Here is a 139,550-nt window from a genome sequence, read left to right as displayed (position 1 = left end):
AAAAATAATTTAGTAAAATTTCGTATACTCCATAAATTAGTGGACTAACAATTATAAAATCGCTATTTTCTAGAGAAATGGAGACAACAAAGGTTTCAAACCTTTTTGACGATCATCATATATTAGTACAGGAGAAAACTACGCATTAAAGAAATATTGTTATATTTTTTTATTTTTTTTCAAAATCCGTGTGTTAACCCCTACGAAAATATTGAGTTTTACGTTAAACGCTCTATACACTGAAGCTTAAACTTTTTATTGTTGTTTTAAAATTTATAACCACATTCTAAATTTGTATTAATGTATGTTAAACACTCTTTTATGGTATATAAGATTCATTATAATTTTTTATCAATTAATTTAGTAAAACTTCATAATACTCCCAAAATCGGTGGAATAACCACTATAAAATCCCTATTTTCTTGAAAAACGGAGACAACAAAGGCTCTAAACCTCTTTCAACATCATCATATATTAGTGCAGGATGCAACTATGCATTAAAACAATATTTTTAAATTTTTGAAATTTTCTCAAAATCTATGTGCTAACCCCTACAAAAATATTGAATTTCAATAAATGCTTTATATAATTAACCCTATAATCTTTAGTGTTGTTTTAAAATTTCTAACCACATTCTACATTTGTATTAATGTATGTTAAACTCTCTTTCATGGTGCATAAGCATCGTTTATTTTCCTTTATAAATTAATTTAGTAAAATTTCATATACTTCCTAAATTTGGGGACTAACCGTCATAAAATCGCTCTTTTCAAGAGAAATAGAGACAACAAAGCTTCTAAACCTCTTTGAACATCACCATATATTAGTGCATGAGGCAACTATGCATTAAAGAAATATTTTTATAATTTTTCTCAAAATCTATGTATTAACCTTACGAAAATATTGAGTTTTACGTTAAACGCTCTATAACATGAAGCCTAAACTTTTTAGTGTTGTCTTAAAATTTCTAGCCAAATTCTACATTTGTATTAATGTATGTTAAACACTCTTTTACGGTATATGAGAATCGTTATAACTTTTTATCATTTAATTTAGTAAAACTTCGTAATACTCCATAAATCGGTGGAATAACCACTATAAAATCCCTATTTTCTTGAAAAACAAAGACAACTAAGGCTCCAAACCACTTTCAACATCATCATATGTTAGTGTGAGATGAAAGTATGCATTAAAACAATATTGTTATTTTTTTTGAAATTTGCTCAAAATCTACCCATACAAAAATATTGAATTTCAGTAAATTTTTTATATACTGAAGCCTATAATATTTAGTGTTGTTTTAAAATTTCTAACCACATTCTACGTTTGTATTATTGTATGCTAAACTCTCTTTCATGGTACATGAGCATCGTTCAATTTTTTTAAAATTAAATTAGTAAAATTTCATATACACCCTAAATTAGTGGTCTAACCATTATAAAATCGCTATTTTCTAGAGAAATTGAGACAACAAAAGTTCCAAATCTCTTTGATCATCACCATATATTAGTACAGGAGGCAACTGTGTATTAAAGCAATATTGTTATATTTTTTGAATTTTTCTCAAAATCTATGTGTTAACCCTTACGAAAATATTGAGTTTTACGTTAAACGCTCTATACACTGAAGCCTAAACTTTTTAGTGTTGTTTTAAAATTTCAAGCCACATTCTAAATTTGTATTAATGTATGTTAAACACCTTTTTATGGTATATGAGAATCGTTATAAATTTTTATCAATTAATTTAGTAAAACTTCATAATACTCCCTAAATCGGTAAAATAACCACTACAAAATCCCTATTTTCTTGAAAAACGGAGACAACAAAAGCTCCAAACATATTTTAACATCATCATATGTTATTGCAGGATGCAACTATGCTTTAAAACAATATTTTCTTATTTTTTGAAATTTTCTCAAAATCTACGTGCTAACCCATATAAAAATATTGAATTTCAATAAATGCTTTATATACTGAACCCTGTAATCTTTAGTGTTGTTTTTAAATTCCTAACCACATTCAAAATTTGTATTAATGTATGCTAAACTCTCTTTCATGGTACATAAGCATCAATCAATTTCTTTAAAAAATAATTTAGTAAAATTTCGTATACTCCCTAAATTAGTGGACTAACAATTATAAAATCGCTATTTTCTAGAGAAATGGAGACAACAAAGGTTTCAAACCTTTTTGACGATCATCATATATTAGTACATGAGAAAACTACGCATTAAAGAAATATTGTTATATTTTTTTATTTTTTTTCAAAATCCGTGTGTCCCTACGAAAATATTGAGTTTTACGTTAAACGCTCTATACACTGAAGCTTAAACTTTTTATTGTTGTTTTAAAATTTATAACCACATTCTACATTTGTATTAATGTATGTTAAACACTCTTTTATGGTATATAAGATTCATTATAATTTTTTATCAATTAATTTAGTAAAACTTCATAATACTCCCAAAATCGGTGGAATAACCACTATAAAATCCCTATTTTCTTGAAAAACGGAGACAACAAAGGCTCTAAACCTCTTTCAACATCATCATATATTAGTGCAGGATGCAACTATGCATTAAAACAATATTTTTAAATTTTTGAAATTTTCTCAAAATCTATGTGCTAACCCCTACAAAAATATTGAATTTCAATAAATGCTTTATATAATTAACCCTATAATCTTTAGTGTTGTTTTAAAATTTCTAACCACATTCTACATTTGTATTAATGTATGTTAAAATCTCTTTCATGGTGCATAAGCATCGTTTATTTTCCTTTATAAATTAATTTAGTAAAATTTCATATACTTCCTAAATTTGGGGACTAACCGTCATAAAATCGCTCTTTTCAAGAGAAATAGAGACAACAAAGCTTCTAAACCTCTTTGAACATCACCATATATTAGTGCATGAGGCAACTATGCATTAAAGAAATATTTTTATAATTTTTCTCAAAATCTATGTATTAACCTTACGAAAATATTGAGTTTTACGTTAAACGCTCTATAACATGAAGCCTAAACTTTTTAGTGTTGTCTTAAAATTTCTAGCCAAATTCTACATTTGTATTAATGTATGTTAAACACTCTTTTATGGTATATGAGAATCGTTATAACTTTTTATCATTTAATTTAGTAAAACTTCGTAATACTCCATAAATCGGTGGAATAACCACTATAAAATCCCTATTTTCTTGAAAAACAAAGACAACTAAGGCTCCAAACCACTTTCAACATCATCATATGTTAGTGTGAGATGAAAGTATGCATTAAAACAATATTGTTTTTTTTTTTGAAATTTGCTCAAAATCTACCCATACAAAAATATTGAATTTCAGTAAATTTTTTATATACTGAAGCCTATAATATTTAGTGTTGTTTTAAAATTTCTAACCACATTCTACGTTTGTATTATTGTATGCTAAACTCTCTTTCATGGTACATGAGCATCGTTCAATTTTTTTAAAATTAAATTAGTAAAATTTCATATACACCCTAAATTAGTGGTCTAACCATTATAAAATCGCTATTTTCTAGAGAAATTGAGACAACAAAAGTTCCAAATCTCTTTGATCATCACCATATATTAGTACAGGAGGCAACTGTGTATTAAAGCAATATTGTTATATTTTTTGAATTTTTCTCAAAATCTATGTGTTAACCCTTACGAAAATATTGAGTTTTACGTTAAACGCTCTATACACTGAAGCCGAAACTTTTTAGTGTTGTTTTAAAATTTCAAGCCACATTCTAAATTTGTATTAATGTATGTTAAACACCTTTTTATGGTATATGAGAATCGTTATAAAGTTTTATCAATTAATTTAGTAAAACTTCATAATACTCCCTAAATCGGTAAAATAACCACTACAAAATCCCTATTTTCTTGAAAAACGGAGACAACAAAAGCTCCAAACCTATTTTAACATCATCATATGTTATTGCAGGATGCAACTATGCTTTAAAACAATATTTTCTTTTTTTTTGAAATTTTCTCAAAATCTACGTGCTAACCCATATAAAAATATTGAATTTCAATAAATGCTTTATATACTGAACCCTGTAATCTTTAGTGTTGTTTTTAAATTTCTAACCACATTCAAAATTTGTATTAATGTATGCTAAACTCTCTTTCATGGTACATAAGCATCAATCAAATTCTTTAAAAAATAATTTAGTAAAATTTCGTATACTCCCTAAATTAGTGGACTAACAATTATAAAATCGCTATTTTCTAGAGAAATGGAGACAACAAAGGTTTCAAACCTTTTTGACGATCATCATATATTAGTACAGGAGGAAACTACGCATTAAAGAAATATTGTTATATTTTTATATTTTTTTCAAAATCTGTGTGTTAACCCCTACGAAAATATTGAGTTTTACGTTAAACGCTCTATACACTGAAGCTTAAACTTTTTATTGTTGTTTTAAAATTTATAACCACATTCTACATTTGTATTAATGTATGTTAAACACTCTTTTATGGTATATAAGATTCATTATAATTTTTTATCAATTAATTTAGTAAAACTTCATAATACTCCCAAAATCGGTGGAATAACCACTATAAAATCCCTATTTTCTTGAAAAACGGAGACAACAAAGGCTCCAAACCTCTTTCAACATCATCATATATTAGTGCAGGATGCAACTATGCGTTAAAACAATATTTTTAAATTTTTGAAATTTTCTCAAAATCTATGTGCTAACCCCTACAAAAATATTGAATTTCAATAAATGCTTTATATAATTAACCCTATAATCTTTAGTGTTGTTTTAAAATTTCTAACCACATTCTACATTTGTATTAATGTATGTTAAACTCTCTTTCATGGTGCATAAGCATCGTTTATTTTCCTTTATAAATTAATTTAGTAAAATTTCATATACTTCCTAAATTTGGGGACTAACCGTCATAAAATCGCTCTTTTCAAGAGAAATAGAGACAACAAAGCTTCTAAACCTCTTTGAACATCACCATATATTAGTGCATGAGGCAACTATGTATTAAAGAAATATTGTTATAATTTTTCTCAAAATCTATGTATTAACCTTATGAAAATATTGAGTTTTAGGTTAAACGCTCTATAACATGAAGCCTAAACTTTTTAGTGTTGTCTTAAAATTTCTAGCCACATTCTACATTTGTATTAATGTATGTTAAACACTCTTTTATGGTATATGAGAATCGTTATAACTTTTTATCATTTAATTTAGTAAAACTTCGTAATACTCCATAAATCGGTGGAATAACCACTATAAAATCCCTATTTTCTTGAAAAACAAAGACAACTAAGGCTCCAAACCTCTTTCAACATCATCATATGTTAGTGTAGGATGCAACTATGCATTAAAACAATATTTTCATATTTTTTGAAATTTTCTCAAAATCTATGTGTTAACCCCTACAAAAATATTGAATTTCAGTAAATGCTTTATATACTCAACCATATAATCTTTAGTGTTGTTTTAAAATTTCTAACCACATTCTACATTTGTATTAATGTATGCTAAACTATCTTTTTTGTTTTATAAATAATTTAGTAAAATTTCATATAATCCCTAAATTAGTGGACTATCCATTATAAAATCGCTATTCTCTAGAGAAGTGGAGACAACAAAGACTCCAAAACTCTTTGACCATCATCATATATTAGTACATGAGGCAACTATGCATTAAAGAAATATTGTTATATTTTTTGATTTTTTTCTCAAAATCTATGTGTTAACCCCTACGAAAATATTGAGTTTTACGTTATACGCTCTATACACTGAAGGCTAAACTTTTTAGTGTTGTTTTAAAATTTCTAGACACATTCTACATTTTTATTGATGTATGTTAAACACTCTTTTATGGTATATGAGAATCGTTATAATTTTTTATCAATTAATTTAGTAAAACTTCATAATACTCCCTAAATCTGTGGAATAACCACTATAAATCCCTATTTTCTTGAAAAACGGAGACAACAAAGGCTTCAAACCTCTTTAAACATCATCATATGTTAGTGCATGATGCAACTATGCATTAAAACAATATTGTCATATTTTTTGAAGTTTTCTCAAAATCTATATTCTGACAACCCCTACAAAAATATTGAATTTCAGTAAATGCTTTATATACTGAACCCTATAATCTTTAGTGTTGTTTTAAAATTTCTAACCACATTCTACATTTGTATTAATGTATGTTAAACTCTCTTTCATGGTATTTGAGCATCGTTCAATTTTTTTAAAAATAATTTAGCAAAATTTCGTATACTCCCTAAATTAGTGGACTAACCGTAATAAAATCGCTATTCTCTAGAGAAGTGGAGACAACAAAGGTTCCAAACCTCTTTGACCATCATCATATATTAGTACAGGAGGCAACTATGCATTAAAGCAATATTTTTATATTTTTTGAATTTTTCTCATAATCTATGTGTACTCCTACGAAAATATTGAATTTTACGTTAAACGCTCTATATACTGAAGCCTAAACTTTTTAGTGTTGTTTTAAAATTTATAACCACATTATATATTTTTATTAATGTATGTTAAACACTCTTTTATGGTATATAAGAATCGTTATAATTTTTTATCAATTAATTTAGTAAAACTTCATAATACTCCCTAAATCGGTGGAATAACCATAATAAAATCGCTATTTTCTTGAAAAATGGAAACAACAAAAGCTCCAAACTTCTTTCAACATTATCATATTAGTGCAAGATGCAACTATGCATTAAAACAACATTGTCATATTTTTAAAAATTTTCTCAAAATTTATGTGCTAACTAACCCCTACAAAAATATTGAATTTTCAGTAAATGCTTTATATACTGAACCATATAATCTTTAGTGTTGTTTTAAAATTTCTAACTACATTTCTTATTTGTATTAATGTATGAAAAACTATCTTTCATGGTACATGAGCATCTTTTATTTTTTTTATAAATTAATTTAGTAAAATTTCAAATACTCCTTAAATTAGTGGACTAACCATTTTAAAATCGATATTCTCTAGAGAAATGGAGACAACAAAAGTCACAAAACTTTTTGACCATCACCATATATTAGTACAGAAGGCAATTATGCATTAAAGCAATATTGTTATATTTTTTGAAAAATTTTCAAAATCTATGTGTTAACCCCTACGAAAATATTGAGTTTTACATTAAACGCTCTATATGCTGAAGCCTAAACTTTTTAGCGTTAGTTTTACCAATAATCTTCTTGGAGCTCCCTATACCAACAGTTGGCCTGATATATTGAAGATTTTGGTGGATCAATAATCCATCGACAAAACAACTCTGTTTCTTATCAGATATGTGTTCCAAGTAACCTTACACTCTCTTTGGCGGGAGCGAAATAGACGTACGCATGGTGATCCACACCAGACTGCAGTCCGTTTACAGAGCTACGTACATTGATAGGATTGTGAGGAACAGGATCACAGTTACACAAAGACTAGGGAGGAAGGGGTATGAAGAAGCCATGAGAAGATGGTTTGACACACGATGACACTCTTAATATTGATGTCATTTTGAGCTTCAAGTTTTTTACCATTCAATCCTTAGAAAAGCTGATAGACATCAACCCAATGATGCATTCTTTGTAAAAAAAGCTTTAATAAATTTTAGATTCATTCAAAAAAATGTATACGAGACTCATGCTTAAGTACATTAAATGATGATTGGTCCATATTGTAGATTTGTAGGTAGTCTAATCTCTTTTCGCGATTATATTATTAGACTAATTACATTAAATGATGACTGGTCCATATTGTAGGTAAAATGATTTTAAAAATCTACAATCCAATAGTCATCAATGCACGAGACTATTAAAATCATTGTTTTCTCACTAAATAACACACCGATGAAGTTAAAAAAAAAAACACAATTCTCAACGGTTCATGTAATAAAAGAAACATATAATACTAGAAACGGAATGGAGTATGATAAACACATGGATCAAATATATTTGGTAATGATATAAAATTTATTCAACGGTTCATGTAATAAAAGAAGTTAGAGAAATTTCCAAATATAATATTTTTCGCAAAAATAGTTTTCAATGAAAAAAAATAAGTTTTATTAAAAGATTAGTAAAAATGTATTTTTACCCTACGGTTAACTAATCTAGACTTAGGGTTTAGAGTTAAGGGACGGAGTTTTGAGAATATGGTTTCAAATTTTAAAAAATAAAAAATAAATATTAAAAATTTCAAAATAAAAAAATTATTTTGGTCGTTTTTTTTAGGGTTATTTTGTGACAAAAAATTAAAAAGTAATATTTGAGAAAATTGACCTGAAAGTTAACCATGAGTTAAACTTGACAAGTGATAACAATAAAAATTGCTAGGTCGCATATTTCAATCCTGTGAAAATATTGCTTTGTTTAATAATAAAAAAAGAAATAAATATTTTTTTTTGATAAAGGGTTTTCTAAAAGAAATAATTATAATACTGATTTCATAACTAAACAAAACTATTAAAACAGGAAAGCTTAGTTTATTGCACTATTTTTAACTTCAAATAGTAAATTGCTAGGTCACATATTTTTTTTACTCTCACGGAATCTTTATGACAAATACATCTCCCCCAAACAAGGTTCGAACTCAGAGAGCAACGTCATTATGGACTACCTACACTTGGTAGATCTATAGTGTTGCTCCATCTTCCTAGAATACATCTTGACAGTTGTTATCAGTATTTTTACCCTGTAAAGACACATCAATAAGATCTTCTTGATCGTCATCACACTGGACCATGCCTTGATCATCAAATAACCATTTTTCGATCAAAGACAACGAGCTATGATCATCAGTAGTTGCTTCCGTGTCAACGATTGGTTTGCTCACACCTTTAAAAATACTTGTCTCCGTCATCAAATTTAACTTCTCATCAACTGATCCAGATTCTGAATTCGGTGACAACAAAGATTGATGATCAAGAACGCCTCCTTCACCGGTGCTTGAGCTCCTGTTGTTGGAGAGTGATGAAGTGTTAGGCACTGAAGAAGATGAGCTTGTCCAGTTCTGTAGTAACTTAGAGATGTTATCTGTGCTTGAGGCATAAGTAGCGGTGGCAGAATGATGAGGCTTTGGCGAGCCGAGATCAGGAGATATCGATGAAGTTGGTTGGTCAAGTGATAAGGCTTGGAACAAGGCTTGTTTGGCCATGTTGATGTCTGTTTGAAGCTTTTTCTCCCATTGTCCCTTGTTGGCGATTCTTTTGCTGTTGGTACATATGTTGTTGTTGTTGTTGTTACAAGACGACATCTCTGTCATATCGATGTTGTCTTCGTTGGTGATACCATTTTGACGCTGGAGTTTCTTTTTCAGATGAGTGTTCCAATAGTTCTTGATATCGTTGTCGGTCCTCTGAGATAGATATGATGCTATGGCTGCCCATCTAATTTTTAAAGACGATATCCAGTAAAATTAAGAAAAGTTTGTAACGAAACATTAATCGACAAATAAATAGACATATTGGAGATGAAAATAAATATAATATTATGTTTCATAAACTTAGATCAGACCAGTTAAAAGTGAGTGGATTAATTCATGCTATAAGTTATATATACATTAACATGTGATTCATCGTATACATATAGGATTCTTTAACATATATCAAACTTGTACACAATTTATTTATATAAACGGAGGATATTTAAATGAATAATTTTCACATACCTGTTACCCAAAAGAGCTTGGAGGTGGATGATCGTTTTCTCTTCATGCTGAGTGAAATTTCCTCGTTTGATCCCGGGACGAAGGTAATTAGTCCATCTAAGTCTGCAACTCTTGCTACATCTTAGCAAACCTGAAAACATATATACATGTACATGTTTTTAGTTAATGTGTAAGCTAATAAGGATGGTTTAGTATAAATAAGAAAAAGAAATGAAGATAAAGACCGGTGTTCTTAGGAACAGATCTCCAGTTTCCAGGGCCATGTTGTTGGATATAAGAGACCAAGGTTATGTCTTCTTCTGGAGTCCATGGTCCTTTCTTCACTACTATCTTCTCGCAACAAGGTGGTCTACCCATATCCACACGGATACGCTCTTGATCGTCTCCTCTGTTTCTTTTGTTCTTCCCTCTCTATTATATAAACAACTCAGGTATAGAGGGGTACAGTGTGTGTGTATAATTAAGCTATATAGTAACTAGTAAAACTCCAAGATTGTCTTCTTCGTTTTGATCCTCTTTGTTGCTGTTTGCTTGTTACAAGGGAGGTTTCAGTAAAGAGTTTGGATGTTAGAGAGAAAGACAAGCGTCTAGGTCACATGGGTCGTTTTTTTGGATCTATGTGCATTGAAATAAAGACACACCATACACATATTTAAACCCAATTGATCGCTAGCGCCTGAATTACAGTTTTTTAAAGCCGATGAATTACAGTTTTTTAAAGCCGATGAATTACAATTTTTATTATTTGTTTTCTTACAAATTTTTTTTCTCTTTATCATCTGAACATATGAAAAAACCTTATATAACTTTTATTTTTAACGTAACCCCTAAAAGAAAACAAATATTGATAAAAGAAAACAAATAAATCCTCTACGTGGCTGCTGATCCCAAAAAGAAGACTTTAAGGGAAAAGATTAAGACTTAAAGAGTCAATAGAGACAGCGAAGAGCATTTACTCATTTTCTTTTCCTTCTCTAAAAGGTCATCCCTTACTCTTCTATCTATATCTCCATGACTCTATCTTCACGTACGTGGCACTACCATTTAAAGGGTTGGCACTGCAGTTACGAGTATAGTTTATACCGATTATATAGGTGAGATTAAGATAATGTTTAATTAGTGTTGAGAATCATTCCTTCTCTTCACTATTTTCATCCTGAAATTAGTAGCGACTGGCTAGTCTGCAAACTATAGAACTTTATACAGACTCAGTTCATCAGACGACTTTTATACTAACCCAAAAGGAGTCGAAACGACAAATGCACAATATTTAACAAGTTGGGTTCCAAATCCAGATACCTAGGTTTCCCGTATCTTTTTTCGTATTTATTTCACCATCAAAGTTTAAAGATTACAAGTCAATCTTGGCATAATCGCAGCAGTTGCAGGTGCGGATTGTTGCAGTTTTAAGCGTTATTAAACGACTTGTACGATAAATACATCTGTTAAAAATTGCTGCGTTTGGAGATAATTATAACTTGTTAATTACCAAATGCAGTAGTGATTGGAGCAAAAAGTGGAGTCATGGTCGTAGCTAAATTAACAATATTTACATTTTAAATAATTACAAAATTATTAAAAGCATATTATTATAATAAACATAAAATTTTATTTATAAAATTATATTATTTTTTTTTTTTTAAATTATAGAAAATATTTTTCGTTTAAAGTATATAATATAAATTTTTAAAATAATATAAATTTTTAGTATTTTTAGTATTTTTAGTATTTCAATTTTAGTTTAATTGAATATTTTTATCTTTAACTAGTTTACCCTTCGGGAACCGTATGCAACCGCAAACGCTAACTAGAATCAGCTTTTAAACTTAAAAAGTTTAAAACAATTTGAAACGATTTATAGCGTTTTATGTAATTATTGCAAAACGTTGATAACCGTTACCGCCCGCAAAAAAACTGCTTTCGCGGTAATGGAGTAACTAGTCATGCCCTACGACTCTAACTCATAAGAAGCTCGACCAGATCAATGAAATACCGGAATTATCCTCATTATATTAGAATCGAATTAGATACTCTTTTCACGTGTTTCTTTAATGAACTTGTGAGAATATAAACTCTTATTTCAAGATCAAGATTAGACGTGGTTAATATATATAAAAAATTGGACGAATCCAGTTATAACCAATTTTCTTTTAAGTTAGAAGCGTATAAAACTTAACAAAATCTAACGTTGTAACTCACTGGAAGCTCTTCATGAAGTAAGAGTTGGAAACGTTCTTAAAAACTCACGGGAAGCTCTTCATCACTTCATGATAAGCCAACCTCCAAGTGATCATTTTTCCTTTCTTCTTTGAATATAAAGACAATAAATCTTCACTTGTTAGTTATATTATTATAGCTCTTCTTTTTTATAGCTTTGCATGTTGATAAGGGTACGTATACTGTGTTTTCTTAAAAACATCCAATTAATACAGTGTAACGAAACTATATTTCAGACTAATGATAAGATTTTTATATTCTTGATTGCTGATATTATCCATTTTCTGTATTATCGCGCATTTACTTATATACTGAGTTTTGAGTTTTCTTAAGATCAACCACTTCTAAATTCCGCCTCTGTTTATCTTTTCCAGCTCGAACAGATCACTGGACCAAACGTTGTTCGTTAATCTAATCGAATTTAATTGTGTTGGTTGCTTGTCCAAAGAATGGTTTAATAACGTCCACATTTACTCTTTGTTTACTTTATTAACGTTTACTTTTCAGTTGACAATTTATAGCACTACATCATTTGATGCCTAGGCGACATAAAAATTCAATGGTACGACAATTTATAGTTCAGTTACTGTTCTGTTTTAGTTTCTTTCAGCTTTAGTAATCTTCATTTAAGACAGTATATATATATTGGTAAGGGAGAAAAGTTAATTGGGATCGAAGTCCAAACTAGTCCTAAAATATATGGAAAAGCTGAGTATTCATGCTATTTAGAATGTCAGTCATCACCTTAAAAGTTATCATGGTTCAGGATATACTTTCCATATCGTCTAGAAGAAAAACACAAATTCTCAGGATTCTCCAAAAAGTATATGAAGAAAACTATTGTTTCATTTATTATACAAACTAACAAAATCCGTTTTTTCAAATAAGTGGTGTTTATTTGCTTCGTGCTCCAATTCTAGACGTTTTAGTTCTCTATTGAATTTATATTTTCAGATTGGTTATTTTTTTCTCTTGTTATTTGATTTGCATGGTTCAGGATATACTTTCCATATCGTCTACGTTGTGAATCATACAAGATATGAGGAAGAAGATGAAAACATAACTTTGTATCTCATTCAACTCTCTCTCTATACACTGCGGCCATTCTATCTTTATATACAAAGAGACCAAAGCTACTACTTGACCTAATGCTCACATTAGTATCCGTAAGCATCTAGGCAACCAAAACTGTTAAAGATAGAAGTAGATAAGGGCGCTGTGATATCGTGAGCTGTCTTCTCCGTACCAGAACCATAACAGGGACGTGAGCTCTGTCGTTTACTACAGCTGCGTTCTCCTCTGTTAACGACTAGTACGTTTGTTGTGCTGGCTTAATGGGCTTAACATCTTCTCTCGTTACCGGCCCAGACACACAGGTAAAACCTTCTGCTGCAACTAGAGTCTTTAACTCACTTGGTCTAATACTTCCCCTCAAACTTGGAGTGGGAGGAGCCGAAACTCCAAGTTTGCTTCTCAACCGAAATACTGGCTCTTGACTCAGAGACTTTGTGAACACATCAGCAGTTTGTAATGACGCCGGAATGTGTCGAACCTCCAATGCCTTAAGAGCAACCCGTTCCCGCACATAATGATAATCAATGTCAAAGTGTTTTGTACGCTTATGAAACATCGGGTTAGCCGTGAGACAAACAGCCGAGAGATTATCACAGAGCAGAATAGGAGTTCGTTGTTGAGTAAGACCCATAATACGCAACAAGTTTTGTAACCACACTATCTCAGAAGTCGCCATAGACATCGTTCTATACTCAACTTCAGTTGATGACTTTGACACTGTATCATGACGTTTTGCGCACCAAGATATAACGTTGGAGCCAAGTAAAGTGCAGAAACCACCAGTAGACCTGCGAGTTTCCTTACACTCAGCCCAATCACTATCACTATAACACACCAATGTTGAATCAGAGTTAGACTTGATGCTTATACCCATATCCAAAGTTCCCTTAACATATCAGAGAATACGTTTTAACAGATGAAAGTCTGACTGACTTGGGGAATGCATTCGCTGACAGAAGAAGTTGACAGAGAACTGTAGGTCTGGACGCGTGAGAGTAAGATATTGTAACTTGCCAGCAAGACATCTGAAGTGAGAAGGATCCGGAAACGCTTCATCTTGACCCGGAACTTGATCTAATTTCAGTGGCAGGGGAGTTGAAACTGTAGCACAATCTTTCATCCCAGCAATAACAAGGAGATCAGTTGCATACTTTTCTTGATTCATGAACAGACCATCGTCCTTATGATGCACTTGAATCCTTAGAAAGTAGTGCAACGATCCAATGTCCTTCATTCGAAACTTGATGTGCAAGTGATGAAGGAGCGTTTCCAACAAGGCCTCATTGTTACCGGTAAGGATCATATCGTCGACGTACAGAAGCAAATAGATAACATCAGATCCTTTGTGATAAATGAACAGAGAGGGATCCGGAAAACTGCATAAATGAACAGATAGGGATCCGGAAAACTGCACTGAAAACCAAAGTCCAACAAGAAGTTGCTGAATTTGTCGAACCAAGCACGCGGAGCCTGACGTAATCCGTAGATAGCTTTCTTCAAGCGCCATACATAATCAGGATACTCTGTATTAGCAAACCAGGCGGTTGTTTCATATAGACCAGTTCCTTTAACTCCCCATGTAGAAACGCATTTTGAACATCAAGCTGCTTTAAGGGCCACTTCTTGGTGACTGCAACATGAAGCACTGTACGAATGGTAGCAGTACGGACCACAGGACTGAAGGTCTCAATGTAGTCTACACCCTCTTCTTGTTCATTACCTCTGGCCACCAAGCGAGCTCTCAGTCCTTTGACTGTTCCATCAGCGTTATACTTTGTTTTATAAACCCAACCACAGTTCAGTGGATTTTGATCATCAGAAGGTGGAACAAGCTCAAATGTTTCGGTTTCCACCATATGATCTACTTCAATTCCCATAGCTCGTGTCCAACCAGGATGTTTAAGCGCCATTTTCACTGTCTTTGGCTCAGTAAGTTCATCTTTGATGGTAAAGAGAGCATACTTCGGGGTTGGTTTCACAATTCCAGCTTTGGCTCTCGTTGTCATCTGATGAACTGTCTGTGGTTGCTGAACCTCTTCTTCCACCACCACTTGTTGATGAAGATCAGAACCATCTTGACTTGATTCATCTTCAGACTGATGTGGTGGTGTCACTAGTGGAGGAGGATCCTCATTCGGATTTGGTTGAGGAGCCGCAACTGTAACATAAGGAGCGTGAGGTCGACGTTGTGGTATTTCTTCTACTGGTGTCAAGGAGCTTTCTGTTTCACAAGAACGAGTAAGTGCAGCTTCTTGCCAGGCCTTGAGTAGAGCAGACGAACCTTGTTGGTGATGACTACTATAGACATCACTGAAAGGAAATGAATTCTCATCGAACAGAACATGTCTACTGATATAGATCTTTCCAGTTGGTGGGTAATAACATCTATAACCTTTATATTTTTCATTGTACCCCAAGAACACACACGACAAGGTTTTTGGATCCATCTTGTTCTTCATGTAAGGACGCAATGAAGGAAAACATTTACATCCAAACACTCGCAATGCAGTGTGCAAAGGAGGTCTGTGCTGAAGCATTTCATAGGGACTCTTATTGTCAAGAAGAACAGAGGATGGAAGGAGGTTGATTAGAAACGTAGAGGTAAAGAAAGCTTCAACCTACAAGTGTTGAGGGACCTTTCCATGAAACAGTATTGTCAACCCCAGCTCCGTTAGATGTATGTGTTTTCTTTCAGACAGACCGTTCTGCTGTGGAGTGTGAAGACAGGAGAGAAGCTGTTGAATGCCATAGGACGCCAAATGATTCAGAAATGAAGTTCTCAGGATTCTCCAAAAAGTATACGAAGAAAACTATTGTTTCATTTATTATACAAACTAACAAAATCCGTTTTTTCAAATAAGTGGTGTTTATTTGCTTCGTGCTCCAATTCTAGACGTTTTAGTTCTCTATTGAATTCTATTTTCAGATTTGTTATTTTTTTCTCTTGTTATTTGATTTGCATGGTTCAGGATATACTTTCCATATCGTCTACGTCACAATGTAAAGTCGATTTTTGGCGACAACGATTCATTTTTAAACAGACACACATCATTTGATTTGTAACGAAATAAAAGTACTTTGGTTCATTTAGATGATTTCTTGCAATTTTGGTAGTTGAAGTATCAATCGTACAGCCACACAACCAAGAAATAATTAGTTAATTAGTTCACACTTCAAGCTGTGTTAACTTCATTATAAAAATTCAACAATTCATAGCCACGAAAAAAACTATTATATGTGTACGAATGATAGCCAGATGTTGTCTTACATAACATCGAAGAGGTGAAACATCAATCAGTATCCAATCCATCTTTTAAAAAATTATGGCACACGGCAGTCATCAATTGTCTGATCAAGAGTAGTCATATAAGGCGTAATTAATTGGTTTGCTTTTGTGACAAACATAAGCGTAATAAACTACGAGCAGGTCATATATTACAACTAAAAAAGCTGACTCATGAGTGAACATGTTGAAACTTTTTAGCAGCAGGTTCGTAATAGTAAGTTAGAGTCGAGTTAATGTATGATCATGGCATGCGATGGGCACAGGTGGAAGGTCTAGAATAAACGTGAGATCAATGAAGTGAAAACGATGGATTATGCCCTTAATTGTAATTACCCTACTCTATTTAATTACATTTCAAGTCTCCCATCAATCGTCGGGTATAAATTCTCTAACCTTTTGAAAAAGAAGAACAGCTAAAGTCTGTAGATATAGTTATTAATTAATACTACACATTTATCCCATTTCTAATACTAATGTGATAGATGTGTACGTAATAGTAACAGACAAATATCCATAAATACCGACGAAATAGATACAATAGAAAGTTTAGCCATAAAACATACTGAAGAAATGTACGACAGAAATTTTATGTTTCATAACTGTATTTGACGAAAATATTAAGTATTGAATTGTTTTACTGTTATAGTGTTATTTTTAGCTGCATGCACCACTTTCTTTTATAAAAGAAAAATATTAGTAACAGTAAACCACACTTACAAGTTATAACCTTGGTAAAAACTTTTTTTGTACAGGAAACACCTTGTTAAAAACTTAAGTCAGCAAATAAACCAATTATATTGGTCCACTATAACTTATAGCAAAGCCAATGTGCTAGCTAGCCTAGCAAATAGCAACAACAACGCTGGTTTTTAATAGTTACAATTCCTATTTATTACATTATTTGTTGGCTGGTTCTTATCCACATGACAATTTAGTTTGTTGATATGTACAGTACACTTATTTGACTGATATAGTATATGTATTCCATTTTCGGCGATCAACAACTTAAATTAGGATCTAAAATCTAAATATCAATGTCCTGGTTTATAGCTAGCAATATCTTCAAAGTTAATCATTCCGGTCGATCCAAATTCATATATGAAAAATATTAGGGTTATTGATCGTTGTCATGTTCACTGTCTCATGCTCTTATTATCTGTAGGCTAATTAATATATATGATGAATGACTAGAACATATGGCAATAGCAGGCTAATAGTTTGCATAATAGCAATAGTATTCGTATCATTATTTGGATTCGAAGTCGAACCTATATAATACATGGGTTTTGCTACTACAATGCATGTTGCTGGACAAAATAAAACTGGCATACTTAATATCGATCAAGGTTCAACAACGTATTGTTCTTCTTTTTTGAATAAAGTTTGTGCGTCTACCACCGACGAAGGCATATATGGACGTACCGACATAAGCAAGCAGCGAATGGAGCCGTAGTCAATGCATATAAATGGTATAAGAGCATCATCATTGTTTAGATAGTCATGAGTTTCTCCAAAATAAAATTTAAAGTTACTAAAATAGAAACCCTTAAATTCAACCAGTTAAAGTATCACATATTCAAACCGTACTCTGAAAAATGTATTATCCTAGCAAAGATAAGAAAATGGTAGCAAATTGGTGATAATTTGTTTTAAGCAAAAAAAAGAAAAATTGGTGATAATTTGAGCTAGATAAAATTTTAAAACAAAACATGTCAGAACTTTCAAAATTGAAGATCTTACAAATTTAATAGATACATGTAAAGAAGTATGCATAACGAGTCCACGCATGATCAGTGTTAGTTGATCGAATCAGGCTCATTTGCTTATATGTTGTAGTTGTCAAGATTTATTATTGAGAGTAACTAGGGTCATCTACAACTACACACATTATAAAGTTTCAAACAAAAAAAAACCAGACACATTATCTCAAGCGAAATGATGATGCATGCTCCCTATTGTTTTGGTAACCATTCTTTTCGAGAAAAAAATTCAAACTATTTTTTATTAACAACCAAAATTTACAATTATAAAAGGACATTTCATAAATTGGTTTTCAATTTTTCTACCCACATCTCTTTTTTTTTCGTCGAAAGGTCATTCTATTATTCAAGCTTAGGTGGTCTGGATAGCCAAACCGGAATAGAACAACCAATAAAAAGTAACCCCCTATGGAAAGATCTAGTAGTCTTACCTAAAAATCTGAAATCTGGTTACACGTCCGTGGAACATAAATGATGTTGAAGTCCGAGAAGCATATCTGTAACCCTAGTCTCTATCCTCTCTAATTCCGTCGCAAAGCTTGGCCAAGCCTGAGGGTCCTTTATCATTGCAATCAGCTCCTTGCAGCCTGTCCCGAAGCTCTGACATGTTGAGTGTTGAAGCATATTCTCCATCGCCCATCGCATCTACTTCCGAATGCAATGCTGATTCGCGTCGAGTAAAATTCCTTGTTCCCATAAGTTGAACGTTCTCAGCATTGTCCATCCATACTCATCCGCATACACTAAAGTGAACAGAAGATGTCCATAATCCATCTAACAATCAAATATTACCTAAGCTTACCCACATCTTATTATAAACATACATCAGAAATTATTTATTGATTTCTTCTCCAGTTAAAATATATATTATTCTATTATAAGTTTAAAATAACATTGTGGGTTAAAATATTTTTAAGTATATTTAACAGTTTTTTATTCAACTAGTTAACAAAAAACACTTTAAGACTATAAATTCTGGGAGAGCATATTAAACATTTTTAATGAATGCAATGTGTTTAATTTAACATGATGTTATGAATGAACGCGAATCAACTCAAAGAAAACAAAAAAAAATTAAGAGAAAAAATGTATTGAGCTAAATACTATTTGGAGTTTCTATATTATTATGTGAATGAATAAATTTATAATTTTTATGACTACGTCCGGTCCAACGAATTCTGACATTTTATTAGTGCACAAAAAATTAATACACTTCCAGATTTAATACACTTCGAGAATTAACACATGATTTTTGCTTTGTAATCGAAAAGTATAGAAAGGCCGACAAGATGTTCCATTAGATGAGACTTAGCAATTTTTTACATATATGTTTTAAAGTATCGTTCACAATTTACATTAAGAGTTGACTGAATGTGGGTGATAACCAATGTTTTTAAACCCGACCCGGACACTGAACCGGACGATTTACTGAGTTACTGGGTTACTGGGTTGCTGGGTCATTGGGTCGACCGCGGGTGAACCGCGGGTTAATAAATTAATTAATTTTATTATATAATAATATATCAACTATGTAAATAAAAATATAGAAACTAAAGTTTAATATTTTGTAAATGTTTTTTAAGAAAGTAAAATAATAGTTTGGATATGTATATATTTTATGTTTAAAAGCATTTAGAAAATACTTAACTTTAGTTTTTATATTTTTATTTTCATTTGACATACAAAATATCAAAAATAGTTTAAACTATTTAAAATGTTCTCTAACAAGGTAAGATGTATGACATCTAAAAAAATCAAGACATAAAATTTATAAATATTTAAATGTGTAATGTGAATAATAAATTAAACTTCAAATAAAAAATAAACCAAAAGTAAAAGATCATTGTAATAAATTGTCAATAACAAAAATAAACTAACACCAAATCACATCAACTAATTTTGGTTCTCTCTACCATCGTTCATTTCATTTTCTTTAGGTGGCATAGTAAAATCTTCATCAAAATCTAAAAATTACAAATATAAAATTGAAAAGGGAAAACCTAACTTTTTTTTAATCATCACCTAATTTTTTAATTGGAAATTTATAATATAAAATATAATCTAAAAACATAATTAAAAACTAAAAAAAGAAGTTAAAGTTATTTATTGGTTCAAGCGGTGGTTCAACCGGTATCGGGTTCTGGATTTTACTGGGTTTTTACGGTTTTTTGCGGGTTTCTAAATATTGGGTATTTTACAAAACCCAAACCGGATTTTTTCTAGGTCACCGGGTTTACCGGTTCAACCGCGGGTCCGGGTCGGGTTTCAAAACACTGGTGATAACACGACTGCAACATCCCCTATATATTATTTGAGAAGCATTACAACTTATGTCATCACTAGAATGATTCTTAGAATCATTAGAGAAATATGTTGGTCCATCTAATTATATAATAAGCTTTTTATTAAACTAACAATAAATTCATCATTAATGTACTTTATTATTTCCTTAAATAAAATTTACAGAATTGCCTAATGTGGCTAAAGTATATATGAGAATTAATGATTTTGAATAATAAAGATTTGATAAAAATAGTGTAGCTTCTATCATATTTATTTAATTTTAAACTATTAAATCAATTAAACAACCACAATAACCATATAATAAAAAATTTAGATTTTTATGTATATGCTATATTTTGAATTTTTACAAACGGCTATAAATTACTAAAACTGTTAAAAGTCTCACATTCAAATTTTATGATCCATGGTTTAAAATTTTTGTTATGACAAAATACAAATGAGTACAAAAATTATATAAGTAAAAAGTCTAATTTAATTAATTATTAAGATTAATATATATATCGTTTTAAATTAAACTATAAACCATATAAAATATAATATTTTAGTTTCAAATTTTACTTTGAATAATTTTTTTGATAAAAGTTTTGAACGATCATTGACAACTTATTTTAAAAAAAATTATAAATTATTAAAACTATTAATCCCACAATGAAAATTTTGTTATCAGTAATTTAATTTTTTTCTATAAAAGATACAAATGATCAAAAAAACTATATGAGTAGAAATCATCATTTAATAGACATTAATATTAAAAATATACTAAAATATATTATCTATGCCAGTATCATTTAAATTTAATAACATATCCTATCAAATATAAAAAAAATATTTTTTTGATTAATAAAATTGATTTATATGTTCGCACCAATTTAATTATATATTTAATAGTTACTGACTTTTAATTATTTAATATATATTTATTATTTCATAATATGTAAAAATATTTAATACATAAAATATTTATTATTTCATATCCTATCAAATATAAAAAAAATATTTTTTGGATCTTAACCTAGTTATTAGTAAGCGATCGACATTAGTGGGGATCTAAAATAAATCAAAATAACCTACTTAATCCTTTGCGCTCTATAAACCAGCTAAAACTTGTCAACCGCAAGCACCAAATCATTCGTTTTTATGTAAAATAAGTCTCTTTTATTTTGCATGGATAACTATTTAAATTATTATGTTCAAAAACTATATACATTATTAACTTTTTAATATAAATTACTAACTAATGGTGTGCAAAATGCATGAGCAAGTTCAAAGGAAATTAAATGTTGATTTGACATTCATAACATGTCTTAACAAAAATATTTGATACCTACCCGTAACTCGCTGCCTACAGAATAATATATGAAATCAAATCATATGAAAGACAAAATATCTGTTTCGACTAATTTATATAATTTCTATGAATATACCGCGTCTATAAGTGACAACATACAATCGAATGTGGCTTGTCTCCTATTGGTTCATTGTGTTATCATTGTGTTTAAATATGCGAAAATGTGGGCAGAAAGATAGTTCAACATAATCAAGTTTGTCCACATATATTTTAAAGCGAAGCCCGTCTCTATTGAATTAGTAGATGGTAAAAGCAAATGCCGCACGAAACATGTGGTATGTGGATTTATGGTCCAATGTGGATACATTCCAGAAGAGACCAAAAGAAGAGTCCAAAAATAAATACAATTTTTTTTGTTTTTATTTCCAAACAATACTATAGTTGTTTTTTGTTTGTGAGGACATGATATTGTATTATTGAGAACTCTTGCTAAACCGCAAGCTTTTGGTATTTTCTACAACTTTAAGTTTTGGCGGTAACTTTGAAAATATATAATAATATAATAAAACAACTTGTTATTTGATCAGCTATTTGATAAATATGTAAAATATCATAACTTTAAAAATTCAAAACGCAGTACAATATACAGACAAAAACAAGAAATTATTGATGCATATGCATTTTCATCTTGTTCAACTAAAAAGTTTTGTGAAAGTCCTTCGGTCCAATAGTCAAATAATTTGAAGCTGATATCTCAAATTTACGGTTTCGTCAATTACAAAATGTTTCTCTAATAAGAAAAAAGGCTTTTGTTGCACATTAATTAATAGATATAAAGTTGATAACAAAATTTAGTAATGTGGTAGGTAGAGTTGTTGCTATGCTCTCGATTAGTGCAAAAAGTTATTACTATGGTGAATATATATTATAGGTAAAACCATTCATTGTGAATTTATGTATTGCAAAAATAAAATGCATCTTAGAATTCATTATTTGTAAATTCGTTCATTATAGTGATATACATGTATTACAGATTATCGAATAATTTACAATAAAATTAGACTAAACATATCATGATAAAGAAGAAGAAAAAATTAGAACAAAATTTAGGTTGATCCCCTAGGGTGAAAATTTAAATTCAACTATTTCTCTAAAACCAATCAAATTGCCACATAGATTATTAGTTAAAAATATTAAATTTATTTTAAAATAACTAAAAAAATAATGCTAATTTTAACAACGTTGACGCCGCCAGCTAAACCGTAAATCTGAAATCCTAAATTCTTAACCCTAAACCGTAAATCTTAAACCCAAACCCTATACCCTAAATCCAAATTCTAGATCCTAAACCCAAACTTATACTCTAAACCAAAATTCTAGACCCTAAACCCAAACCGTATACTATATACCCAAATCATAGACCCTATACTCAAACCATATACCCTAAACCCTAAATCCAAACCGTATACTTTAAACCCAAATCCTAGACCCTAAACCCAAACCATAAACTTTAAACTCAAACTCTATACTCTAAACCAAACTTAAACCCTAAACTCAAACCGTATACCCTACACCCAAATCTTAGACTTAAAATCCAAACCGTAAAACCAAATCCTAAACTTAGACGCTATAAGATTTGGGTTTAGGGTCTAGGATTTAAGTTTAGGGTATATAGTTTGGGTTTATGGTTTATGGTTTAGGTTTAGGATATACAGTTTGTGTTTAGGGTATACAATTTGGGTTTAGGGTATAGGATTTGGATTTAGGGTATAGAGTTTAGTGTTTGGGTTTTGGATTTAAGGTTTAGGATTAGAATTTCAGATTTAACGTTTACGGCTTAGTTAGCGGTGTTATCGTAGTTAAAATTGGCGTTATTCTTTTTTTAGTTATTTTTAAATAAATTTAATATTTTTTAATTAATTATCTACGTGACATTTTGATTGGTCCTAAAATGAGATGTGAATTTAAAAGTTATTTTGTTCAGTAAATTATGTCTTAGATCTATACTTTTTCTTGATCCAAAACATCTATTCGATAATAATTTTTGAAAATATAAACTTTATCTTTAAAGAAAGTTGGATATAAAAAATGAAATTCAACCTGCTGATTTATATTTTAATTTTATGAATAGTTGATTACATTTTCATTTATCCAAAAATAGCACTGAAAGATATTTTATAGTATGTTTATAAATATGTTTTTTATTTTATTAGTTATATAAAACCATAGTAAAAAGATTTGACCCTTTAAAATATTAATTTAAGTTTTGTCCAATTATAAAATATTATATAAGTATAAGAAAACTTTGTAATATTAGGAATTTTATGATATAGATAGTTAGAAATACAAGTAAAATATATATAACGGGTGTATTGAGTTTTGGATAATTAAATAGAAATTGGCCCATGAAAAGAGGCATACGAAGTCCACGTCGGCTAAATGCATGGCATGCGATTAACCTACGTGGCACGTGGGATGATCCCAACTCACCCAACTTTTGTCTATGGTATAAACTAAAGTGTTGCTTTCAAGCTTACCATCAGAATCCATAAGGAGATGGATTTTTTTTTTTTTATTCAGTTGCAATTTTTTTGTCAACTTTCAGTTGCAAGAAGAAAAAAATTTAAATTTAAACAAATAAAATTTGAATAATAAAAGAATGAATTATTGCTAAAGTAATTTTCAAAATTTTCAAATTATGAAATAAATTTATATAGATCAAACTCCTGAATGAAAATATATCCACGATGAATTAACGCTATGATGAAATAAGTATGTTTCGAGATTAATTTCTCCGCGAATAACTTCACCACGTACACGTTAGCTCGGCGGTAGACGGATTGGCGCCGTTCAGACAATAAGTGTCACATCCCGGTTCTCCTAAACCGGAATAGTTTTGTTTTTCTTGATTATTAACTTGATTTAGACCAAAGCCCATTAGCTTTTATCCTTCTTTTCTGGCCCGTGTAGTAAACCCTAGGGGTTCCTTTTCTTTTCCTATAAAAAGGAGCCTCCTCCTTATCTTCTCTCCCATTAGAAATCAGAGCGAAGCCTTGCAGAGTTCCAGAGAGATCTGAAAATCCTAGCCGTCAAGGTTTCTCTTTTCTTCTCTCTCCTTCTCTCTCGCCTGTGTCTCTCTCTCTCTCCTTGGTGTTCGCCGTTTGCTGAAGGCTGGAGCCAAGCCATTGGAGATCCCCGATGAACCGATCCACTTTTATGTCCAGATCTCTCCTTGTCTTCTTTCTAAATCTGGTCACTGGTGAGGTAAGGAACCCTAGTTCTCGTTTCCTCCATCTCTTTGTTCTCTTTTATCTTGGATCTCTCATCCCGGATTCTTTGGTGGTAGCACCAATTCTTTTTGTTGTAGATCTGGTTCGTGGAAATCAATAAGCTTCGGATTTGGTTCTACTCTCTTTTCCATTCTCAGATCTAAGACCAAGGTGAGGGCTTGTTGCAATCTCTATCTCCTTCTATCATTATCTCATCATGGTAGAAGTGTCTAAGTTGATCATTCATCCATACTTGTTACTTTCTATAGATCTATTAATATATATATATATATAAATATCTTGATGATTGATGTGTGAAAGACATAGATTTATTGCTAAGGTTGTTAAAATATGGTTGGATGATGTTTGAGGATTGAATGTGATGATTGTATTGATTGGGGTTATTGTATATGAGGTTGATATTTATATATTTGGGAGATGTATTGAGTTAGGGAAAGGCTTAAGGCCTATGTGTGCCGGTGTAACGTGGTGGAATGACATATATGTATGTCTCGGGCGTTACATCGTTTCTTGTTGGGTCATGTGGCAATCATTTGAGTTGGCATGATTCATCGCTGGAGCGGGCATACGGCGTGCCTGTAAATAAAGTAACGTAGAAGCGTTATGTCGTGGAGACAACGTGGAACGTATGAACATGGTGGCGGATCAAGCGTGAACCGGTGTCGGTAACTTGATTGTGTGAAGGCGTGAGACAGCGTGATGTCGTGGAGACAACGCAACATGAAAGTTCTCGCGCGACAACATGAGGAACGCAGGTACCGATTTAGGTGGTGTGGTCTCATTGTTGGCACCGCCGGGGTTTATCCTCATTTCTTGTTGATTGCTTTTGCTTTACTGTATGTTTAAGTTAGATACTTATGCTATGTTGTGTGATGATTATTGGTGATTGATTTTGGGGCTCCTAGAGCTTCCCTCACTGAGCTTTTGTCGAAATGCTCACCCCTCCTTCTTCCCTTTTCATTTCAGGTTCGGCTCATATTGGTGGATTTTTGTCAAAGACGTCCTGGGATCCTAAAGACACATTATTTCGGCCTAGTGGCTGGAGACAAGTGTCATGATATCGCCAACCATTTCAGCTATGCTGGGTCAGGGTGTCACAAGTGGTATCAGAGCCCAGGAAAGACTCTCTAGTCCTAACCTAGAGGGTCAGTCTCGACTCAAACCAATATGAATTGAACAAGTTCCTAATCTCTTACTTAATGGTTGAGTTTTCCCCTTGCTCCGTTCGGAATTCGGAATTCCCAGTTAAGTGGGGTAGAGTTGTCACATCCCGGTTCTCCCAAACCGGAATGGTTTTACTTTTCTTGATTATTAACTTGATTTAGACCAAAGCCCATTAGCTTTTATCCATCTTTTCTGGCCCGTGTAGTAAACCCTAGGGGTTCCTCTTCTTTTCTTATAAAAAGGAGCCTCCTCCTTCTCTTCCCTCCCATTAGAAATCAGAGCGAAGCCTTGCAGAGTTCCAGAGAGATCTGAAAACCCTAGCCGTCAAGGTTTCTCTTTTCTTTTCTCTCCTTCTCTCTCGCCTGCGTCTCTCTCTCGCTCCTTGGTGTTCGCCGTTTGCTGAAGGCTGGAGCCAAGCCATTGGAAATCCCCGATGAACCGATCCACTTCTATGTCCAGATCTCTCCTTGTCTTCTTTCTAAATCTGGTCACTGGTGAGGTAAGGAACCCTAGTTCTCATTTCCTCCATCTCTTTGTTCTCTTTTATCTTGGATCTCTCATCCCAGATTCTTTGGTGGTAGCACCAATTCTTTTTGTTGTAGATCTGGTTCGTGAAAATCCATAAGCTTCGGATCTGGTTCTACTCTCTTTTCCATTTTCAGATCTAAGGCCAAGGTGAGGGCTTGTTGCAATCTCTATCTCCTTCTATCATTATCTCATCATGGTAGAAGTGTCTAAGTTGATCATTCATCCAAACTTGTTACTTTCTATAGATCTATTAATATATATATATATATATATATATATATAAATATCTTGATGCTTGATGTGTGAAAGACATAGATTTATTGCTAAGGTTGTTAAAATATGGTTGGATGATGTTTGAGGATTGAATGTGATGATTGTATTGATTGGGGTTATTGTATATGAGGTTGATATTTATATATTTGGGAGATGTATTGAGTTAGGGAAAGGCTTAAGGCCTATGTGTGCCGGTGTAACGTGGTGGAATGACATATATGTATATCTCGGGCGTTACATCGTTTCTTGTTGGGTCATGTGGCAATCGTTTGAGTTGGCATGATTCATCGCTGGAGCGGGCATACGGTGTGCCTGTAAATAAAGTAACGTAGAAGCGTTATGTCGTGGAGACAACGTGGAACGTATGAACATGGTGGCGGATCAAGCGTGAACCGGTGTCGGTAACTTGATTGCGTGAAGGCGTGAGACAGCGTGATGTCGTGGAGACAACGCAACATGAAAGTTCTCGCGCGACAACATGAGGAACGCGGGTACCGATTTAGGTGGCGTGGTCTCATTGTTGGCACCGCCGGGGTTTATCCTCGTTTCTTGTTGACTGCTTTTGCCTTACTGGATGTTTAAGTTAGATACTTATGCTATGTTGTGTGATGATTATTGGTGATTGATTTTGGGGCTCCTAGAGCTTCCCTCACTGAGCTTTTGTCGAAATGCTCACCCCTCTTTCTTCCCTTTTCATTTCAGGTTCGGCTCATATTGGTGGGTTTTTGTCAAAGACGTCCTGGGATCCTAAAGACACATTGTTTCGGCCTAGTGGCTGGAGACAAGTGTCATGATATCGCCGACCATTTCAGCTATGCTGGGTCAGGATGTCACAATAAGAGAGAATGAACTCTTAAGTGAGTAGAATCCATGGTGATCTTGTTGACTATCGTCATAAGAGAAAGATGATGGTTTTATTTAAGTAAAAAAAAAATGATGGTTTTATTATATATAGTTAACTTTATAAACAAATAAAATAAAATGTTTGCATAAATATTTGTTTTTTTCAATAGATACGAGTTGATCAACTCATAGTTCTACTTTCCTAAAATGAATAAAATGTGAATAAATAAACATCTTAATAAAATTAGCAAAGTGTTTATATTCTAGGAAAAAAATGGTTATCTTTGTTTTCAAAAGTTAATTTAAGCCAGCCCACACTTTTTGCCCTTGTACGGGGCAGATCAGGCTCACATTTCTACCGGAGAAAGAAAAACAAACTAGAAAGATGGGAAAATTTAAAAGAAATGTTAAAATGAGATTTGAACCCATGCCCTTTCGGACCAGTACCTTAAACCTGGCGCCTTAGACTTGTGTTTTGGAAAATGTCATTCACCTTGTCTCGCTTCTTCTCTTGCACCTTAGTTTTAAACTCAATGACCTGATAATGAATTGTCTAGCGAACGAAAGCTTAAACCTTTTAAAAATCTCACCTTTTTCTTCTTCCTCCTCTGCTTACAGACTACTCTCTTCCATTACCAATCTCCGAAACCCATCTCTCCTTTCCACCAAAGATTGTACCTTTTCAACTCCTTTTAACCCTTTTCACTTCTTCAACGATCATCAATCAAGCTCAAGCCTTTGTACGCTCCAAACAACCAGAATCCTACAGGGCCACTTGCTCAGACGATACCTCTTGCCGTTCGATGCTTTCCTTACGAAATCATTGCTTAGCTGGTACTCGAAGTCGGGTTCCATGGCTGATGCAGCTAAGCTGTTCGACACAATTCCTCAACCAGATGTTATCTCTTGTAATATCATGATCTCTGGTTATAGACAGTGTAAACTGTTTGAAGAGTCGTGGAGGTTTTTCTCTAAGATGCATTTCTTGGGTTTGGAGGCGAATGAGAGAAGTTATGGGTCTGTGCTGTCGGCTTGTACTGCGTTACAGGCTCCTCTGTTAAGTGAGCTTGTCTTTTGTCATGCAGTAAAGATGGGTTTTTTCTTGTGTGAAGTTGTTCAATCGGCTTTAATTGACTCCTTCTCTAAAAGTCTCAGATTTCATGATGCTTATAAGGTGTTCAGTGAGATTATATCTCCTAATGTGTATTGTTGGAACACTATGATAGCAGGAGCGCTTAGAAATCAAGATTGTGATGCTGTTTTTGATCTTTTCTATGAGATGTGTGGTGGGTTTCAGAGACCTGATAGTTATACATATTCCACTGTTTTGGCTGCGTGTGCTTCCCTTGAGAAGCTTAGGTTCGGGAAAGCGGTTCAAGCTCGGGTGATCAAAAGCGGAGCAGAAGATGTGTTTGTAAACACTGCGATTGTTGATTTGTATGCCAAGTTTGGGCATATGACTGAAGCTAGGGAAGTGTTCTCCCGTATTCCCAACCCTAGTGTTGTCTCTTGGACAGTTATGCTGTCTGGTTTCACAAAGAGTAACGATGTGATCTCCGCTCTTGGAATATTCAAGGAAATGATACGTTCAGGTGTTGAGATTAGCAGATGTACTGTGACCAGTGTAGTTTCTGCTTGTGGAGGGCCTTTTATGGTCTCTGAAGCAAGCCAGGTCCATGCTTGGGTCTTAAAGAGTGAATTCTATGTAGATTCTTCAGTGGCTGCTTCCTTGATTAGTATGTACTCAAAGAGAGGAGATATTCATCTCTCTGAAAAAGTTTTCAAGAATCTGAAGGATGCTCAGAGGGCAAATGTTGTAAACGTGATGGTCTCTTCATTTTCGCAGAATAAGAAGCCTGGTAAAGCAATAAGACTTTTTACTAGAATGCTTCAAGAGGGTTTGAGACCCGATGAGTATAGTGTATGCAGTTTGTTAAGTGTATTAGATAGTCTGAGTTTAGCTAAGCAGATTCATAGTTACATTCTTAAAAGTGGGTTGGTCCTTGATCTCACTGTTGGAAGCTCTCTTTTCACAATGTACTCCAAGTGCGGTAGTTTGGAAGAGTCTTTTAGTTTATTCCGGGAGATACCTGTTAAAGACAATGCTTGCTGGGCTTCTATGATCTCTGGTTACAATGAGTACGGTCATCTTAAGGAAGCTATTGGACTATTCGGTGAGATGTTGTCTGATGGGACAAGTCCTGATGAGAGTACTCTCTCCGCTGTTCTAACTGTGTGCGCTTCTCTTCCTTCTCTGCCAAGAAGTAAAGAAATACATGGGTACGCGTTAAGAGCTGGTATTGACAAAGGGATGCCTCTTGGTTCTGCACTAGTAAACACCTATTCAAAATGCGGCTCACTAAAGTTAGCTAGACAGGTCTATGATAGGCTCCCTGAAATGGATCCAGTTTCGTGTTCCTCGTTAATCTCAGGATACTCACAGCACGGATTAGTCCAGGATGGCTTCTTCCTGTTTCGTGATATGGTCATGTCTGGTTTTACCATGGACTCCTTTGCAGTTTCCTCCATTCTTAAAGCCGCTGCTCTCTCAGAGGCATCATCTCTAGGAGCTCAGGTTCATGCCTACGTCACAAAGATTGGATTGTGCACAGAGCCTTCCATGGGGAGTTCACTACTTACTATGTATTCAAAATTTGGAAGCATTGAGGATTGTTGTAAAGCATTCAACCAGATCAATGGCCCGGATTTAATCGCATGGACTGCTCTGATTGCAAGTTTTGCGCAACATGGAAAGGGCGCTGAAGCTTTACAAGTGTTTAATCTCATGAAGGAAAAAGGAATCAAGCCTGATAAAGTGACATTTGTAGGAGTCTTATCCGCTTGTAGTCATGGTGGTTTGGTCGACGAAGCCTATATCCATCTAAACTCGATGGTAAAAGGCTACGGTATCGAACCTGAGAACCGCCATTATGCCTGCATGGTCGATGCTTTTGGGAGGTCAGGAAGACTTAGAGAAGCTGAGAGTTTTATCAAGACTATGCCTATTAAAGCAGATGCTTTGGTCTGGGGAACATTGCTTGCTGCTTGCAGACTTCACGAGGATGTTGAACTCGGGAAGCTAGCTGCTAAAAAGGCTATAGAGCTAGAGCCGTCAGACGCTGGAGCGTATGTTTCACTCTCGAATATACTTGCAGAGGTTGGTGAATGGGAAGAAGTGGAGGAGACTCGAAAGTTGATGAAAGGAAAAGGTGTAGAGAAGGAACCAGGGTGGAGTTCTCTCTGACATGTAAGCTTTGGTCATGCATTTGAACACAGTCCAAGATAATTCAATATTAAACTCTTTGCACTTGTTCCATCCATCTTGAAGATAAAAGTGATAACTATGAAATAAACCCACCCTCAATTTAAAAGTTTGCAGATCCTATCTACTGGAAAAATTCAAATCCAAAGTCAAAACTCTTATCTTAAATTTCTATAAAAAGTTCATTCAAAAAAAAATTTCTATAAAGAGTTTGAGAAAGGAAGCACAAATCATAATCCACAAGAAGATGATATGTGACTATGGTTAGATAGATTATAATATTTTACATTATGAATTTTGATAATTTTTTATTTAATAATTGGTTTTGAAGTTTTCCTTTTTTATATTAGTTTAAGAGTTTTTTTTTTTTCTACAAAGTTGTATCCCTATATAAGGGTTTCATATGATTTAAAGAATTGATAAAGAGAGGGGATGGAGGAAAAGAAGAGCAAAGTGATATTACATGGGATGTGGGCAAGCACATACTCCAAGAGGGTCGAGATCGCCCTTAAACTCAAGGGTATATCCTACGAGTACGTTGAAGAAGATCTAAAGAACAAGACAGAGTCTCTGATTCAACTCAACCCTGTTCTCAAGAAGATTCCTCTTCTTGTCCATGATGGTAATCCAGTGGCTGATACACAAGTGATTCTTGCCTATATCGATGAAACCTGGAAGAACTCTCCTCGTTTCTACCCAGAGGATCCTTATGAAAGGGCTCAGGTTCGGTTCTGGGTCAGCTACATAAACCAGCAGGTATTTTCCCGGATCTATTCTCTCATCAGATTGATATGGTTCTTGTAGGAAATGACTGTTTCTTGTTGCAAGGTGTTTGAGGTCATGGGTCGAGTGATGCTGCAAGAGGGTGAAGCTCAAGCAAAGTCTGTGGAAGAGGCTAGAGAGAGATTCGAAGTTCTTGAAGAGGGACTCAAGAAACACTTCCCCAATAAAACCATCAGAGGGAATGATGATGTAGGGCTTTTGGACATCATTATCATCGCTAGTTTTGGAGTCTACAAAGCTGTTCATGAAGCAATAGGTGTAGAGATAATCGATCCAGTGAACACTCCAACTTTATACAACTGGACAGAGCAGCTGCAACAGCTGCCTGTGATCAAAGAAGTCGAAGTGCCACATGATAGGTTGGTGACCTTTCTCCAGAAGTGTAGAGAAGAGCATCTCCAGCATGGTGCAAACGCCTAATGGGATCAATATAATAGATTAAGAATAAGAGTTAGATTACCGTTTGAAAGTAAGAGAATAATTCTCTGAGACAGTCATTAAAGGACTTATGGCAGCTACTAATGTATGAGAATGAAACTAAATAAAACGTTTGTGGTTATCTCCATGCTCGATTTGTTTATACATTTTTCATTTGTTGTTATACTCGATCACTATAATAAAAAGGGTATAGTACTCATTCACATACCTTGTGCAGCTTCTTTCACACTGGTGAATTGGATGTTAATTTGAAAACGATTTGCGTCCATGTTCAATTCCATCTTGAAAAACCATAAAGGGAAAGAAGTAAAGGAATGAAAGCATATAGCTTCTTTCTCAGACTATCCAGGAGAGTGCTGCATTTACTCGATCTCATGTTTAAGAGATCAGAGAGGGGGCATTATTAGCTACTTAGCCCAGTGGTTGAGTTACCATCTTTTGCAGGAATGGCTCAAATCAAACAAACTCAAACCACTTTGAGAAGCTGAGAGCTTTATCAACAATATGCGTATTAAAGCAGACGCTTTGGTCTGGGGGACATTGCTTGCTGCTTGCAGACTTCACGAGGATGTTGAAGTCGGGAGCATATGTTTCACTCTCAAACATCCTTGCAGAGGTTGGTGAATGGGAAGAAGTGGAGGAAACTCGGAAGCTGATGAAAGGAAAAGTTGTAGAGAAGGAACCAGGGTGGAGTTCTCTCTGACTTTTAAGCTTTGGTGATGCATTTCAAAGCTGCAAGGTTTAACTTTGTCAGCTTTTGGTGATTCATTTGTCAAAGTTGGTCCAAAAGTTGTTAATGATTTTCATTTTCTTGGGCGGCAATACAGTCCACAATAATTCAATATTTAACTCTTTGCTCTGTTCCATCAATCTTGAAGATAAAGTGATAACAATGAAATAAACAAATCCTTAAGGTCCTATCTATTGGAAGTTTCTCAGTCAAAACTTTGAACAAAACATAAAATAAAGCCACTATATGCTTGGTGAACGAAGACAACAATGTCCCAAGTAGACATGCTCTTGTCTTAAATCTCTATAATAGAGTTTGACAAAGGAAGCACAAATCATAATCCCCAAGAAGATTTGAGAGAGGATGGAGGAACAGAAGAGCAAAGTGATATTACATGGGATGTGGGCAAGCACATACTCAAAGAGGGTCGAAATAGCCCTTAAACTCAAGGGTATATCCTACGAGTATGTAGAAGAAGATCTAAAGAACAAGACCGAGACGCTCATTCAGCTCAACCCTGTTCACAAGAAGATTCCTCTTCTTGTCCATGATGGTAAACCAGTGGCTGAGTCACAAGTGATTCTTGACTATATCGATGAAACGTGGATGAGCTCTCCACGTTTCTACCCAGAGGACCCTTATGAAAGGGCCCAGGTTCGATTCTGGATCAGCTACATCAACCAACATGTGCTTCCCCTTGATATCTCATCAGATAGTCCTATACACTGATATGGTATATGTAGGAAATGACTGTTTTTTTCTTGTTGCAGGTGTTTGACGTCATGGCTCGAGTACTGTACCAAAAGGGCGAAGCTGCAACAAGGTCTGTGGAAGTGGCTAGAGAGAGATTCGAAGTTCTTGAAGAGGGACTCAAGAAACACTTCCCCAATAAAATCATCAGAGGGAATGATGATGTAGGGCTTTTGGACATCATTATCATCGCTAGTTTTGGAGTCCACAAAGTTTTCCATGAAGCAATAGGTGTAGAGATCATTGATCCAGTGAACACTCCAACTTTATACAACTGGATAGAGCAGCTGCAACAGCTGCCTGTGATCAAAGAAGTTGAAGTGCCACATGATAGGTTGGTGACCTTTCTCCAGAAATATAGACAAGAGCATCTCCAGCAGGCTGCAAACGCGTAATGGGATCAATATATTGTTGGTCAGTGATTTAAATGTCCCAGAGGATAATAGATTAAGAATAAGATTTAGATTACGGTTTGAAAGTAAAAATAATTCACTGAGACATCCATTTTGGACTTATAGCAGCTACTAATGTATGAGAGTGAAACTAAATAAAGCGTTTGTTGTATCTCCATGCTCAATTGCCACTTAAAACACATTGATGTTATACTTTTGTTTTTCATTTTAGTTATATAAGCTCTACTCCATAAAGATTTAACCAACTAATCACTCATTACAAAAAGGGTCTAGTATCAGAAATTTTACACATACCTCGTGCAGCTTCTCACAGTCACTACAGCTTCTTTCACACTGGTGCCAAGCATCACCATAAAGGGAAAGAAGAAATGGAACCAAAGCAGATAACTTCTTTCTCAGAGTATCCATTAGAGTAATGCAACAGAACCAAAAATAAAACTGAAGTCAACTTGGGCCATTAGCTACTTAGCCCAGTGGTTGAGTTACCATCTTCTCCAGAAATGGCTCAATGGTTCTCTAAACAACCAGATGTCAGGTAAGCCACTGCATCAGATTCATATGGCTACAACTGTGAAACCCTTTTTCTTGCGTAGCCTTTTATCTCTAAGCCCATCAAAAAGAAGTTCGTAAGCATAATACGTAATACACCCCTTCTTCAACAGATCCTCCAAGACAAGCTTAGGAGCAGCCACCTCCCTTTTATCAACATCGAAAATAGTGTTCACAGCCTCAGGTACCAGTCCTTTCCCGACCATCCGATGGATAATACCAGCAGCCTCATAAACTCTATCCTCTACACAGAGACAGTTTATCACACGCCCAAGCGTTGTGAGCGATGGAACAAACCCATCTTCCATCATCTTCAGCAAAAACCTGTACCCCAACTCAACATTCCCCGTTTTGCAATAACCATCAACCATAACCCGGTACGTGTATCCATCAGGCACAAGACAGCGATCAACCATCTCTTGGAAAAGCTTTTCCGCCGTAGTAACATTTAACTTCTCAGTGAAAGCGCGTATGATGATGTTATACGTCGCCGTTGAGCTTGAGACCTTATAAACCTCTTCCATCTTCCGTAACAACTTGTATGCTCCATCCAAGTCTCCGTTTTTGCAGAACCCGTCGATTAAAGTTCCAAACGTAACCGCGTCTGGATCCACACTCTTCGTTTTCATCTCCTCCAGCAACCCCAAGGCTTCATCTAGTTTCTTGTATCTGCACAGACTCTCCAGAAGTATATTAAACGTGAATACGTTAGGACCACAACCTTTCTCCACCATCGTTTTATACGTCTCCATCACGTCTTCGTACTTAGACGTCTTGCAGAGACCATTCAGCAAAGAGTTGTAAGTATACACGTCAGGAACAACGCCATTGTCTATCATAACATCCAACATCTCAAGCGCCTTTTCCATTTTCAGCTCTGTAGAGTAACCATGAATCAAGATATTGAACGTGAAAACGTCAGGAAAGTACCCTTTGGAGATCATGACTTTCACAAGACCATCAGCATCATTAACACATCCCATCTTGCACAATCCATTCACCAGTATGTTAAAAGTCTGCACCTCGGGGACCAAACCCTTCTCAGACATCTCAGTCGCTAACTGAGCAGCCTCCAGGATCAAACCATGCTTAGACAACCCTTTGATCAGCGTGTTGTAAAGAATCACATTAGGCTTTATACCCTTCCCCAAAGCCTCGTTAAACAAGGCTAAAGCACGGTTCGTTTCGCCTTCGTGACACAGTCCTTCAATCAATGAGCGGTATGTAAACTCATCAGGCGCAAACCCGTCGAAAACAGCGTCACCTAGAATCTTTTCCGCAAGCTGCACCGTTCCGCTTTTACAATAGCCAGCTATTAACGTGTTATAGGTAAAACCATCAGGCTCAAGCCCTTGATTCACCATCTTCCCTAAGTAAAACTCCGCCTCCTGAAACTTAGCACTCTTGCATAAACCACATATCAGATTGTTATACGTGACAACATCAGGCTTTGGTCCATGATCTATCATACAACCCACCGTACGAACAGCAGCATCAACCTCACCTCTCTGACAAAGCCCCAGAATATAAAAATTATAAGTAAACAGATTCGGTAACACGCCTCTCTTGATAACTTTCTCCAACAGCTTCTCACACTCCTCAACATCTCCCTTCTTGCAAAGAACGTGCATAACCTTATTAAACGCACTAACGCAAAGAGAAACATTTGCTCCAAGCATCTTCCCAAACAGCTCAAACGCCTCCACCTTCAAACTCTCCTCATAAAACCCACCAACCACCGTGCAATACGCAACCACACTCACCTCACACCCCTGAGAAGACATGTTACCAAGAAGCCTCAACGCAGCGTGAGGCCGACCCGTTTTACAAAACGACTTCATCCTAATGGTAAACGAGTACACATCAGGCGTTATCCCTCTGTCCCTCATCCTCATATACACCTTGTGAGCTTGATCAAAGTACCCACCATCAACCAACACACTCATGATAGCGTTATAAGAGAAAACAGTCGGCTCACAGTCGTAAAAATCCATCCTTTCGAAGACATTCACAGCTTCTTGAACTCTCCCTCTCTTACCGTAGCTTTTCATTACACCGACGTAGACACCTTCGAGCATATGGTTGCCGATGTTCCGCCGCAGATCCACTAAAACCTGCTCCATGGCGTCGAATTTACCGAAAAGGCCGAGCTTTTCGATCACGCTGCGGTAGGTGGATAGAGTGTGCTTGAAAGTTTCCTCCTTTTTCATCGAGTTGAAGATCTGTAACGCTTTCATTGGATCCCTCTGGCATTTTATAACCGCGGCTACGTGACGTGGAAGCAGAGGCGGAGGGTTCATTAGGAGGAGATTGGTAAGCTAACGAAAATAATCCCTAAAAGCAGGAAACTTTCGTTTAGGAGGAGATAGATTGAGGGATTTGAAAACAGGATTGCATTTGGTTTTGTATCGATTGGGATGAAGAAAGCAAATTACAATCGATGGAATGTAAAAGAATGTTCATAAGCACTGCTTCTATGACGGACCTTCAACGGGTACTCAAGGGAGACGGGAGAGCAAAGAAAAAAGAGTTAGGTTTTGTTGTGTCTCTGTTGAACAACAAGTTGATATGGCCGAGTTGGTCTAAGGCGCCAGATTAAGGTTCTGGTCCGAAAGGGCGTGGGTTCAAATCCCACTGTCAACATTTCCTTTTTTCTCTTCTTTTTTTTGTTTTTCACGTATTATTCCATTTCTTACAGCAATAATCTCCTTGTAGATATTTTCTCAGATAATTTGCTGGTGGAGTGGTGGTCATAAAGTAAATTATACATACGAGAAAAAAAAAAAAAAAAAGACAGTGGACCATTTCATCAACCATGTTCCTCAGTGATAATTTATCTATTTTATGTCGTTTAACTTAAAATCATCTTAATCCTATAGTAGCCTTCATCAGTAGTGCCGCTATGCAGTGCTAAGGGTTTTAGAGACCCAATGCAAGTTTTAGAAATAAATTTATTTACGGCTATAATGAAAACAATTTTAATTCGATATATCATCTTCACCAAATACACAAATCTAATATTGTAAAAGAATAAATTTATCACGTGAATATACTATATTATGTTATATAGAAAAAATACATGGATTCAGAAGGTGAGTTGGTAAAAGTTTTTATAAAAAAAATAAATCTAAACCATTAAACTAGAAATTATTTTAAATTTTGGAGTACGATAAAAAATCATATTAATCGAGGCCTTCAAAGGAATGACTTTTTCGATATAGTGTAGGCATGCCTCTAACCTTTACGAAGCTAGAGGCTTTGTCGTCACGTAACAAAGTTCAACATTTTATTTTCGTTGTGAAAAAAATAATTTTCGATAGTAAAATCAGTGAAGTAATATTTCACATAATTTGTTTTTGGAACTCTTTCACATAATTTGTAAAAGTAATAAATCGGTGTTAGGATATATGTTTTTCAGTGGTATTCACAATTTACAAAAAAAAAACAACTTTTTGTATAAACTATAATAATGGACTTTAAAATATTTTCTTAAAAACGTTAAGTTGAGTGAAAAAGCCCACGCCAGGCCTGTTAACGATGATAATGGCCGAAAATGATGAAAATAGAAAAATGGAGTTTCTGGGAGATGAATGAACAAAATTGGAAATGGCGACAGCGACGACGTCTTCAACTAGGTCAAAGAACTGGAGAACCGTTGTGTTATTCTGGACAATCTCTCTCACTATCTTCTACTCTCTCTTCCAAATGGGTCTCCGAAACTCACCATCCACTTCATCGTCGTCATCATCATCATCATCAGGTAAAATCAATGTATTTAAATTTTGTAAAATGTCGTTTAATATTCGAAATTAAACACCTTTTTATATCCTCAGATGATTTCGATGATATTTTGATTTTATTTATTATTACACGATCTGATTAGTTAGTTAGTTAGTTAAAAACTCTTTCTCTAACCAGATGAGTTGCCTTGTGTTTGTGTTTATACTAGTCTTAAATTGAAAATCCATGTCGACTTGCTAACAGAAAAAAGTCACCAGCATCAAACATAAATAACTAGTTTTTTGTATATTATATACAAAGAAATGTCTCTGTTTCTTGACCCCAACTTTATGTTTTAGAGATCTAATGGGTACTTAAAATCACCATTCTTTATCTCTTTACCCTAACACTCAACATGTTTCTTGTTTACTGAAACCAAGTGTATGTTTCGAGAACGTGTCAGAGTGAATATCTGTTCTAAGACCAATGCTTGATTTTTGAGATCTGGTACCTTTGTTATGTGTTTTGTTAATTTATCTCAAGTAGATAGTTAGTTGGAAGGTCGTTTATTTTTGTTGCTAGATATTCATGGTGATAATCATTTGGGCTGTTATTGTATTTCAGATCCTATTGTCACCTATGCGGAACAAAGCACGAGGCTGTATGATAAAATGGAACGGGATTTACAGGAAAATGGTCCGATGTTCCTTAAACAAGGCGAGACATCTCAGTCATTGTCACTTTCAGATCTCTTCACACTCAAGGATGGAATTATATCACCTGTCCTCAAGGTAGATTGTAGCATCTTTACTTCAAACCATTATTCTAATGTATATGCAGCTCGATATAGCTAAATGTACCGTATAAGTTGATTCTATAAAATGTTTAGTTTACTTGTGTGTATAGGTTGCAAACCCGCCTGTGCGAGCTAATGTGTTACATCTCAGCACAGATTACTCTGTCCCTGTCTCGTGAGTGTGTATCTTTCCTCCTTTCCTCCTTTCCTCCTTTCCTCAAATCCAAATCTTTTGCTGCTGAGTGAAAGGTCTCCTTATATGTATTGCAGGGAAGTCGTGAAGAGTGTGTTCAGCCCTTACTTTGAAAACAGTAAGCCTCCCACAATTTTCTTTTCAACACATTTTGGAAAACTAAGTAGCAGATATATGATTTTGTGTTTTATGTTTATCAGCCATCTGGTATCAAGACTCTAACATGTACCACTTCAGCATGTTCCATGCGTCTCATCACATTGTCTCTGTTCCAGCTACCGAAGATGAGGTCTTCTTTTTCACTTTGATTTTCTAGCAGGAACTTTAACCTTGTGAAGATCCTAGTCGCTGAGATTGTTCTTTGCTGTGATCAGGTTGAAGCAGAAGCAGCTGCTGTTAAAGCTGTTGCTAACAAGCTCTGCCCTTTGGAGATTGTATTGGATAGAGTTCTCTTAACCTCAACAGGTGTTCTTCTTGGATGCTGGAAGGTAATTTTTGTTTCTTTCAACTTTTGCCTCAACAACCGAGTCATCTTTATAGCCTGTGTTATCTTTCCCCCAGGTTAATTCTGGAGATGATCCCATAACTATTCGTTCAAAACTAAGATCCGTGCTTCCACGTGCACCGGAGAAGCAACTTGTAATATTTATATCATGAACTACATATACAATTTCATCTCTCATGGACAAGAGGAACCACTGGTCTGATACTTGAGTTGATTTGTGTTTCAGTACGATGCGGCAATTCTCCATACATCGTTAGCAAGGCTGCTTGGTCCTCCTATATCTCCAACTGAGGCAAGTTTCCTTTTGTTTTTGTTTCCTTGCTGAATTAATTAGCAAGGCTGACTTGACTTAGTGATTGTTGCTTATGTAGCAGGCTGGTTCTGGCGACCATCTCCAGGTTCTTCACGAACTGGTCACAAAGCTAAACAACCAAATCCGAGGGTTCAAGGTAAAAATCTCATTAAAGCAGAAGCTTTCTTGACTGTAGATGCTTAAACAAGAATTGATAAATCTCTTACATTGATATAGGCATTAGTATCAGAGCTATGGTATGTAGAAGAGTTCGATCTTCTGGCGCTTGCTTTGGGAGGGAGAATGAAGGTTCGATCGTTCCCACTTGGCTGCTCAAAGAGCTAATATTTTTTCTTACCGGATTCTGTTTTTACTTCTTCTTTTTTGAGTAAGATGGTATCTTTTAACATCAAAACCATTATGTTGTTCATGTGTATATATTCTTCAGCTTCTGGCACATTAGTTTCACATTACTTTTTACTTTTTAGTCAAGAAAACTATTATATTCAAGTGAAACCATCTACATACACTGCATCAAAATTATAGAATTTTACATATTGCAACTAGTGTTTCAAAAAAATGAAAAACATATTTCAACTTTTTTGGTTTCTTGTGTGTCAATCTCTCAAATGGTTAATTTCGTATTTCTTTTTGGCAACTTTCCAAAAAGCTTTGATTATTCCTGAAAGCTTGACCTCTGTCTTTTTTCGCCATTAAAAAGTTAACAACTTTCAACAGGTCTATCACACAATTATTCTCGTCTCTCTTTCTTCATCTTGATCTCCTGTGGGTAGTGTGTTTTAGTGGAGTAAGACTCAGATTCAGAGCTAAATCAAGCTTTGAGAGAATGGGATCTGGAGCTGGAAATTTCATCAAGGTTCTTTTGAGGAACTTTGATGTTCTTGCTGGGTAATGTTCTAATCTAGTCTCTCCTTCTCAAAGTTTGTTTCCTTACCTCTAAATCTCCTTCCTTTAAGTTTCTGTTTCTAGACATAACTCATGTTTGAAGTTCCAATCTTTGTCTAGTTTGAGTGATTACTAATCGCAGTCTCTTGTTGCAGGCCTGTTGTTAGTCTCGTTTATCCACTGTAAGTGGATCCATCTCTCTTGAGCAAAAGCTTTACTTTGTGTGTTTTCAGCTTTGATCTAATGTGTTTTCTTCATTCTTTGTAACGTTTCAATGGCTGGCTAGACATGCTTCAGTCAGAGCAATTGAAACTCAGTCTCACGCTGATGACAAACAATGGCTCACTTACTGGGTCCTTTACTCCTTACTTGCACTCTTCGAGCTCACCTTCGCCAAACTCATCGAATGGTAGTGAAAATGATTGAAACAAGTGACTTCAACAACTTCTTTTTTTGCTGACAGTGCTCTTGTCTAAACAGGGTACCGATATGGTCATTCGCAAAGCTGATCTTGACTTGCTGGCTTGTGATTCCATACTTCAGCGGCGCTGCTTATGTCTACGAACACTTTGTGAGACCTGTGTTTGTTAACCCACAGAGCATTAACATTTGGTATGTGCCAAAGAAGATGGATATCTTCAGAAAGCCAGATGATATGCTAACAGCTGCTGAGAAGTACATTGCAGAGAATGGACCTGATGCTTTCCAGAAGATCTTAAGCCGAGTAATGCTCTCTCTCTCTCTCTCTCTCCTTAACGTGTCTCCTTCCTAAAATGTCATTGTTCTTTACTTAAAATGTTGCTTTGTTCCCTTGCAGTCTGATAAATCAAAAAGATATAAACAGCCTGAGACCATGTATGGTGAAGAGTATCAGTACCAAGGGAACTACAAAAGCTTTTAATACTAGACTTGTGAAGCAAGTTTCATGTCTTAGATGTTTGTTTTGCTTCTTTGTAAAAGAAGTTTATAAATAAACTTTATTGAAACTTGTTCAGTTCCCGGTTCTATCTGAACAACAATAACCCACAAAGACAATGAAGAGAACATAAACTCTCTTGACCCCAATCATCAACAGAAAACTGTTGAAAACAACATGTAAGAACCCTAATAAACAAGTCAATAGCTTGGCTCTCAAGTCTTCATCAACATCCCATAACTGCACAATTATACACAAAGCTTCCTGATGGCTTTGAAGCAAGAACTCTCCAATATAGAGACTCACCATCCCTTGGGACACAAGCATTGATCTCTACAAACCCTCCTCCCAGTGTCCTAGGCCCTCCAACCACCACCAACTTATCCCCACAAGCCCTAAACGCCATCCCCCAACCGTTCATCGAAGAAGCTCTCTCCGGCAAGTTCCCAACTTTATTCCACACGTTACACCCTTTATCATATCTCCTCACCTCCTGCTGCTCATAGCTCGCAGCATAAAGCTCATCTTTCACAACCGCTACAAGCGGCGGCGCAGCTGAAGCCGCCATTGCGGAGGAGGAGGAAGTCTCCTTTCCCTGACCTCCTCCTCCTCCTCCTCCTCCGTTGCTTCTCTCCGGTAACATATTAGGTATCAAACTCCACGTCATCTTCTTTAAATCATACACTTCACCACACATAAGCATCTCAGAGTTTCCCTCTCCGATCCCTCCAATAACGTAATAGTTCCCGTCCATGAACACGCTCGAACACATCTTCCTCGCCTTGTTCATGCTCGGTATGACAGTCCACTCCCCTGTCTCCGAGTTATAAACCTCCGCGGAGCTCAGTATCCTCCAACTCGGGTCACATCCTCCGGCTATAACCGCCACCTCGCCTAGACTCGCTGATCCAAACAAGCACCTAGGAGTGTTCATTTGCATCCCAGACGTCCACGTGTTGGTCAAGATGCTGTACTTGTATATCACATGAGACGTAATCTCTTTACCGAAGACGAGAAGCTCTGTGCCGACAGCGAGAGATTCTTTGTCAGAACACATGAAACATTCGTTGAACGTCATTTTGGGTACACGTAGCCATCTGTCTCCGTTTGGATCATATGCTTCCCATTCAAGGAGCCTGCAGGAGAAGTAGATCCAATGCTCCACGATGCCCTTCGCTCGTCTCAGCCTGTACAGCTCGCTGTCCTTGATGAGCGAGCGGAAGGTTTTGCTCGTTGAGGCGATGGATTTGAAATCTGATAAGGAGCAGTGAGCTAAGCAGTTGAGAAGCGCGTTTTGGTCGAGTAGAGTTACTGGTGAACTCTGCTGATCACCACCACCTTGCTGACCATGAGTATCATCATTGTCTAACAAGCGCTTCTTCAAGTAAAGCTGAAGCATGTAGTGTGCGTTATATATCGACTTGATCTCTTCCGCACATGAAGATGGTAAGTCTCTTGAGACGAGATAGTTCGGAGTCTCTAACATGATGGAACAACGCTAAGAAAACAATCAAAGAAATAAATAAAAATCAATCACCCAAGAAACAAAAAAGAGGAGAGAAAGACAACATTGATAATGACACTCCAAAGTCATGTGTTTTTTTTAAAATTTGATAACTATGTATCAAAATGATCCAAAGAAACTAGATTTAATAGCAGAGATGATAGTAACGTTGGGACCAATGAGAGATTAGCTCTGACATCATTCTTTGGGGGATAAGTTAAAAGTCAGCAACTTTCCTATGAAAATGATCTTAACATCTCAGCAAATCAAATCATTATAATCCATAGAACAAAGCTTTTCGTTGGTTTAAAAATCTCAACACGATCAGATCAAAAAGCAATTCACCACTAAAAAGAGACAGAACACAAAGAAACCACCGGTTCGACGGAACATCCAATAAAATTTCAGGATAATCTCATATTGGATACTAAATCAATAAAAAGAAGTAAACTTTAGAAAAAGAGTATAATTCAATCAAAGCTCACCAGTAATTGCAAAATCAATCAAACTCGGTTTGAAGATCTGCAATAAAAAAAACATAAATCCAGATAAAACCCACTTTAGATTACCGATGATTTCAACAATCAGACACATATAGAATCACGAAAATTTTCCGACAGAATCAATCAAACTCAACTGAGTTGTGTTTTGTTTTTTTTTTTTTTTTTGGATCAACGCTATGGATGATAATCCATCATCGACTCATTCCGGGCACGTTTGAGCTGAATTGGTATCATATATGAGCTGTGATTTACATTTTTTGAGGGGGTGTTACAAAAGGATACACGAATGAATGAACCAGTGGAGTGATTTTATACATTATAAAATCAAAAGAATGAAGCTGAAGAATTTGTATTTTTTTACTATTTTTATTTAATACCAAGACAACAAGGAGAGGGTAAAGGCTAGTTAGCTATTGGCAAAATGTGAGTTAACGGCCAATTCTTAGCTCTCGCGCGTGCACATGTTTCTGCTTCCGACGAAGGGTGTCATTGATTTAGGACTTGTTTGTTTCTCCGGATGGAAATGAGAGTTTTGTTCGTTTAGACACTAAACGTGCAACTCATCTGGATGGATCATCCGGATGACTTCCGAAAATTTAGGCTTAATTTTAAAGTCTATTCAACTGATCCAATTTAGACCATTTGGATGAAGATGAATCATTCAATATAGTATAATGTCTATTATGTCCCTGATTTAATTCACAAATTACAAACATAAACATAATATCATTTTGTCATACACGAAGACTGACAAAACCATAAAAACGCATTCTCCCGCGAAAACCTAAAATCAAAATTTTCACGCCAAAACCCTAAAAATGCATTTCCGCACAAAATTGCAAAAACGTGTTTTCCCGCCAAAATTGCAAAACGTGTTTTCATGCCAAAATCACAAAAACGTGTTTTCATGCCAAAATCACAAAAACGCGTTTTCACGCCAAAACACCAAACACACATTTTTTCCCCAAAACACAAAAACACGTTTTCCCGCCAAAACCACAAAACATGTTTTCCCGCTGGAACGTGTTCCCCCCCCCCTCAAAATCGAAAATGCGTTTTCTCATCAAAATGCATTTCCCGCCAAAACTGATTCTTGTGAAAACCGCAAAAACATATTTTTTCCGCCAAAACACATTTTCTGCGAAACCCGAAAAATCATATTTTCCCGCCAAAACGCATTTTCCGCGAAACCCGAAAAAGCGCGTTTTCATGCCAAAACTACAAAACGCGTTTTCACGCCAAAATCGTAAAATGTGTTTTCTCGTCAAAACCGAAAATTGTCGTTTTCTGGCCAAAACCGAAAAATCTTGTTTTCCAACCAAAACCGAAAAACGTGTTTTCCCGCCAAAACCAAAAATTTCGGTTTCCCGCCAAAACCGCAAAAATGTGTTTTCCCACCAAAACTAGATAACATGTTTTCTCGCCAATACCAAAAATTGTATTTTTCCGCCAAAACCAAAAAATCTCGTTTTCCCGTCAAAACCGAAAAATCTCGTTTTCTGTCAAAACCGAAAAAAATTGTTTTCCGCCAAGACCGAAGTTACAGTCGGTTTATTATTACTACTCTTTTAGTTTGAAACTCTAAAGTTTTTTTTTTCAAATACATGTTTATCAAATTTTTTGTTTATTAGAAGTTATTATTATAGTAAAGTTTAACATATGATTAAATCAAGACAAAAGTATTTTGGTAATTTGTTTACAAAACTCATTTGAATGGAAATAAAAATAAAAAAACAAACATAAAATTCATTTAGATGATTCATCTAGATGAACTATCTGGATGGACGAATAAACAGTCCCAAAAATCGGAATGAACCATTTGAATAAGATTATACAAATGGCGAAACTAACATAGCCCCAGTAATATTGGATTGGAACTAACCCAGGTCGTGAAGCCCATTTGTGAGCTAGCCTGCTTACTTCTACTAATGGGCCGGGTTTGTTTTAGGCTGTTAGGCCGTTTATTAACACATCAAGTTTCGCTGTAAATTTTTTTTTTTTGGTTCATGAAAATATTATGAATGTAAATCAATTATAGACCTATTAGTAATATCACTAGTAGCGTTTTACTTTATTTCCACTGAATTTGAAGTCTAGAGAAGGTTGCAATAGCTTCAATTCAATACTATGTGGTTAACTGAGAATATTCTACAAGGTATGGTATCTTTTCTCTTTTTTTATGTATCGAAGAAAATTACTATGCTATATTATTTGACCTACCACTAATTTTCGGACCACACTTCCAATTTTTAAAGTATACACTAGTTTTTTTTTCAATATACACTAGTTTATGTAATACAATGTGCGACAATCTTGTTTTTTTTACTAGAACGAAACTATAGATTAGCATCGTGGAACCTCATGCAACTGCTTAGCTTTTAAACTCTTTTATTTTGATCTCCTGGCCAGTGGGATCAATGAAAAGATTTCTGACGCTAATTACAATCATTAAACATAATCAAGGAGATTAATTATTGATTTAAGGTTAATCTAAAAAATTGCAAATTGTAAAAGGATGAAGCTTATGCGATAGTGGACGTTGTCGATCATATTAATATTAAAATGTTGACAACTTAGGTTTAAGTACCAAGTTGTAACATAGAAAACGAATCTGCATGACGTAGAGAGACCAAGTTTTGATTTGTGTTGTTTAATTAGATGAGACACGTTAAAACCAGCAACCTATATACTGTCTTAACTTTGGCTGTTTATTAAGAATGGTAACTAATTGGAATGTGCAAGAGCCAGGAGGTATATAGCCTTTTCGAGAAAGTTATTCCCAATCACAACGCATGCATATGATACCAACCATACGATTCGTGAACATATATGATATTTTCCGACACTCTTTTACACAATATGTGAATGCATAATCCTAGGGTTTTATATTGTTTAACCTCTTTCGTCTGGTAGGTTTTGCATAAATTCATTCGTTAATTTTATACGTACGTAAACTCTAACACTAGTAAGATAGTTACATTTTCAAGTGCAGTTCTACTAATAGTAAAACAGACACACACACAACTCAAATAATACAAGATCAAGTTGTAATACTAAATTTCCTTCTCTATATATAAGGATAAACGATGATTTTGCCTTGTTTTGTTTTGTCTTCTTCGTCGCAAACGCAATGGAAACAAGAAAAGATGCTATTGTGAGTTTGATTAATTTCACGTGCAGATTTAGAAGTGAAAAGCTTTTGTGACTCATCCTGAGTCATAAACTTGTAACTAATCGCATCCTATAAATGTAGTGTACCCTTTCTTTCTTATTTTCTATTTTAGTGTGCCCTTTCAACCTTCCAACTATTCGCCACATTACAGTTTATATTATTGATCAAAATTTAGCATTAAGCTAAAGAAAATAGCTAGTACAAAGCATAAAATAATTATGCTGCAAGGTGATTAATTATTGTAATGCCTTAAATAAATTTATTTGATAATATTGCAGGAGTACTAGCAATGTATATAGCTGGATCACATTTTTTACCAATACTATACGATTAAGCTTGTTTTGGTCGGTGCAAAGAGGAGAGGGACAACACCTGAGCTCAATTAAGGGTTGAATGTAGATAATATCTTATTCGTATTATTAATTAATCTTTGTATACAAAATATTCGATTCTAACTTTCTAAAATGTTACCATATTTGTTGACAAGAGACTATTAATTACCCAAATATATATATAGTTAGCTGTAAGATAACATATATTTCTAACTAGTAACAAGAAACAATGTTTAAATTCATTTGCTATATAAAAAGCATGTTCTGTATCTATCGCAAAAATCCTTGATTAGTGGTTTTACATGAACTCTATTCATGATAGTTATGCAATTTAACACACGGAACCACAGTTTAGTATAAAGTTATTAAGAAATGTTTAACCAACTCCCATATCAAAGAATTCCCACAATTATATCAATTGTTTATATAACCGAATCTGTTAAAAACAGATTAAAATGTAGAAATATAGTCAGTGAATCAGTAGGAATAAAATATCTCTTCAAAATGTATGGTTTAATTTAATAAAACCATATATATATGTATAAACTTCATTCTTAATTCAATAACGGTGCACCGGAGCATGATTATTGGGATTTCTTAGGGTGAGGTTCTTAGAGTATGTACATTGCTATAACCCTCTGAAGTTTCTTAGTCAATTTTTTAGTATTAAAACTAAGTTTAGAGGTAATGCTAAGAAACTTCTAATTTTTAGTCCTCCAATGGTAGATTCTTAAATTAAGGGTTTTAAAAAAAATTATTAAACAATTTTTTATTGAAACTAAAATTTATTTATTACATAAAATATAGTGAAATATAACATTTTAAACATAGATTTTAAAATAAAAACATAAAAACAAAGATTATTAAAATAAACGATAATAATTTAAAAGAGGCATCGATACTCAGTTGTTGTCTTGATCACGTCCACATGTAGACCAGATATGTTCAACCAAATCAGCTTTCAGTTGTTGATGCACGTGTCTATCACGAATTCTAGTTCGAACATCCATCATATTGGCGATATTTGTAGGCATGTCTGTAGAATAGGTGAGATCGACATGTGAACTTCCGTTGCCTTCTCCTTGTTGGAATTCTGAAATATCAAATTGAGTGTATTCATCTCGTTCGTCTTGTACTATCATATTATGGAGTATGATACATGCTCTCATAATCTTCCCAATCTTGACTTTATCCCAAAAAAGTGCGGGATTTTTAACAATGGCAAATCGAGCTTGCAAGACTCCGAAAGCACGCTCGACATCTTTTCGAACAGCTTCTTGACGTTGAGCAAATAAAACTGCTTTCGGCCCTTGTGGAATTGGAATAGATTGGATAAAAATTTCCCATTTTCGGATAAATACCATCGGTGAGATAGTAAGCCAAATGATATTCTCTTCCGTTGACCGAGAAATTCACTTGCGGACCTTGACCATTTATTATGTCATCAAAAACAGGTGAGCGATCAAGAACATTGATATCGTTTAAGGTACATGGAGGTCCAAAAAATGCATGCCATATCCAGAGATCATATGAAGCAACCGCCTTAAAACGATGGTGGGTTTTCCAGAACCACGAGAATATTGCCCTTTCCAAGCGGTGGGACAATTCTTCCATTCCCAATGCATACAATCGATGCTTCCTATCATCCCGGGAAAACCACGAAGCTCTCCTATATGAAGTAGACGTTGAAGATCATTCGGGGTCGGTCTTCTTAGGTACTCATCGCCGAACAAATCTATTATTGCGTCCACAAAATTTTCCACACATGACCGAGCAGTGCTTGCACCGAGCCTTAGGTATTCATCGACCGCATCAAGCGCAGAACCATATGCCAACACACGAATAACCGCTGTACACTTTTGAAGTGTAGAGAGACCAAGCCTTCCGAGACCGTCTTTCTTTTGACGAAAGAATTGAACTTCACTGGAGAGGCGATCAACAATATGCATGAACAATGACTTGTTCATTCTAAATCGTCGTCGGAATAGATTTTTGGGATATGTTGGAGTGTCACTGAAATAATCATTCCATAACCGGAGATGGCATTCTTCACGATTTCTTTCGATAAATTCTCGTTTTTTTCTTGTCTTCCTTGCGTCTTCTTGTTCACCATAATTATTACACAAATTCTCAAATGCTTGGTCGAGCTGTTGATCAAAATATTGATCGAAAGCTTCATCAAGTGATGTGTCAAGATCGTTATAAGAAGAAGATGCCATGAGATGATTTTTTTGGATAATGTAGAATTGAGAGTTGTTTAGAACGAGAATGGTGAGAAATGAGAGATGTCTGATGTGGTGAGATATGAGAATGGTGAGAAATGAGAAGTGAGAATGGTGAGAAATGAGAAGTGTTTTGATAATGAGAATGGTGAGAAATGAGAAATGAGAAGTGTTTTTATAATGACAATGGTGAGATAGAATTGTTTTGATAATGAGAATGGTGAGATATGTGAAATGAGAAGTGTCTGATGCAATATATAATGAGAATGGTGAGAATGCAGTTTAAACCCGTGAGCAACTAAAGTGTCTTCTTTCATATACAACACACATACATTGTCAGTTACAAGACATACCCGTGAGAACTCTAAAGCACAAACCCGTGACACACACATACATTGTCAGTTACAAGACATACCCGTGAGAACTCTAAACGACAAACCCATGTACTCTCCACAAACCCGTGACAAACCCGTGTACTGTCTCCACAAACACACTTCTCAGACCTGATCTCTTCTTTCCCAACGTGTACTATCTCCACAAACCCGTGACCTTTATCTTCATTCTTTCACCTGTTACTGTCGTCTTTACTCTCTCACCTGCATAAGAAACATGAACATTTTAAATAGAACAAGAACAACAAGAAACTGAAATTTAAACAGAACTAGAACAACAAGAAACTAAAATTTCACGCAACAAGAAACTGAAATTTTGTCAATGAGAACCACTTAAACACAAACAAGAAACCATAATATATATATGATTATGGTATGAAACACAACAAGAAACTGAAATTTAACACCATGAGAACCACTTAAACACAACAAGAAACTGAAATTTAAACAGAACAAGAAACTGAAACTTAAACAGAACAACAAACAACATACAGTGGTTCTAAACTCAAACATACAACAACTCCTCAATCAGCTTATTCTTTAGAGCTTCCTCACACTCGGACAATGTATCTTTGTTTGCAACAAGATTCCCAAGCAGAGACATCTTGGACAGCCTTTCTTTCATGACAAGATCCTTCTGCCTCATCGGCCACATTGTCTGAAACTCAGACAGGCCCTTCCCCTCATCAGTCTTCTTACCCCGTGCCTTAGATGCCTTCACACCCGGGGATGATTCAGGCCTTCATCACACGCGGACATCTTGCTTTCAGTCGCGTGAGATGTTGATGATTGTGCACCGTCGTCCAACTTCCTCTTTTTTGAACTTGCAGACTGTTTTGAGCTTGAAAGATCAGACCATTTCTGGTCATTTCGCAGCTCCAGCCACGCATACTCAATGGTAAACTTCTTCTTGTGGTTGTTGTAGAAGATCTCATGCGCTTTTTTGAGAAGATCAGTGTCATTTTGTCCGCTTGTCTTCTCTCTGGTTGCAGCTTCGTACGAGCCACAGAACTTGCATATGAGGTCGTTGATCTTCTGCCACCTTTGCTTGCAGTGCATTGGCTCTCTCTGTTCGCACCCTGGAACTGCAATTCTCCTCCAAAATGCACCTGATCTTTGCTCATTTGCCACGACAGGATCTTTGCTCGTATTAAGCCATGAACTGATAAGCAAAATATCATCTGAAGGAGTCCATTTCCTACATTCTCTACGCTCAACAGGAGTCTCTTTACCGAGGTTGCAATCTTCAGTAGATTGATTTACATAATAAGGAACTTGTGATGCACTAAAGACACTTTCTTGTTGACTTTGAAGAAGATCAACAAAATTAGAACCACTCGAAAATGGATTACAATCCATATCAGAATATGGATAAGATGACAGAAAGACAAGAAGAAGGAAGAGAAGAGAAGGAGCTTTGCGTTTAGATGGAAGAGAAGATCAGAGAGAAGGTGTTTATGATAAAGAATAGAAGGAGCTTTGCGTTTAATAGAGGGAAGAGGATTTGACATATATCTAAACACATTCATCACAGCTGAGACAATTCATCACAGTTAAGAGAAGAAGGACTTGACATATATCTAACAACCATCGACTTTCACCAACCATCACTAATGCAAGCATTTATTACACCATCCACTTCAATTCAAACAAGAATTACAAGACTTAGATCAATCTAACAGAGCAAAGAGCAATTTGGATTTATTACTAACACAATCATAAGTTCTCTTTCCTTACAAGCACAACCATCACTAACCTAAACATTTATCTCACCATCCACTTCAATTCAAACAAGGATTAAAAGACTTAAATCATTCTAACAGATCAAAGAGACATTTGGATTTACCTTGGAACGTGAGCAGAGGAGCTTGTACATGTACTGAACGTGAGCAGAGCAACTTGTCCTCTCCTCTGAACCATTTGTAGGCTCAAAACTCATTTGAAAAAACCAACAACAATGTCAGTAACTTCCTCGCAGAACCCATATGAAAAAATCAAACTTTCCTTTTGAATTAGACTTACGTGATCGTTTCTCCAGGATCCTTTGAAGTTCTTCCTTGTAAAGAAACAAAGAATCTCTTCGGGTTCTTTCAGTTCTCCAGGATCCTTTGAAGTTCTTTCTCACTATCTGAAACAAAAATTCTCAACATCAGTCTCGAGCTTAAGAAATTAGGAATTGGAAACAAAAGTTTCAAAGGTCTCAACCGAATGATGAAAAAGTTTCAAAAAGCTTGCGATTTTTCCTCATTGAGAAATTAAAAACAAACAATGGAGTTCACCTTAACAATCAACCTAAAAAAATAAGGAATCGCAAACAAACTCTCAAAAGTCTCAACAGGAAGAACCAAAATCAAAGACATGCAAATATGAGAAATTAGAAAAAAATTAGAGGTCACCTTTCAATTGCAATCAGCAGCAACCGCCGATTATCATCCTCGGAGAGAGCCACAGATTTTATCCCTCCACCATAGCCACCGTCGTTCTTCGAGGATAGCCACTGAATCACCAAGATTCGTCGAGGAAAACAACCGAGAAACGAAGAGGAGAGCCACCGATGAGAAGAATCGACGAGGAGAGCCACCAATGAGAAGAATCTACGACGACGAGCACCGAGGAGATTCATCGTCCACGCGATCTCCACTTTCTTTCCTTCGTCGAAGAGAGAAAGAACGAGAAACAGAATCGACGTTTCTCTTTCTTTGTTTTCGAAACACCTCGCCTCTCTCATCTCTCCTATTGACACGCGTCCCACAAGGCTCGATTCTTAAATGCCTTAATTAAGACTCAACTCTTAACTAATTCCCTATTTTCCATTTAAATTAAATGCTGATTATACTAAGAAGTGCTCTTAAGAGCCTCGAGTAAACATGCTCTTAGCAAAATATAAGAATCCATCTTTTAACATTAAACTAAAAAAACTAAGAGCCGGCTCTTAAATAAGATATCTAAGAGCTGGCTCTTAAATAAGATATTTAAGAGCCGGCTTTTAAATAAAATATTTAAAAACCGGTTTTTAGCTTTTTTAAGTTAAAAGTTAAGAGACGGGTTCTTATATTCCGCTAAAAACTTCATCCTAAAAACCTCCAATAATCATGATTTTAGTTTCATATTCTAAAGGTAGAAACAAAATTTAAAAACGAGGAGAAGTAGACAAACCGAAACAAGCAGCAAAGCGAATAAACCAAACGGATTTGAAGTTATTAACTATTTTTTTTTAATAATAATGGAATGGAATGCTCGTGAAATTAAGCTTAACCTTCGCTGTCGAGTTAAAGATCATGTGCCGCGAGAGACACGCTGACCTCCATTTAACACTGCTGAGCTCTCTTTGTTTTATTTCTAATAATATTTAAACTGAAATCAAATCTTTTTCTATTAAAAATTGTAGACAGAGGAGAGAAAGCTTGGGTTTGGCTCGCCGGATCATCTCCGGCCTAGTTTCCCGTTCATCGGGCTTAGACTCTGGGTAGAAGAAGCTTCTTCAGTTCTTCTTTTCCGGCTTTGTTTTTTCGGTAAGCGTTTATCTTCGCTTTCTTCGGCTTATTCCGGGTTCTTTTCCGGTTCCGTCCGATCAAGGCCTCTTTGTGTTTATCTGCTCAATTGACTCTCGAATCTCGCAGATCGTGTTCGATTGATGTCGATTAACTATCCTTTAGTGGCTTTGATCTTATCGTTTGGTCTGATTAAAGACCGTTTGGTCTGAACGGTTTTCTTTTGGATCGGTTACGGGTTGATGAAAGCTCACCGTCGAAGGGTCTCAAGCGGTGAGGGAAGAAGAGTTGGGTTCGATGGCTCTGGAGGAGATCTCGGGATAGTCTCGATGATGCTCTCCGTTCGAAAGAGTCCAGAATAAAATGATGGGTGAGATGGTTTCAATCTCCGGCGTGTTCCGGCGAAACTATTGGTGGTTTCGTCTTCTCTGGCGACGTCTTCTCGGTGTCGGTCGTGGTGTAGTGACCGGGTGACGCGTGTCTCTTGAAGGAGTGGATCTCAACACGTGGCGTCCATGCGCGTTTCTGGATGCGTGGCAAAGGGTGGCGCCGTTCGGTTAATGGATTGGGTTAGTTCCAATGGTTTTTTTTTAGTTCGGTCCTTTTGTGTTTGGGCTTTTTAAGTGTTGTATGTGGACTTTCGTTGTACTTAATCCTTTAATAAAATATTAGATGAAAAAAAAAAGATATCTTATATGTGTTGCTTCTAAATATACCTAAGTTCTTTTTATATCCAAGAAAAGTTGCGATTGATTGTTTTGGTAAGTTGACCTTGTATATATTGTTATGCTTTTTAAAATATATATCCGATATATATATATATTTATGCTCATGCGCTAATTTATTTCAAGAATTCTACTCAGACTTTTTCTCTCTAGATACTCATAGTTCTCTCATCATGTTCAATCCTATCCACGAGAATATCATATTTGTTGAATGATTTGATATAGATTAATCGAGAAAGATCTCTAATTTTTTTCATTATCTTTCGAAATTTCCGTGTATAGTTTAATTGATCTTGAAAAACGTTTCAAAACTAAGGTTTGTTCCGTTGTTAGTTTTCATGGCTTATTTATAAAAGTAATACAGTGACAAAAGTATAAGAATTATCTCCTTTTACGTGTGTTTTAAGCAAATAGTTCGATATGATGTATAACAATTTGTTACAAAATAGTACAGTAAAATAGTGTCATATTTATTAAGAGATTAAAACAGCTAGATCTTTTGACAGGAGAAAAAGTTGCCAGATCTGACCTCTTTTCGATATATTTTATTGGGAAATTTGCCCCTATACAAAAAAAACCCAAATTTGTTAAATAACCAAAAACACATTCTCTCTCCAATTCTCTCTCCAATTCTCTCTTCCTATCTCTTTCTTCTTTCTCTCTAGAAAACCAATTTCTTTCTTTTTATGGTTAGTACACAAATAAGCCCATTTTTGCCAGTTTTTCACCGTTTTAACTCAGTTCAGTAATAAAATTCAGATGACAAATAAGAGGGAGATCGGTCTGCACAACTACACCACTACAACTAAGTTTTTTTTCTTTTGTTTAATTTTTACAGTTAATCCTCTTCATTCTAGAAAAGTATACGAAAAGGGTCGGTTCTTGTTCAAGATACAAGAAAATTGCATCTAATGAATCAAAAGCGTATTGCCATATATTTCTCCAATGTATTAAAATCTGAGATTTGTTGTTTCGTTCTCCCAGCTCACACTTCGAGTTTACACAGATTTTCTTATCGTTTTCTATTCTATATTTTCGAAACATACATCCTTATTTTCCTGGCTTATTTCTAACGGGAAATTCTATAATATATTTAGTAAAAGAGAAACTGTATTTTTCAGGCTCGAAACTAAGATGAACATGTATGATAAACTAGTAGGCAAAATGGAAAGAAATACAAAATTAACCTTTTCTCAAAAAAAAAAAGATTGGCAAAATTTCTTTGCATTTTCAAAAAAAATTTGTCTGCAGATTTTTTATTTTAACGTAATACACAATTTATGTGTAACCACGAATAAGAAAGTGCAGGTAAACCGGGCCTCGTAGTCTGGTGGTAAAGGAACCTCGGCTGAGGTGCTCGCCACCCGAATTCGAGCCCCGGCCACGAGGGGTATTTACATGGGCTGCCTTTCGCCCTCCAGACCACTTCGCGTAACCAGGGGCCCTTAAGTGGACGCTTAAAAATCCTGTAATGGCATGAGCTTAGGCCCGGTGGGCTAGTCGATCACGCAAAGTGGTCGGATACTGGATTATCAAAAAAAAAAAAGTGCAGGTACATGGGTTTTAAACAGTGCATTGATGTCGTGACAAAAAGGAAATTACATGATTTCTGTGTTTTATTTAAATTGATACGTGTTTTTTGTGGTGTAGCAGATTAGTGCATATATAATAAATTAATAATGAGCTCACATGAATTAAGTGTTCACGTCGGTCGGTGTAAGTGAACGCTCCTCCCGAAATGCCACGTGTGTTGTTGATCAAATAACATGGGCGTGTGTTTGTGAACCCTTTGACCAGTCAAATTACACATACTTTGGCCCTTTCCTTACAGGCTTACACACCAATTTGTATACGTAGATACTGTAAATATCATACATTTATACGTGTTAACTATATAATTATATGCAAGTCGTAACAGGGCTGTGTATAGATTTGTCGGCGTTTTTTGTTAAGCATTAACAGTATGTAAGTTGCTTTTTGCAATAGTAATTTTAACAAATGTTAAGCTTACATAGTAATGAAAGACCAATGACTGAACATGTAATTACTATTAATTAGTAGTTTTTTGTATCAAAAGCCACAAACAAATTCAGAAACTGTGGTACAGTACCATTAAATTTGAGTTTCTTTAACTAAAAGCTAGATGTTGATATTATATTATTTTAAAATATAAATACGAAATCTTCCTTAGTTCCTTCGTTAGTATGATATCTTTTGTATCAAGTTTGTGAACTTATAGTATAACTTTGTATTTATGATTTAATATACAAGTTAATATAATAACTTAAACAAAGATAGTAATGTACCGGAAAAATTAGATCAAGATATTTCCGAATCAAATAGAGAGATATACATCGTACAATAACTTCAGTTTTGATGTCAACATTTCGATTTCAATCAATGGAGGAGAAATATAATTTTCCAGACTAATCCTTTGAATTTTACAAGAGGGCATTTCAATTAGAATGCCTTATAATTGAATTAAAAAGGTACATGTGTGGACGTGGTAGAGCGAAAACCTAATAGTGTGGATTTTATGAATATTTTAAAGTTGTGTTTGGAGGAATGGATAGGCTTCCTATAGTTATAAAGTATAATATTTTTTTCTTGATAAGCGCACACAAATTCAATTTCATAACTTCGTTTACATACATCTTTAGGTTTTTGCGGTAGAAATACATTTTGTGAACAGATACACGTTCACTTCTGTTACTGTGCTACATGATGCTATGATCTGTTCGTGTAAAGAGTTGTCAAAATACAAATTCCACTAACATATGTTCGGTAATGCGAGTGTCAATCTCAAAGCTCAAAACATTCAATAAAAATTACGATACATGTTTAATTTTTAAAACAAGATTTGGCTAGATCTCTCAACAATAAGATTATACATAGCATTGTGTCAAACTTAGATCTATATGTTAAATTTATGAGATTCTCTGAAACCGATCTATTATAACAAAAGGTGTCAGGAGGTGCATATTTCAATATTTGAAAGACAAGATTCGCATATATAATAATTTCAATTTTAAATAAGAAAGGCCTCATTGTTTGTTTATATTTTTGATAAACAAATAATATAAAAACCTACATAAATACAACCGTCACTTCACTTGTTTCCTTCATACTCTCATCTTCTCTCTTTCTTCTTTTTTCCGGCATAACTTGTCTGTGATTTTGAACAAAAAAAACTTGTCTGTGATTCTAAACTCCATAAATTGTTTCATCTATAAGTGTCTTTTGCTTCAGTATCTATAACTCTTACTATTTTTTTCGAATTAATATTCAAATACAAAGAAAATGTCAGGAAGAAGATCACGTTCGAGACAATCATCGGGGATCTCAGAAGATCAGATCAACGATCTCATTATCAAGTTGCAGCAGCTTCTTCCTGAGCTCAGGAACAGTCGTCGCTCGGACAAGGTACGTTAAATCTATGTTTTAACTATAGCTTTAACATATATATGGCATGAAAATAATGATATGTTATTTTACCAAAAAAAAATAATGATATGTATGCTTATATTGACAGGTTTCAGCATCGAGAGTGTTACAAGAGACGTGCAACTACATAAGGAATCTGCATAGAGAGGTTGACGATCTGAGTGAGAGACTATCTGAGTTACTCGCGAACACAGACACTGCTCAAGCTGCTTTAATCAGAAGTTTACTTACCCAATAATTTCTATCTTCTTCTTCTTTATTACTATAATAATAATAGTACGCGGATTTTATTTTTCTCTAGATGATGACCTTATAGATGTTTAATGATACAAGTTCGTCACTTCTGCTTTGGTCATAAATATTCGCTTGTTTCCTATATAAAACCTTTGCCTTTTTCAGTTACTTTGTTTGTCTCTTTTTATAATTCTGTTAGGGTTTGTTCACCCAAAGACTTAGCTATGTTCATTTTCTAGCCTTCCTTGTTTGTGTCTTTAGTAATTCAAAACATGTCATAACAAGAGATCTTACATGAAAAAACGATGAGTTTGTAACATAAACATATCACTTAGCAATTTCATGTTATATATAGATACTGCGAAAAGAAGAACCTTATAAAATCTTAGAAAATAACAGTAAGTTCCTTTTTAACACTATAAAGGGATAAATTTTAAATATCCCGAATTTAAGAAAGATGATACCGAAAAAAGACTTTCATTTTAAAAATGTCCAAGAACATATTCAATATAGTCTCCACTAGCTAGTTTTGGTGTTGGCGACATATCTCGTCGGGTGCCATACGTACCTTTTGAGAAAAGAAAAATATGTAAGGAACCATAATTATGAGTTTTATGGGTTGCGAAAGATAAAAATAATAATTCAAAATTGTTATCATTGATTACTATATTGCTATATACATAAACTACAAAGTAATTAATTATTTTGAGACAGAGGATCGATGAAACTGTCATTTCCGCATATAAACATCTTGAAGGATTGGAGGATTATGTTTATGGGAGTATGGGGTGATTTGACGCTATGCACTCAAAAGAAGCACAAAAAGCTGCAAATATTATGCCATAACCTAATTTCGATTTTGTCACTCTTGTTTATATTTTATTTTTGTAGTTTTTTCCTTCCCACCTAACATACTTTCTTTTAAGAAGATATTTTGAAACTATATTACACATTGATAAGATTGAAAAAGGCATCTGAGAGAATATCTACTTCTATCTTCGTAGTATTTGTCTAGAGTTGTAAAAGCTCTTGTTAAAATTGTTACACATGGCCGTAGCCCATACGCATTTTTAGTGAGGGATTTCATGAAATATAATTCAAATGGGCAGTTTTTCTAAAATACCATCAAAGTAAAATCTAGTAAAAGACAGTACTACACCACCATTATATATCTGATGAAACTTAATTGATTAAAAACATGTTTTCTTTACTTTTCATAAATTGAGATTCTTCAATGTTATTGTTTGTGATTAAAATTAGGTAATTTAATTTTTGAAATTTGGATCTAACTAGTGGTGTCTACTAGTGGGTTTTTGGAATGAAAAGAAGAGGTGGTTGTATTTTTGGTAAAACTATGTTAAGTTTATGTTTTTGGTGAGAATCAAATACAACATTACAGATTTAATATATATAATTAATGATAATTATATCTATCTGTTTTATTTATTATTTCTTATCCAAATTATCTTTGTCAAATCGCCAATAATTAAGTAGCTTATATACTAAAATTCAGGATTGAACTTCACAACATTAATGTTACAAAAATCTATATATATAATAGTCTTTTGTCTCTTTCTCATGACAAATGGCAAGGGGTTTTTGCGACACGTGTCCCCTTTTCTTTTTTTCTTTTTACATTTTAGGTCCTTATTCTTTTAGATTATTACAATTTAGCTCATCGCTTTCTAATTGTGCACTATCTAATCATTCTCACACTAACCATTATCATAATTCGAGAATCTATTTTATCGGTCATTAAAATTCATGACAAGTGTCCCCTCTTGTTTTTTTTTTACATTTTGGGTCCTTATTCTTTTAGATTATTACAATTTAGCTCATCACTTTCTAATTATGCACTATATAATCATTCTCACACTAACCATCATCATAATTTGGGAATCTATTTTATCGATCATTAAAATTCAAGAAATAAGTAAAATAATATAAATATATTTTAAATGTTTAATTTATTCACAGCTGAAAATAGTATAAACTTTCATTATTTTCTTATTTTTACTATTTTATATTATATCATTTACAAGTTATATATTTATTTTAGTATTAAAATCATAAAATAACCAAACTAAGAATAATAAACTAGAGCACAACAAAAAAAATTAAACCTAAAACCTCCAAATCACTGAGGCAAACAAAATGCCATAGTAATACTAACTCAATAAATGTTCGGAACTGAAAGAAGATCAAGACCGAAGACTAACTTACCTCATTGTAACATAGAGTGTCTTGGCCATAACAAATAGAAAAAAAAAGGATAGAAAGATAAAATCTGAAACAAAGTAATCCCCCGAACACAAAGAAACTTGATCAAACACCAACGAAATCAGCAAGCTGTGGAGCCGTCCTCGAGTTATGAAACAGATCATAGAAGTCAAATCACCAAAAACTAGATCTTAAGAACCAAGATGAGCAGAGTATTGACGGTAAGCCAACGACGAGGAAGACAACATCAAAGACGACTAAATTATGACTCAACCCAAGAAGATGCAGTTCCTAACATCAGCTGAAATCTAAGGAAGAAGAGGAGCAACCAATATTGACTAGAACAGCCTACAACGCCGCAAGAAACAACAGCACAATTGAAACCTCATAAACCCGATCTACAACAAATACCAGATAATCTCAAGGTGGAGAAGGCAAGGAAGAACACGAGTAGGAGGTGAGTTTTTTTCTGGTGATGGTGAGAAGCACCGCACACTAGAAAAGTAAACGAAATACATAGATGGTGACGTCTCATTGTCAAAATATGGGGAGAGAGCAAAAAACTTCTTAAAAGTTATAATGTTCAAAAATATGTAAAAAATAAAGATAATTTTGACGCTGAAATCGTTAATCTAGAATCAACAAATTTCTAAATGAAAATTTATTGAAATTCAATATGCTTTTACATTAGAGACTCACTTCACTACTAACAAATACTATACACACAAAATACATTATTGAAAAAACAAACACAAAATATATTAACCTATCACTACTACTACATAACACAATAAAAACACCAAATAATACTTTTAACAAATTAAAATGACCACATAATTACATTATCCAAAAAAGTTATACTCTTAACAACAATAAAACAATATTACGCGCGAAGCGCAGACATGCCTCTAGTATAGTATAAGTTACAGTAATGCCCAGTTTTCTCTATTGCTCTGTTTCATTTAGCTTAATGTGAGTAAGCCACTTTTTTGTTTAATCAATATCACATTTTTTTAAAAGAACAAAAAAAAAAAAATTCACTTGTCAAGTTTTAACTTCAAACTTAAACTTCACAACATTAAGAGCATCAGCAGCAATGTGGTTTCTCAACTCCTCTCTTAAACATAAAATAATAATATAATTTAACATTTTAACTAAAATTTAAATAGAAAAGCCTTAAATTAATTACGTGCTGATACCTTGTAGAAAAAGCTTTCACACTCTTGAAAACATCTCTCAGAGAAGAATCGTTTCCCTCCCTCTCCTATTTTCCTCTCCCTCCCTCCTCTTTTGTCTATTTTTTTATTGAATTAATGCTGAGAGACTCTTCCTCATACTACCACTAATGCTGCTCTAAGGTTTAAAAAACAAAAAAATTCATAACATATTCATTCCTACAAAGTTTAAACTTATATATTTTGATTGTATAAAATAATATATATTGCATGGATAGTTGTCTATCTAAATTATATATACATGATTGTACTCATTATTATATAAATAATAAAGTATCATTTATAGAACAGTGAGAAAATAATAATAATAATAAGGTGAAAAATTAATCAAGTAATAATATGATTAAAATGTATTATTTGCATCGCTAAATAAATAATTCAGTTCTTTAATTAATAAAGGAAGTAGATAATGTAGTATAAAATTTTCTAAATACACTTCATAGCCGGCTTCTCTCTTATTTTTAGAGAGAGAGTCCTCTCTCGAATCCTATTCTTCTTATCATTTTCAGATCTTTTAGAAGAAGAGCTTTCACCTTCTGGATTTTTTTTTTCATGACCGGACTCTTCCGATTTATGTTTTCTGATGGTTCGGGCTTTTGACTCCGAGAAGAATAATTAGTTGATAGCAAACACTAGATCCTCAAATCGCTCAAAGTGATCCACAGGGTGCTCATGTGACAAACCATGGAAATGTGTATGTCCCACAAGAGTGAAATAAGCAGGTTTTAGCTTGAAATCGTGCCTCTGGAAAGTAGGAGGACGAATTGCAAATCTGTTGCGTAGAACTGGTATGGACGGTTGTACTCAACCAATGTGAGCTGCAGCGTTCTCAGCTTCCAAAGAAGCGTGCAGTGCATCTGCTTTGGGGTCAGGGATTACAGCCCCATGATCATATATCTTTCGACATGCATTACACATTTAACCTTCCTGGTCACGCAGATCTCCATGCTCATCTCGGGTCAATATAAGAGGTGCGACCATGTTGATGTCTCGCAGGTTAATCTCGATTGATGCTTCTGAAAGTGTGTCAATCATTGATTGCCTACGAGTAGTGTCGATCGATGCGGCTCGCTTCTCTTTGCGGATTGTAAGCTCGAGTTGAGTAGGGTCTGAAGGTGGTAAGAGATTTTTTCCTTGCTAGTTCAGGTGTTGATGGGGATGCACCTGAAAATTACAAGAAAATAAATTTCTTTTAAGTAAATAATAAAAAAATTAAAGCAAAAATCCTAGACCAAATCTATAAAATCCAATCTAATGGTGAATCCAATACTCTCCGGCGATGGCGCCAAATGTGATGCCAGCTCAAACTACCCTAGAATTAACTTCACTCTCTCAAATAAGATGTTCCGTTGTAGTACTTAAGGATCGAATCCAGCGTGGACACATAATAAATCATATTAAATGTAAGATCAAGCTAGGCAAGAATATTTTAAAACAGTAAATGATTAATAAGACAATAAATAAGATAGATGTGATTGTAAACATATAAGACAAAAGCTAGACTTTCAGGTTTAGGTAATCCAAATTTTGATATGAATGCAAAGAACATGTGATAATCAATCATAGAACTCGAATGCATATATAAGATCTCCAGCTCTCACTGTGAGTCTACATGTTTGAATATGTACCATACTTTCATATGCGACTTGGAACAAGTGTCGATCGATACACCTATAGGGTGTCGATCGATACGCTTCCAAACAGGCATTAATCATCAGATCGATATGTTCACTAATCAATTATTAAATCAGCGTGTCATCTCGCCTAATAACTTAGCTCAACAGAATTATATTCAGGTATGAACCTACTCTCGTAGTTGTCAAATTAAGATCAAAATTCTAGCTAGTTAGTTACTCTGCAGACAATAAGATCTAATTAACTATGTGAAGGGTTTTAATTAATCACCTTAGCAGTTCTAAATCAATAGTTCTTCATAACCTTATGAAACCCTAAGTCTAGTCATGGGCATATTATCCGAAACCCGAAAACCGAACCGGAACCGAACCGAAAAAACCGGGACCGAAACCGGACCAAAAATTACAAAAACCCGAACAGTTCCTATATTTCTAAATTCGAAAAACCGAAACCGAACCGGGATCGAACCGAGAACCGAACGGATACCCGAATATTTTGAATATATTAAAAAATTATTATTTTTAATTTTAATATATATATAATATAATTTATAAATAAAAAATATCTACAAAAATCCGAACTACCCGAATAACCCGAATATGTTTTCGTTTTTTTCCGGGTTTAGATCGGGTTTTCGGGGGTTTTTCGGTTTTTTGGGCTTTAAACCCGAACCAAAACCGAATTATTTGTAATACTGTTCCATTTCGGGTTTTATAAAAAAATAGAAACCCAACCCAAACCCGACATTATCCGAACCAAACCGATCCTAAAAATGTACGGTTCCTAAACATCCCAACCCGAATAACCCGAAAACCAAATAAACCGAACCGACCTGAACCAAAAACCCGAATGCCCAGCACTACCTAAGTCTATCATAAATTCTACTCAGACATAATCAAGCAAGACATAAAGATAAAGAGAATGAATTGCATAATTAAATTAGAGATAGAAAAACCAGAGTTCCAATACAATACTCTGAATGAGTTCCTAGACCTTCTCTCCAAACCTTAAAAAACTTCTAAGAATAATAAAATCTAATATGTCTCTCTTTCCTCGACACTGACATAAACATATATATTTCATGTCAAAACTCGTCATGGGCATTCTTATAATTTTGTGGAAACTTTTGTGCCTAATTTTTTATCTTGATCTGGCAAGGCCTTCTCGCGTGAGTGTTGATCGACATCAAGGGATGAGTGTCGACCGACACTCCCTCTGTTTGTCGACTCTGTTTTCTCTTCATTTTTTCAGCTACGGGTTTTGCTTCCTTTAAGCTCCATTTAGCTCCATAAACTCCACAATGTTCCAGAACGTACCTAAACTTGTAAGATTCTAAAATAGACTCCAAACATAACATAAAGACTCTAAATAAGGCATATACTATGGCATAAGAAGTGGTAAAATCCATAGTATATCAAGCAACCGTAGGGTAAGGAGAATATGGTATGTAGGTTGAACAAGTGCGTGTAGAGACTCAAAAAGTCTTCCAAACAATATAATTGAAGGTTTAATAGTTTTATGAAAGAACATGGATACTTAAGGAGTATAAGTTCTTTATATGTGTGTTTCATGCTTGAATATACATGAGTCAGTATATATGTTGATATACGTGGTTGAAATGCCAGTAGCGTCAAAGAATCAAATGAGATCAAGAAGAGCAAGACTTGACGGCTGAATTCGAGATAAAAGATTTAGGAGGTTAAAATAGGATTCTTGTAATGAATATCATCAGGGAAGAGAAAAAAAATCTTAAACTATCGCAAGAAATACATTGAACAAGTACCTAAGGCATACAACCAGGGCCGGGCCTGAATAGAATCCCATCAAACATGTGCTTGGGGCCCGAAGAAAAATATATATAGTTTAGGCCAATTATAAGCATAAAGACCTTGTGGTTCTACCGGTAACATTGTTCTGAGTGTGAAATTGGACCCGGTTTCAAATCACCCCAGCCACATATTTTTAAGTGGAGTTTCTAATGCAAGCGCAGTAGGATCACTCATTTATGCTTTGGTAGCTTCAAAACCTGATTTGGCACACCCAGTAGGTATAGTTAGTAGATTTATAAGAAGCTCCGAAAGACTGCATTGGAAAACAGTAAAGTGGATACTAAACTATCTTAAGGGAACTTCATGATTAAGCCTAACATTCACGAAAAACTCAAATATTAAACAAAAAAAATGTCAAACTTAAGCCAAAATAAAACCGGAGTGGACACCCTCTACTTGAAACCGTTGATGCCCTATAAACAGATTGAAACATCGGAAAATTTTAAGTCAACGACGACTTGAAGCCATATCGATCTGTGCATTTCGCCACTAATCATGTTCATTATTAAAGAAGACCTTAATCAAAATTAAAGACAAGTTGAGCATTTTCTGACCGAGAAAATACAATAACTTACATGGGTTCCCCCGGCCCTCTACAGAACGGAGTATATAACACTGTCCTCCTTTTGTGGAAAGAGTAAACTGTGACATGTATGCACGATTTCAGGGGATTGTCTTGGTAACGTCTTTTGCTTAAAATATCGACAGGTCTAAACTTTTCTTGAAATTCTTGATTTTGCTGGGAAAGCAAGAGCATATGGAGAGTCCTCGTGGGATTTTGTTGGTCGCACTTATTGCAACTTTCGCTGTTATTCACTTTTCTCAAGCTGAAGATCAAGAAGGTATGTATCTATATATTTTTTGAGATATGTTAAAAGAATTTTGGAATTCTCATTGTAGAAAATCTACTGTTACCTGACCTAAAATCTGCACAAAGCATGTGGTTTAAAATAAAAAGAGTACAAAATTGTCACTTTTAACACAGCAATCGTTATCTTGGATTATTGTAACTCTTAAGGTGAACAAAATTTAGAAGAAAAAAAAACACTCGAATAATTAAAGTGACCATTAACTGAAGACACTATTGGATATCGTAATAGGGTTCATCAGTTTGGATTGCGGTTTACCCCCGAGTGAAGCGTCACCATATATAGAGCCAGATACTGGACTATGGTTCTCATCGGACTCGGACTTCATCCAAAGTGGAAAGATTGGGAGGATCGATGCAAGTCTACCCAAGACTCTAAAGTCATACGTGACCCTTAGGTACTTTCCAGAAGGGATACGCAACTGTTATAATCTTAGTGTGAAGCAAGGGACCAATTATCTGATGAGAGTTACAGCTCTATATGGAAATTATGACGGTCTTAATATTACTCCTAAGTTTGACTTATACGTTGGTCCTAACTTTTGGGTAATGATAGACCTAGAGAAAAGGATAAGCGGTCAAACCGAGGAGATCATTTACATCCCAAGATCAAACTCCTTGGATTTGTGTCTTGTTAAGACAGGCCCGACCACGCCAATAATTTCATCCTTGGAACTAAGGCCGCTAGCAAATAATCTTTATATCACTGAATCTGGCGCACTGAAGGGTTTCAAGCGATACTATCTTACCAGTTCAGATACCATTCTGTCGTAAGTCGCTTTTAGATGATCTTAACCGTTATCCTCATTTGAGTTTATGTAGTTATTAAGTAATAACATACTCCCTACGTTTCAAAATAGTTGATGTTTTGGAAAGTTTTTGATGTTTCAAAATAGATGATGTTTTGAATTTTTATATTAATCTTAGTTTTATTGAAAAATGTGTGACCAATGATGTTTTATATTTATCTTTAAAGATTGGCTGAATTAATTTTGGTTTATATTTTCAATGTTACTTTTTAGAAAAAAGTGTATACCTTAATTCTTGTGCATACACCCAAAACATAAGTATTTTGAAACAGAGAGAGTAATATTTTATGAATCATAGGTACCCAAATGACGTCAGCGACAGAATATGGGAACCAAAATTTGATCCAGAGTGGAAGCATATTTCCACCACTCTGGAAGCAAACAACTCCAATGGTTTTGCTGTACTACAGAATGTACTCAAGACCGCGGTTGTACCTGCCAATGCTACTGCACGGTTTAATATTACCGAGGAGCTTGATTTCCCTGGCGACGAAATTTACTTGTACATCCATTTCTCTGAGGTCCAATCATTACAGATGAATGAATCTAGAGAGTTTGATATTTTTTGGAATGACCAACAGTTTGACAAAACGATAAGCCCTGAATATTTGAAGGCCACGACAATTAAGTCCACAACACCAGTCACTTGCAAAGGAGGAGTATGCAACTTAGAGCTGATAAGAACTACAAACTCTACTCTCCCACCTCTTCTCAATGCCATCGAACTTTATGCCGTCGTCAAATTTCACCAACTGGAAACAAATGAAAATGATGGTACGCTTACTACTCATGCAAAGGTTCCATATATGCATTCCCACAAATATATACATTGCTAAATACAACATATATATTGTTCTACTATTGACAGTTGTTGCTATCCGAAAAATCAAAGAAAGATATGGATTGAATAGAATCACATGGCAAGGAGATCCATGCGTCCCCCAGAAGTTTTTATGGGACAATCTAAATTGCAGCAGCACAGATACATCTAGACCACCAAGAATCACTTATTTGTGAGATATTTATATAGCACAACATCTTTAGAATTGTAAGAAAACATTTTCTAGATACTTTACACTTTTTTCTTCTGTAAACAGGAATTTGACTTCCAGCGGGTTGAAAGGATTCATAGCAGCTGCAATTCAAAATCTTACCCATCTTGAAAAGTTGTAAGTATGATAGTTCGTACTTCATAGAAAATAAAATTCATACATGTCAGTAACTTGATTCTTACAAACTCCAGGGACTTGTCAAATAACAATCTCACTGGAGAAATTCCTGGATTTCTGGCTGATATGAAGTCTTTAATGCTCATGTAAGTTATTTTTAGTGCTCATGTAAGTTTCTTGGGATCATGTAACCTACATGTATGACTATTCTCTGGTTTAACAGAAACTTGAGCAAGAACAATCTGATTGGTTTCATCCCACAAGCCCTTCTTGAAAGAGAAAGTGAAGGGCTAACGTTATTGTAAGAATTCCCACACACCTTTCTTTTTGAATCCTTCAACAAATGAATTCAGAATTCTAACGGTAATTAAATCATTTTTTGGGTAGTGTTGATGGAGAGAATCGTTGTTTATCTGGCTCATGTGTCACAGAGAAGAAATTTCCAGTAAAAACTGCTGCATTTGTTTCTTCGGCTACTGCCTTGGTTATTATGGTGATTCTTGTTCTCATTTTTGTGTTTAAGAAGAAAAAATCACCAAATTCAGAAGGTATTTGCTAAAACTCATTTCATGATATTTATAATATTCTTGTACTAAATGTTGGTTTCTACAGCTCTACCACCATCATCAATTAAGCCGAGTGCGAACGTTGCATCTACTAATATATCCGAAATATCAATCGATATGAAAAGAAAAAAATTTACTTACTCAGAGGTGATGGAAATGACAAACAACTTGGAAAGACCACTTGGTGAAGGAGGGTTTGGCATTGTTTATCATGGTGTCATAAATGGCTCACAACAGGTAGCCGTCAAACTACTTTCCCAATCATCAAGACAAGGCCATAAAGAGTTCAAGGCAGAGGTAAGAAACTGTCGTAATTTTCTAATGTTAAACCAACGCGTTTCATGCATTCTTTCATTGTTGTACAGGTCGAACTTTTGTTGAGAGTTCACCACATCAACTTAGTAAGCCTTGTCGGATGTTGCGACGAACGAGATCATTTGGCTCTCATATATGAATACATGTCCAACGGAGACCTAAAACATCATTTGTCAGGTAAAAATTATAATATATAAATAGCTTAAGCATTTTCTTAGCCAAATTATGGGGAAAATAACAATATGGCTGATTTCACAATCTGTTATAGGAAAACAAGGCAGCTCTGTTCTGAAGTGGAGTACTCGACTACAAATAGCCATCGATGCTGCACTAGGTTCGAACTACCTCATAATAATGTCATTCACTTGTCGTTTTAATTACATAACATTCCATGTCATCAATAATGGACATAAATCTTCAAATACAAATAGTATAGAGTTCTAATTTTACTTAAATATAATGAACCATTTCTCCTCTTTTACATTGAAATACTCTATCCCAGTCTGTTACAATGACGAAGGTAACATCTTTCAATCTCGAATATTTGAATATTTTACTAAATTATTCATATATCTTAAAAATGGTTTTTAGAGATCATACACAAGTAAAAATGAGAATGTACAATGTTTGTAGGACTAGAGTACTTACATAATGGATGTCGGCCATCGATGGTGCATAGAGATGTCAAAAGTACAAATATATTGTTGGATGAGAAATTCTCTGCCAAACTTGCGGATTTTGGACTTTCCAGATCTTTCCAATTCGGAGATGAGTATCATGTTTCGACTGATGTTGCTGGTACCCCTGGATATCTTGATCCCGAGTAAGTATTTTTATTCTACCCAAAGTACAACTTCTTATATATGTATAACCCTGATGTGTCAAAACAAAGTTTAAAATAATAATGCACACCAATGTAAACTTTGTGAGAATGTTCATCTTCATCTTTAAATAAATGTACATGTACCTTACTCTTGTCTTTTTTGCCTTGCTAGATATTACAGAACAGGTCGATTGGCGGAAATGAGTGATGTTTATAGTTTTGGAATTTTATTATTGGAGATAATCACAAACCAACGCGTGCTTGACCAAACTCGTGAAAAGTCACACATAGGAGAATGGACAGCATTTATGCTTAATAGAGGAGATATTACTGGAATCATGGATCTTAACCTTCATGGTGATTACAGCTCTCATTCTGCCTGGAGAGCTCTTGAGTTGGCTATGTTGTGTGCAAACCCTTCTTCAGAAAAACGACCAAACATGTCCCAAGTTGCTTTCGAGTTAAAAGAGTGTCTTACTTCTGAAATCTCGATGAAAAGTAAAGATCAAGACATGGACTCTCAAAGTTCCCCTGAAGTAAGCATGAGCTGTGACACCAAGGGTTTGCCTAGTGCAAGGTAGTATTTGCAAAGAATCATTGTCTGTGTTACTGGTATTTTTTTTTTTTTGGAGTGACATCATAAAGAAAAAAATGAGAGGAAATATATAGCACTCTTTTGATATCGTGTAATTGAATATATTGTCATAATTTATTCTTTTTACACTTATTTTCCGCAGTTCCACATTAGTAGGCTACTTCTTCGGAACAAAGACCAGAGCCGCCAATGATGATGACTACTTAAGAAACTGATGCAACAATTCACACTTTAAATTTGTTCTTGAACGCTTTTGTGCATGATAAATTAACGAATAATAACATGTTTTCGAATATCAGGGTTTTTTGTTTTACAAAACTTTAGACCATTATCAAAGACAATCATCTACTTGAACCGAATCGAATACATGTTGAAGAGCAAGGAAAAAGGAATATGGATATGGGCCGAGCGTCATGACAGAACCCATATAATACAAGACAAAAGTGACGGGAATTGAAGTCGGTTTGAAATATATTTTGATCGTATAAAATACTCTCTCTGTTCCTGAAAGTAAGATTTTCTAGAGTATGCACGCTTATTAAGAATTTAATAATTGTTTATAATTTAATTTACTTTTTACTTTATTATACACTTTCCAATAACTTTCCACCAATGAAATTTAATCAATTCAAATATTCTCAATTAATGTTCCTCAAAAGTATAAAAAAGTACCTTAACAATATAGAAAATCTATCTTTGTGGAACAAGAAAAAAATCTAAAACATCTTACTTTCAGGAACGGAGGTAGTAATATATATTGCGTGGATCGTTGTCTATCTAATTTATATATAAACTAGATTCTGATCTGCGCGCTTGCGCTTGATTATTTATAATTAGCCTTTTTAAATTATTATTTTATGATTTGATGATATTTTATAAATTTCGGTTTACTTCCAAATTGTATTTTTGGTTTTCAGTTTGATTCTAGTTTGGTTACAATATTTGGATTTTAGTTTAAGAAATATATGAGCCGTTATGTTATTTATGAATTTGGCTTAAATTTGAGTTTAGTTATTTTGGATTTTGGTTTAGTTTAAATAACGATGTTAAGAATCCGATAAAAATTTGAGTTCAGTTAGAGCACTTAGGTCTAAATAGAGATATGTAATTTTTGATTCGATTATGATTTAGGTAGCTATATTTTGGTTACATTTTCTGATTTTTTTTATTTTGTGTTATTGAATGTTTTTAATATATGTTTTAAAAATTGGTATATCTCAAGATTATATACCAAGTCAGAAAATATATATTAATTATGTACCTCTACTTTATAAAGGTAGTATGTATATTCAACACTTGTGATCAAAATATATCCATATCATTTTAAAATATTAACTATTTTTAGTCTAAATAAGGATTAAGTAGCTATATTTTTGGCAAATAAGTCACTATATAATGGTGGTTGTTGAAACTAATTATTTATATTTTAATATGTTTATGAGAGGAATATGTCTCATAATCATTTGATGCAAATCATAATGTAAAATTAATAATATCATGTAAGATACATATTTATGAATATATGCAAGGTATAATCGGAAGAAAATTTAGGGTAGCCCACACAGATTTTCATTTATAATTATAGATTTGTTATCTTATGAAAAAACTAAATTATTTTTGTTATGTTGTGTAAATAATAGTAGTTTTGATTTGTTTTGGTGGCCATTTAATTTAAATATTTATTTTACACTGCACTTACCTTCAAGTTATTTTTTGGCAGTAATATAATTCTGCAAAAGAAAATGTATTTTGTTATACGTTCACCGGGTGCATAAGTTTACCGGGTGCATAAGCCCATCTGATAACCTGCAAAGGTATCATTCCAAGCAAACACTCAATAAACCGAAGAGATAAAGACAAACATCAACTTTTGTTTGAAAATCAATCACAAAAAAACTCCATTTTGTGTGTATAAGTTCATACCGCTGCTGGGTTCTTGCATCCACCTGGAGGCGGTAAAATTAGCTCCAAGAACATGGAGAGTTAACTTAGCAGTACTACTAATCCAAATCTTCATTGATAAACTTCTTGGGATCTTTCTTGATAGTCCCATTGAAAACAGTATTATGAAAATGTTAGTATCACATTGGGTTAGTACGCACCGTAATTGATTGCTAATTTGCTACTAATAGTTTCAGAACTTTTTCAATCTCAGGAAAAATGTGAGTAATATGTTTAATCGCAAGAACTGATCCTATCACCTTGAACCAAAAAAACATAACTTTTAAATCATCAGGATTCCAGTAAACAACAAACCAAAGAAACAGTTGCAATGTGAACAAAATATTTTAGTAGCTTGAGAATCTCCACTATTCTCGTCTTGATGAACCGCCCTTGCCTAAGACAAAATTAAACCAGGAAAAAGTTTAAGACTTCTTTACTCATATTCCCAAAAGAAATTGATGATACAAAAAAGAAAAAAAACTGCTAAGTTGTCTTTTGAATGTTAGTTTTGGTTCGAAAGTATCAGTTTTGACGGTTAAGGTGTCGTATTATTCATTCTCTATATCACCATACCTTTCTTGTGAAAAAACTAAAAATATAAATTAATTTAAGACTGAAGCTTTGTTAAAATATTAGATCACACCAATTATATAAGAAATAACACGTGTGGAGATCATTTGATTAATGTGTTTCCATTTCTCTTGTGACGGAATAAGGAATCATCGGAAAAGGATCTTATTAAGAAACCCATAATCAAGGATCATAAATCAGGAGAAAAAAAACAGAGTCGATGTGAGATGATCATGCATGAAGCTTATTGGTCCTGTGGATTATTAAGAAATCAATTAAATAAGCCACTAAGATCAAACCTCGGTGGAGATTTGGATCATGACGCTTAAATGAAACTATTAAATCCACTGGAAACTCCCGAAGACAAAGCGGTCACATGATTACAATTTACAAAATCCGCCCTAACTGAGTTTCTGAAGGAAAGCGAAAACAAACATGGAGAAGACTGAGATATCTAACGATCTGTTCTTGGAATCTTAAACCAAATCAGCAACTTTTGTTTCCCAGATTTAACTACCAATGAATCTATGAACCCTGATCATGCATTTGAATATCAACAACTAATAATCAAAAGCCAGGAATCAAAAAGATTTTTTTTTCTAAATCAAATTGAAAGAATATTGATTTTAATAATCAAAAACCCAGAAAATGAGAAACTAAATCTAAGTGTAATCAATCATTCAATCAATTCTGGTGAGCAATTTTTTATTTATGTCGTAGCTACTTATTAATTTAATAGGGTAAATCTAGTGTAACGTAAATGTAGATAAAAATAAATACAAAAGTTATTAAATATGGTATAATAGAAAGTGTCTAAATATTTAGTCACAACATTGTTTAATAAGCCCAAATTTAAAATATGTCATGGTAATTTCAAATAGGACTCTATTTTAATAGATTAGATGATTGTACTCATTATTATATAAATAATAAAGTATCATTTATAGAACATTGAGAAAATAATAATAATAATAATAATAAAGTGTAAAATTAATCAAGTAACTAGATTTTGACATGCATGTGCGGCTACTTTTTTTCATTTTATAAATTTTATTTGATATTATTACAATATTTTAAATATATATATATATTCCACTTTAGTATTATATATTGTGTAATTTTATAATATTATTGTTTATATTTCTTATTCTGCATTATTAATATATAGTGATTTGTTTAATTCATTTTACTTATTAACTTATATTACTTACGAATATATTTTTAAATTAGATACAATAAAATAACAATATGAAATAATTAAATAGAGAACCTCCTTCAAAATATTTTTTTCTTTAATTTATATATTTGCATATAATACATTTTTAAAAATTATTTATTTATATTTAGATGTTGTGTTTTTAAAATATACTTTAACATATATCATTTTAGTATTTTAAGAGATTTATATGTAAAAACACTATTTTGTTTAAATATTATAGCCCTATTATTTTAGTAAATTTTATACATAGTAGCATTTATCATATTATTTTAGTAAATTTTATTGATATAGAATATTTTTGGATGTCATGATATTATGTTTTTTTTTAATTAATATTTCTAAACATAAGATTACTTTAATATTTACAACATTTATAGATTGTTTTTTCGTGGTGCATTTCAAAAAATTATTATTTATTATCTATGATTTTATCTTTTGTAAAATTTGAAATATTATCATTTTGAGTTTGAATATTTATTTTCAAAATTATATATTTTTCAAAAAAAAAACTTTAGAAAATTACATAACTATTTTCGAGTTTGGGAGATTACATGAATTTTGAGTATGCTTTTGTTACTGCATTAATACATTATTTCATAAAACTATTTTTATAATTAAAATAAGTAAATTTATAATTTAAATTTTATTTGTCATTAATATTTTAAATGAATAATTTAAATTTCACAGTTTTCTAATAAAATATTTTTAAGTAGTATATGAATTAAGGTTATTATATACTATTATATTTTTGTATATAATTTTTTTTAAATAATATATTGTTGTGAGTTTCAAAATAAATAAAAAAAGATAATATATAGTTGTAGATATAAAATTTTAAACTATTTTTGTACAAAAATATTATATAGTTTATTAATTTTAACACATTTTAATGATGAGTGATAATTTATTGAAATGAAAAAATTTAAAAAATAAAACTTGTTAATTTACCTATTTAATATAATTTTGTCATATATAATTCATAAATCACTTCTATTTTTATATAATACAGAATATATTATAAATTTATAAAAATAGTATAAAATTTTAATTTTCTTGTTTTAGAATAAAATTTTAATTAATATTAATTTATAATAATTTTATATTACTACTTATGAAATTAATTAATGTATTATTTTATAAAAATACTTAAATTTTTAGTAAGATTTTGTTAGATTTTTTTCAACAGATTTTATTATAATTAAAAAAATAAATTATAATTGGTTTATTATTAATGTAAATAATCAAATATATCATATTAACTAATTATTTAAGTGGTCTTACTTTGACTTGTTAATAGTAAATAAAAATAGGATCCTAAATTAATAGATTAGATAATATGATAAAAATGTATTATTTGCATCACTAAATAAATAATTCAGTTCTTTAATTAATAAAGGAAGTAGATAATGTAGTGTAAAACTTTCTAAATATACTTCATAGCCGGCTTCTCTCTTATTTTTAGAGAGAGAGTCCTCTCTCGAATCCTATTCTTCTTATCAATTTCAGATCTTTGAGAAGAAGAGCTTTCACCATCTGGATTTTTTTTTCATCATCGGACTCTTCTGATTTATGTTTTCTGATGGTTCAGGCTTTTGACTCCTAGAAGTGATGGTTCTCTCAACGTTGCCTTCACCGGAGTTCGTCTCCCGGAAAGTGTGATTTTGTTACATCGTTTTCACCATCTCATCTTCAAGCTAATCTTTATCATTAAAGATGGTTGTTCGTTCATGCAGGAAGATCGGAGTTCTTTTGTATCGATCGAAGACAGTGGTATATCTCTCCTGAAGCGATGATTCTGACCTTACATGAAGACTGCTTTTTTGGTCTTTCACCGATCTGTTTTCGCTGATGGCGGAACTCTGACGTGACTCTTTCCAGTGGAGGTGGTGGCTCTCTATCTTGACGCGTGTTTTCAGAATTGTCAGTTGATTGTGTACGTGGTGGCAAGTGTCACTTAACTTCCTCTATGGTTTTCTCTATTGGGCTTATGACCCATAGAATTTTGTAGATATAGATTGTTGTTTAGGTCTTCTATTACTTTGTATTGGGTTTAGTACTTCGTTGGGCTTTGACTTATAAATAGAAAATAAAAACAGACAAAAAAACATAATGTTGTAAAAGAAAATCATGGGCAGAGTGAAACGAGTGTTGCTTGTAAGCTTCTTTAAAATCATTTTGTTGTTATCGTCTCTTGTCGCTACTCTACTGAAGATCTTTTACCTGTGTATGATTGGGTACTAGCTCCTTGGCAGACGAAACCGTTAGTACCAATAACAACAAATAAGCGTGTAAAGAAGCTTTTCTAAAATCAATCACTTCATGTTATTTCTCGGCATTACTAACTAAATTATTGTTACTCAAACATTCTAAGAGGTTCCAATGTTCCTTCGTGGTCACAAAGTTGCAATTCGTTCTGCAGGAGAGATATGTTTTTGCATGAAGCTAAGGACCAATTCATGCAAAGACGTCAAAGCATCAAATATTCTTGTTGATTCAGGATTCAACGCCAAAATATGTTATAATCTTATTCATGCATGTTAACGTTATTATTAATTTATTATATGAATTTAAATTAACAAAATATATTGGTTATATATGTCATAGAATATGAAAAAAAATGTCATAGAATAGGGTTGCGAATAAAAATTAACACATAATTTGTTTCAAACATTTCAATAACATTGGTTGTGAATATTATTGATTGTTTTGGACCGTTATTTTTGTGGAGTACAAACTTTTTTGGTTACTTCACTAATAAAGTTATAATCAAGGAGGAAAAAGAGAAATATAAAGACGGCCGTGATTAGGGGTTGGCGTTCGGGTACCCATTCGGGTTCGGTTCGGATCTAATCGGATTTCGGGTTTTCGGGTTTAAAGATTTCAACCCCATTCGGATATTTTTAAATTTCGGTTCGGGTTTGGATCGGATCTTTGCGGGTTCGGTTCGGGTTCGGATAACCCATTTAAATTATTTTTAAAATTTTAATATCATTATATGCTTAAAATTTCTCAAAATCTATAAAACAAAATAATATATTACATATAAATTTGTATAATATATGTCAAAATGCCTAAAAATAACATATAAGTTGGTTTGATTTGAATATTTGGATAGAAAATCAATAGATATTTTAAACATTTTGGTGTTTTGAATATATTTTTGCTATTTTAGACATTTACTTTTGACTATTTATGTACATTTTCAAGTATTTTAGATAACTTAAAAGTATCTTATATATTTTGGATGTTTTTAATATATATTAAATCTAAAAATAAGTAATACTTAGGTATATAAATCTATTTCGGGTATCCGAGATACTTCGGTTCGGGTCGGGTTCGGTTTCTGTTCTTTAAATACCAAAATTTTGAACCCGTTCGGATATTTAATCAATTTTGGTTCGGGTTTGATACTATTTTTTCGGATCGGGTTCGGTTCGGATCCGGGTTTTTTGCCCATCCCTAGCCATGATCTATAATAAAATTTTATCCATACGTTACAACCTGGATTGTAATTATTAGTACATATTGATACTATTCAGTTATTGGCTGCTAATTATGTACAATCATAATCATTCTGATGTGTATGTGCATATATATATATGAACATGTACATGCACATATATGTGTATGGTATTATATATAGTACTTTTTACTCAAAAACTCAAAAGTGATTGCATGCATGTATGATATATGCATGGAGAGACGAGAAGAGAAGTCTAATCCAAACCTAAACGCCCCCTATAATTACTATTAATCATATCTATCTCGTAACTCCAAATTTAACAGTGCAATCAATTAGCCGTCACCCCACGTCCTCTAATAGATTCATCATCACTTCATTTCTCTTCTCCACTCTCTCTGTATATAAATATATCTAAATATATCGTTTCTCCCTCATGCAGCTTCACAACACAACCTCCTCTCTATCTCTCTCGCTGCTCTACAATGGTTGATCATAAACTCAAGGAAGAGAAGCCCTTCTCATTTCTAACATATTCACCATCCTTTGATGATCACATGTCAGTTTCAGAATCTTTTGCTTAGCTTAATTTGTTTTTTTTGTTGCTAAAATAGCTTAATTTGTTGTTTTCTTGTAATATAATGTATTCTCTATTATTTGGCAGACGCAGCTCGTTAACGTTTCCTTCATTTGATTGGGAAGAAGAGCTTCTTCCTCTCCATAACAACTTCGCTTCTCAAGCTTTTCATTTGCCTACACCTTCTCTGTCATTACCTGACCTTGAACCCTTGTCTCAAGGTATAACGCATCGTTTGCATAGTTGTTATATATATGTAAACACATAGAGGTCTCATAGATTTTGCTTTTGTCTTGAAGATGTACTCGACTCATACAGCTCTGCAGAGCAGAACAGAGGAGAATATGACGTGGACATGAATACTAAGAAGAGGAAACTCAACAGAGAACATAACGTGAGAATCATCAGCGATATTACTACCTACACAACCTTTCCAGCTTCAAAGGCATTGTCTATGGAGACTATCTCTCGCTACTTCTATATGCCAATAACTCAAGCCGCAATGGACCTTGACGTTGGTTTAACTCTTCTGAAAAGAAGATGTCGCGAACTTGGTTTTCGTAGATGGCCTCATCGCAAACTCATGAGCTTACTAGCTCTTATTAGTAACGTCAAGGTATATTAATAACACTTTTTATTAAATTGTGTCTTTATTACTGTGAGTGATTTTTATTTAATCATATGTGATTAGGAGCGGCAGAAGATGCAAGGCGGAGAGAAAGCAGGAATATTCAAGAACGCAGTAGAGATACTTGAGGATGAGAGGAGGAGGATCGAAGAGAATCCGGATTTGGAGTTTAGCGACAAGACAAAGAGGCTTAGACAAGCTTGTTTCAAGGCTACACACAAGATGAAGAAGAAGAATAGTCTCAAGTCAGAGATGTCAATACCTTCTTGTTCAAGCAGCGGCTCTGTCCTTAGCGAGGAGGAAAGCGATGAAGAAGTGAAGTATCTCTTGTGTGGTTTCACAAGTGAGTTTAGTGGTTTGTGAAAAATCTTTTTTTTATTAAGGATTTGGATTTTAAAGCCACTGATCTGATCATTCAACAAAAACATAACTGATAATTTTTAAGGACAATACATTAAGCTTAAACATTTAGCTTCTCAATCTCTCTCCTTAGAGCATTAGCTCTAAACACACTCCCAATGGTGTTCACAGCCAACTTCAAATCCTCCAAAGGACTACCCGGTGCGACCCTCTTGTACAGATAACTATCAAACGTCATCTTCTGAACGTACTCATCACCGCACATTTCAACAAACGCTTCTCTAGCCGGATTAGATCTGTAAAACACTTTCTGCAACAAATCAAGCACCCTGTACGTAGGCAAGTACGTCTTGTCCCATTTCTCCAAGTACTTCCTCAAATCACTCTCGTCAATCATCTTCTTACCTGTTGCAATAAAAACACTTAAACACGCAAACACACATAAAGACAAAATGTGATGTCTTTACCATTTTGTGAGCCTTCAACGATGGCTTCAGCACACATTCTTCCACTCTTTGCAGCGAAGTAGATCCCTTCACCGGAGCATTTAGTCACGTACCCTGCAGCATCACCAACAAGAGCCACACGCTTGGAGAGTCTGCGTGGTCGCGGGTGTTCCGGAATAGGGTGAGCCTCCACGCGGATGATCTTGCCTCCTAGAATCTTGTCCTTGGCTCTGTTTCTTGTCGCGAGCTGGAACTTCTTGATGTCACCTTTGTGAGTAACGGTGCCCGTTCCAACAGCTACATGGTCGCATTTAGGGAAAACCCACCCGTAAAAGTCTGGCGACACGTCATCACCGACGTACATCTCAGCTAGATCCTCGTAGTACGTCATCTTGTCATCTGGGATTCTGATTCTCTCCTGAAAGTTTCAAAATTTTCAGACATTCAGTTCCGTAAGAACATGATTAGGCCTAAGTGTTTGGTTATATGTTTTCCGGTTCGGTTTTTTGGTTCTTGGTTTTTGGGTTCTAAAGATACAAAAACTGTTTGCTTATTTTCAAAATTCAGTCGATTTTGGTTTGGTTATTTTTGATAGTCACTCGATTTTGGTTTGGTTATTTTAGTTCTTGGTTCGGATAACAATGATAGAAACCAGCTAATATACACAATATTTCGTATTCGAACTGGTTTCGGTTTCGTTTCGGTTTTCTAATAATTTCGATAAATTGGGGAAAATCAGATTTTTTCAGATTAAATATAAAGATAATTTTCAATATTTTGATATTTCAGGGTTTTCGGATTGGTTCGGTTTATAAGTACTATTTCAAAGGATATTTTGGTTCAATTTTTTTATTTTCGGTTCAGTTGGATAATTGAGAGTTTCCGGTTTGGTTTTGTTTTTTTTGGTCGGTTACGGTTAGATTTTCGGTTCTCTATGACCAGACCATTGATTCTCATCTTTTTTTTTTTGAGCAACTCCATTGATTCTCATCAAACTACGTAAAGGGAAAGACTCTGACCTGAAACGCGATGGCGTAGTCATAGTCTCCGGCACCGATAGACTTCGCAACTCTAGAGTTAGCTCCGTCAGCTCCGATAACGGCGTCAACCTCCATCGTCTTCTTCTGTCCCGTAGCTCCCGTCTTCCCATCATACTCCGTGTAATGCAACACGTACGGCGAGTCCCATTCCTCCGGTAGATCCATCTTGAGGAAGAGACCGTTGATTACAGTAGCCCCACTCTTCTCCGCTCTCTCCCTCAGGTACTGGTCAAGAACCTCTCTCCTCACCATACCTATGTACTCATGCTCCTTGAGCGTACGGCCAATGTCCACGGCGATGTTGGACGGAGAGATCATCTTCATCTTGGTGACCCTCCGGTCGATGATGTCTAGCGGCAAGTTGAATTCTCCGACCATGCAGAGAGGGATCGCGCCGCCGCAGGGCTTGCAGTTGTCCATCTTGCGCTCGATGAGGATCGTCTCGATGCCTCCCTGAGCGAGAGTCTCGGCGGCGGCTCCTCCTGCCGGGCCTCCGCCGATGACGGCGACGCGGAGGCTGCGGTTGGCGAGCTTGGGACTGGCTCTTGATGCGGTTACTTTGAGAGAGGTCCGTCGCTGGGAGCGAGAGAGGGACGACGGAACATGGGAGACGAAGTTAATCTGGTCCGGTGAGGACTGACGAAGTCCGGTGAAGGATTTGAGTGCGAATGTCGCCATTGTTGTACTACAGTGAACACTAAGCAATGGAGTGTGTTCTTCTTCTCTCTTCCTCGAGTTCTGAGTATTGTGTTTTGTTTTAAATGTACTTTTGTTTTAGTGGATTAGATATGGTCGGAGATTCCCAAGGTGTAGAGACCGTTAGATTGAATAATAGACGGTGGTGATGAGATGTGGATAGAGTTACGGGTTTGGGTTGTTTCTTTTATCTGTGGCTCCCATTTTGTGGAGCAAACGGCTGCGTTTTAGCCACATGGGATTGTAATGTAACCATCTTGTTATGTCTTCATAGGCATGGGTATTGGCCACGTAGGATAGTAATGTAACTATTTTGTCGTCTCTTGATGTCTTTCATGGGCATGGCAAGTATCCGTAAGATTTTAGGTTATTTCATGGGCATGTCAAGTATCCGTAGGACTTTAGGTCCACACATTTATGATTTTTGGGTTCAAAAGTTATTCCAAGTAATTTTTTCACAGTACAATTAGAGAGAGAAGGAAACTTAACGCTTTATTTCATTTTTATTTTATTTTATTTTAGCGTATGGTTGAGATTTTCTTTTTCTCTGCTTACTCTGTATTGGTTAGAAACAACTTTAACTTATAACCGCAATGGCCATCAATTTTCAACGGTTCAATTTTCACTTTTGGCCAGATGACCACTGAATGGTCTTATTGTCTTCGGGCCTGAGTATTTTCTTCAGTCCATTGGGCTTACTCGTGCCCATGTATCCCTGCATCAGACATTGTGCAAAGACAGAAGTAAATACTCCTTTGTATCACTTTAAGAGGGGCTTAAAAAAATTAAAAAAATTATTTTGTTTCATAATAAATGATGTTTTTGCTATTCTAGATAAAATTTTATGTCATTTAATATTTGTGACCAACTACAAAATATTGTATTTTTTCTCATTGTCTCTCCACCAAAACAAAACAAACAAAAAATAATTATCTGTGGAGAAGATTAAGTACATAAAATGCTAATTAACAAAACAAGGGGTATTTAAAAGGTGAAAAACAGAGCAAAACCCTTTGTGTATTTCAGTGGATGACCTTACTTAGCTAAGTTTGGTGTGGGGTTGTTTTATTTTTAAAACTGAATGAAAAGGTAACCTTTTCAGACATGGGTTTCATAAAGATCGAGACTTTAAAAAAGTATCTGACATCTTCATGTCGTCTTTTAGATTAAGATTCCATCATGTTATATCTTGATAGATATCATATATAGAGTGTGATTATTACAGTTTCAAAAGCTGCTCTAAGTTACAAGAAACTGGAATTAGCAATCAGGACAGTATGGTCGAGTGTGGCGGCTGTTAGCACCTGATCCTGGATAATCGTTAATCTCCACAACATTCATCAACCTCCGTGTCCTTGTTCTTATCTTAGGATCCATTTCATTTCGTCTCTAGTGGAAACAATTATAGACCAAAAAAAAGCAAGAACAAGAATAAAAAACAGAAGATATTCCATTTTTTGCTCCCACTGTATGCGTGTGTGTGTGTATATGGAGTAGATTCTTACCAGGTAGCTAATCTGATTCAGTTGTTGTCCCTTGGTTTCACAGTCTATCGGTTTATCAGTTCCTGCAATAAGCAAGAATTGTAAGAAAGAAACAGAATAAGAAGAAGAAGAATAAACTTGAGGAGAGAATGAGATAGAAGTATTACAGACTTGCAATGACTAGGACAGGCATCGATGCGATCACAATAGACAGCACAGCTAAAACCAAGAATACTTGAAGTAGAAAGAGTTGTCTTCTCGCCATCTAATTTCTCTTAAAGACAGATGATGTGTTCTGTTTCTTCAAGCAAAGGTTTGTCTGATTTATATAACAACAACTATGTGTGCTAGGATCAGGATTTATGGTGGATGAAGATATAGATATTTAAGTAGAGCGGATTGTGGAGTTCTTTTGATCTCTACCGTTGCTTGTGGAAATAAGCCTTTTGTGTTGGAGACATCACATGATGCTCATCAAAATAAAAATATTTAAGCACTAGTGTTGTATTTTATAATACACACTGACACACACATATATACAAAACTCCTGAATATCATTTTTAACACGACTGAAAGTCTAAAACAAAAGAAATATAAAGATGATACTCCGGAAAGCTCCAAAGTTTCATTTCAGTATTCTATGACACTCTATAACCTGAGCTCGTAAGAACCGCTACTTGGTTAATCAGCCCCTGTTCTTGAACTGAACAAATTAGACTTTGACATTCAACAACTCGAGAAATTTAAAGTATCCAGGAGGATAACCATAATGATTGATCCATCATCCTTACCTCAACAGTTTAATCACTGCAGGAAAACAAAGGACCACAATACCATGGGATAATAATAACAAAAAGTTTACTGAATTTTGTATAATAATGACAAAAAGTTTACTGAACAGTGTATACTACCTTACTCGGCGTGGTTCTAGCTTTTCATCGTGGACAGGAGGTTCAGGTGATTTCGGTTATGTTAAGTCTTTTTCTCCACTTGTCCGCTTGGTTTACTATGGTCTTGTGCTAGGCCTTCAGTTATTTTAGGTCTTGACTATGCTATCTATGGGTTTGTTTAAGGATTATAGGAAGGTCTAGTTGTAAAAATTTGAGTTTGTTTAAGGTGTGTTTTAGTCCGGTGTTTGGTGCTCTCGTATGGGTTTTAGTGTCTCTTCTATGGATTTTTGTTTCCGGGGATATCAACATGTTTCGCCGGCTCTTGTATTACAACTGTGTATTCCACCAAATGTTTAATATAATCAATTTACGGGAAGAAAAAAAAACGTGTATATTATTAACATTACGATCCAGTTTCATAAAAGTCTTTTTCAGGGCATGTACAATCTGGAAGATGTTGCAGCTCAATATGTTTCACAAATCAACAGATCTTATGATAAAGACAGAGATATACTATACAGTGAGGTTTTGCCGGCTCTCCAGTTTCCTGTAATGTTCAAAACATAACTTATCAATTTGTTTCATAACACACACTACAAAAGTACAAAAAGGTGAAAGCCTTGTTTATGTACTTGAGAGTTGAGAGAGACATCATTGCTTACTTAAGCATATATACCTTTTCGTCCTTTCTACAAGAGTCAACTGAGCAAAATTGGCTATAACCTATTTGGGCCTTTAAATTTGCCTAATTGGTGATCCATATCTTCTTTTCAGCCCAGTGAAACTTCCTTCTTTTTTTTAACCTAATTTTCGCCGCCGCAGAAGCAGCAGCTTTTCTATTTAAAACCCAACACGTCTCTTCAGAGACAGAACACAGTCTCTTCTCGTGTATCCCTAGTCTTGTACTTATACCATCTCTTTATATTCTCCCTACAGGTTCTAGGGGATTGTAAAGATTTGATCTTTTGTCTTCCATGAGCGTTCTTGTATGGGGTTTTATTTGTTGTTTTCAATGCCGGTGATGGTGTTAAATATACTTTGAGAGCTAAGTCTCTAGGAAAAAGAAACAAATCTGAGGCATTCTCTCCTTTAGCTTAGGTTGGTTGCATTAGAGAATAGTTTTCTTGTTTGCATAGATTGTAGTTGCGTATGATAATTCGCTCCTACTTGTTCGGTGTTCTAGTTTTTTTTTTTTTTGTGGGAGTGCAAGTGACGATAAAAAGACAGGGACATCAGATTCTCCTTAGGGAGAAGTAGAATGATGATTATTGTCTAAATGGGAATCTCTCTGATGCACTTACCCAAAACTAAAACTTTGGTTTTGAAGCTTTGTTTTAATTGACGTTTTTGTTAATTGTGCCGGTGATGTATATCTATTGATGTGTTTTCATCAGATTTTTATAATGATGAATATAATCACAATTGTCACTACCTCTGAGGCACATTTTATTTTCGTTTTGTATTGATTGCATCTAAGAACGGTGATATGAAGTGTTGTTTTGTTCTAGCCTAACATTAACTTTTAGCTCCAAAAAGTTTAGCCAATGTAATCAGCTTTCTTGACTGTATATTAAGGCCCTCCTTGTTTAGATTTTGTTTTTGGGGATGCAGGTTGCTCACATGCTTATCCTTGCACTTGATGCTGTCAAGAGTTTTCAAGGTTGTGTGCTACCTTGATGCTTGAAGTGGAGACGAGATTGAGCAATTCAAGCTCCCAAGATCTGTCTATGATTCGAATTAACAAGTTGTAACATTATTTCAACTTAATGAAAATGTATAATTCTGTGTTTTTCAATAATCAAGAACAAATTTCTCTTGTTTTAATTAATCATGCTAGTCTTTATACTCAAAAGTTACATAATTTGAAACCAAATCTTCAAAAAGAAACTAACAATACAACCTTTGGTGCCGTTCTTGGCAAATGAGATATACATTACAGACGACCAAGATCTAAAAAAGGGTTTCTTTATCAATCTTCTATGACCCAAGCTTTTTCTTGGCATTGATACAAACGTAACCAACATTTGATAAACAAAGTTCACATTTTTACGGATCAAAAAGATCATTGATCATCATCATCTAGGGTGCTGTTCCAACAGACTCAAGACCCTCTGTTCTGCTCCTCACAATCCTATGAAACACTTCCCTCACTTTCCTCTCAAACGGATCCAAACCATTCTTCAAAGCTTCATGAACCTTCCCCAACTCCTCAACCCTCTCCCTCACTCCAACCTCCTTCTCCTCCGACAACGGAAACTGAACAGAATCAACCAACTCCCCCATCAATCTCGAACTCCTCTCGATCTGATTAATCTCCTTCAACAACCCACAACTGTTCCTCCTCTCCCTCTTCCTCGACTCCTCGATGATCCTATCGTGCAACGACATCAACGACCCTCCCCACTGAAAACTCCTAGGCACGTTGAAATGCACCTGAAGCCCTCTGTCCTGACAAGGAATCGCCGCCACAAGGGCCCACATCACAAACAACAACACCGACGCCATCGTGTAGACAGGAACCGCCAAACCGCTCGTCGCCGTCACGTCCCCCGCTCGAGGAGGAGCCAAACCGTTCCCCAACGCTTGCAACTGCTTCGAAGCCGACCAAGACCTCGACACCGACCACGACAGCGACCTGAAATGTCCGATTGTTTTCTCCTTGTTCCGACCAAACGAACGGTTACGATGCTGCTGAGTCACGGAGCTCGAGGAAGAAGCGTCCTTGTCGTCCAGCATCCCGATCGCCAAATCAATCAGCGTCTTCTTCGCGCGGCGGAAGGTCCCTTCTCCGAGAGGTCTCGTCCTGTCGAAAGCGCAGACGACGATCTCGATCAGCTTCTGCCACTGGCGGATCCGCTCCACGCCGTCGCGGATCGCGTTGCAGACGTCGAGGGCCTTGACGCTCCTGTCGAAATACTCCGATACCATCCGATCCATCGGAGGCTTGGCTACGAGCTCGCGGTGGTTGGAGACGATGATGACGCGGAACTCCTCTTGACATGACAGGAACGAGTCGAGGAGCTTCCCGACCCATTCGAGGGAGAGGAGGTCCTCGGAGGTTGAGGCGTTGAGGTCGACGAACCTCTCGGCGACTCTTCTCTGGAACGATTCCAGCTCGGCCTCCATCTGAGTCGACTCGGTGGTGGAGGATTCTGCGACCGAGTGGACCGAGTCGCGGCGTAGGTTGAGTAGCGTCCTCCCGAATGATCTTTGGTACTCCGTTGCTGGCATCCTCAAGATGAATTGATTATCGAAAAATTCTCATAAAAATCGAATCTTTTTTTTATGGGTTTGGAGCGAAGAGAGAGTGATGATGATGATGGAGGGGGAAATAAAGAACCCTAATGAGAAAGAGAAGGGATTTTATATTGATTTATTGAGTATTATTTCCTGGGTTATATTTGGTAATATTCTTTTTATTTTTAGGAGTATTACTTTTTATTTTTAATTAATGCTATTTATTTCACGTTCCAACGAAAGATATCTTTTTGTCTATTTTTATAAAAAAAATTTGCATTGTTAAGTCGTCTTAAACACGTAGCTAACACGTCAACTAGGGAATTATTAGTTAATTTTTTCATGGGGTTATAAATCTAATCTCAGCCGTTGGATTTAGTACCTGCGCAGACATATGGCTTTAAGACATGACAGCACTTGAAGGTTGTAATAAGGGATGACACGTGGCGGAATGTGAGTTGGGGAAGTGTGACGGAGACGACGTCAAAATAACAGCTCATGCTTAGTTGGCGCGTCTTGGAGAGAGAGAAACGACTTGGTCCCGTCTGATTCGATTCTTGCAACTAGTTCGATTTGCTTTCGTGTTAATTTTATTTTTCTGTTTTTTTTTTTTTTTTGCTTTACTTGCTAAATAACTTATCAAAATTAATCAAGAACTGGTTAAGCAAATCTTTGTTTGATCTTTGTAGTTGTGTTTTGAAAATAAAACTCGTTATTTTGTTTCTATTATACAAACGATCATATGAATTAGGCCGGATCGGATATCCGGATTTCTAAAGGTATTTGTGATTTGCTTCGTATGTCACGGGTATCTAATTTTTCGATTTGTTTTGCTTCGAAAAAATACGGATATTCGGAAAAACGGATATCCAAAAAATAGATATCTGCGGATATTTACGAATACTTACGGATATCTCATATGATTTGATTAATACAAATATTTTTTGCAAAATATTTTTTTTGCATAATATATATGATAAAAATTAAAAGAAGTAATGAATCTACATATTTTGTAAAATTTTTTAACTTAGTTAACAATTATAATAACACAAAACTTAAGAAACAAATTATAATTGTCATAAATGTGTTATCTTACTTTTATGTAAAACTTTTATATAAGTAATAATGTGAATATAATTTATCAAATCATATGTTAGAATAATAATTATATAATTTTATACATTAAAAACTTTAAATATAATCAAAATATATGTATTTATATATTGTCGGATCGGATTGGATATCCGCTTTCCGAAATTTTAATATTTGTGATTTGTTTCGATTTTAACGGATATTGATTTTTAGTATTTTCTTTGCTTCGAAAGTTTACGGATATCCAGAATTTTCGAATCGAATCGAAACGAATAACGATTCGAATCAAATTTAACAGATAAAAATGCTCAGCCTTAATATGAATAATTAAAAATATGATCGTATTGTCTAAAAAATGGAATATGATAATATAATCAAAAGTTGAAAACCATGTTTGACCCAATCTTTAAGTTTTGGGAGATGGCTTTTTGCATTTAATTAAATACAAGACGTAAGATGTACACTACATTAGTTACACTTATAAAAATAATTTGTAAAATACGCAAAATGTGTGATACCAAATATTCTTCTGTCTATTCTGTAAAATCCTCAATATCTGGAGATAATAGAAAAAAATAGTGAATTATGCGATACTACTAAAAATTTGAAAGTATAGCACGTGTGGATTTCAAGTTCCAAGAGACATTAAACGAAGGAAAACTGATAAACTATAGGAAATGACAGACAAACTCCTCTTTTAAGTTTTGACTAATTCTTGAAATATGTAATAAGTTGTCAAGGACCGATAGAGTTCGTGCATTCTGCGTAGTTCGCGCTGGTCAAATAAGTTGCAGTATTTTCAATTCAGATTTTATTACAACATTTTAATTTCTCCAAACTGACATGGTCCGGACCAAAAATATGTCAAAACATTTAGCAGAAATCATATATTCTAGAACGTACCGGACATATATATCAATGTCTATTTATAGCCACAAAATTTTGAACAAAACAAATCAACTATAAACCATTTAACATTATTGCATGTCCATCCAAACCAAACTTATAAATATCAAACTCAATTGTACCAGAATACACGAGTATAAGAAAAAAAATTAAAGATTTGGTCGTCGCCTGAAAGATTCGTTGAAATATAAAAACATTAATAAGAGACCGAGATTGAAGGATGTGGTCCATGATTTTGGAAGGCAACGGTCACGCTATCTTGAAGTAGATAGCTGCATGACCCATCAATGGGTTCACACATCACAAACTCCATATCATTTTGCGCATCTGTTATTATATTATAGGTCTCGTAACGAAAAAGACTATTAAGTTGATGGGATGTGGAGATGGCACTTGTACCTACTTTCGTCGTCTACGTTGGTTCTAGTTTTGTTTATGATCCACTACAGCTGCGGTTAAACGTTTAAAACAGCATGATAAGTGTAGATCTAGGGCCTTGGTCCTTGGGTTGTAACAGCCACCTATTGGAGGCAAGTTTGGGCATGTCAACTCCCACCGACTCGTATCTGGTGGTTTCATTGAAATTAGTCCCCACTGTGTCCAGATGCGTCTTTGATGTCCATTGGTGTTAGTTTCTGTCAGATTTTTTCATAGCTATTCTTTTTTTTTTTGTGCAACAACATAGCTATTCAATTTACGTAAGATAATTGCGTTTTCGACATTGTCTAGCTTGTATTAAAACTTTCCGTTATAATTATACTCTGTAATTTTGTAAATGATTAGAAATAATATACTCCATTTTCGAGTAAATTAGAAATTATATACTCCATTTGAGTAAATTTTAACATTTTACCCAACTTCTGATTCTATAACCTCATATCACTCCACTACTTAAATTACTAAAATAAATAACTCTACGTTCAAGAACGCAACCGCAAACCTATTAAGGTCTGACTGGTTTAAACGCAGCGGTTGCAGGAGTTTGCGGATGCGGGTAGTTGCGGTTTCTAGCGGTTTTAAGAGATTTGTACGACTGGTTTTGCGGTTAGAAATTGGTACGTTTACGGGATACTTATGACTGGTTAACTACCAAATACAACAGCGGTTAAATAATAAATTAACAATATTTACATTTTATATAATTATAGAAAATATCAAAAATCATAATATTATAATAAATATAAAAATTAATTTAGAAAGTTATAGTTTTAAATTTTTAATATTATAGAAAATAATTTTATTTTAAAATTTTATAATATTAATTAAAATATAATAGATATATTTTAGTATTTTATAATTCCAATTTTTAAAATTTTTATTGAATATTTTTATTTTTGTATTTATATGGTTTTTAAAAAAAAAGAAAAAAAATTATCTTCCCGCAACCGCCTGCAACCGCAAACGCTAGCTGAAACCAGCTTTTGATTTTAAGAGGTTCGGAGCGCTTTGAAACGATTTGTAGTGGTTTGTATGGTTGTTTCGAAACGCTGTCAACCGCTAGCAACCGCAAAAGCTGCGTTTGCGGATAGTAGCGGGGAAACCAGTCGGGCCCTTAATTGGTCAACGACGAAACGCAACGCAACCGCAATCCGATTACTTGGTCAACTGCATCATTAACCCCCTTAAGAGCGTAGGTTAGCAACCGTATAAGCGCATGTTAGCACACTTTTCACAAAAAAAAGTCTCCTCTTTTCTTCCCCCTGCCCTACTTTTCCATTCCGACAGTAAAAGAGTTGTCGGAACCTTAAAAAAAAAAAAAGCGATGAGCAACCGTGTCGGATTACTCGATCTGGAGAAGCATTTCGCCTTCTACGGAGCTCATCACAGCAACCGCGTAAACATAATCATCCACACACTATTCGTATGGCCTAACGCCTTCGCGACTCTCCTTTTCCTGTATTCCACGCTACCTCCGATTCTAGATCGCTCTTATCTAGGGTTCATCGAAGCGTTGACTTTTGACGGTGTTCTGCGCTTGGACATTGGTTTTATTCTCACTGTGATCTATGCTGTCTTCTACATATGTTTGGATAAGAAGTCTGGAGTTTTAGCTGCTCTGTTATGTTTCTCTTGCTGGATCGGCTCTAGCTTTCTCGCAGCTCGTTTAGGACATTCCTTGACCTTGAAGGTAAATTCTCTTCAGCTTTCTGGGAATTTTATGTGCATTTGATGTGTGATGAGTGAGAGAATCAGCACTATCTGGTTGCTTCGTGAATATGATGCGCATAGCTACGACATGAAAAATGGATTGATTTTGATTCTAGTGTTTTCGTCAAGTTCATGTTTCTCTGGTTAGTGATGGTTCTTGTACTAGTAGTATATTTGGTCCAACGTGCTTGTAAGCAGATGGATATTGTTCTTTCAAGTTTATCTTATTTAGTTCATGATTATTGAGAACTATGTACCTCATTTGGTTCAAAACAAAGCTGCGGTTTGTTTGGTTTTGCTAAGCTTTTGAGATACAAACAACAATTTGACTGCATTTAATTAATGGTGAATGCAAAGTATTATGATGCAGTTGAAGTTCCTCTGTGTATCTTGTAATATCTAACTCGATTTCTCAGGTTGGAGTAGCTTCTCAGCTCCTATGCTGGACCGGTCAGTTCGTCGGTCACGGCTTGTTTGAGGTACAAAATTTACATTTGTTCTTAGAAAATCATTTACTTATTTGATTCTCCTCGGCAGAACTTTAACTAAAAAAGGTCTTAATATATTCGACAGAAACGAGCTCCTGCGCTTCTAGACAATCTATTCCAAGCTTTTCTGATGGGTCCTTACTTCGTGTTGCTCGAGGTTTAATGTTTTTCTTCCCTTCTTTCATGTTTTCTTCAAACCTTTTTTATGAAAGCTAAGACAATGGGTTGAATGTGAGAAATGCAGGTGATGCAGTCTTGTTTTGGATACGAGCCATACCCTGGATTTAAAGCACGCGTTGACTGCAAGATAGAGAATGATATCAAGGAATGGAGAGAAGAGAAACTGAAGAAGAAGCTTATGTAAGCTCTAACAGGTATACAGTAACAGAGCCGGACCTCAACTTTTCGGGGCCTATACAAAACTAAATTAAAACTTTGACTTTTACTTCATAATAAAAAACTGCTTCTCTGATTTTTCCGAACAAAACAGTTGTTCTTACGAATATTAAACTGAGGAGTCATGTATTAAAGTTCTCGTGAATTGAGATATAAAATATTTTACTAATTATAATATATATTACTAGGGTCGGCGGGATATACTTTACTTGTGATCTATGTTATTATTTTTTATATAATTTTGTAATTTATGTTTTAGTTCACATTTGCAAAAGATGCGTATGAGATATACTATTTTATTAATTTAAGTTATTGGTTAGTTAATTTGTAAATAATTTTTGTTTGACTTTTTGCTTCTATGATATTACTATGATTGAGTTATTATATCATTTTCAGTTGAATTTTTTTTATTAAATTATTTTAAAAAATCACATTTAGTTAATGTCAGTGATTTATTATATATTAACATCTAAATAATTTATTTGTTATATCTCAATTTTAATGTTTGGCCCTTTTAAAGTAGAAAGTTTGAGTCCGTGAACTGATCCTTATATTTTGTCTTTTAAATATTGTTTGGGTTAATATGACAATTCTTTTTGGTTTTCTTATGTGATCCTGCAAAATTAATAGTGAGTTTTTAGTGGTGGTATGATAGGTAGACGATTTTGAACTTTTTTGGAATGTTTTTAGTACTGTAAGTATTAACTCGGAGGCATGCAATTTTTAACTTTATTTGGAAAACCACTTGAGTTCAAAATTAACATGCAATTTAAGTCTCAGCCCTAAGTTTCATATTCTTCCAGTGATTTATAAGACATATTTAACAGCCCTACTTGGAAGCTCACATAAAGATTGCCGGAGACCGTTTGTTCTCTTATTCTTAAAGGGCAACAACTTGTTTAGGACCATATAAACTCATAAGTTTGGCGCTAATAGTTTTTTTTTGTTTGGAACACAAAAAAATAGTTTGCTTACTAAAATTGTGTTTAAAAAAAAAAAATGTTTGTGTATTATTGGAAGAGGTAAGAAAAAAGTAAGAGACAAAAACTATCTCACTTGCACGTGAAAGTCTGGTGCTATTTGAACTGAAACCCAAGTGGCATGTTTTTGTTATTTTCTATTATTTTTAGGGTTTTAAGGATTTACTAAAATTTAAATGAATACTGATGTTTTTTAAGACAAATTAATGGATCAAAATTAAGTTTTTTTTTTCACGAAGATTTTCAAAACATTTACAAACAGTATACAATGTATAGATTAAATAATGCATTATTTAATTTTTTTTCCGTAATAAATACAGAACTTAATAGAAAACTATTGTTCGCTTCAGTAAAAAAAAAACTATTGTTCAAAAGAAATAATTTTTATTAATAAAAGAAATTGCAAATTACAAAACTGGCATTTACTACTTTGTATTTATATTTCTTTGAATCGGGCTTTGATTTAACATTACTAAATAACTCTATTCAATAAAGTTAACAAAAATATATGATCGGACAGTCGTAAAGAAGCTATTTACTCTATTTTTTTAATATATATTTTCGTCACCATCATCTTAAAAGAAAGGCCTTGAGAAAAATCAAATGCGTCTTTCTCTCTTCATTTTTTTTTTTAATTTTTTTCAGAGCTGATATTCAATTAAAACAAAGAAGTGTAAAATATTACATCCCCAATGGGGCAGATTCGATTGAGACTTCAAATAATAATCCTAGTATTATAATAGCCCAGAGTTTTATATCAACGAAACCAGTTGTCCATGTAAGTATCCCATTGGATAGAATCACGAAGAGGCCCATCAAAACCCAATCAAGTAGAGGAAAAGTCAATTCTGGAAAATACATGCAGACTTTGGTTTTGTCGAAGATCCGAGAGATGGAGTGCACGAAAGAAATCATCTGTTAAATTGGCAAACCAGGAAGCATCAGGAGGTAAAGTACCAAACTTGCATCAACTAAGAGGAGATATTAGGATTAAAATCCCGAAAACCTGAGATTTTATTCTTGATAGTAGAGTCTATCAATCGCAAGACATGAGAGAATTTAGAACAAAGTCTCGAAATATTCCTCGATTAGATCGGAGACTGGTTATCTGGTGAGAATAAATCACTGGAAAACAGACTCTAGCTGATTATCAAGCAAATCTACAACAACATTTGTTTCATAATCAAGCAGCTATCAACACAGAATAATCTGTTGCCGACAATAAAAAAAAGACTGTACAAATCTACGGAATGATTTAGAAGGAAAAAGTGATGATCTTAACTGAATTGAACTCACTTATTTATAGGAGATGTATGGAATGAGTCTTGGATGAATGGGTCGGTGATATTAATGAAAACATTAATTGTATTTAATAAATCTAACAGAGAACAGTAACACCGCAGTTTTTTTTTAGCGGGAGGAAGAAGAAACATGTCATAACCTAAGTCAAATAATGTTTTCGTACGAACCAACTTTAAAAATAATATTCTTGCTGTATGGTTCATCGTAAGTCAAACTTCTTGGTTTTTTAGCAAGCCCAAATTAAATTTATCCCATTAATTGAAACGCAATACTTTGGAGTTGACGGACACGTGAAACACTCGACTTAATGACGTGGCGCTGAGGTGTTTTCACAGGAGAGAGACCAACATTTTTATATATATATATAGATTTTATGATTTTTTATCTATATTAATAAATTGTATTATACACCGAAAACCCATTCATTTATTCACCAATAATCTATCTTCGACTTATGAGCTTGTCCGTAGTATAAACCATCTTTTTTTAATATATTTCTCTATTCATTGCAATTGTCCGTAGTATAAACCATCTTTGATTTTAAAAGGCTTAGAACGATTTAAAACAATTTATAATATTTTTGTGATTATTGTAAAATATCAACAACCGCCGATAACCGTAAAATCTAGTTAAACTTGTTGTTAAATGTTACATATCTCTACAATCATGGGAGAATTAATTCGATAGTCAATTTTTATGTTTTTTTATTTTTGTGTATACTAACATAAACCTATATTTTGTGTATATTAACTAACTTTTTTTGTCCTATGCATCTTACTCCTTACAAAAATCTTATATATAATAGAGATCATTCTCTCTTGTAGAACAAAGAAAAATGCAAATTCAATTATATATCTTTATATTCTTTTCTTAAATCTAACAAAACTAATTTAGCTTCTCTAAACACATTGACCAAAAAACATATCTTAAAACGGTCACTCAAAAATCTTAATTAATATGCATGGCTTGAAACCACTAAAGTAAGGATGAATTGTAGAGTAATGGGTTCTATATGTCGTTCCCCTTGTCCACGTTGTTTCCCTGATCATGTATAATAATCTATATTAATTTACAGTACATGAAAGTGACACAACAGAACAATCATAAGACTCACACTATCAACGAAATCAGGGAGTGGTGCACGATCACGTCAGTTAAGGATCCGTATGATGGTGTAAGTCTGATGACTTGCCGTGGAGCTGTCAGCCTAGTTGTTAAATCAAGATCGCTTGGGTAGAACTTACACGGGGAGGACGACTCTTGAGAGCTATAATGTAACTTACCAACATATGACCAGCTTCATTTGCTTTGAGGTTGTGAAGTTTCGTCATCACCCCATCAAAACAAACGAAAACGCTCTCAGCAGTATCATCAGCTATGCCCAACTCCACTCGATATCTAGAAACCAATAATCAATTTTCTAAAGGACAGGCTGTAACATGGTTGTGGACACATACTGGAACGAACATGAATAATATAGTACTATGCGTTACATACCGGAGGGCACCAACAGCATTTGTATTGTTGCAGTGCACACATGTGAATGCTGAGTCTGTGCGTTGCCGTTTTTTGTGCACTTAAGAGCAAACAACATAACACCACCCTTTGTCCATCCTGATGCCAGTAACTTTCCTAGAACACATGAAGTCAATGTCCTACATGTTGGAATACAGAACCATATCAATGGTATCAACCATGTAATAAAAAAAAATCCTAAGGCTAAAGATAGTACTTGAGATGGAGCAGTTATGACAAACTCATTAAGCTCGGATATTGTCAGATTCTCAACCTTGGCAGATGCTTTCAGAAGTGGAGCTGCTGACTGAAGCACAGTGTCTGTGGAGACCAACCTGCGTTGTTTAACAATATCTTGGATACATCAGTATACGAATGATTACATATACAATCACCATGCTACTTACTTGTAAAAGAGGGACCTCTCCTACAATAGTATTTTTATCGAAATAAATGTGTGTTCCTGAGGTTGCATTAAGGAACAAACGGCCTGCATGATAAAGTTTGACAAAAGTATCAACAAATACTGGACTCGTATTCCAATCAGATTAGAGATTCTCTAAATTTAAATAATAACCAAATACCTCAAACTATTTTAGGATTAAGCTCGTCGCAACAACAACTCTTGGTTCACCTCGCATGGATTCCAGCTTGCGGTGAAACGAAACAGCATGGGAGTCAAACAAACTCAAAGTCACACACACATCAATACATAACTGATACGAATGTGATTGGTACGGTAGTTGCAGTAAAGATGGTGCATGAGATATGTTTCATTTAAAGAGGCTCAAAAAAATTATTAATTACTTACTTTTCCAGTTTGATGGTCGCCATCAAGTGATTATTGTCTGCCGGAGGGTCACTGACAGAACTCTTAACAGCCGTGATCTCCCCAAAGATATCTATGAATGAATGAAAACGTAAATTAGTTGACGGTTAGTATGATGACAAACGTAAGAGGATTACCCTTGCTTGAAACGTTTATGGAAATCGCAATAATCATTAAAAGGATCATTAATGCTCAATGCAAATTCTTATAGAAAATGGAAAATAAATTTCAAGACTACCGAAAATTCTAAAAAGGAAATCTTCAAGACCACCGGAAAATTCTAAAACGGAACTCACATTTGTATCAAGCAAAAGCATATCGACGGACATGAGCTCATCACCCCGCCTCCCAGAAACGCAACAGCCTGACCTCATCCATGGAAGAACGGACTCCTGACAGACTTCAAATCGAAAAGGAAAACACCAGCGTTAGCCATTTTTCAGTAAATAGGTAAAGAATGAATGATTTGTTCTAATCGATTGATAGGATGACTCACAGTGTAGGGATGCTTAACTTTTTATACTCGAACATCCACAGCCTCCGAAGAGAAAAGGCGTCATTGAAGATACATCGTGTACGATAGATTTAAGAAGGTATTTAAGAGGATTGAATCCGTAACCGATTCATCTCTGGATTGTATGGAAGAAGATGAACAAATCGAGAAAAAACCTAGAATAGGTACGGCGGAGAAAAGAGATTGTTGAAACAAAAAAGAAACGCAGCGTTTTGTACAATATTGACATAGATATTGGACCAGGCTTAATAAAGCCATACGCTAAGAACAAAATGGGAAGGTATAAGCCCAAACCGATTTCGAAAATAAAGTGATACGCTGAGTTTTGTTCGGCGGACACGTGGCGGCACGAGATGACACTAATTGATGACGTGGCGGCACCAGGAGAGAGACAAACAATACTTTATATATATAGATTACTAAGGGTTCGTCCGCGCGAAGCGCAGAATATGCTCATGTGTGATATGTTTGTATTACTATATTTTTCATTGCAATTGTGCTATGCTAGGATCTCGAAGAGAAGTATATAAATCGGTTGTGCGTCATAGATGATCAACCCGTAGTTTACATTATGCTAAAACTTAGTGGTCTTATAGTAAATGTTTTTTTCTGGACACTTAAGAGTTAATTTATATGTTTGTAATCTGACTTGTACTATTTATATGATCAACCTATGTCTGATCTTACTTTTTTTATTTTGTTATTTTTATTATAGATTATGTATATCTTAATATTAAAAAGAATGGATTCCAATTTCGTGGTTATACGTTTTTTCTTTAATTCAATGAATTTATTTACCAATGAACGAAAAATATACATACAACTATTGTGGTCTAAATACTTCAAATTACAATTATAATTATATATGTAATTCATAAACTAAAAATTACAATTAAATATGTTGCTAATATTTTTTGTGTACTTTGCAAGTTGTAAAAATACGACCACTTCTGCTTTTTTTTCTTTTTTAGGATGTTTGTTTTCTATATGATGTGTAATTCACTTATGACTACTTTTTCTTTTATAAAAATATTTGATATGTTTTTTTCTAAAATATAAGAAATATGTATCGTAAACATGTGTTTATTTTGCCCAATTTTTAAAGATGTTAATATTTTTGATATGCTTTTCTAAGTACTCTTAGTTATTTGTGACTGTGCCTGATGTTTATCTGTGGATTTTTGTGATGTTTATTGGTGGGTTTTCAATGTGTTTGTATTTATGTGTACAAAACTATATGTTGTTAGTTCATTTTGAAATATATATATATATATTTCTTTATTATGGGTTCGAATATTCATATTTCAGTGCACACCTGCCCGTTGGTAACAATTGGTTCTTAAAATATTAGGCTGTCATATGTATCACTTCGCATATGATATAAATAGTGAAAGTGGTTGCCTAAATTATTATTTTTGAGCTGGAATGGATATTAAGGTGGACATCTTTTTGAATTTTCATTTGTGTTTTATGCAGTTTCAATTGTATTGTCTTCTGAATTTATGTTCATACTTCATGTTTTTTATTTCTTGTAACAAAAATTTATGGAATTCATTTGTTCTAGGAGAAAATAAAACAATCTTCAGCAACACCACAACATACTAAAAACACACAACAATACAGAATGATCATAAGATGATTAAAAAAATTCTGACAACAAAACAGAAGAAAAAAGCAGATAATGTAAAAACAAAAACGCATGGTTTGATAGATATTCTCTCTCACGCTGTCTCCATGTTCCTTCCCTGCCCTAGTACCCGTGGCTTGCATTCCAAGAAAAGCTTATCCACCATTTTATCGTCTTGCTCCTCATCATCTCCTCCAACACCTCAACCTCTGCCTTCATCACCACATATTCCTCCCCTTTACATTCTCTTTCAGCCACTCCTTCATCCCCATATTTTCAGGTTCGAGGCTAATCTCACCGTTCACCGTTTCAATCTTGTACATCCCAAACTTCAGATTCCTTGTTGGGTAATTGTTAACAAACCATCCTGTTCCAATACTTCCTTTTCCACTACCCACATCGATAAATACTTTCCTTTAGTAGCTCCCAATGTTCAGGAAAACAAAAAATCAAAAAAAGTAGACTGGGATTTCAAAAGTGTTACCGTTTAGAGATTATGCTCTCTCTCTTTCTCTCTCTTGAGCTCTGATTTAGTCCTCTGATAATTATACGAGTAATAAAATTGTTTTAAAGATATAACATTTCAATCTTAAGACCTAGGAGATGCGAAGAAGGATGTACCAGCGGTGATAAAAGAATTGATCGGAGCCGCTGCCGCAGTGTAAACCGAAGAAAGGTCAACTCATGCGGTATTAATATTTCTCGCGGTCACGGTGGTTGTAGTGGCGACTGAAGAGGCTGAGTACAAGTGGTTAAGATGGTGTTGAGAGGATTCTACGGCTATGGCGGCAGGGCTTGAGCTGTAGCGGTGATCATCTGATGGACCTTGGTCGTAGAGAATGCCTTTGAACACGTAACCTCCGATGTTCACAGCCGTTTGATATGCATACTCTTTGTCTTCATCGTCGATTGAGCTGACTCTCGTACACCGGAAAACGGTGGGTAATATCTCCGGTGGTAGGTGACTACTCTCAAGCCCTAAATTCAATAAAAATGAAAATTATTATAAAGCCAGACATAACACATATTTTAATATAAAGTTCATATAATCGAATAAAACCAAATCCTTGTAAAGCTAATTACCGTAGAGATTGGTAATAGCGTTAGAGATGGCAGGACAAACTCCTTCAGCAGAACCTGACATATCTTCACCAAGCATTAGCTTCGCCATCCTCTCTTTCAGTTACTCAACTTCTGCACACAGACATATCAAAAATGTCAAAAAAAAAAATTGTAACAGAGAAATTGATTTTTAACAAACCTGAAGTTTCTATTCAGATCCGTTGTTTCAATAGATTGATAGGATGGTTTAGAGAGTAGGGATGCTAACATTTTTATACTCGATGTTTCGCCGCCTTCCAAGAACAAAGTTTGCATTGAAGGTAGATCGAGATCTATAACTGGACTTCTGCCACCAGAGGTTTAAGATGATTTAAATCAGGGCTCAAGAACAAAGTTTGCATTGAAAGATGATTTAAGACGGAATTTAATAGGATGAATCTATAACTGGTGGATTTCGGGATCTATAGGAAGAAGATGAGGCAACTGAATCGAAACTCTAGGAGGTGACCCAATATCGCGACGACGGAGAAAAAAACGGGTTGACAAAACAACGCGTGTGGAGCATATTGACTGACTCTTTATCAAATGGGCTTCACCAAATATGCACAAAAAGCCCAAACGAATTAGAATAAACGAAATGCAAAGTTTAAAGAATGAACACGTGTCAAAGCTGTTAGGAGACGAATTTCCTAACTGGAATCCTACGTGGACAGCCTAGGAGGGAGTTAAACACTCCTTTATATATATAGATATATATATGGGCTCATCTAATATTTTATTTTCAGTTTTTTACATAGGAAATGGTTTTTTTGGTCCAGTTAACATTTCACGTATAAAATACACATGAAAAAAGAATAGAAGTGAGGGCCATTCAAATATTTCGAAAGACTATGTCTAAGCCCGGCTCTGTACAGTACTAGAGTAAGTGTGATTCAAAAATGGTTGTTAAAGAAAGCAAATGATGTGTAAACTCATATACGGCCCAAGCCCACTAAACAATAGCGTAAGTCATTGTATGAGCTCATTTGAAGATTTCTGGACATGACTACTGTGTGTGTTGTATAGATAAGCGAATCTTCCACGTCGATCAAATGTGTCACGAGACATTTGAGAAGAAATAAAAATCGAAATAAAAATTGGAATAAATTCATAACACAAGAACCGTGACTGTCTGAATAGTACGAAAAGACGTATAGCTTTGATCTTATTTGTGATTCCTCTGCCCTCCTTTCAGCAACAAAATAAGAAAGATATAAAGTAAAATCGAAATGTTACAAAAAAATAAAATAAAATAAAATAAATAAAGTAAAATCGAAAAGAATACTAAGAAAAGCATTATTATTGGGCTTAAAAATAACAAAAATATCAAGGGACCAAAATTTACAAATTATTATGGATGTGTGAATCGTACATATTTACAAACTGTCATTTTTAACACAAGAACACCCCACGGTAGGAACTAGGGCTGGACACGGATCGGATATCCGGATTTTTAAAGGTATTTGTGATTTGCTTCGTATGTTATGGATATCTAATTTTTCGATTTTCTTTGCTTCGGAAAAATACGGATATCCGGATATCCCATCCGCTTTGATTAATACAAATAATCTTAAAAAATTAATACACATTTATTTTTTAATATATTTTTTTGCAAGATATACAAAATAAAAACTAAAAGAAATAGTAAAACTACATATTTTGTAAATTTTAAACTTAGTTAACAATTATAATAACACAAAACTTAAGAAAAAAGTTATAATTGTTTTATAAATTTTTTCTCTTCTTTTTTTATGTAATACTTTTATATAAATAATAATGTGAATAGAATTTGTCAAATCATATTTTATAATAATAATTATATAAACTTATACATTTAAAACATTAAGTATAATCAAGATGTATATATATTTATATATTTCCGGATCGCTTCCCAAAATTTTGATATTTGTGATTTGCTTCGATTTTAACAGATATTGATTTTTAATATTTGCTTTGCTTCGAAAGTTTACGGATATCCAGAAATTTCAAATCGAAACGAATAACGAATCGAATCAAATTTAACGGATAAAATGTCGGATAAAATGTCTAGCCTATTGGAAGATGAAGCAAAGAAGAAATTATTAGTCTTCCCATGTCTGTCTAGTGTCTACACATAAAACAGAGCTTCAATCATAAAAAAAATTGACACACTTTTTCTTCTTTGCATAACATGTCACATCATCTACATGAGGTAAACTTACTGCAAAGACACCGTATTTGGTGTTTATGTGTTAAATTTTATTTTTCATCACACCAAATTCTATATCAAAATAATATTTTAATTTTAAACTTTTAGTTTTTGGTAATTTAATACATTTATTTTTATCATTGATTAATTATATTTATCACATTTAGTTTTTATATTTTTGTTTATTAGACTTTGGTAATTTTATTTTCTGTTTATTAATTTATATATGTTATTTTAAGTTAATCATTCTATTTATTTATTTATTTTATTTAAAATATTAGTCGAAAGTAAAATTTTATACATTTAAAATGAACAGAATTTTTACTTTGTTACAACTCATTTAGTTTTATTACTAATTAAAAAATTTAAATATAATAATAATTTAAAGTTTTAGTAAAGTGAAAATACAAATAAAATACATAATATTATGATATATTCATTTTAACTATAAGGTAAAACTAATCTATCTATAATTAAATAAAATTAATAAAATATATTATTTTAATATTTGGTGTGACGAATAATGTTACACCAGTGTATCAAATTTGCTCGAATAGTATCACTTTTGGTATCTAGTTGAAAATAAAATTACACCAAATTTGGTGTTTAGTGTCTCGTTGGAGATGCCTTTAATAATAATCATAAATGAATTATAAAATAAAAATAAATAAAATGATGACAATATAAAAATTAGAATAATTCTAAAAAATTATATCCGAAATGAATATTCAAATATTCAATTTAGAACAAAAAAATCAAGAATTTCAAATCAGATATCATTTAAATTTCAAAAAAGTTTTTTCGGTCAAATTTAAATTTTTTTAAAGTTTTATCAACAATTTTCTTGTGTTGGTGGGGATCTAATATTTTCCAAATCCTTATGTAAGGAATTCTAAAAAAATATCTTTCGGTAAAGGTGTGAATTGGAAAGGATTGGTCGCCAAAATATTAACTTGGAGACGAAATCTTAATGTGCCTCAAAATTTTGTTTCAAATTGTTTACTTTAAAATTGATTAAATAATAATTTCATCTTATCCAAAAGAATGATAATTTTCTATAGAAACTAAAGAAATCATTTCGAATTAATTGTTGTTCAATAAAATGTTTATTAATTGCATTTTTATTTTATGCGATTGATAAATACCAGATAATTGAGTTTAAATTAAATAAAATAATTAAAAGAATAAAATAAAATAAATAAATAAAATATAAAGAAATTAAAGCCATGATAATATTTTTCTTCAAAACTACTCCCTCCGGTTTTTAATATAAGTCGTTTTAGAATTGTGCACATAGATTAAAAAAATTATTAATTTTTTATATTTTCTAAACAAAAATATCATTAATTATTTACCTAACTACAAATCAACCAATAATAAAATAAAAGATATATTATCATTGGTCATATAACATTAAGTGTTAATAAATTTTACATAGAAAACCGAAAACGTCATATAATTTGTAATATAAAATTTCTCTAAAACGACTTATATTAAAAAAACGAAAAAAAGTATGAAGGAACAAAAAGTTTAAAATATAAAAAAATGAAAAATAATTGAATCTACCTTTATTTTAAAAATTAAACTAAATCGAGAATTAGTTTTTTCAATTGATATTTTATCTATTAATAATGTACATTCAAGTAGAGATTTAAATGGTCATGAATACAAATTCTGCTGGGAGAGATCTACTCTTCTAGATAAAAGTGATTTAAATGATCTAGAGAATATATGAGTTTTTGAACCAGGAACCTCTTTTTTTTGTGCAACAACCAAGAACCTCTACGCATTCGAAAAAAATACAATCACACTCTTTGTTTTCGACGGCAACATTTAGGAATCAGAGGATCTAAAATTGTTTTCTTCTTTTTACAGCTGCCTAGTATTTTTAAATTTTTACTAACAAGTAACAAATTAAATTTGGGTTTCATGTGATACATGTCCATGTTTAAAAGGTAATATAGTACACTATGAATTAAAGTCCACGCACTTATTACTCTCCTTTCTCTCTCTCTCTTGTCGAGGATGCAGACAGAATTCAATTGTTAGAACTACCAGGGGCTTTGAGCTGTACACATATTTTTTGTTTTATTTCTTAGGGTTATTGTAGCTGTGAATTTTGCATTTTGGATTGATCATTGTTTTTTAAGTTTTTTATTGTTATAGGGTTAAAGTTGTGATGATGTACTGTGTATGCACTTCTCCACTCAGGAAGGACTAAACTGTATTAGTAATGTGATTGATATAGTTCGTGTTGTTACTTGCTGTGTCACTGAGATTTATTGTTTGTTTATCTTTTTAATTTGTTATTTGTACTGTTGAAATTACATAAATTATATTAAGGTTGTTGAGAATACTTTTTGTTTCTGGATATTTTTTTCACCAGTTTAGTTGTGTAAGTTGTGTGTATTAAGTAATAATTTTTTTAATTCTTATTATGTTTTTTTACTTTTAAACTTGTTGTTTTTACCGGACCTTTAAAACAAATATATGAAGACTTGTAAAAATAACTATAAAATGAGTGACAATTAATATTTGGGTCTTAATGGGTTTTAAACGAATATATGTATTTCTCATAAGAAGATAATAGCGTTGGCATGTTGACATTGAGCATATAAGTTATTTTTATAAGACAAGAGGAGTGAGCAGGTGGAGATGTTGCCGCCTTTGTGTGTGTTGGGATTGTCTCTTGTATCTACTGGTGTGGCTGTGTTTGTTTCTCTTTAATTTGATGGGTAATATGTAAACAAAAATCATTATTAGTTGTATTTATCAGAGTTTGTAACTTACTCTGCTTTTTTGTTTAGGTAATTTCACTGATCTGGGTTGTCATCTTCGTCTTCTTCGTAAGCATCTGTGAAAGTAAGTTTGTAAATTGTTAAATATTTGGCCGTGTAGTTTATATTTGTTTAGCTGGCTCAATGTATGTGTCGTTGAGTTTTAGTTGAGTTGATTGTTTTGGTATATTTGTTTTGAAGTTTATTTGTAAGATTAGACAAAAGAGAGGTGATCAGTAATGATTCGTCTTTTTTGGGATTCTAGTTTTTGGTGTTTTGATTGTTTGGATTATTGTGGTTTCTTTTAAACAGTAAAATAAATATTTGTATAAAATTAGATTGATAAGTAAGGGAGATAAATAGACGACCACAAATCTTGGGTATGAAATATTTTTGATTATTGATGTTAGAACAATATAGACAGTAATATAAAGGGAGTTATGTGTTGATTGTTTCTTACGGATCAATGAGGAGACGGATAACGACTCGAGTTGTTTCTTTGGTGAGGCCAGAGCCCTGGACATAACGGATTTGCCCAACCACATCTGTGAGTTTAAATATCAGTTATGATATCAAAACATAATATAAACCCATATGCAATATGATAATATACCTGGAAGTTCTAGGTTTGTGTTCGCAATCACTTGGAGATTGTCAAACAGTCTAATCTTGACTGAAGATTGATTTCAGGAACACCCGTGATGACTTCATCAATAATGGTTAGTGAGATGAAACGAATGAGGAATGAATGATCAGTTATCTTGTACAATGGAACCAGCTTTCAAAGATGGCATGTAATGATTAGCACGTCCGACGGGAGTAAACCCATGAATCACGGAATCTGCAAATAATATTATTCAATAAAGAATCAGAAAATAAATTAAAACAATTATGTTAAATAAGTGTTATAGATCGAAGATTAACTTACTTTTTCATCAAGGAAGAGAACCGTGATTCCCACAAACTCCATGTCTTTCTTGAAGTTCAGGGAATCTCAGAAGCGAGGAAGCCATAGGCTATGCTCTGACTACTACGACCAAGAGGGAGAGATTCGAAGGTTGAGTGACGGATGCCGAGACGCCGGTTTGACGAATTGGAGAGGCAGAGAGAAATATTTTCTAGAAGTTGGTTAAATCTAAGAGGAATCAATGAGTTTTGTGGAAATGCAGATTGAGTTCATCAAATATGAGAATCATATATATAGGGTTTATATAGGGGCTACAAATCAGGAACATTTTTGATCAAACGATTTAAGATGTGGACATGAAGAGTTCACCGGTGAAAAAATAGATTACGAACAGACATATGGTGCAACTCTGTAACTCAGACTTGTTTAAGACAGTGAAGAAAATAACTCAAACTCATGTTAAACGACAACAGTTTACAATATGAGAAAACTATAATTGTTGCAAGTTTGAGTTTTTTTTTTCATATAACGTGATGAATCTCATTTAAAAATGAAACTCATAACGCACTTGTAGGCCTGACCCTCAGAGGAAGCCGAAGAAGCAAGAACTTCCGACCTTCATAAATATATATTAGGTTCGACCATCAATGTACAAAGTATCATTTAGCTTAGTGGTATAAATGTTGGTGTTTATATCTCAATAATCCGGGTTTGAGCCATAGACTTGACATTTTTTCACACTTTTTAAAAGTGAGGTCCACAAAACTCGGACGTGACACACTGAGGAGTGAGCAAAAACTCATCTATTATAATATAGATTTACTAGTAACAATGTAACATATAGTTCCACAGAGAAAAATGAAACCTGGAAAAATTATAATAACGACATAGTGGAAAATAGGGTTATGGACCAGCGACGCGGAAGACAGTCCCACGATGATAAAATCACTATACTCGTTAGAAAGATTGTCCATAATTGGCATGTTATAAGTGGTAACTGTTTTCATTTTTCAAGTATTAACAAAAAATTGCCCTTCAGATAATCGATTATTAAAGCAAAAAAACAGAAAAATTATGTGATCAATAATCAAAGCACATGTCCTCTTCTAACAACAATTATTTCGTCTTTACAGTCGTCAATCTCAATCAAACAATTATCATTTACTTTTGTGACCTAAGATAGTATTCAAATTTCCATTATTAACCAGGATACTATAGCAGGCCAACCACCAGAAAATAATAGAGATTCTACTATATCTAATATGAGGATACTTTCAATTAGAGTGGAGACAAGTTATTACAAGCTTTTAAACGAAATTTAGCCTTTTATTTATGTTGTAAATTTTTTTTATGAGTTTTCTTTTCTAAAAATTTCATTTATTTTTAAGTTATAGTAGAGTATTATATCATGATAAATTCATTTTAAAAGTTTTGTGAATGATGATGTCTAATGATTCTCTAGCAAAGGAACACTGAATATACGTTTCTCTGTGTAAATCATAATATATCAATAACGTATTTTAGGAAAAATGTTCAATCTACCGAATTTAATTTAATCAATATTTTGAAAATCAGACTGTACCGGCCAGTCACCATGAATTGGAAAATCATCCGATTTGGTTCTCTCTTGAAACCAGGTCTAGAAATAACCCTTACAAACCGTAAAATAGCTTTCTCAAAAAAAAAAAAAACCGTAAAATAACTGGTTCAAACCGGAGAATTACCAAACCCGATTTAGTTGATTGTTTCTATCTATATTGAGGAATTGATTCAAAAGCTTTTCCAGTTCGGTTCTATAAACATTGACATTTACCATATATGGGTACTTGTGTATTTATATGAACTAGGGCTGAACCGGATAGACCCATGACCCATATGACTTTAGTTTATTGTCCGGTTATAAAAACATTGAATTTAATATATAAAATTAGTTCAAAAATCACGCTATATGATGTTGGAATCCTTAATGCATCGAATTAAAGTTTCAACTACACACCTCTATGTCTAGCAAACCTAAAGCAATATTGAATTCGATGGGATAGTTTCATTGGAATGGCATGCATGAAACTCCAAATGTGCATGTAGATGTAGGGCTCACGATAAGCATGCCTAAGAGAGAGAGGTAATCGACTTTAAAAAAGAGAGGTTAACAGTCAAAACTCAGAAACATTGACCATACATGTCACTCATAGTACTGATGAGTACTTGCCTTTTTCAGAAACCTCTCTCTTCCGTCACACTGAACTAACGGATGCAGAACAAAAAAGAAGAAATACATCAAGGAAAAACGTGTCCAAGAGAGTGAATTTCAAAGGAGGAACAGATCAAGTTGATCATCACTAGTCTCATGATAGAAATCAGATTGGTATAGATCGTACGGCTCGACTAATGAGTGGTCATCAAAAGCATCCACGAAGCCAGTTGTATAGGTAGGAGTGAAGTCACACGTTAAAAACTCATCAAACGACGTCGGACAGATCAGATTCTCATCGATCTCCATGGAACAACCAGTCACTTCCTCATCTTCCTTGCTGCCTATCATCATCTCGTCTTCTTCAACGGCTTGTCTTGGTTTCGACATGATGACGTTCTTGATCCTATCGAGTGCATGTTTTCTCGACGAGATTCCAGCAGCAAGCTTGTTAAGTAGACGTGCAGAGCCTGTGGAGGAAAAAGAGGAAGAAGTAGCAGAGGACGAAGAAGGGGTCGGTGCTGTAGACGACGACGTTGAGGAGGAAGTGGCTTTGGCAACGTTGACGGTAGGCTTATGGGTCATGGGATCGATCCCGCTTCTAACGAGTCTTTTCTTTAGACATGAGTTCCAATGATTTTTAATGTCATTGTCTGTTCGGTTTGGCATTTGCTTTGCTATTGCGGCCCACCTGTTGTAATTATGCATAATCATTACTTTAATAATGTATCTATAATAGTATATTACACAATTCTTGTTTTTAAAAAAAAAAACTAAAAGACAAGGTAGTTTGGTTGGTTTGGATTTAATCACACATTAAATTACCTGTTTCCAAGAAGAGAATGAAATTTGATGATATCTTCTTCCTCCTGAGGAGTGAACTTGCCTCTTTTAATTCCAGGCCTCAAATAATTCAGCCACCTTAATCTACAACTCTTTCCACATCTTTGCAGACCTTTTGTGCATTTATAAGAAAAAATTACATTAAAAAATAATGTGAAATTATTACTTTAATATAGTGGCAAACAGAAATGATACAAAGAAAAAAAAAGGACTGGACCTTATGTGAACATTTTCTCCATCACACAATTTAAAAAAAAAAGGTTTTGATCAGTCAAAATCTATTTCCTTTCCATCAGATAAAAATAGGAGAAAATACAATCACATAAACTTTCTGATGTTGGGTCTAAAGTTAAACAAGAAATATTTTGCAGTAACCATAGCTTTAACACTTTAGAAAACTGAATAAAATAATAAATCGTAATTAAAAAGTAATCAGGAAAATACATGTGTTCATGTATTCTATTATAGATATCATCATATCATAGAAGTGCTGGTCGAAGGTTCTACTACAGTATAATAATTGGATAAATCTCGTTAACAAGATAAAACTCAACCATGATTAATCTGGTATTCTTAGAATGAAGTTCTTAACGGTTTTAACTTTCGCTAAGAAGTTCATCCTAAAAAACCGGGTTAATCATGCTCTAATGGTTTGCAGTTTACACACATGTTTATTTACAATGGTCCAACAATATGCTCCCAAAAACCGGAAAAAACTTTTAGAATCTGTATATATGAATTTTTGTTAGTAAATCTCTTCAGATAATAGAGCTGTACATGATTTAGAAAAATTTAAACCAAAAAAATATAAATAATAGTAATCAAAACAAGATTTTCGGTCCAATAGAAAGTGGAATCTAAAGATCCTAAGTTTGAAAGAGACACAAACACAAGTTGACCGTACACAATGTATGCATAATGCATATATATAGTAATATAGAGTGTAAGTATAGATTTTTACCGGCTCTCTTAGGCAGGGTACGCCAGTCCCCAAGACCATGTTCTTTGATGTAAGCGACGAGCATCCGGTCTTCCTCCGCCGTCCACTCCCCTTTCTTTATCCCGTCATCGTCGAACCATGTCGTCCTCCCCATTTTAACTAGTCAGATCTCGCTGGTAGATTCGAGCCTTTCCCATAAACCAATCAACGTGTAGTCAGTTGATGATGAGCTTGAGAACAAAGCGCATTATTGGTTACTGTAACTATTTATTTTTGTAGATATGGTTTTAGTGTTTTACTAAGAGGACTTCGAATTATTTTCTGTGAGGCTCTTTCACGTTCTCACTTAATATATAAGCAGAATGGTCTTTTCCAGAGTGAGGAATAAAGATGTCTATGTATATATATCGAGTCATTTCCTCTTTTTCTTTTAAGCTTTTGGTCTTTTTAATTTATTTTCAGCCGTTGGATTCCTCTTAAATGTATATCTTGATGCTGATATATCCTCTTCGTTTTTCGTTAATATGTTCTTATAATTAGAACAATTATTCGGTATATGTAAACATGATTCTTCCAAGAGTTTAAATCATACATATAGCGCATTCACATCACACCGAAATGATGAGTTTCAAGAGCATTCCCAATGAAAGTTACACTCTCAAGTGTATTTTTAGACTTGAGAATAAAAATTTTCCATTGAGAATGCTCTTAGAGCACCATTAGTAATGTGGTATCTCCACAAAGTAGCTAATCAATTTAATATTTATATTATTTTTTGTGTAATTTAAATTAAAGATAAAAAAGATAAAAAATCATATATCATTAGCCATCTAAGAGCATCTTTATTCATGGTCTTTAGGGAGGGTTTTTAACAAAAAAATTGGATGTAGATCCCACAAAACAACAAGAAACGTTATCAAAAGTCACGAAATAAAGGACACCTCTTGAACTGTTCACAGGTCGACTGACACATGACGACCCACGATTGGTTCGATTTTTAATTTTTTTCTTTTTTAAATTAGGAAAAAAAAAATTAAGAACTCAAATGGGGTTTTAGGAATAAAAATGCTCTAAGGTTTTGAGTACTTCACTATCTTTTTCACGTTTTTTTTATGAAGAAGCGTTTTCTTTTCTTCTTTTTACTATCTCTTTCTATCTTTTTCGATTTTAAATAATTTAATTGTGGAGAATTGCGGAAAGAAGCCCAACCTGTGGATGTTCTAACTTCCTAATTTTTTTTTTCAATCTACAGTTGTATATGACAAAGGATTCCATAGAAATTATAAAAATTTCTTGTTTAAAAGACTTTTAGAGAGATATATTTTTCTTTTTATCAGAACTTCAGAAACATAGTCTGTAAATAATTTGATTACTTATTTTGAGCAAAACTGTCTTTTTTTTTGTTACTCGTCCTCCTCCAACTATTTAACAGCTTGCATCTTTGATGACTTGACTCACTATACATTCTAATATAAATATTGCTTCGGATGATAACACAGTTTACACCCGGTGTAATTTAGTGTACTCACTCAAAAAGCTGTGTGCCAAGTGTAGTTTATTCTCTTTAAAACATATAGTTTGGTGTGAACGATTCACTTAGCTCTAAACAGTAAACACTAATTTGACACTGTAGCACCTCAATTCTCTTTGCATTAGAGCATGTTTATCAGTTTGTCTCTTAGCCTAGGTTGCTTAAATTTTTTTTTTTTTTTATTTTTTTTTTTTATTTTTTTTTGCCGATAAAAATAAAATAAAAAAAAAGAATCAATCGCGGACCGTCATGTGTCGTGGGGTCCAAAAAACAGTCTAAGCAACGGACCGAAAACGTCCCTAACGTCTTTTGTGTCTTCTGTGGGGTTCACAAATTTTCAATTAATGTTTTGGTTATGAAAACAAGGGTAAGCAACCCCTATAAACATGCTATTATGTACGTGTGGAAGAGAGAGAGAGGAAATGTAATAACCTGGAAACATAATAGTTGATTTTGATTAGAAGAAATTATTGTTCTAAGCTTTTGAGCATTTGTAATTATTATGAATAGAAAGTTTTACATTCGCTAAGTATTTTAGTATACGAAGAGACAACTTGTTTAAGCAAGTGGTTTGAGTCATATTCAATTTGTTTTGCAAGGAATGTCATTTTAGAATTTTTTATTTTATTTTACAAATGATCATATCATCTTATATTTTTCCAGTGAAAAATAAATCTATAATGTTAACTCATTGATTTTATATTTATTCTCCATTTGGTGTATTTAACTTTTACTTTAAAATTATTTCTATTGGAAACTTTAATAACTATAATCAACTAAGTTCCTATAAAACTTGCAGAAGACAAACAACAAAACATGTATATTTAGTTGTAATGTTCATTTTATATTTAGTTTTGGTGGAGCTCAAAACAGAGCAGCAGAGGTTTACATTGGATAGCATGAGACGAGATCTTTATCCCCAAAAATTTGGGGGATTAGGATTTCGAAATCTTCATGATTTCAATATAGCGCTTCATGCAAAACAATTGTGGAGACTACTAATTCATTATCTTAACTCTTTATTAGCACGTGTTCTAAAAGGGAGATACTATAATCACACTTCTCCATTAGAAGATCGGCGTACATACTCATCATCATATGGATGACGTAGTATTATGTCAGCAAAACCTCTACTCATACTGGGTCTACGGAAAACAATTGGTACGGGACGAGATACGAGGGTTTGGAGTGAGTCTTGGATTCCAGATAAAGTGGCTCGACCACCTAGACATGCTGACCACATTGTATACAAACTACCCCAACTCCTTGTTCAGTCTTTTATTAGGAATGATACCAAGGAGTGGGATACACAACTTTTATGAGAGTTTTTTCACCCAGATGATATTCCTTTGATACTTGGGCTGAAACCCTCTTGCTCTCGGGCTCCAGATGGATATGTTGGGATCCACACAAAATCAAGAGTTTATTCTGTTAAAACCGACTATGACCTACTCTGATCGACCAAGTTGAGTCTTTCACAAGAAGAAGTTATAGAACCAAGTATCACATGCCTACAAAGCCATGTGTGGAAGATAAAGGCCTCGAACAAGATGAAGCATTTTTATGGCAGGCTATCTCGAACTGTGTGGCGACAGCAGAGAGGCTCATGTATAGACACATAGACACCGAAAGGAGTTGTCCTATATGTGCTGGCCCAGTGGAGTCGATTAATCATCTTTTTTTGAATGCCCTCCAGCCCTTCAAGTTTGGGCTTTATCGGACTATCTGTCCCTTCCGGGTTACTTCCCGAGTATATCCACATATCAAAACATGAACTTCCTATTTTGGAAGAGAAAAGAGGTGGCTCCTTTGAGACCACAATTCGATACCTTCTCATGGATCTGTTGGTACATTTGGAAGGTGAGGAACGACAAACTCTTTAATGGGAAAGATGTATCCCCAATCGATATTCTTCAGCACGCGTCTCTTGAGGCAGAATGTTGGAGAAAAGCTAATGAGAAGGAGGAAGCAAATGAGGATCATGACAGTTCCCCTATTACAGAGATTGAGACAGTGCCCCCTTAGATGCCCCGAATCCTTACCTGTTAAATTGATGCATCATGGATCAATAATGGCAGCGTCAGTGGCTTAGGGTGGAGTCTTAAGGATCAAATGGGCTCAGAATACTTTGGATTAAGGGCGTGTCATAGGAGCCTCTCAGCTTTGCATACTGAGATGAAATGTTTACTTTGGGCAGCCTCTTGTATGAGAGACAGAAGGATAACCTCAGTACGGTTTGGAACGGACTGCTCAGACTTAGTGGTTATGACAAAAAAACCCGATGGATTGGCCAACATTCGCGGCAGAGATCGAGGCTTTCCAGAGGCTACAAGAGGACTTTGAGGATGTGAGTCTGTCTCATATTCCCCGGAGTCGGAATGTTTGGACAAATGCGTTACCAAAGGATGCAAGGACCAAATGCTACCTTTTTCCCATATAGATCATATCCGGACAGATGGAGATGCTCTTAGAAAAATCGGCCCGTCTGTTCTCCACTTGATCTAGCTTACATGGATAGACGACAAAAAAATAAAAAAATAAAACTCAATTGAACCAAGTGAACTTGATCAACTCATATTAACCCATGACCCAACATCTTTTTCAGTTGGTTAGGACAATCCCATCGGAGGTATTAGGACAAGGTTCTGCGTATTAAAAATATGAAAAATATTAGAAAATATGGTGTTAAAAAACTATTAGTTTTCTGCAGCGAACCTGAACAAAAAAAAAAGGTTAGATACCCCTTTACACATGTTGATTTGTTAGTAGTTTACATTAACTTTTTGGATTTAACATTTAACTTTAACTAAATTACAGAAATCTATCCTATTATATTATCCCCCTATACATTAAAATAGAAGTCACTTTAGTGAATTCTGCTGACGTGGCAATCACAGAGAGCTTCTCAGGAAAATTCTTATAATTCTATTGGTTGATTTTTTAGAATTTTTTTTTTCTTTTTTTTTATTCACTCGCGTACGAGAAGTGGAAAACGCCGTCTTATTTTTTCGAATTTTCTTCTTTTTTTTTATTCAATCGCGTATCAGATAAGTTTGAAACCGATGAAGACGGTCCGAGCAGATGAGTTTACTTCTTGACACTCTGAAGACTCAATCAGATCAATGGCGGCAAGAAGTGACGAGCAGATGAGTTTCCTTCTCTCCACCATCGATCAGATCGACGAGGTGAAGTTTGTCGATACTCTCGGAATATACAGAGTTTTTGGTTTCTCTGATTGGATTCGATAGTGATTATCGTCAGCTGAGATTGAATTGAGATTTACTCTCGAACCGATTTAATTTGTAAGATAGAAACTACGATCTGCTTATTAACATTTTGATACTTTGTATCTAATTGAGTGATTAACCTGCAGAGAACGAAAGGTTGAAGAAGCTACATACATAATCGTTAAACAACTTCGTTGACCATGTATTATTAACTTTTGAAGTTTTTCTACCTATCTGTTTCTTGCTGTTGAGTTATTGATTCTCTTAAACAGGTTTAACATTCAGCTTGAGCATCGAACTAATTGCCACGTGAAGAGAAGTATTTTCGCGGACTGTCTCCTGATGTGAACCTCTGAAGAAGGAATGTAAGATTCCCTTCTCCTTACTAACTCAATAAGCATTTAGACTGTGATAGATTGGTTTGTGATTCAGGCTGTGGGAAATTGCTGAGATTTTCAAGTTTGGTTTTCGGTTTCATTAGCAAGATTAAAAGCTTCACATTACTTATTTAGTCAGTCTGTTGCAAACCTAATTGCAGGTCCTTTTATATTCTTTGCACTGGTTATAAATAGCCAGGCGCTTGAAGATTCTGTATGTAGCTTCGGTTCCCACATTTTCACTAGCTGAGATGAAGCTGAGAATGAGGTAATATTTGGGTCATATCTTCTTAATTAGCTTTAATTATCTTAGGAGAGAAAATATGTCTTTAGCCTATTTAGAAAAGCCCAAAATTATTGTCGATTTAGTTAAGCCCATATATATAACTAGGGGGATAATAATTAGATATTTAGTTTAGACTTGCGCAAAATTGTTAACTAATACAAATATTAATAACTTTCCTTATTATTCACACGGTAAACTTGCGCCGGTTGATATCATATTTAATGGCAATGGTGCGAGCCTCCAAAAACATTGTTTCTTATGTTAGAGAATTAAAACACCGTAAAGATACGTCGCGTATTGAAGTTAGGATCGTTCGGTTGTGGAGAAACTATAACAAAGAATCAGGAAACACCATTGAAATGGTTTTTGTTGATAAAGAAGTAAGTATAAATCACACAAATGCATTTTTTTGAGGCATGATTTATTATTCATTTCGAGATATATACTTATTATGTGTTTATAAAACTCTTATCATTTATAGAGTATTGGCGCATAACTTTTATATGAACAATCAGGGGACAAGAATTCATGCTTCAGTTGGTGAACAACTCATCAAAAAATTCGATGACAAGCTACGCGAGTGATGATAGGAATTTCAAGGCTCCTAATCAAATGTTGTAGAATAAAAGATGTCAAACCAGTTCTAAGTGATTCTAAAGCAAAGGGAATGCAAGACCTTGCTTAATCTAAGTGCTATCAATTGGTGAGATGATTTTTAAGCTAGAATGATACTAAAATGCAATAAAGGACAAAGCTTTCTTTTTTATAGGATAAAAGAACTCATGGGTTGAAGGAATTGACCTTGGGTGATCAAGTTTCAATCTAAAGATGTTAACTTTCAACCAATCTATCTACCTTAGACCTAGACACCATCCTAAACAAACTCTATCTCTAGATGAATGTTCATTTACTAAGATACTTCAAGCATCAAATCTCTTTGGTTGAATGTTATCTAAATAATCATTAATCTCAAGTCTACTAGTCATCTTAACACCTTTAACAACAAATCTCTTTGGTAAATAATGTTAAAAGCTTAGGAGAGTTGGTTCAGGCATTTCATCAAACGCCTTTCAGGCATGAAATGCCTAGAGCTCAACTTTAGAGAGGCCAACTCTAGAGTTGCATTAAAAGCACTCTACTAGCAAGGAACAAGATGGATCTATACTAAAACACCTTAGATCTAGCTTAATCACCCTTAGTCTCCCTAACCCATGAATCCAAAGATGACTACTCACTACTCTTCATGATGAGCCCAAGAATCAATGATGATTTGGTGCTAATCATGATTAGTGATCCCAGTAATCAAACAATCACAAGAGAAAATGATCAAGATAAAATCTTTCACCTAAAAGTTCTTTGTGATTAGATAGAGAAAACAAGATAAAATCCCAACTTTGGGATTACAAGAGTATTTATATGTCCTTGGAAAACCTAATGGTTTCCATTAAAAAGTCTAAAATGCCCACAAAAAATGTTTAAAATCGACTAAGGGTAAGTCTCGGCTCGGGTAGGAGTCGACGACTACAACCCGCGCGATCCTAACCCGCGTTGGAGCGTCGAGTGGCTGCACTTCATGCACGCGGGTAGCTCGCCCCGCGTCACTTACCCCGCGTTAGGCTGTCGATGATGCTGCTTCTTCATGCGTGCGGGTCACGGATCCCGCGTGCCTTCAACCCGCGTCGTACTCGCTCCTCCAGCTCTATGCGCGCGGGTGAGCGATCCCGCGTGCCTTCAACCCGCGTCGTATCGCCTCTCCAGCTCCGTGCGCACGGGTGAGTGATCCCGCGTGCCTTCAACCCGCGTCGCTTACCCCTCTCCAGCTCCGTGCGCGCGGGTGAGTGATCCCGCGTGCCTTCAACCCGCGTCGTAGTCGCCTGAACTCGAACCAACTTCAATTTCCATCTCCTCTTGGACCACAATGCTTCTAAACACCTCCAATCACTCCAAAGGATGCTCCAATACCTGATTAAGACATATGAATGCAAAATGGATCCTAAAGATGCTAAACTCTTATTCTATATGATCATTATGTACAAAATGGAAGCTTAAAACAATGCAAATATGCAAGATATCAACTCCCCTAAACTTGTTCTTTACTTGTCCTTAAGTGACTTTGCAAGAACTCATAAGGGAAAGAGGTTTGAAGGTGGGAACTCATAGCCAAAAGTAACACTCCCTAGTACTCAACTTAACATCCTAAGGAAACATTGCAAATAGCATGAGCAACTCCCTATTCAGCTCTAGCTTCTCTAGGCCTATCAATACTCCTTATGCCTCTACACAAGTTGCAATACTCATCAACCAACAAGTTCTTTAAACCAGCTCTCACATTGATTCACATACACACACGGTGAATTCTCACAAATGGGCACATGATCTCGATCATTTGGCTAGGTAAGGATGGTGAATGAAGAGAGAAAGGTTTAAATGTCATCATTTCAAGGTGGTTATCACTCAAAAACAAGGAGCTTGATCATTATGCAAAATTTCTCTAAGATTAGAAGCAACTCATGCATACATAGATTCATTCTCATCATACTACCCCTTTTGTTATAATCACAAGTTCTACCCCCTTTTATTATCATCTCAAAATCAAAGCAAACCCCTCACATCACTCACCCAATGAACAACTCTCTTTTTCTTTTGACTCAACTACTAGGGATTTTAATTCACTTTTTATAAACTCTAACTCTTTTTCATTCTCTTCCCCAACTTCTCTATGATTTTTTATTTATTTTTTTATTTTTTATATATTTTTTTTATTAGGGGGAAGGTTCTTTGTTACATAATCAAGAGTTTCACACTTTCTTTTTATCCCTAGAGTTTTCATTTCTATTTAATCTCTTTTGCTCATCTCTCTTATCTTTCTCACTCTCCAAAACCCAAGATATTAACATTTAGAACACATAAACCCCTCTCACCATCCCCAAATGCTAGCTTATTTTGCTAGCAAGAGATGAGAACAAATCTATGTCGCCTCCAATACTCTCAAGATTTTGCACATGACAAGCTATCAAAAGAGGCCTCACTCATGCAATTAAATGTTTGGTTTCAAAGAATGGCTAGGGTTGTAGGGTATGGAGTACCATTTGGGTTAACAAAGATTGGTATATAAAGGAATAAGATAACCCAAATGTGTATGAGATCCATGATCAAGTATGCAAATGCCCATATGCAAGAGAGGTTAAGTTCATTCAAGCCAAGTTCGGGTTGGAGCTGATCTCAAGAACAATGCCAACATCAAGCAAGCAAACAAGTTTCAAGAGGAGTTTTCAAGGCTCGAAGCGTACAAAGTTTTCAAGAGATGCTTAAGCTACTTGATGTGTTTAACTAGGATGTCATTTTGAGTTCTAGACAAGGGTTCTTTGCAAGGCATTTTAAATCATTGTTCCCAATGCAAGTGAATGCAGCATATATGTTCTAGACTCAATCCTAAAAGTGCAAATGATGCAACTACATGTTTTTTTTTTTAAATGCATATATGTATGTACAATGCAATGCATGAGACTCAAATCATCAAAGAACACGTGATCAAATACTTGATACCTCCCCCAAACTTAGTTCACACAGTCTCTGTGTTAGGAAGTTGAAGGAGATATCGAAAAGAGAAAGAAATGCAAAGAAAGACTGGTATATACAATGGGAAATGGTAGAGTACCTCTCTATGAAGCGTGGGAGGAGGCCGATGCCTCATCCTCGGTGTCAGCTTCCTCATCTGTAGAGGCAAGGGATGGAGATTTATTTCCTGATTCGGACTGTGGAGCTGGTGGGTTTCTCTTCTGACGGAGCAATTCTTTCTCGGTGGCGGGAAGTCTGAGTGCTAAAGGACCAATTGCAGGCTGAGGCTGGGGGCTAAGGAAGTCAAAGTCTGATGATGAACATCCCGCTACAGCTCCTCTAGTTAGTATATCAGCTACCTTCTTCATGAATAGAGCTGAAGCTTCTGGTTGCCTCTTCACAGTCTTACTCAGCACCTTACACTTGTCCTTGAGCTTGAAGATTGTTCTGTCCTGAGCTTTGTTCCATCGTTGGAGTTTGCTGATATGCTCATGAGCCTGGCGAAGGGGTCCATGGGGAAGATCTCCCGGATGCTGCGCAAAGTAGTAACGAGGAGGACCATAGAGGAGCTCGGAGTTTAGACCGGAAGCTTCTTCTTGGAAAACACCACATCTATCCGCTGTCTTCTTCCTCTTTGGAGATCATATGGGGCCTAGAGGACCATGGGGACCAAGGAAGTGCTCACTCCCAATATCAAAGCTAATAGCTCCAGGCCTAGTCAAGCTTGTCAGGGCAGTGTTTGGGAGAAGCACTTCAACCTCTTGTGTAGACTGTATGTAAGAATAGACGCAAGTTCCATTGAACCTTCCACTGAGGTACTGAGCTTTCTTCAAGTAGCTTCCGTCTAAAAAGGCGGGACCAGTTGGATCATCTTCTAAGGGTATATCCTTGAACTGAAGCAATGGGGTTATCAAACCACCAATGCCAACCTGAGGCTCTGAGTCACTTGTTGTCCAAGCCCATTCCTTGTAGTGGACGAGGCGCTTCACAAAGAATCCCACCATGCTAAAGTTCTTGTAGAAGTCAGCGTCGACCAAAGGCAACTGAGAGGGGTAAGCATAACGATGAACGGTTTGGTGAAGAAGTTGTAGCTCCTCATCATTAACAGTGCCCGGTTCCTTTCTTGGAAAGATGGTGTGGACAATTAACCGGTGGAGATAGCGCACTGAAGGGTGGCGAATGGAAGCATTCTTGTCACGGTTTGGCTTGCGGGTCTTCCCCGCCAACACCTTCCACACCATTCTAGATATGCTTTCCTCCCTAGGGGCATCACATAGGATAGGGATGGAAGATTCCTCCAAATCCTGAAGACCAAGAGCTTGTCCAATCTCCTTGAAGGTCATGTTGTAAACCTTCCCATGGATCTTGAACTTGATCTTTCCCCATCCTTGCCTCACATGTTTGGCGGTGTGAAAAGTAGCCATCAATGATGACAAGAACTGACAAGACTCATCTTCGTAGGTAGGATAAGCCATAGTGAAGAAGCTCGGCATGTTCATGTGCTCCAACATTTGCTTGATGTCGTCACCTATCTCCAACTCTTCCATGATCTTGATATCTGCAAATCGGGTTGGAGGCAACGATACACCATTCTTCAAATGCCCATATAGCTCATCTTCAGTTGGTGTCTTGGTTCTATCCCTCTCAGTGTCGACCTTCTTCCCCTTAGACACTTTAGCTCGCTTGTGCGGGGCTTGGTCTTCTTCAGTGATTTCTTCATTCTCCTCCTCTTGGGGAAGAGCTACCCCCTTGCCTTTCGGTTCCTTAGACCTTTTGGAATGGGCTGACCTTCTACCACCAGCATCTACACTCTCAGCAGTGGCGACGTGCTTTCCTTCTCTCTTTTTTGCTGCCAATACTTGCTGCCTAGAAGTTCCTCCCAGAGTCGATACTGAGGATAGAGACTTCCCATGTCTAGCAGTCTCTTGCCTTGCAAGCTCTTGTTTCTCAGCTTCCATCTTTTGTTGGTCCTTTCTCCCCATTTGTACTTAAAAATTTCAAACTTTGGAAAAGGATAAGCAAATAGGAGAAGGAAACTTGACAATGCAATTGTGAATTCAATTCATAATGATTCAGTTATAACAAAACTATCACATTGCATACAAGATGTGATCATAAGCAAAGAGTAAGGCTTTTAAGCAAAATTTTAGCATCAAATGAGTTCTTTAATTAGTAAGCTCTCTAATTAAGTTCTCAAACACCTTAGCTAACCAATCCTAGCCAAACTCACAAAGGATTATACCAATTCTGAAAAATCCCCAATTCTCATGAACCCTAATTTTCAAAGTTCAATTGCAACTCAAATTCACCATGTAATTATCAGCCCTATATGATATAGAAGCTTTCCCTAGTCTATTTCACAAGAATCTAGCAAGAAAAAGGTCAAATTTCGAGTTCAAATTTCTAGGGTTCATGAGACCTACGAAATTGAACTTATTGACACAATACCTTGCTTTGGATGAAAGGAAATGAAGATATGAAACAAGAGAATAGACTACAGGGGCGAAAGCTTGGATTTAGGAAGAAGAATGGGTTGATTTGGTGAAGAATTGAGTGAGTTATGGGATGATTTGGCTAGGGAGGTTTTGATGTTTATGAAAGAGGAATGAGGGAAATGGGAGAGAGAGACGCGGGGTAGGGTAGTTTTAGGGGTGAAACGGGTCGGGTTTAGGGTTAGAAACCATACCTGAGCGGGTTAGACCCGAGTGATGCGGGTAGAAGGAGACTCCGGGACCTGCATTGCGCTCCCCGCGCGACAATGTCGTTGATCTTGTGCGTCATGCGCGCGGGTTGAGCACCCCGCGTGACTCCACCCCGCATCAAGCGACGAACTTGTGCGTTGTGCGCGCAGGTTGAGCACCCCGCGTGACTCTACCCCGCATTTCAATCGACTCTTTTTTTTTTTTTTTTTTTTTTTAGTATGTACAATGATAGACTTGGGACTTCCTCCCAAGTGAGCTTGTTTTAAGTCTCTAGCTTGACTTTGCTTCCCTTTGGCTAGGCGGTGATGGGGTCGGAGAGTGAAACCGATATTCTTTTCTCCTCTATTGTGGTTCCCATGTAGAGCTTAACTCTTTGTCCGTTGACTGTAAAGTCTCCGCCATTCCTATCCCATAACACAATTGCTCCATATGGCCTAACTTCTTTGATCTTGAAAGGACCGGACCATCTTGACTTGAGTGTCCCGGGAAACAACTTCAGTCTTGAGTTGTAGAGAAGCACTGATCTCCAGCACTGAACTCTCTCTTCAAGATCTTTTTGTCATGAAAAGCTTTGGTTTTCTCCTTATAAATCTTTGAGTTCTCAAAAGCATCCAGTCTAATCTCATCAAGCTCGTTGAGTTGGAGAAATCTCTTCTCCTTGGCACTCTTGATGTCAAAGTTCAGTAACTTAACAGCCCATAATGCCTTGTATTCAAGCTCAACTGGTAGATGACAAGCCTTTCCATACACAAGGTTGAAAGGTGTGGTTCCTAAAGGGGTTTTGTAAGCTGTCTTATAAGCCCAAAGTGCATTGTCTAGCTTGATAGACCAGTCTTTCCTTGTTGTCCCCACAGTTTTCTCCAAAATAGACTTAATTTCTCTGTTGGAGATCTCAACTTGACCACTTGTCTGAGGATGGTAGGGAGTTGCAACCTTATGCTTCACACCATTCTTCTTGAGAAGACTTTCAAACAGTTTGTTGATGAAGTGGGAGCCTCCATCACTGATGACAACTCTTGGAACTCCAAACCTTGGAAAGATGGTGCTTTTGAACATCTTGATCACCACTCTAGCATCATTGGTAGGACTTGCTACAGCTTCTACCCACTTGGAGACATAGTCAACAGCTACAAGAATGTATTTGTTGCCAAAAGATGATGGGAATGGTCCCATGAAATCAATACCCCACACATCAAACACCTCCACTTCTAGAATTGGGTTTTGAGGCATCTCATTCCTTTTGGTGATGTTCCCTCTCCTTTGGCATGAATCACACCTAGAGACAAAGTCTTGAGTGTCCTTGAACATATGAGTCCACCAAAACCCAGCTTGTAACACCTTTGAGACAGTCTTGAAAGTAGCGAAATGACCTCCATAAGATGATCCATGATAGTGTGTGAGAATTCCTTCAACTTCTTCTTCAGCTACTACTCTTCTATATAGTTGATCTCTACAAAGGATGTAGAGGTAAGGCTCATCCCAATAGTATCTTTTCACATCTTTGTAGAACTTCTTCTTAGCATATCCGTCAAGACCCATTGGCTCTCTTCCACAAGCTAAGTAGTTCACCAGATCAGCATACCAAGGACCTTTCTCTTCAGTTGCTTTCACCTCTTCAAGCTTCTTTCCAGTTTCACAAACCGCTACCACTGCTCCAATTGCCATGATCTGTTCCTCTGGAAGCCCTTCATCAATAGGGATCCCACTATCAATCTTCAGTCTAGACAAGTGATCAGATACACCATTCTCGACTCCTGGCTTGTCTCTGATCTCAAGGTCAAACTCTTGTAGCAGCAAGATCCACCTCAACAGTCTTAGCTTAGCATCCTTCTTGGCCATGAGATGTCTCAACGCAGCATGATCAGTGTAGACTATGATTTTTGACCCAACCAAGTAGCTTCTGAACTTCTCAAAGGCGTAGACAATGGCTAGCAGTTCCTTCTCAGTTGTAGCATACTTCATTTGGGCTTCATCAAGAGTTTTACTCGCATAGTAGATCACATGAGTCTTCTTGTCCTTCTTTTGACCAAGAAAACCTCCCACAGCATAGTCACTAGCATCACACATGATCTCAAAGGGGAGATACCAATCTGGTGGCTGCACAATGGGGGCACTAACCAGCTTGTCTTTCAACTTCTTGAATGCTTCCAGACATTCCCAATCAAAGTTGAATGCAGCTTCCTTGCATAAAAGCTTAGTCATTGGCCTTGCTATCATTGAGAAGTCTTGGATAAATCTTCTGTAGAATCCGGCATGACCAAGGAAGCTTCTAATGTCTTTAACCGTCTTTGGTGGAGCTAATCCAACCATCACTTCGATCTTGGCCTTGTCTACCTCAATCCCCCTTTCTGAAATCTTGTGTCCAAGCACAATCCCTTCCTTAACCATGAAGTGACATTTCTCCCAGTTCAGCACAAGTTTGGTTTCTTCACATCTCTCGAGGACCCTGCTAAGATTGGACAAACAAGCAGAAAACGAAGATCCGTAGACAGAGAAGTCATCCATAAATACCTCCACTACATCCTCTATAAGATCAGAGAAAATAGACATCATGCATCCTTGGAAAGTTGTTGGAGCATTACATAGCCCAAATGGCATCCTTCGATAAGCAAAGGTACCATAAGGGCATGTGAAAGTCGTTTTCTCTTGATCATTTGGATGTATGGGGATTTGAAAAAATCTTGAATACCCATCAAGAAAACAATAATAGGGATGATTTGCAAGTCTCTCTAGCATTTGATCAATGAATGGCAATGGAAAATGATCTTTTCTAGATGCTGGGTTAAGTTTTCGATAATCCATGCACATCCTATGGCCTGTTATTGTTCTTGTTGGTATTAGTTCATCCTTATCATTTTTGACCACACTAATTTCTCCCTTCTTTGGGACAACATGCACAGGAGATACCCATTTGCTATCTGAAATAGGATATATTACTCCTGCATCTAAGAGTTTTAGAATCTCGTTCTTAACAACATTTTTCAAGTTGGGATTCAACCTTCTTTGATGTTCTATAGAAGTCATAGATTCATCCTCTAGATGTATCCTATGCATGCATAAAGAAGGTGATATCCCTTTAATATCATCTAGTGAGTAGCCTATTGCCTTTCTATACTTTTTAAGTTCATTCAAAAGTTTAGACAATTCATTTTCACTAAGCTCACTACTCACTATGACAGGGTAAGTTTCATTAGGGCCAAGAAAGGCATACCTTACACCATGGGGAAGAGGTTTAAGCTCCACTTTTGGTGCTTTGAGTTCACTCCAATCATCCTCTTGGTGGTTCTGTTGTTGAGTGGCCGAGGAAGCATGGTGAGCCTCATATGTAAGCTCCTCATTCTGACCTTCACCACTAATCCCCTTGTGAGAATCCAGCATCTTCACATAGGCATCACTTTCCTTGTTCTCTATCACTTGGACTTCTCTCTCGATTGTTAAAGCATGCTGTAGAGAGTCTTCAAGTGCCAACTCCTCTAGAAGCTCATCAGCTAGAGCATCCATTTCATCAATGTAGAAAACTTGGTTCTGGATGGTTGGCTTCTTCATCACTTCATTGATGTCAAAGTGGAGAATGTTCCCTTGTCCAAGATGAAGATCAATCTTTCCTTGTCTAACATTCACAATAGCTCCTGCTGTGGCTAAGAATGGTCTTCCAAGGATCAAAGGGTCTTGCGCTTCCTCCCCCATCTTCAACACAACAAAATCAGTAGGGATCTCAAAGTTACCAACCATCAAGGGGAGGTCTTCTAAAATACCTACAGGAATCTTCACTGATCTATCAGCCAACACCAAAGAGAGTTTACACTTCTTGTATTGAGTAAATCCAAGCTTCTTTGCAATAGACAAAGGAATCAAGCTGACACTAGCCCCAAGATCGCAAAGACACCGTTCAAATACCATGGGTCCTAGAGCACAAGGTAAGGTGAAACATCCTGGATCCACTAGCTTCCTTGGAACATCTAACCTCTGGATAATGGCACTGCACTCGTGGGTAAGGATCATCATGCCCTCCATCTCTTTCTTCTTTGCAGCTACAGCATCTTTCAAGAATTTGCTGTATTGAGGAACCAGCATAAAAGCATCAATGATGGGCATTGTGATCTGAACTTCACTCATTTGTTTCTCAAAGAGTGCCTTGTACTTCTCCAATAGCTGTCTTTTAAATCTTCCAGGGAATGGTAGCTTTGGCTCATAGGGAGGAGGAACAAAAGAGAAGTCCTTTTTTGGAGTAGCAGTTTCACCATGTTTCACTGCCCTCTTCTCTTCTCCAACCTTTCCTTTACCCTTAGCTTTAAAAATCTTTTCTAGAATCTCTTCATCAACCTTCTCATCTACAATCACCACCTCATCATCAATGTTGATAGCCACCTCCCCACCTTGCTTTTTACCATCCTTGGTGAGAATTCTTGGAGATAACTGTTTACCACTCCGTAGGGTGATTGCTTTCATAGTTTCCTTGGGATTTTGCTCTGGCTTTCCATGTAATGCCCCTTGTTGGCGACTTGGTTGAGAATTCATTGAAGCAAAATGGTTATCCAAATGTCTTATCTTGTTGTTGAGCTCATTGTAGCTACCATCAATCTTGGAGTGAATGTTCTTGAACTCATACCCCATTGTCTTCTCATTCTTTGCCTGAAAATCCAAGAGTTTCTTGAACATTGCATCCACACTTGTATCTGAAGCTGGAGCTTGGGAAGAACTTCCTTGAGCCTGAATAGACTGATTGTTGTTATTGTTGAAATCAGGAGGGGTGTTTTGTCTAGGTTGATAGCTCCCTTGCTGAGTGTTTTGCTTCTGTTGGTATCCTCCTTGCTGGTTGTTAGAGTAGGACCTTTGCTGGTAGTTGTTGTACTGAAAGTTAGGCTCCTTCCTGTACCAAGAACCATTGTTGTTGATGAAGCACATTTCTTCTTGGCCTTCCAAACCATCAACCTCATTGATCTTGGGAGGAACCTCCTGATTAGGACCACCCACAAAGTTCATCTGCTCTTGCTTAGCTTGGTTGGAAAGAAGCAAGTCCATCTTCTCTTGCAAGGATTTGATCTCTTTCTTTGTCTGTTGATCATCACTTCTGTTGACCCTATCATGCTCCTCACTGTAGACCGAGTCACTCTTAGCCATGTTCTCTACCAGTTCCTCTGCCTCTTCCTAGGTTCTCCCCAAGAAGAAGCCATTACTGGCAGTGTCAAGCCTGTTTCTGCACTGTGGTAGAGCTCCTCTGTAGAAGGTGCTAAGCAAACTCTCCTTGCTGAAACCATGATGAGGGCATTGAGACCAATAGCCCTTGAACCTCTCCCATGCTTCACTGAAACTCTCTAGACCTTTCTGTTGAAACCCAGAGATTTCGTTCCTGATCTTAGCTGTCCTTGAAGTAGAGAAGAACTTGTCTAGGAAAGCTTTCTTACACTCTTCCCAAGTGGTGACAGTGTCGCTTGGAAGAGTCTTCTCCCATTGGTGTGCCTTATCTCCCAAAGAGAAAGGGAACATCTTCAACTTGAAGGCATCTTCAGAAACACCATTGGTCTTAGACAAGCCACAATACTTGTCAAACTTGTATAAGTGATCAAAAGGGTCTTCAGCAGCAAGACCATGATACTTGTTGTTCTCTATGGTGTTGAGCAGTCCTGATTTGATCTCGAAGTTGTTGTTCTCCACTGGTGGTGCTCTGATTCCTAACCTATGACCATTAATGTGAGGTTGATCATATGATCCAATGGCGTGAGCTTGTCGCGGTGGATGTTGTGGCTGGCGCTGTGGTCGAAGGTGATCAGCTCTTGGATCAATGCCTCCTTGGACATCACCAGCTTGAGGCAGATTCTCCATATCAAACCCCAACCTTTGCAAATGAGCTTGTTGCTCTACTTCTCTTCTCTGTCTTGCAATCTCCCTCTCAAGTGCTCTAATGTCTTCAACTCTTGGAACTAGGTTTGTTGGACCTCTGCTCCTTGTGTTCATACACCTGAAATCCAAAGGGAGAAAAAGAAAGAAAAGCAATAACACAATTAAACAAAAATTGACTTAGTCTCAAGCAAATGACTAAATCTCAATGTCACAATCAACCTAGAATTTGGCAACGGCGCCAATTTGATGATAGGAATTTCAAGGCTCCTAATCAAATGTTGTAGAATAAAAGATGTCAAACCAGTTCTAAGTGATTCTAAAGCAAAGGGAATGCAAGACCATGCTTAATCTAAGTGCTATCAATTGGTGAGATGATTTTTAAGCTAGAATGATACTAAAATGCAATAAATGACAAAGCTTTCTTTCTTATAGGATAAAAGAACTCATGGGTTGAAGGAACTGACCTTGGGTGATCAAGTTTCAATCTAAAGATGTTAACTTTCAACCAATGTATCTACCTTAGACCTAGACACCATCCTAAACAAACTTTATCTCTAGATGAATGTTCATTTACTAAGATACTTCAAGCATCAAATCTCTTTGGTTGAATGTTATATAAATAATCATTAATCTCAAGTCTACTAGCCATCTTATCACCTTTAACAACAAATCTCTTTGGTAAATAATGTTAAAAGCTTAGGAGAGTTGGTTCAGGCATTTCATCAAACACCTTTCAGGCATGAAATGCCTAGAGCTCAACTTTAGAGAGGCCAACTCTAGAGTTGCATTAAAAGCACTCTACTAGCAAGGAACAAGATGGATCTATACTAAAACACCTTAGATCTAGCTTAATCACCCTTAGTCTCCCTAACCCATGAATCCAAAGATGACTACTCACTACTCTTCATGATGAGCCCAAGAATCAATGATGATTTGGTGCTAATCATGATTAGTGATCCCAATAATCAAGCAATCACAAGAGAAAATGATCAAGATAAGATCTTTCACCTAAAAGTTCTTTGTGATTAGATAGAGAAAACAAGATAAAATCCCAACTTTGGGATTACAAGAGTATTTATATGTCCTTGGAAAACCTAATGGTTTCCATTAAAAAGTCTAAAATGCCCATAAAAATGTTTAGAATCGACTAAGGATAAGTCTCGACTCGGGTAGGAGTCGACGGCTACAACCCGCGCGATCCTAACCCGCGTTGGAGCGTCGAGTGGCTGCACTTCATGCGCGCGGGTAGCTCGCCCCGCGTCACTTACCCCGCGTTAGACTGTCGATGATGCTGCTTCTTCATGCGCGCAGGTCACGGATCCCGCGTGCCTTCAACCCGCGTCGTACTCGCTCCTCCAGCTCCGTGCGCGCGGGTGAGCGATCCCGCGTGCCTTCAACCCGCGTCGTATCACCTCTCCAGCTCCGTGCGCGTGGGTGAGTGATCCCGCGTGCCTTCAACCCGCGTCGCTTACCCCTCTCCAGCTCCGTGCGCGCGGGTGAGTGATCCTGCGTGCCTTCAACCCGCGTCGTAGTCGCCTGAACTCAAACCAACTTCAATTTCCATCTCCTCTTGGACCACAATGCTTCTAAACACTTCCAATTACTCCAAAGGATGCTCCAATACCTGATTAAGACATATGAATGCAAAATGGATCCTAAAGATGCTAAACTCTTATTCTATATGATCATTATGTACAAAATGGAAGCTTAAAACAATGCAAATATGCAAGATATCAGCGAGGGAGATGCGATTGTCGTCCAGTTGTTCAAAGTGTACAATGCTATTGGTGAATACCGTACAACGCCACATCCGTACAAAATTGGCTTCTTTCAAACAACATTTGTTGGAAAAGCTGATGATTTTCCAAGTGCAGTTCCCGAAAATTATTTCGCGGACTTCTCCGATATTCTTGGTGGAAATCTTGATCATAGTTGTTTGGTTGGTGAGTCAGTTTCTTACACGGTTAAAGAGTCTGTCACTTTTGTTATACTTGTTCCTGATTTGACGCTTGTTTTTGTTATGTAGATGTGTTTGGCCAAATAGTTAACTTTGGGTCTCTGGAAAACAAAATAATAAAAGGAAAGGATAACATGAGGCTCTTGATTGAGTTGCGTGACCCAAAGTAAGATTAAGTTGTTTATCTTTTCCTTAATTTGCTATCTAAACATCTATAATCTGTATTTTAACTTAAGTTTATATTATACAGTAATGTGAAGATGATGTGTACTTTGTGGAGTTGTTATGCTAAAGAAGTATACAATTACAGTATGAGTAACATGTCCACGATGATTATTTGTGTTATCAGGTTCTGTTCTGTTAAAGAGTGGAAAGGTATATAATGTTGTTTCTATTTGTGTCAAATTATTACTCGCATAACATATTAATAAGATCAAAATAATTTGTAGGTGCTTACTCTATATCTAGCGGGTATAATTCAACTCATATTTTGCTCAACCCAACACTTGAAATTATTGAGGAGTTCAAAGCAAGGTACGTCTCTAGCTTCTTATGTTCCAGACCTATTGAGGAGTTCCATACTGGAACTAGATCTTTTTTAATTTGTGAACGTCATTTTTAACTGAAACGTTTTTAAATTATGTGTGATTATTTGATTTGGCAGTCTCCCTAATGATTCACTTGCTCTTACCAACAACGATAGTAGCCAATGGTCTGTTGGTACTGCTAAATCTATTTGTGCCAGGTTTTTTGTTCTTAATGAGAGGCTAACCATAAGAGAGATCATTGGTAGTACCCTGGTATATAGACTACACCCTTCACTTTTTAATACTTTACACATGAGTATATTCCATTTGTTATCAATGCTTTTAACATATTGTCATTGCCGAATAGGTTGGCACTTTTGTCACTCTGGGCACTATTGAAACAATTGATACTGAACGTGGCTGGCAATATTTAAGTTGCAAATACCACAACAAAAAAGTGATGCCTACAACCAATGTTGATGCTGATAACCGTTCTTTGTTCTTCTGCAATACATGTGATAAAGAACACAATGATGTCATTCCCACGTATTGTATTTTTAGATATACACACATTTTAGTAAGGTAGATTGTCATCGAAATGATATGTGACGTTTAATTCTCTTGTTTTCAGGTTCAAATTAATTGCACATGTTAAGGACGATAGCGGTGAGGCTAATTTTCTTTTGTTTGATGCTAATGCTCAACAAATTGTGCGTCATTCTGCCGCTGAACTCTATGACGAGGTACTTTTATAAATACCATTGTACATCAATTAACACAATAAATTCTTTTGTTTAACCTATCTCTATGTAATTGTAGAATGAAGATGAAAACTTCTTACCAGAAGCAGTTAACGATCTCTTTGGTAAGAGAGTCCTTTTTGAGATTTCAGTTGATGCTGATAACATCAAAGGAAAGAGCTCTCAGTATGTTGTGCGATTGGCTACTGATGACCGTGAAATGGTTGAGGAATTTGCTGATTTGCCTCCTAAACCGGTATTACACTGATTATAATTGCGAAGAATTTGATTGTTACATTAGCATGATATTGATTCGATTAAATCTGTCTCTTGCAGGTCCTAATGTTGGAGTCCGCAGATGATATTTTCTCTGGTTCTGGTGGTTTTTCAGAAACTCCTTTGTCCAAAAGAAAAATCAAACAAGATGAAGACAATTGCCTTGAGGATCAACACTCTGTCAACAAGAAACTCGCTCAAAAGAAACTCAAGGGCGAGTGATCTGTCCTTTTTTAAAAAAGCTTTACTTTCTATTTTTAAGTCGAGATCTGGATTTAAAATCCTAATAACTGGTAAAGAAGGGAAAACGCAGACAAAAACATTGAATGTTGTCTACAAACAAGTTTTTCAGAATATTCCATAGTCACAGTACATAATTTTAATCTACTTTCTTTTCAAATACAAATTTTTTAGTATATAAACTATTACAATTATTTATTTTTTGTATTTGCCAGATGGGTAGTGATGAGTTAGGAGACCGATTGTATTCAGGAGCATCCCATTTTCTGACTATTTCGATGATTGTATGTCAATTTAATATTATTTCATGTTAACTTATATTTAGAAACTTATAAATCTATCAAATAATGTTAACCCGTCAAATTGCTTACAAAATTTATTTTAATTTTTGCAGGTTTCTAATTGATTTTGCTTTATTTTTCGAGAATTGTACTTCATAATTTATATTGTTTATGGATAATATTTTGATTTTGATTTTTATTATATTTTCTTTTAATATGTCTACATAAATATTTTTTAATTATTAATGGAAAAAAATAATATTCACCTAAAATAAAGAATTACGACACATATACAATACAATTCTAATTAATGATAATATAAAATCTGTTACTTCTAAAACTATACACTATTATTCCATATTTTGAATGAAAGTATCTTCGTAAACACACAAATTATTTTGGGACATTGCAATTATACATACACACAATATCTGCCTCTTCATACTGAAGTTACTTTGTTCCCTCTCGTCCATCTCAAATATTGAGTACCTGCTTTTTTTCATGGCTGATGAATTCTCCCAAAGACGGTGGAATTATGTTATAAAATCCGTTACTTCTAAAACTATATAAGATTTGTTCCATATTTTGAATTTTTTTATGCCCACACAGGGTGCGGACCGGCCACCTAGTTATATATTAATTGAGAAGTCACTTGAATGACTTTTGCTTAGGAGTTATTCATAAGTGAAGTTGAAAATTAAAGTTTAGAATTAATTCTCTTAATTTGATTGGTTGTTGCTATTTGAATTTTCTTTTATTTAAGTTTTTAAAAGGAAACTAATCATAGAACTACCTAATCTAATATATATTACCATACAAACATTTAAACATTTTAAAGTTAGAATAATTAATATAATTCGTTTGTCTTTTGAGTTTTCCTTAATCAAATTTAAACTTAATATCATTAAATGAACCTACCTATTTTAATGCTTGTCTTTTCCAGTTAAATTAATGAGTTTTTCTTAATCAAATTTAAACTTAATGTCATTAAATGAACCTAAAAATACATCATATTTAACGTAGCTTATTACGGACGAGTACGACCCAATAATGAACTTGAATTTTATTTTTACGAAAACGTGAATCACTTGACTTATGTAATATTTAAAATATATTAACTACAATATAACAAATGCATATAACCTACCTACGCTTTAGTTTGAAATGATCATGCTCAAGTTTTATATAGTCAACTTACATCATGCATCGATCGATGTACAATATTCAAACCACCTATAGCTTTCGTTTTCTTTATAGGATGTATCAACAAACCAATCATCTCATTGATTTTCTAAGCTTCATAAAAAAACAAATCAATAAATACAAACTCAAAATCTAATATCTTCTATTAGTCAAAACAAAATATCTTCAATGTTGTATATTTAATGTACCTATTAAATATAGAAACTATAACCATAATTACACTAATTATAAGAATATATTTGATTCCAACCAATTGATCTATTACTTCAGTAATTGATTTGCTTGCAGAAGATGAAACAATAAATTTAAAATTTATAAGAATATAAAGATATAGAGATTCCAACCAATTGCTTATATTTGCGTATGATTTTCGCATAATAAGCTTCAAATTGAACATTGAAAAAGATAGAGAGATTTTTTTAATCATTTACCGACACATAACTTAAACAAAACGAAGAGTTAAAGGTAATTTTTTATTTGTTACACTTCCCGGAAAAAAACGGTTACAACATGGGCTTTCATAATATGGCCTTTTAACATATTAATGTTATGGACATTTAATAATTATCTTGACGAAAAACAAAGACTATAAATAATTTATTATTAATAAAATTATGAAATTATTTACAATTTGATGACTAATTCATTGCCCTTTTTTATATGTTAAATTTTTTATAGAAGTTTATAAATTATTTTATTTTATTTAAACATGTATAACTAATTTATAATCTTTTATGCCATACTAAGTCATAATATAATATTTCTTCATATTTTACATTAATAACCATTGTTTTTATATATCGTCTACAATTCTCTAATTACGTCTATTTGTTCAATTTTTTATATGATATCATAAATGGATGGTTTAAGATGCCAAAAAAATTATTTACTTGGTGAACATAATACATCAAATATTACAAATACATCATTTAGCTAAATAAATAAACAAAAATCGAAAATTCATACCCGCACTGGCGTGCAGATCAGGGTCTAGTCAATATTTTTAAAAGAGAAGTACCCCTTAAAAAATATACCTAAGTTTTCTAAATTATTTACACTTCCATGCCACTGAGAATTAAATCAAACTACCTATTTTAATGCTTGTCTTTTCGAGTTAAATTAATGAGTTTTTCTTAATCAAATTTAAATTTAATGGCATTAAATGAACCTACCTATTTTAATGTTTGTCTTTTCCAGTTAAATTAATGAGTTTTCCTTAATGAAATTTAAACTTAATGTCATTAAATAAACTCAAAAATACATCATATTTAACGTAGCTTATTCCGGACGAGTACGGCCCAATAATGAACTTGAATTTTATTTTTACGAAAACGTGAATCACTTGACTTATGTAATATTTAAAATATATTAACTACAATATAACAAATGCATATAACCTACCTATACTTTAGTTTGAAATAATCATGCTCAAGTTTTATATAGTCAACTTACATCATGCATCGATCGATGTACAATAGTCAAACCACCTATAGTTTTCGCTTTCTTTATAGGATGTATCAACCAACCAATCATCCCACTGATTTTCTAAGCTTTATAAAAAAAACAAATCAATAAATACAAACTCAAAATCCAATATCTTCTATTAATCAAAACATAATATCTTCAAAGTCGTATATTTAATGTACCTATTAAATATAGAAACTGTAACCATAATTACACTAATTATAAGAATAGATTTTATTCCAACCAATTGATCTATTACTTCGGTAATTGATTTGCTTGCAGAATAGGAAACAATAAATTTAAAATTTATAAGAATATAAAGATATAGAGATTCCAACTAATTGCCTATATTTGCGTATGATTTTCGCATAATAAGCTTCACATTGAACATTGAAAAAGATAGAGATTTTTTTTTAATCTTTTACCGACACAGAACTTAAACAAAACGAAGAGTTAAAGGTAATTTTTTTTTGTTACACTTTCCGGAAAAAAACGGTTACAACATGTGCTTTCATAATATGGCCTTTTAACATATTAATGTTATGGAGTTTTAATAATTATCTTGACGAAAAACAAAGGCTATAAATAATTTATTAATAACAAAAGTATGAAATTATTTACAATTTGATGACTAATTCATCACCCTTTTTTATATGTTAAATTTTTCATAGAAGTTTAAAAATCATTTTATTTTCTTTAAACATGTATAACTAATTTATAATCTTTTATGTCATACTAAGTCATGATATAATATTTCTTCATATTTTACATTAATAACCATTGTTTTTATATATCGTCTACAATTCTCTAATTTCGTCTATTTGTTCAATTTTGTATATGATATCGAATATTCATCATAAATAGATGGTTTAAGATGCCAAAAAAAATATTTACTTGGTGAATAATAATACATCAAATATTACAAATACATCATTTAGTTAAATAAATAACCATAAACCGAAAATTCATACCCGTGCTGGCGCGCGGGTCAGGGTCTAGTTATATATTAATTAAGAAGTCACTTGAATGACTTTTTCTTAGGTGTCATTCATAAGTGAAGTTTAGAATTAATATATTAATTGTTGCTATTTGAATTTTCATTTATTTAAATAAAAGTTTTTAAAAGGAAACTAATCCTAGAACTACCTAATCTAATATATATTACCATACAAACATTTAAACATTTTAAAGTTAGAATAATTAATATAATTCGTTTATAGAAACAATTAAATATCATAGATTACATTATAGAAATGTAAAATATACATATAAATATATATGATATGATAGAAATAATTATATAAACGATTTTAACATATTTATATTTATAGTAGATACAATAAATTATAGATTACAAAAAAACAAATTAACCTAAACCTAATAATATTTTTTATACTCACTATATATATTTTTTTCTAAAAAGTGTCAACGTTCAGTCATTTTCTAGTGACAAATGTTGATTGTATAGTTGAGTTATTATTTTCAGAAATGATTAAAGTATTTGTATATTTAAAAACAGAAAAAATATATGGTAAGTATTTTAAAATAATATTAATAAATGAAAATATTTATTATAATATAAAACTGAAATATTGGAACATTATACTAATACGAGACTAAAGTTAATATAATCTATTAATATAATTCTTATAGCTTTGATTATATAAAATTATATGGTAAATTCTTTAACATAATATTAATCAATGAATTTTTTTATTTTAATATATAAATTGAAAATCAGAAACAATATATTAACACGGGACTAGAGGTAAGACTCTATTGACATTGTTTTGATTATAATAAAATTGACATCCTTATTTTGTAATATGAAAAAAGAAAGGATACATATATAAAACATCAGTGAAGAATAATAGAACTTATTTGTTGTATTCTTTGTTATTTTATACTTTTACATACTTAATGTTTTATATGCTTGCCGAAATACATGTTTTTACGTAGTAGTGTAACTGTTAATTGATTATTTATAACTATTTTACTTCTAAATAAAACAAAATGGTAGAAAAAATAATGTAAAAATAGAATGTGTTATAAAATATCTTCTTGTTCATTAATCTTTTTTTTTTAACTAATAAAAAATTATGTCATAAATAACTTTTGGAAACTTATAATAAAATTTATAGAATTCACACTATATCTCAGTACTCTTCTAAGATTATACAATATCAAAACTTTGATATTAAAACTATTTAAAATAAAAAGATTATTCTTAATAGTTATGATTATTATTCAAAATTATAAAATTATAAACATAATATATATTTTTTATAAGTATTTATATCCGCGAAATCGCGGACAACCACCTGGTTTATAATAGATTGGTTAACAACTTTTGGGAAGATACTCTCCGATAATCATGCTCTTGCTATTCTGGTTTTTTTCTTTGCACAAAAGAAAACAATTCTGGTTTTATAAACATTGACATTTACCATATATGGGTAGTTGTGTATTATATGAACTAGGATTGAACTGGATAGACCCAGGACTCATATGACTTTAGTTTATTGTTCGGTTATAAAATTAGTTCAAAAATCACGCTATTGTTATAAAAAGAACTGGAATTTTACTGTATCGCAGGAATTTAAATAAGGGCAAAATTTTATACCCGTAGGAATAATAAAACTGATATAGAGAGAGAGAGTTTCTTATTAGGGAGAAGAGAAGAGGTTGAGGTATGATTTATAAACGATCGAATCGATCGTTTATATAGAAGTTAAAAAGTAGGATTTACTGTGCAAATAGTGCAGCGGACCCCACATCTTTTTATTTTCAACAATTGCGGTGGCTGCTTTCGTAACACTCCCCCTTGGGGACCGGTGTCACTATCCATTCTCGCTTAACGTCTTTGTTGCCTCGTTAAAAACCTTTCCAGGAAAACCCAATGGGAAAAACCATAGTAAAGTAAAAAGAGTACAACTACGTAAGCTCCCCCTCGAATGAGCAATCATAGATCCTTCTGATGGCGCATTCCAATGTTGTGGACATGTTTTCTGAATACCGAGGTAGGTAGTGATTTTGTGAAGAGGTCGGCTGCATTGTCGCATGATCGAACATATCTTACTTCAATCTCTTTATTCTTCTCGAGCTCTTGCGTGTATGAGAAGAACTTCGGAGGTATATGTTTGGTTCTATCGCTTTTGATATATCCTTCCTTCGTTTGAGCAACACAAGCCGCGTTATCTTCATATAGAATAGTTGGCTCCGTATTTTCGCCAATCCCACTGCTTGAACAGATGTGTCGGCTTATTGATCTTAGCCATACACATTCTCTACTTGCTTCATGGAGTGCAATGATCTCAGCGTGATTTGAAGAAGTAGCAACAAGTGTCTGCTTCTGAGAACGCCAAGATATGGCGGTGCCTCCAATTGTAAAAACATATCCTGTCTGGGATCGAGCTTTGTGTGGATCTGACAAATAACCTGCATCTGCAAAACCAATCATTTGACCTTTTGAACTTTTAGGATAAAACAAGCCTAAATCAGTTGTTCCTTGAAGGTAACGAAAGACATGTTTAATTCCATTCTAATGTCTTCGCGTAGGAGACGAACTGAATCTCGCTAAAAGACTAACGGCAAAAGATATGTCAGGTCGAGTACAATTTGCAAGATACATAAGAGCTCCAATTGCACTTAAATATGGAGTTTTAGGACCAAGTATTTCTTCATTTTCTTCAGATGGTCGAAACGGATCATTTTCAACATTAAGTGATCTAACGACCATCGGGGTGCTAAGAGGAGTTGCTTTATCCATGTTAAAGCGTTTCAATACTCGTTTGGTATATGTAGACTGGTGTACAAATATACCCTTTCGAGAATGCTCAATTTGTAATCCTAGACAATATTTTGTCTGCCCGAGATCTTTCATCTCAAATTCTCCTTTCAGATAGTTTGATGCCTTTTGGATTTCGTTTTGAGTTCCAATAATATTAAGATCATCAACGTACACCGCGATTATCACAAATCCGGATGTTGTTTTCTTTATGAAAACACAAGGACATATAGGATCATTCGTGTATCCTTCTTTTGTTAAGTGTTCGCTGAGACGATTATACCACATTCGTCCAGATTGTTTTAGCCCATATAATGATCTTTGCAATTTTATTGCACATAACTCTTTAGGTTTGGAACTTAACGTTTCTGGCATTTTAAATCCATCTAGGATTCTCATATAGATATCAGTATCTAATGATCCATATAAATATGTCGTAACGACATCCATGAGACGCATTTCTAAATTTTCACTGGCCGCTAGGCTCATCAGGAATCTAAATATGATTGCGTCCATGACAGGAGAATAAGTTTCCTCATAATCAATTCCTGGCCTTTGAGAGAAACCCTGGGCTACGAGACGAGCTTTGTATCTTGTAATCTCGTTTTTCTCGTTTCTTTTTCGGACAAACACCCATTTGTACCCAACAGGTTTTACATCTTTGGGTGTGAGCACAATAGGTCCGAATACATTTCGTTTGTTAAGCGAATCTAATTCGACTTGAATTGCATCTTTCCATTTTATCCAGTCATGTCTCTTTTGACATTCATATACAGACTTTGGTTCTGGATCTTCGTTTTCTTCATTTATTTCCTTTGCTAAAAGGTATGAGAAAACGTCATCAATATCATCTATCTCATTTCGTTTCCATATCTTTCCATTATGGATGTAATTGATAGAAATCTCGTGATTTCCTTCAGATTCATGATGCTCTATATTGTCGTTAGATTCACAATTTTCTTCGCCCAAAATATTTTCTGTTATTTTGGGAGTATCATGCTTTTCACATTCCTTACGTTTTCTAGGAAGTTTATCCTTTGAACCAATAGGTCTACCGCGCTTTAAACGTGTTCCTGATTCACGTGTATCAACTGCCGTTCCACCATTTTGTGGTATTTCAATACGAGCAGGAGTATTTGCAACGGGTATATGTGATTTAGTTACCATTTTGGTATCAGCAAATGCATCTGGTAACTGATTTGCTATATTTTGTAAATGCATGATACGTCGAACTTCAAGTTCTGACTGTTTCGTAGGAGGATCAAGGTGTAATAACGATGGTACACTCCATTTGATCTCTTTTCCTATTTGTTTATTGTCTCCCCCTAGAGTTGAGAATTCTTTCTCATTGAAATGACAATCGGCAAATCGTGCCGTAAACATGTCACCAGTTTGCGGTTCTAGGTATCGTATAATTGATGGAGAGTCACAACCAACATATATCCCTAACCTCCTTTGGGGTCCCATCTTTGTACGTTGGGGAGGTACAATTGGCACATATACAGCACAACCAAAAAATTTTAAATGAGAAATATTTGGTTCTCTTCCAAATGCTAACTGTATTGGGGAGTATTTGTGATATGCACTTGGTCTCACCCGAATCAGTGCTTCTGCATGCAAAATAGCATGTCCCCACACGGAAGTTGGGAGTTTAGATTTCATGATCAATGGTCTCGCAATCAGTTGCAGACGTTTAATTAATGATTCAGCCAAACCATTTTGTGTATGAACATGAGCGACAGGGTGTTCAACATCAATTCCAGTTACCATACAATAATCATTGAATGCTTGAGAGGTAAATTCACCAGCGTTGTCCAGTCTAACTCTCTTTATCGGATAATCAGAAAACTGAGCTCTTAGTTTGATTATCTGAGATAAAAATCTCGCAAATGCCAAATTCCGAGAGGACAATAGACAAATATGTGACCATCTACTCGACGCGTCGATCATTACCATAAAATAATAGAATGGTCCACAAGGTGGATGTATAGGTCCACAAATATCGCCTTGAATTCGTTCAAGGAACTTTGGTAACTCTTTCTCTATTTTGGTTGGCGATGGTCTTATAATCAACTTTCCAAGAGAACACGCAATACATGTCATTTTATTCCCTTGATAAACTTCTTGGGGTTTCAGTGAATGACCATGTGAGTTCTCGATGATGTTTCGCATCATTGTAGTGCCTGGATGACCAAGACGATCATGCCATAGT

General features: G+C 34.7%; 19 protein-coding genes, 3 long non-coding RNA genes and 5 other non-coding genes across 46 annotated transcripts; 17 read left to right on the top strand and 10 right to left on the bottom strand.

Annotated features, from left to right (window-relative positions):
- Positions 1–8,443: 8,443 nt before the first annotated feature.
- On the bottom strand, positions 8,444–10,550 carry LOC106404459 (myb-related protein 306). The gene is made up of 3 exons (XM_013845183.3): positions 9,908–10,550; positions 9,684–9,813; positions 8,444–9,402 (listed from the first exon to the last, which is right to left on the bottom strand). Exons 1-3 carry the CDS (start codon positions 10,038–10,040, stop codon positions 8,670–8,672), a joined length of 996 nt encoding a protein of 331 aa, XP_013700637.2. The 5' UTR covers positions 10,041–10,550; the 3' UTR covers positions 8,444–8,669.
- Positions 10,551–28,089: 17,539 nt separating this feature from the next.
- On the top strand, positions 28,090–31,019 carry LOC125589143 (pentatricopeptide repeat-containing protein At1g74600, chloroplastic-like). Its single transcript, XM_048761446.1, has one exon. It carries the CDS (start codon positions 28,255–28,257, stop codon positions 30,952–30,954), a length of 2,700 nt encoding a protein of 899 aa, XP_048617403.1. The 5' UTR covers positions 28,090–28,254; the 3' UTR covers positions 30,955–31,019.
- A 205-nt stretch (positions 31,020–31,224) lies between these two features.
- On the top strand, positions 31,225–32,318 carry LOC106404463 (glutathione S-transferase U10-like). The gene is made up of 2 exons (XM_048761449.1): positions 31,225–31,728; positions 31,801–32,318. The coding sequence occupies exons 1-2, from the start codon at positions 31,405–31,407 to the stop codon at positions 32,173–32,175; spliced, it is 699 nt and encodes a 232-aa protein (XP_048617406.1). The 5' UTR covers positions 31,225–31,404; the 3' UTR covers positions 32,176–32,318.
- A 741-nt stretch (positions 32,319–33,059) lies between these two features.
- LOC106404447 (putative pentatricopeptide repeat-containing protein At1g74580) lies at positions 33,060–37,168 on the bottom strand. The gene is made up of 2 exons (XM_048761448.1): positions 34,381–37,168; positions 33,060–34,054 (listed from the first exon to the last, which is right to left on the bottom strand). Exon 1 carries the CDS (start codon positions 36,933–36,935, stop codon positions 34,641–34,643), a length of 2,295 nt encoding a protein of 764 aa, XP_048617405.1. The 5' UTR covers positions 36,936–37,168; the 3' UTR covers positions 33,060–34,054; positions 34,381–34,640.
- Positions 33,287–34,374, top strand: LOC106404471 (glutathione S-transferase U10-like). The gene is made up of 2 exons (XM_048761450.1): positions 33,287–33,610; positions 33,694–34,374. The coding sequence occupies exons 1-2, from the start codon at positions 33,287–33,289 to the stop codon at positions 34,066–34,068; spliced, it is 699 nt and encodes a 232-aa protein (XP_048617407.1). The 3' UTR covers positions 34,069–34,374.
- A 29-nt stretch (positions 37,169–37,197) lies between the features above and the next one.
- TRNAL-AAG lies at positions 37,198–37,278 on the top strand. Its single transcript has one exon. It is a non-coding gene; the product is annotated as a tRNA-Leu (tRNA).
- An 895-nt stretch (positions 37,279–38,173) lies between these two features.
- On the top strand, positions 38,174–41,048 carry LOC106404585. 8 transcript variants are annotated; one of them, XM_048761439.1, is made up of 11 exons: positions 38,174–38,395; positions 38,980–39,146; positions 39,262–39,330; positions 39,422–39,462; positions 39,545–39,633; positions 39,719–39,832; positions 39,906–39,983; positions 40,076–40,141; positions 40,224–40,298; positions 40,379–40,450; positions 40,880–41,048. In XM_048761439.1, exons 1-11 carry the CDS (start codon positions 38,189–38,191, stop codon positions 40,919–40,921), a joined length of 1,020 nt encoding a protein of 339 aa, XP_048617396.1. In that variant the 5' UTR covers positions 38,174–38,188; the 3' UTR covers positions 40,922–41,048. The 8 variants fall into 8 exon arrangements, with proteins under 8 accessions (XP_048617396.1, XP_048617395.1, XP_048617398.1 ...); XM_048761438.1 differs by having other exon boundaries at positions 40,221–40,298; XM_048761444.1 differs by having other exon boundaries at positions 38,183–38,395; positions 39,262–39,326.
- Positions 40,890–42,041, top strand: LOC106403155 (HVA22-like protein a). Its single transcript, XM_013843998.3, has 5 exons — positions 40,890–41,050; positions 41,203–41,229; positions 41,334–41,456; positions 41,528–41,771; positions 41,865–42,041. Exons 1-5 carry the CDS (start codon positions 40,989–40,991, stop codon positions 41,946–41,948), a joined length of 540 nt encoding a protein of 179 aa, XP_013699452.2. The 5' UTR covers positions 40,890–40,988; the 3' UTR covers positions 41,949–42,041.
- On the bottom strand, positions 42,010–44,392 carry LOC106403154 (F-box/kelch-repeat protein At1g74510-like). Of its 2 annotated transcripts, XM_022705192.2 has the most exons (3): positions 44,105–44,392; positions 43,953–43,989; positions 42,010–43,461 (listed from the first exon to the last, which is right to left on the bottom strand). In XM_022705192.2, the coding sequence occupies exon 3, from the start codon at positions 43,447–43,449 to the stop codon at positions 42,190–42,192; it is 1,260 nt and encodes a 419-aa protein (XP_022560913.2). In that variant the 5' UTR covers positions 43,450–43,461; positions 43,953–43,989; positions 44,105–44,392; the 3' UTR covers positions 42,010–42,189. The 2 variants fall into 2 exon arrangements, with proteins under 2 accessions (XP_022560913.2, XP_013699451.2); XM_013843997.3 differs by having other exon boundaries at positions 43,953–44,391.
- Positions 44,393–50,805: 6,413 nt separating this feature from the next.
- Positions 50,806–51,447, bottom strand: LOC125588557 (glutathione S-transferase T3-like). Its single transcript, XM_048759966.1, has one exon. The coding sequence runs from the start codon at positions 51,445–51,447 to the stop codon at positions 50,806–50,808; it is 642 nt and encodes a 213-aa protein (XP_048615923.1).
- A 5,966-nt stretch (positions 51,448–57,413) lies between these two features.
- LOC106405250 (transcription factor PRE3-like) lies at positions 57,414–58,226 on the top strand. Its single transcript, XM_013845826.3, has 2 exons — positions 57,414–57,727; positions 57,837–58,226. Exons 1-2 carry the CDS (start codon positions 57,605–57,607, stop codon positions 57,984–57,986), a joined length of 273 nt encoding a protein of 90 aa, XP_013701280.1. The 5' UTR covers positions 57,414–57,604; the 3' UTR covers positions 57,987–58,226.
- A 7,432-nt stretch (positions 58,227–65,658) lies between these two features.
- LOC125588556 (putative receptor-like protein kinase At3g46340) lies at positions 65,659–68,306 on the top strand. Its single transcript, XM_048759965.1, has 8 exons — positions 65,659–65,743; positions 66,002–66,539; positions 66,877–67,352; positions 67,447–67,591; positions 67,676–67,747; positions 67,822–67,893; positions 67,971–68,048; positions 68,135–68,306. The coding sequence occupies exons 1-8, from the start codon at positions 65,659–65,661 to the stop codon at positions 68,304–68,306; spliced, it is 1,638 nt and encodes a 545-aa protein (XP_048615922.1).
- Positions 67,464–70,081, top strand: LOC125589141 (putative receptor-like protein kinase At3g46340). Its single transcript, XM_048761436.1, has 5 exons — positions 67,464–68,560; positions 68,677–68,805; positions 68,897–68,962; positions 69,262–69,451; positions 69,633–70,081. The coding sequence occupies exons 1-5, from the start codon at positions 68,344–68,346 to the stop codon at positions 70,030–70,032; spliced, it is 1,002 nt and encodes a 333-aa protein (XP_048617393.1). The 5' UTR covers positions 67,464–68,343; the 3' UTR covers positions 70,033–70,081.
- Positions 70,082–75,146: 5,065 nt separating this feature from the next.
- LOC125589140 lies at positions 75,147–75,972 on the top strand. The gene is made up of 2 exons (XR_007325323.1): positions 75,147–75,432; positions 75,513–75,972. It is a non-coding gene; the product is annotated as an uncharacterized LOC125589140 (long non-coding RNA).
- Positions 75,973–77,469: 1,497 nt separating this feature from the next.
- LOC106405743 (protein RKD2-like) lies at positions 77,470–79,180 on the top strand. The gene is made up of 4 exons (XM_048761434.1): positions 77,470–77,798; positions 77,904–78,037; positions 78,116–78,432; positions 78,508–79,180. Exons 1-4 carry the CDS (start codon positions 77,725–77,727, stop codon positions 78,805–78,807), a joined length of 825 nt encoding a protein of 274 aa, XP_048617391.1. The 5' UTR covers positions 77,470–77,724; the 3' UTR covers positions 78,808–79,180.
- On the bottom strand, positions 78,801–81,044 carry LOC106405742 (geranylgeranyl diphosphate reductase, chloroplastic-like). Its single transcript, XM_013846278.3, has 3 exons — positions 80,270–81,044; positions 79,272–79,668; positions 78,801–79,209 (listed from the first exon to the last, which is right to left on the bottom strand). The coding sequence occupies exons 1-3, from the start codon at positions 80,966–80,968 to the stop codon at positions 78,905–78,907; spliced, it is 1,401 nt and encodes a 466-aa protein (XP_013701732.2). The 5' UTR covers positions 80,969–81,044; the 3' UTR covers positions 78,801–78,904.
- Positions 81,045–81,481: 437 nt separating this feature from the next.
- Positions 81,482–82,965, bottom strand: BNAC06G35400D. 3 transcript variants are annotated; one of them, XM_048761435.1, is made up of 4 exons: positions 82,642–82,954; positions 82,492–82,553; positions 82,291–82,375; positions 81,482–81,701 (listed from the first exon to the last, which is right to left on the bottom strand). In XM_048761435.1, the coding sequence occupies exons 1-4, from the start codon at positions 82,733–82,735 to the stop codon at positions 81,682–81,684; spliced, it is 261 nt and encodes an 86-aa protein (XP_048617392.1). In that variant the 5' UTR covers positions 82,736–82,954; the 3' UTR covers positions 81,482–81,681. The 3 variants fall into 3 exon arrangements, with proteins under 3 accessions (XP_048617392.1, XP_022560476.2, XP_013701125.2); XM_022704755.2 differs by lacking the exon at positions 82,291–82,375 and having other exon boundaries at positions 82,642–82,965; XM_013845671.3 differs by lacking the exon at positions 81,482–81,701 and having other exon boundaries at positions 82,122–82,375; positions 82,642–82,940.
- Positions 82,966–84,369: 1,404 nt separating this feature from the next.
- On the top strand, positions 84,370–84,444 carry LOC125589486. Its single transcript, XR_007325672.1, has one exon. It is a non-coding gene; the product is annotated as a small nucleolar RNA Z267 (small nucleolar RNA).
- Positions 84,445–84,562: 118 nt separating this feature from the next.
- On the top strand, positions 84,563–84,658 carry LOC125589488. The gene has a single exon (XR_007325675.1). It is a non-coding gene; the product is annotated as a small nucleolar RNA R44/J54/Z268 family (small nucleolar RNA).
- Positions 84,659–84,759: 101 nt separating this feature from the next.
- Positions 84,760–84,852, top strand: LOC125589501. Its single transcript, XR_007325686.1, has one exon. It is a non-coding gene; the product is annotated as a small nucleolar RNA snoR17 (small nucleolar RNA).
- A 303-nt stretch (positions 84,853–85,155) lies between these two features.
- Positions 85,156–86,822, bottom strand: LOC106406448 (protein ROH1-like). Its single transcript, XM_013847122.3, has one exon. It carries the CDS (start codon positions 86,589–86,591, stop codon positions 85,440–85,442), a length of 1,152 nt encoding a protein of 383 aa, XP_013702576.2. The 5' UTR covers positions 86,592–86,822; the 3' UTR covers positions 85,156–85,439.
- A 3,471-nt stretch (positions 86,823–90,293) lies between these two features.
- On the top strand, positions 90,294–91,799 carry BNAC06G35380D (2-hydroxy-palmitic acid dioxygenase MPO1). Its single transcript, XM_013845362.3, has 4 exons — positions 90,294–90,723; positions 91,160–91,222; positions 91,317–91,388; positions 91,476–91,799. Exons 1-4 carry the CDS (start codon positions 90,358–90,360, stop codon positions 91,593–91,595), a joined length of 621 nt encoding a protein of 206 aa, XP_013700816.2. The 5' UTR covers positions 90,294–90,357; the 3' UTR covers positions 91,596–91,799.
- A 2,944-nt stretch (positions 91,800–94,743) lies between these two features.
- LOC111213517 lies at positions 94,744–96,968 on the bottom strand. 9 transcript variants are annotated; one of them, XR_002663349.2, is made up of 9 exons: positions 96,750–96,968; positions 96,550–96,653; positions 96,236–96,326; positions 96,009–96,074; positions 95,832–95,914; positions 95,642–95,759; positions 95,407–95,564; positions 95,024–95,307; positions 94,744–94,950 (listed from the first exon to the last, which is right to left on the bottom strand). It is a non-coding gene; the product is annotated as an uncharacterized LOC111213517 (long non-coding RNA). The 9 variants fall into 9 exon arrangements; XR_007325318.1 differs by having other exon boundaries at positions 95,699–95,759; XR_007325320.1 differs by having other exon boundaries at positions 95,642–95,778; positions 96,009–96,326.
- A 1,340-nt stretch (positions 96,969–98,308) lies between these two features.
- Positions 98,309–100,034, bottom strand: LOC106396756. 2 transcript variants are annotated; one of them, XR_007325316.1, is made up of 4 exons: positions 99,725–100,034; positions 99,478–99,588; positions 99,016–99,372; positions 98,309–98,932 (listed from the first exon to the last, which is right to left on the bottom strand). It is a non-coding gene; the product is annotated as an uncharacterized LOC106396756 (long non-coding RNA). The 2 variants fall into 2 exon arrangements; XR_007325317.1 differs by having other exon boundaries at positions 99,656–99,999.
- Positions 100,035–107,493: 7,459 nt separating this feature from the next.
- Positions 107,494–109,710, bottom strand: LOC106404765 (transcription factor MYB41-like). Its single transcript, XM_048761433.1, has 3 exons — positions 109,363–109,710; positions 108,384–108,513; positions 107,494–108,249 (listed from the first exon to the last, which is right to left on the bottom strand). Exons 1-3 carry the CDS (start codon positions 109,493–109,495, stop codon positions 107,676–107,678), a joined length of 837 nt encoding a protein of 278 aa, XP_048617390.1. The 5' UTR covers positions 109,496–109,710; the 3' UTR covers positions 107,494–107,675.
- A 16,563-nt stretch (positions 109,711–126,273) lies between these two features.
- LOC125589525 lies at positions 126,274–126,380 on the top strand. Its single transcript, XR_007325707.1, has one exon. It is a non-coding gene; the product is annotated as a small nucleolar RNA R71 (small nucleolar RNA).
- A 2,206-nt stretch (positions 126,381–128,586) lies between these two features.
- On the top strand, positions 128,587–130,585 carry LOC106423738 (replication protein A 70 kDa DNA-binding subunit B-like). Its single transcript, XM_048759963.1, has 9 exons — positions 128,587–128,806; positions 128,890–128,986; positions 129,170–129,195; positions 129,270–129,354; positions 129,485–129,620; positions 129,715–129,893; positions 129,979–130,090; positions 130,167–130,343; positions 130,424–130,585. The coding sequence occupies exons 1-9, from the start codon at positions 128,587–128,589 to the stop codon at positions 130,583–130,585; spliced, it is 1,194 nt and encodes a 397-aa protein (XP_048615920.1).
- The last annotated feature ends 8,965 nt before the right edge of the window (positions 130,586–139,550 follow it).

The sequence above is a fragment of the Brassica napus genome, chromosome C6, assembly GCF_020379485.1.
Source record: "Brassica napus cultivar Da-Ae chromosome C6, Da-Ae, whole genome shotgun sequence".
Classification (NCBI taxonomy): Eukaryota; Viridiplantae; Streptophyta; class Magnoliopsida; order Brassicales; family Brassicaceae; genus Brassica; species Brassica napus.
The sequence above is the reverse complement of the archived record's forward strand: the minus strand, read 5'-3'. Positions and strand labels throughout refer to the sequence as shown.

Bases quoted from the DNA above. Each gene is read 5' to 3' on its own strand.
- LOC106404459 (XM_013845183.3), bottom strand. From the start codon at position 10,040: ATGGGTAGACCACCTTGTTGCGAGAAGATAGTAGTGAAGAAAGGACCA. The intron at 9,814-9,907 runs GTCTTTATCTTC...ATATGTTTTCAG, and splicing joins ATCTGTTCCTAAGAACACCG to GTTTGCTAAGATGTAGCAAG. The intron at 9,403-9,683 runs GTATGTGAAAAT...TTTAAAAATTAG, and splicing joins CAAGCTCTTTTGGGTAACAG to ATGGGCAGCCATAGCATCAT.
- LOC106403154 (XM_022705192.2), bottom strand. From the start codon at position 43,449: ATGTTAGAGACTCCGAACTATCTCGTCTCAAGAGACTTACCATCTTCA.
- LOC106404471 (XM_048761450.1), top strand. From the start codon at position 33,287: ATGGAGGAACAGAAGAGCAAAGTGATATTACATGGGATGTGGGCAAGC. The intron at 33,611-33,693 runs GTGCTTCCCCTT...TTCTTGTTGCAG, and splicing joins TCAGCTACATCAACCAACAT to GTGTTTGACGTCATGGCTCG.
- LOC106406448 (XM_013847122.3), bottom strand. From the start codon at position 86,591: ATGCCAGCAACGGAGTACCAAAGATCATTCGGGAGGACGCTACTCAAC.
- LOC106403155 (XM_013843998.3), top strand. From the start codon at position 40,989: ATGGGATCTGGAGCTGGAAATTTCATCAAGGTTCTTTTGAGGAACTTT. The intron at 41,051-41,202 runs GTAATGTTCTAA...CTCTTGTTGCAG, and splicing joins AACTTTGATGTTCTTGCTGG to GCCTGTTGTTAGTCTCGTTT. The intron at 41,772-41,864 runs GTAATGCTCTCT...GTTCCCTTGCAG, and splicing joins TCCAGAAGATCTTAAGCCGA to TCTGATAAATCAAAAAGATA.
- LOC125589141 (XM_048761436.1), top strand. From the start codon at position 68,344: ATGTTGGTTTCTACAGCTCTACCACCATCATCAATTAAGCCGAGTGCG. The intron at 68,806-68,896 runs GTAAAAATTATA...AATCTGTTATAG, and splicing joins CCTAAAACATCATTTGTCAG to GAAAACAAGGCAGCTCTGTT. The intron at 69,452-69,632 runs GTAAGTATTTTT...TAGATATTACAG, and splicing joins CCTGGATATCTTGATCCCGA to AACAGGTCGATTGGCGGAAA.
- LOC106423738 (XM_048759963.1), top strand. From the start codon at position 128,587: ATGCAAGATATCAGCGAGGGAGATGCGATTGTCGTCCAGTTGTTCAAA. The intron at 129,355-129,484 runs GTACGTCTCTAG...TTGATTTGGCAG, and splicing joins ATTGAGGAGTTCAAAGCAAG to TCTCCCTAATGATTCACTTG. The intron at 129,894-129,978 runs GTATTGTATTTT...TCTTGTTTTCAG, and splicing joins CACAATGATGTCATTCCCAC to GTTCAAATTAATTGCACATG.
- LOC106404585 (XM_048761438.1), top strand. From the start codon at position 38,189: ATGATGAAAATAGAAAAATGGAGTTTCTGGGAGATGAATGAACAAAAT. The intron at 39,463-39,544 runs GTAAGCCTCCCA...TATGTTTATCAG, and splicing joins CAGCCCTTACTTTGAAAACA to CCATCTGGTATCAAGACTCT. The intron at 40,142-40,220 runs GCAAGTTTCCTT...TTGCTTATGTAG, and splicing joins CTCCTATATCTCCAACTGAG to CAGGCTGGTTCTGGCGACCA.
- LOC106404463 (XM_048761449.1), top strand. From the start codon at position 31,405: ATGGAGGAAAAGAAGAGCAAAGTGATATTACATGGGATGTGGGCAAGC. The intron at 31,729-31,800 runs GTATTTTCCCGG...TCTTGTTGCAAG, and splicing joins TCAGCTACATAAACCAGCAG to GTGTTTGAGGTCATGGGTCG.
- LOC125589143 (XM_048761446.1), top strand. From the start codon at position 28,255: ATGAATTGTCTAGCGAACGAAAGCTTAAACCTTTTAAAAATCTCACCT.
- BNAC06G35380D (XM_013845362.3), top strand. From the start codon at position 90,358: ATGAGCAACCGTGTCGGATTACTCGATCTGGAGAAGCATTTCGCCTTC. The intron at 90,724-91,159 runs GTAAATTCTCTT...TCGATTTCTCAG, and splicing joins GACATTCCTTGACCTTGAAG to GTTGGAGTAGCTTCTCAGCT. The intron at 91,223-91,316 runs GTACAAAATTTA...TATATTCGACAG, and splicing joins TCGGTCACGGCTTGTTTGAG to AAACGAGCTCCTGCGCTTCT.
- LOC106404765 (XM_048761433.1), bottom strand. From the start codon at position 109,495: ATGGGGAGGACGACATGGTTCGACGATGACGGGATAAAGAAAGGGGAG. The intron at 108,514-109,362 runs GTAAAAATCTAT...AATGCACAAAAG, and splicing joins TACCCTGCCTAAGAGAGCCG to GTCTGCAAAGATGTGGAAAG. The intron at 108,250-108,383 runs GTAATTTAATGT...TAATTACAACAG, and splicing joins CATTCTCTTCTTGGAAACAG to GTGGGCCGCAATAGCAAAGC.
- LOC106405250 (XM_013845826.3), top strand. From the start codon at position 57,605: ATGTCAGGAAGAAGATCACGTTCGAGACAATCATCGGGGATCTCAGAA. The intron at 57,728-57,836 runs GTACGTTAAATC...TTATATTGACAG, and splicing joins ACAGTCGTCGCTCGGACAAG to GTTTCAGCATCGAGAGTGTT.
- LOC106404447 (XM_048761448.1), bottom strand. From the start codon at position 36,935: ATGAACCCTCCGCCTCTGCTTCCACGTCACGTAGCCGCGGTTATAAAA.
- LOC125588556 (XM_048759965.1), top strand. From the start codon at position 65,659: ATGGAGAGTCCTCGTGGGATTTTGTTGGTCGCACTTATTGCAACTTTC. The intron at 65,744-66,001 runs GTATGTATCTAT...ATATCGTAATAG, and splicing joins TCAAGCTGAAGATCAAGAAG to GGTTCATCAGTTTGGATTGC. The intron at 66,540-66,876 runs GTAAGTCGCTTT...TATGAATCATAG, and splicing joins AGTTCAGATACCATTCTGTC to GTACCCAAATGACGTCAGCG.
- LOC125588557 (XM_048759966.1), bottom strand. From the start codon at position 51,447: ATGGATTGTAATCCATTTTCGAGTGGTTCTAATTTTGTTGATCTTCTT.
- LOC106405742 (XM_013846278.3), bottom strand. From the start codon at position 80,968: ATGGCGACATTCGCACTCAAATCCTTCACCGGACTTCGTCAGTCCTCA. The intron at 79,669-80,269 runs GTCAGAGTCTTT...TGAAACTTTCAG, and splicing joins ACTACGCCATCGCGTTTCAG to GAGAGAATCAGAATCCCAGA. The intron at 79,210-79,271 runs GTAAAGACATCA...TTATTGCAACAG, and splicing joins CGTTGAAGGCTCACAAAATG to GTAAGAAGATGATTGACGAG.
- BNAC06G35400D (XM_013845671.3), bottom strand. From the start codon at position 82,735: ATGGCGAGAAGACAACTCTTTCTACTTCAAGTATTCTTGGTTTTAGCT. The intron at 82,554-82,641 runs GTCTGTAATACT...TGCTTATTGCAG, and splicing joins GCCTGTCCTAGTCATTGCAA to GAACTGATAAACCGATAGAC. The intron at 82,376-82,491 runs GTAAGAATCTAC...TGTTTCCACTAG, and splicing joins TGAATCAGATTAGCTACCTG to AGACGAAATGAAATGGATCC.
- LOC106405743 (XM_048761434.1), top strand. From the start codon at position 77,725: ATGGTTGATCATAAACTCAAGGAAGAGAAGCCCTTCTCATTTCTAACA. The intron at 77,799-77,903 runs GTCAGTTTCAGA...ATTATTTGGCAG, and splicing joins CCATCCTTTGATGATCACAT to ACGCAGCTCGTTAACGTTTC. The intron at 78,433-78,507 runs GTATATTAATAA...ATATGTGATTAG, and splicing joins CTCTTATTAGTAACGTCAAG to GAGCGGCAGAAGATGCAAGG.